At 40.6% G+C, this 144,179-nt stretch overlaps 1 long non-coding RNA gene across 3 annotated transcripts; it reads left to right on the forward strand.

The window, feature by feature from the left end:
- Window positions 1-47,429: 47,429 nt before the first annotated feature.
- On the forward strand, window positions 47,430-100,931 carry LOC140608303 (uncharacterized). Of its 3 annotated transcripts, none has more exons than XR_012010326.1 (5): window positions 47,430-47,588; window positions 49,945-50,057; window positions 64,972-65,176; window positions 67,295-67,473; window positions 99,748-100,931. It is a non-coding gene; the product is annotated as an uncharacterized lncRNA (long non-coding RNA). The 3 variants fall into 3 exon arrangements; XR_012010325.1 differs by lacking the exon at window positions 99,748-100,931 and adding an exon at window positions 67,923-68,203; XR_012010323.1 differs by lacking the exon at window positions 67,295-67,473 and having other exon boundaries at window positions 99,748-100,924.
- Window positions 100,932-144,179: the final 43,248 nt, after the last annotated feature.

A 144,179-nucleotide genomic window follows, 5' to 3' on the forward strand; every position in this document is an offset into this window, starting at 1 on the left:
TGGGAGGGAAGGGCTGAGTGTGATGCTGTACCACCACCTAGTGATAAATATACGCACATCACCTACAACGTACCAATGTGCTCCAAGATGGCCAAGACATCCTCCGGATAAAAGGATGTACTTTGATGAAACCTCAGTGCAACAAATCATATTATTCCTCACTCATGGCCTTTGATAATTACTTCCAGGATTTCTGTGTCATGGCTGAGACACAAAAAGCTTTAGGATTTTGGGGCACTTTGGCATGTTGTTGGCCTAAACTATCACTCAAATATCACTGGCAACAGGTAATTGTTAGGAAGTGTCCCTGGCTCATGCTGCTGCGGCCACTGTAGGAGCTGGCTTCTCAGTGGCTCCCCAGAGGTGACCCATGATGCGAAGATCTAGTGTCCTCCAGGATGAAATTTGACCTGTGAGAAACAGGAGATTGGAAGGAGCTGGTGGATGAGTGATTCTCCCTGTCTTCTCCCTGATGGACTGTTCTGACACGCGGGGTCCATGCTGTGTCTAAAGATATCCTCCACAACAACCATAGTTTTGGTGGTGCTGTGGCCAGCTCAGTACTACACTACCTGATTTTTGCTTTTCATCCTTTCCATTCTCTTTCCTTTTTTCCTTCCTCCTTTTGGTCTTTGGGGATTGTTTCCTTCATCAGTGTGTTCATGTCTGAATTTTGCCTCAGGCTGTTTTCTCGGGCCCTTGAGCCAAGACAGTTCACATACCCATCTTGGAACCACTTACTGGGTCCAGATATCTAGGTGTCCATTCATATATAGGGATTAAGGTGCTGTGATTGATATGTCCACCAGGAACAGATGAAAAAGAGGGTGGAGGTCCCCAGAGGAAGGAGCAGAACAATAGGAAGGAGTGCCCCTTCGATGGAAATATACCTGCCACATGCCACTTCTCCATTCGTCTTACCACCTCCCTGGTGTTCGTGAAGTGGCTAAGCAATTTTTAAGTCATTAAAGACATATTGTCCTACCTTAAGCATGAAATCCAAGTTAATGTCACCACAGAGGGACCACCTGAAATCATGCGTCTTTGATGTGATACAGTATGAGGTGAATAGAAGCACCCATGAAATAGTCTCAACAAAAATCTTTGATTTAAATCCAATCAAGCTGTTAGATGTAACTTTCAAGTTACAGGAAATATAGGAGAAAGAGGAGCAAGTTAAACAATAGCACAAAGAAAACACTTTCTCATCTAGAATGTGGAATATTCTACAAGACAACTGGCCTGGTGTATTAGTCTCCTAGGGTTATAGTAACAAAGCACCACAAACGTGATGACTGAAATGACAGAAATTTATTGCCTCACAGTAAGTACTAATCTGATTTCAGAATTTTGTTAAAACAATTTATAGCAGAACCAATTTCAATTATGCATTTTGATACAATATGTTGTAGGAAGAATATTCAACTTATGACACAGAGGAGGTGTGAAATGTGTTCTATGAATAAATTGGAAACTTGTCTGTTTGATCTGAAGACAGATTGGGACATCTATCAATAACACTAGAGAAAAATTTTTCCCTGGTGTTGTAATCAAAGTTTCCTTTCCTTTTTTTTTTAATTAATGTTTTGATTTTCTAAAATTTAAATTTTTTTAGTTAACATACAGTGCAGTATTAGTTTCTGGAGTAAATTCAGGGATTCATCACTTACATACAATACCCAGTGCTCATCACTAGTGCCCTCCTGAATACCCATCGCCCATCTAGCCCATCCCCCAGCCACCTCCCTCAAATAAAGTTTTCTAATTTATATCGCCAGGATGTGGAGGCTGTCAATTCTGACAAGTATTTAAAAATCAGTATTTAATATAGAGTTTGAATTGAAATCCTGAAATGATTATGTTTTCAAATTTTTGAGAGTCATTAGGATTATGACAGTGTTAAAAATAGATCAAGGCATAATTTAAACATGTGTTGAAGGGAGATTAAATTTACATGTAGAATATTCTCAAAGACCAAAGCATCTTTGGATCCTGGTGCATAAATCACTTAGATCTCACTTCCACAGGCCTTTTTAATTTTCCAACAATTGAAAAGAAACTCATTATTTTCTTTAACATCATGTAATTACTGTGGAGTGGAATATAGTTGAACTAATAGCCCCTCAAAAACTTTGACAACAGGTATACATAAAGTTTATGAGTCTGGAAGTCACATTTCAAGTAGTGTTAATCACGATATTTGAATAAAAACACCCAGACAATTAAGACATCATTTGGTCTGCCTTTGCTTTGGAGTGCCTTACAAGAAAACTTTTGTCACAGCTTTATCTCATTACTCATACTTGGGTTAGGTTGACACAAAACACATCAATCATTTTCCTTCTCCAGATTCTTGTAGGATAGATGCTAAAGTCTACACCAGTCTTGGTGTATTTCAGAAACAGCAACTGCATTTGTCCAACTCTTGGGTAAGTTGTGTAGATTTCCTATAGACCACTTTTCTAGTACTCCCTGTAACCTCATATAGTACCAGGTATAAAGTCACTCACTTACGTCAGAAACATTTATTGGGCACCAGTGGAGCAGAACATTATCTGAAATCTCAGGGAGCTCAGAGTTCAATGGAAAAGACAGACAAATGAACTTGCAATGGCAGCCCAGTTTCAAGAGTGTTCCACTGTATAAAACTATTGGCAAACAACTAGTGTTTGGTTTCAAGGCTTAAAACTTCTCCAAGCTTCAGTTTTGCCATCTGTAACATGGGAATAATTACCACCTCATAGAACATGGATGAACCTGTAGATTGTGATCATCCACTGTTTCTGAATTTATCTTACAGTTTGGTTACATGGAAACACTGAATCAATCAATCATTACCTATTACTGTCTTTCTGATATTTTTAAATTCTTAGTGTAGGAATTTGATTAGTTCAATGAGTCAGGTGGCCAGTTCTGCTCCATAATCTGTGGCTATTTCTGTGTAATGTGGCTGTTAGAAGCTCACCCCTATGACCTGGGGGATTAAAAGCAAATCCAAACCCTGCCTACTACACTTACATAAATATTTTGTTGTGATTAGTAGTAAAATGCAAATCACTTTATATGTTGTATTGAATTAATAGTTTATTTTTGTATTGTCAACGGCATGGCTATTATCCTGCAGGGTTCAATGAACCTTTTTGATATTAAGAAAATGTTTTTGAATTTGAAAAATCTAGACACTCCTGTTCTAGGGAAGAGGCATGAGAAGACACAACCGTTCTGGAGTTGAGTTGCACAGCAATGTGAATGTGACATTACTGAACTATATACTTAAAAATAGTTAAAATGGTAAATATTATGTGTATTCTATCACTATAAAAAATCTAAAAAAAATTGAGAAAACACAGACCCCAGTAGACTCACTGAAACATTTCAAATTCAGTAAGGTTTCTTATTCAACAGCCACAGTCATTAACAAACAGGCATTAATAAATGCCATCAGTCCAAACAAAACATGGTTCCAGCAAACTATATATATATATATATATATATATATATATATATATATATATATATATATATTAACTTATATCTGCAGATTAAAGAAAATAAGAACAGGAACATGCCCTTGTACATAGTATTAAACCCATAAAGAAGGAGACCACCCAAGACATTTAAAGTATAGAGTACAAGAAATTATTCGTTAGCATTGGCAGAGCATTTCCACAAGGAACAATTTTTAGAAAATTCATTCATTTTATAATTAACAATAGACACCTAACAGTTGCCAGGTACTAGGCTAGGAATGGGATACAGCAGTAAATAAGATGGTCAGGATTCCTGTCCCCATTGAATTTATACTATAGCAAAGGTGACCATTAGACCAGAAATTACCATTCCATGTTCTGGTAGCTGTGGGAACACACAGGAGAGATTCTGGGGCTTCCTGGAGGAAGTGACTCATAATCCCAGATATGGAGAATAAGTAAAAGTTGGACAAAGAGGTGGCAAAAAGAGTGATTTGGGCAGAGGGAATATGGTGCTCAGACACCTAGGCTGAGAAGGAAGATGGTGAATTCAGAGAACTGAAGGAAATCTAAAGTGTTTGGGGAGTGAGATTTGACATTAGTCTGGATGTTTTCAGGGTTGAGACCTGCAGAGTGGTTGATGTGGAACAAAAGCAAAGGATTTAGGAGGTTGGTGAGAGACGCTCTGAAGTGAAGAACCATGACATGGAAGTTGAACTGGATAGGAAGAGAGGATCCCAGAGGTGAGGAGCTGGAGAATTGACCAGTAACAAAGGATTTGTTGAAAAATGGGAAATTAAGGGCAGGTCCCAAAGACATAAAGCTGCAAAATGGGAAGCAGAACCGATTCTATTGATTCAAGAATGAGATTTGAAAGCCAACAGACCTGGCCTGAACCCTGCCCTTTATCATAAATTCAACCTCATTTTCCTTATCTGTACGAAAGGGTTATTATAATACCTATCTATTTGTAGGGTTATTACAAAGTAAACATTTTTGAATGCTTATAACCAACTTTATAAACCACTGACCTGTAGGAGCCATCAATGCATATGAAACACTAACTGCTGTCATCTCAGCTCTGTAAGGGATGGCTCAGTCCTGAGTACAGAGGGAGAATATTCTTGTAGATGGCAAGAAGGAAGGGAAGCTTCTAGTCTGCCTTTTTTATACTGTTCTTCACAGCATCCAGATAGTGCCTGCACATAGTATATGTTCAATAGAAATTTGTAATGAATTAATGACTGAATAACACATAAGTGGTTGAAATCAGTACACTTTTTTTTTTAAAGAACATTTTGGAAAAACATAGCTTAGAAATGTTAATACTCTTTGATTTAATTTATGGGATCCTATATAAATATGTCTAAATATGTAAAAAGCTTAAAGCACAAAGATGGTTATTGTAGTGCCAATGATAATACTGAAAAACTGGAAATAACTGAAATGCTTAGAAACAGGTAATAGATGACATAAGCTTTGGCAAATGTATTTTAGAGGATGCAAAATGAACACAACTAATTTATTTGTGATGCATATATACTATAATGGAAGGTGCTTAAGAAACAGTGCTAAGTGAAAAAGGCAGATTTAATTGTGGTATTATAACACAACGGAGGGATCCCTGGGTGGCGCAGCGGTTTGGCGCCTGCCTTTGGCCCAGGGCGCGATCCTGGAGACCCGGGATCGAATCCCACATTGGGCTCCCGGTGCATGGAGCCTGCTTCTCCCTCTGCCTATGTCTCTGCCCCCCTCTCTCTCTCTCTGTGACTATCATAAATAAATAAAAATTAAAAAAAAATTATAACACAACGGAAATATATGATATTCCCTGGAGCATAAATATCTATGCATAGAAAAATGTTAGAAAATATACCAAAATATTGATGGTTAAGTTTTTCTTCTTTACTTTTCTCTTTTTCTTTTTTTGTTAGGTTCAAAATTATATAATTTCTCTGTATGAAACTGTGCAACTAGCTTCATGTAAATGAGAAACATGCTCATCAAATGAGAAAGAGGATCTGGAAAGATGTCATCTACTTTAGTGGCTGCAGCAGTGGGAAGTGTTGTTGAAGACAGAGAGGGAGAAGAAAGGGAAAAGGAAATGAGAGTGGGAAGGGAAGAAGAAAACTAGAGAAAAGGTCCAAAGGATGGTAGTGAGGATATGGAGTGTCCTTGCTTTCTGATTCTGGTGACATGCTCCTTAACACAGCCAGAAGGACAATTATATGGAGAAGATGCTGCTGTCCTGGCAGATGTCAAGAACACTGTTAGTTGCATTTCCCTCTTGGTTACGTGGTGTTGAGGTGTCAAGAGCTGGATTGGTCGTAACCCATGTGGCCATACCCCACAAGAATGTGACAGTCTTCCTTTTCCTACAAATTTCCCAATATCAACAGAATCAATAATTTCTGAATGTCCTGTATATTCTGTGTTTTGTAAATGCAAAGATCACATGGAATAGAGGATGGGAATTGAAATAGCATGGAAGGATTAAGGGATAATTTAATTTAATTTAATTATTTTATTTTACTTTTTTAAAAAAAAATTTATTTATTCATTCATGAGAGACATAGAGAGAGAGAGGCAGAGACACAGGCCGAGGGAGAAGTAAGTTCCCTGACAGGAGCCTGATGTGGGACTCAATCCTGGATCCCGGGATCACGCCCTGGGCCAAAAGGCAGACACTCAACTGCTGAGCCACCTAGATGTCCCATTAAGGAATAATTTTAATTCAAGTCCTTCAAGTCACAGTTGAGAAAATTTGAGAACTGGAGAAGTAAAATGATGGTACAAGGTGACATTGAATGTTTGCAGCAAATCTGGGTTGATTCTCCATGTATACTTTTGACAAGCTGGTCCTTGTTCTGCTCTATTCTTGGATATCTGCTGGCTGACTTCTTAAAGCTACTCAGAAAGTATCTCTTCTAGGGGACCTCAAATTTGTGCTGAACCTCTGAGAGTGGTCAGAATGGAGGCTGAGTGCAAGAGCAATGCAGAAAAGGTAAAGGGCGTCTCCCTTTCCACCCTTCCAGGGGAGTCAATATTCCTTACTTTGATAATGATGATGGCGGCTAATCCTCATGGAGAATTTACTAAGTGCCAGGGTTTATTTTAAATGTTTTTATATATTAACTTCTTAATTCTCTTAACATTCTTATGAAGTAAGAACAATTATTATCCTCACTTTTGCAGATGTGGACACTGAGACACAGAGAAGTGGGGGAAATTAAGTGGCTGAAGTCATTTTGCTAAAGGGAAACATAGTAAGAATTTGAGCCAGAGTCAGATCAAGAGTCCATGCTCCTAACTACTGCTCTATTTAAGACACACACACACACACACACACACACACACACACACACACACACACAATTAAGGAAGCAGTGACAGAGAGAAAGGAGAGAAAACAGAGGGGACAGAAGGATGAGAAGGAGAGGGAATTGAGAAAGAAAAGAGAGATGGAAGCTTACTAGAGATGTGTACACTGGGAAATACATGTCTGCTTGCAGAGATCAGCTGGTCTAGATAAAGCTGTTCTTTGGCCAAACTTCTTGGCAAACACATTTTTTGCAGAAAAATGACCCCAAGACTTTATACTTACAATGACTTCTTTATACCCCAAATTCTTGGTAATGTGTTATGATGTCATCAGGATTTAGGACCATTAATCCTTAAGACCAGAACCTATGACTCCTGGAAGTCTTGCCAAGACCATGGAATTGGTGGGTTTCCAATCTCTTCCTGTTCTGTGTGTTGGAGTCCAGGCAGATGGAAGAGTGGGAGTGGGTAAAAGGCATGGTAAGAGAGGGGGAGGCTTTATATTTATTGGGTTTCTTTGCAAATTCTTATGATTTATAGCCAAAAAGGTTTATTTTAAAACTTCTTGATGAATAAACAATCCTTTATAGGATGATTTTTGGTAAAATTTTCTTTACTTTTAACTTTGTTATATTTCTATTATAAATTTCATCTGGTCCCTGAAAAAGTAAGAGGCCTACATAATATTAAAAATAAAAGCTGAAAAAAAAAAGAAAAGAGGATACACATTCAATTAACTATTTGTTTAGCTAATCTAATGTGGTAACAACAATGGCTTGACTGCTTTTTGGACATAGCTGATCTTAGAACTAACTAGTTATACCCACAATAAAGCTATGATCTGATATTCTCTTCCCCTAAACTGATTCTTTTGTTTTTTAAGTGCATAGATCAATGCTCAGAATGTACAGTGTAGCATTTTCAATCCAGACAGTCTGGTGGGAAAACTGATGGGGATTCTCAAACCATTAGTTTCTGGCTAGGATTGCCTTCTCAAAAATTTAAAATAGGTAATGTCTCTTTTATCTTGTTTGTCCTGAACTGTCAAGTTTTCTTCCCCACTTTTTATCAGAATTTGTTAGCTGCATCATTCTGAAAAATTTTTTAGCAAGTCAAACCCACCAATATATTAAAGGGATAATGTGGCATGACAAAGTGGGGTTTCTCCCGGGACTGTAATGTTGATTTCACATTTGAAGATCAATTTACCATATTAATAGAATAAAAAGAATATGGGGAATCTGTGTGTCTTCTCAATTTTGCTGTGAACCTAAAATTCCTCTTAAAAATAAGTCTATTAAAAAAAGGAATAATATCATCATCTTAATAGGTAGAGAAAAGGCATATGACAAGATGCAATTTTTATTTATGATGAAAAGCTCTCAGAAACTAGGAATTGAAGGAAATTTTTCAACCTGATAGAGGACATGATAAAAAACCTATAGTTAACATAATGCTTAATGGTGAAAGAATGAATGCTTTCCCCCTCAGATGAGGAACGTGGCAATGAGGTCCTCTCTCACCATATTTATTCAGCATTGTATTGGAGGGTCTCTGGAGTAAAACAAGGCAAGGAAAAGAGATAAAAGGTCAACATATGGGAAAGGAAGAGATAAAATCATATTTTATTCAAACACTGGAAATTTCAGAGTTGGCAAGGATTTGGAGCAACTGAAACTCCTACATTGCTGGTGGGATGCAAAATGGTACCACCATTTGGAAAACAGGCCATTATACAAATACCAACCACATAAGCCATAATTCCATTCCTGGAAATTTAGCTAAGAAATCAAAGTTAGTGTCTGCACAAAGACTTATACACATACATTTGCAGCAGCATTATTTGTTAAAGCCTAATACTAGGGCAGCCCCAGTGGCGCAGCGGTTTAGTGCCGCCTGCAGCCCAGGGCATGATCCTGGAGACCCTGGATTGAGTCCCATGTCAAGCTCTCTGCATGGAGCCTGCTTCTCCCTCTGCCTGTGTCTCTGCCTCTCTCTCTCTATCTATGAATAAATAAATAAAATCTTAAAAAAAAGCCTAATACTAGAAATAATCCAAATATCCATGAAAAGGTGAATGGATCAACAGATGGTGGCATATCCCTATAATGGAACAGTACTTATCAATAAAGGGCAAAAAAATATTGATACCGGGAAGAATTCCAAGATCACCAGGCTGAAGGAAAAATCCAGACAGGAGTACATACTGTATGACTTCATTTTTATAGGATCTTAGAAAATGCCAACCAATCTATAATGACAGAAAGCAGGGCAGTAGTTGTCTGGAGATTAGAAGGGGAACAGAAGACAAGAGACAGATAGATTTCCAAAGGGGCACTGTGACACTTTTGGGGATAATGAACTATTCATTATTTGATTGGGGTGATGGTTTTTGGTGTGTGCATATGCGGAAATGCATGGACTTGCACGGTCTATTGAACATACACAGGTTACGCTGTGTCAATTACATCCCAGTAGAGCTGCTATGAAATTAGCAAGCATGAAGCAGAAGGTGGAGGAAGCTATTTGGGGGCCTTCCCTGATGCTCCTGGAATTTCATCAAGTAGACTGTTACCTGCACTGCCTATATCCAAATTTGACCCTATTTTGGTGTAGGAAAAGAGCTAATTATAACCCATGTTTCCTGTTTAGGAGGCTTCTGCACATGTAATGTATTTATTTCAAATGGACCAACTGTTTCTCTGTTACCTTGCTGTTCCTGTTCCTGGTCCCCAAGAAAGAACTGGAAATAACCGTGGAGCTAAGTTCCTTGTTCCAAGTACCAGGGAATCAGGTGTGAGGCAGCTTAAAGAGCTCTTATTTTTAATCTTATTTCTCCCCAAAATGAAATATATAACCTGTGTGGATGCTTCAGAACACTGAGAATGAGCACAGATGGTAAATCAAATTTAGGGAGGAGGGATGTTCTATGTAACTCCTAAATGCCAACTTTGAAAACTAGATGGCTCCCCTAATGTATTTTAGATTGGAGTTAAAAATAGGGCTCCTTATCAGAGTTATTAAGAAAGATGACAATCATTTTTCAAACAACAGACAGTTGCATCTCTGTGGGCTCTAGCTGATGAAGAAAAGGAAAAATGCAGTGCAGACTGAATAAAGCACTTTTAGAGACCGCAATTTTCAGGTATGTTTTCTGCTTTGGGGCTAATACACACCACGTGGGGCCACCCTATTGAGCTATTTTGATAAATGGATTCAGGAATACATTATATAAACTGGACATGTATTATTTTGAAAAAGAAATAGTGTTTTTAAAAACTAATTTGAAAACGTTCTTGACACTTGGTGTTAGAGGGTTGCAGAATATGACCCCCCAAAATATGCCTGGAGGAGCTTAGGACATGCCTCCCAGAACATGCCACTCTGGTCTAGTGATTATTCTGAGCTGTAGACTCTTGATAAACAGCAGGGGGAGGCTTCAGCTCCTCTAAACAGAGCTCAGTTGTCATAGATGGGCTCTCTGGGAGTTTCCTCAACCAGGGAAGACTGACTTTTGTCACAGGAAAGCAGACTAAAGGTCCACCCCCACCCAGACAGACTTTGTCACAAACTACCATAACTCCCATCTGTTCTTCTAAAGTCCCATTTATCTTCCCTAAAAATCATTTCCTTTCCCCGAAGGGGCCTACATCCCCACCCCTTTCCGTATTAAGATTGTATTTAAGCCTGAATTCTAAGCCACCTTGAGGAGTTAATTCATTCCCCCCCCCCCCCCCCCGCTCTCTCTCATACTTATATGATGTTAAGTGTTAATAAACTTCTGTTTCTTTTTCTTTTGTTAATCTGTCTTTTATTATGGAATCTCAAATAAGAACTTAGAATGGTAGAGGGAGAATTATTTTCCTCCCCCTACAGTGTGATAATACTATTAACAGCAGTAAAAGCCCAACTGACCAACCTTAACTCGAGGTGAACCCCTAAGGGTGTTTTGGAAGCAGGAGTATGGTGCTGAATTTTCTGAGGGGCCGGACATATGCATTGGTTGAAAGGTCAGAGAAATTGATGAAGAAGAAAAAAATGCCGGCTCTGGAATTAGTCGTTCTCAAAAACTCCTAGATGTGGGAATTTACCTCATTTTTCTCTTCTGTAAAATGGTTATTCAGTGAATGTTAGTTTGTCCTGCTAATGAGCAGACTTTATTCTCTTTGTGTAAGAAGGAAAATTTATATCTAATATTTCCATAGTACCTTATAGTTTGGAAAACATTTTCACATTTATAAGTGATTTGTAAGCTTTCTTTTTTTTGAAAGTAATGGATTTTCTCTTGAAATGAATCACTACATGGATGCACAAGATGCAATAAAGTATAAAAGTGGGTTTGCTCTGGTTGAATAATGGGCAAAGTTTCAACGTTTACAAAGCCCCCTCCCATTCCTACACCTTCTTTCCCTCTATATGGGGACTTCTCTATGCAGCAGTTGAAAAACCTCTGCTATTCATTTTATCATTTGATCAAATACAGGACTTAGATGGACATGGATATGATGGAGAATCTTAGAAGCCAAAGGATTCTGTGTACACTAAAATCACATATTTATTTCCTTAGGGGCTTTTTTTCCCCCCTAAAATACAGTGTAGTCTGATTGCAGGGAAGGTACTATGCTGATGGGCTAAGGGATATTTTCTTCAGCTTAGTCTGTCTGTCCACTGAGGAGTTTGCACTTCTCTGTTTCCATTTCCCTGACTCCGAAATGGTTATATTAATTAATAGCAACCTCCCTTCTGTTTTCAAGGATGCTAAGAAAGGGATCCAAGTTCATTGAATGAATCATTATGCAAAGCCAGGGAGAAATAATGAACCAATTTGGAAATGGATATGGGTAAAGAATTTTGCTTTTATCTTAGACAAACCAACATTTTCCATGATGCCAATTTTAATATAAATCTTGTCTAATTACTAATAGCCAAAAATCTTGGCTAGTGACTAATAAAATTGAGTTATTCTACTTTTTGGATTGCAAAAAAGGGCAATTGCCAGTGGAGTGGCCCACAGGGGATTCTTCTGAAGTAAATGAGCTCTTGTTTTCCAAGTAGGGGGAATAATGCTCCCCCCCTCAAGCCATGTGGGATGGTCTTCCTGGAATATGGTCTCAGCTCACACTTCCTTATCCCCTGCTCCACAGGGATGAGCAGATCTTGTACAAGCTATGATATTCAGAGCCACATGAAGCCTACAGGTTGCTATGCTATGAGAAGTAAGTTATTCGTATGGCAGGCCTTTGGTGATTTGGCCCTTGATGTCTATTCCCATTAATGGGAAGATTCAATTCAGATTTTCGGGCCTGGTTTGTTAGATTTTGACTGGGTGCTGAATCTAACTGTGAGATGGGCTACAGAGAAAACTTGTTTTCTAGTCTCTGATTGTCCAGAAGATGGATGAGTCAGTCCTACAGGTCTCAACCTCCTTCCTTCTGTTGCCTACTTTTAGTCACCAAAGAGAGAAAGAGAAGAAGCACAGAAAAGTCTGTCTGGGTTGGCAGCTCCAGCAGAAGACATGGTGCGAGAGGGAGGTGGTGGAACGTTTTGGTTTTAGAGAATTTCTGGCTTAAGCAGTGATTTCAAGTATCTAGTTTTTTTTCTACACATTTCCAATTCTTGAAAGAAAGGTAATCAGTTACTCAGCCAGGACCATGAATCCCAAACTTTCAGATTGTTATGGATCAAGAGACTTCCAAAAAAACTTTCGGGTTCAACAGAGGCTTGCTGGCCTTCTATTTAACCAAATGAGGTTAAAAAAATGACCTTTGTCTTCTGCCATTTCATTAACAAACTGACATTTAACTATCCTTACCTCTCCCCATGTGGAGAGAGGATTTAATCTACAACAAAAGGCAATCTTTTACATTTAAAATTTGGCTTTGTGGAAATACTCATTACATGATCTTTGTTTTTATTGTTGTGTCATGTAATTGTAAGAACCTTGCCACAGATCAGCACTTGGGAATGCTAGTGCCAGAGAACCCTGGAATGCTAGGGCAGAGTCCTTAGGAGTCTATTTCTTGCAGCATCAATGATCCCATTAGGGAAAACAGTTTCAAGGGCTTTGAAGTGACTAACTATGAAGTGATTGAGACTTTAGACCTTCCGTGTGTTTGGTGGTGTTCTTGGTGATTGGGCTATTAGAGATAGGAGGAAGGCAGAGGACACAATTTCCCTCCCTAATCATTGCCTAATGAGTACTGGTACAAAAGGATATTTTGTCTCTCATTCTGTTTAGTATCACTCATATGACACCTTGTTGAAGTGTCATACCTAACAAAAGAGTATCAAAGACCTCAGTAGGAAATCAGGACCACCTGTTCGGTCACTTTGAGATTATTGTATTTTGGCGGGAAAGATAGGGTCCTCCCTACCAAAGATCAGTGTCAGTGGCCAGATTGGCATCAGTAGACATGGGATTAGGGTTGCCTTCATGACAGTAATATAATTCAGTGATATAATTCAGACAGACTCAAGGTAAGGTCAGGCCATGCTGGGCAAATAGGAGGTTGGGAGGCAGCTAGGGTTGCAGGGCAAAGGCACCAGAGGTTGTGAGGGGGTTTTAGTGACCATTAAAAGAACAGTGACCTCACTGCCCAGAGAAGGAAGAAGCTTTGGAAAGCTCCATTTCCAGGATTCCTTTGGTTGGACCACAGGATCAAAGGCATTAAGAAAATAGTAAACTTTCTTCTTTAAGAGTAGTTTTAGGTTACAGAGAGATAACTCAGAAATTATGGAGTTCTCTTAAAACACATCCCTCTAATAAACATTTTCCCCTCTTAATAATATCTTGCATTGGCCTGTGCTATAGTCTGAAAGTTGGTGGCCCCTGGAATTCATATGTTGAAAACCTAATGCCCAAGGTGATGGTAGTAGGAGATAGAGCCTATAAAAGGTGAATGGTCATGAGGGGCTGAATGAAATGAGTGCCCTTATGAAAGAGGCTCCAGAGAAATCCATTCTCCTTTTGGCCATGGGAAGAGACAACCAGAAGCCAGCAACCAGAAAGGGCCCTCACTTGGCCATGGTGACACACTGATCTTAGACTTTCAGCCTCCAGAACAGTGTGCAATGATTTTCTGTTGTTTATAAACCACCCAGTCTGGGATATTTTGTTAAGCTGGAACTGACTGAGACAATGTAGTTCATTTATTACAGTTGATAAACAAGTACTTACACATTATCAATAACTAAAGTCTATAGTTTACATTAGAGTCCACTTTTTGTACTGTAGGGCTTTCTGGGTTTCAACCACTGTGTAATGAGATGTATCCATCATTAACACATCACACAGACTAATAGATTCCCTGCTCTATAAAATCCCCTGTGACTTACTGACACATTACTCACTTCCTCTCCCCTGAACTCTGGGCAACCACTGATCTTTTTACTATCTTTCTAGTTTTGTCTCTTCCAGAATGTCACGTAGTTGGAATCAGAGCTTATAAGCTTTCAGAATGACTTCTTTCATTTAGCCATATGCATTTAAGCTCCCTCCATGTTTTTCTTGCCTTGATGGCCCCTACTTTCCTTCTTTAAATTATTTTTTAACTCTGGTAAAATATATATAACATAAAGGTTACCATTTTAGTCATTTTTAAGGGTTTGCTTTAGTAGTATTAAGTACATTCACATGGCTGTGCAACCATCACCACCATCTACCTCCACTTTCTTATTTTGAAAAAAAGTTATTTTGCATTATAACTCCCTAATCCCCATTCCTCACCAGTCCCCCGAGAAACACCATTCTGCTTTCTCTCTCTGTTAATATGACTACTTTATGTGCCACATAAAGATGGAACCACAGAGTATTTGTCTTTTTGTGTAGTTCACTTAACCTGATGTCCTCAAGGTTCATCCATGTTGTAGCACATATCAGGATGTCCTTCGTTTTTAAGACTGAATAATATTCTATTGCATGTATACCACGTTTTATTTGAATGTTTAAGTATCCATGGATACTTAGGCTCTATTCTTGGGTGATCTCTATTCTTTGGCTAATGTGAAAAATGCTGCTATGAATATGCATGTGCAAATACCTCCTTAAGATCCTGATGCTGGGCCATATTGTAGTTTTATTTTGAATTAATTACTTTTTTTTTTTTTTAGAGAGAGAGAGAGAGAGAGAGAGAGAGAGAGCATACATGTGAGAGCTTGGAGGGGAAAGAGGCAGAAGGAGAAGGAGAGACAGAATCTTAAGCAGGCTCCATGCTTAGTGCAGAGCCCAACGCAGGGCTTGATCTCATGACCCTGAGATCATGACCTGAGCCAGAATCAAGAGTTGGACTTTTCACTTGATCTTAGCCAAAAGGCCGAGAAGTGATAAGAGTTAGACTTTTAACTGACTGAACCATCCAGGCGCCCCTATTTTTAATTTTTGAACAACTACCACGCTGCTTTCCATAGTTACTGTGCCACTTTATTACACATCCTCCGGCAGTACCCAAAAGTTTCAATTTTTCCACATCTTTACAAACACTTGTTATTTTCTGTTAAAAAAATTTATTTTTAAATACTAGCCATCCTAATGGGTGTGATAGCATAATGGTACCTCATTATTGTTGATAGCTCATTTCTTTTTATCTCTTGAATAATATTTCATTGTGTATAGATGCATCATAGTTTGTTTATCCATTCACCTACTGCTTGGTTGCTTCCAAGTTTTGGTAACTATGAATAAGGCTGCTATAAACATTTGTGTGCAGGTGTTAGTATGGACATACGTTTTAAATTCATTTAGATAAATACCAAGGAGCAGGATTGCTGGAACATATGGTCAGACTATGTTTAGCTTCATAAGAACCCCCCCCCCCCTCCAACTATCTTCCAAAGTGGCTTTGCCATTTTGCATTTCCAACAAAGATTATTTTTTGCATTCATTAGTATTGTTACCCATATCCCTTGACTGTCCTGCTCTTGGCTGATGTGTTCTGGGAGGGAAAAGCTGCAGATGGATCACTGACAACCAGCAGAATCTTATTTTTATGCTCCTTCAATATAACCTTCAATCAACTAGCCCTCTGGAGAGTGAATTTGGACTGAACTGAGGCAAAAACTGCTTGGCTTTGGGTTCTGGCTGCCAGAATTCATTTTCTATAGAGATTAAAATATATTAAGGAAATCAGAATTTGAACACTCCCCAAAATAAAACTCACAATTATGGACCAAAGGTATGAATCAGTTAAGTGCTAATATTCTTTTCTACTACACTTTCTATGCTATTAATATTTGGATATATTTCAATGTTCGTGACCTTTTGTTTCACAGAAATTTATTTATTTTTCATATTAGGGAAGGTGGTAAAGGACTCTTTCTGAAAGTTTGAGTCTGGAATTCAGAATTTAAAAATATCAGCCTCTTTGAGAATATTCAGAATTGTTTCTATAAGTAGAATTTCTAAATTAAAATGATTTATACTAGATACAATTGCAACAGAAATGAATACATAAGTGAACACCAAAAGACCTATAAGAGAGAGTTCTCAGATGACTATGTGTAATAATCCAAAATAAGCAGCAGTCCTAATGTCTGCTAATGGTAGAATGGATAAATCAGATGTGGTCTCTTCATACAATGGAATCCTATGTGGCAAAAGGGATGATGGAACTGCAAATACATAATGTAAATGGATACCATTCTGTTTTAATTACTATAGCTTCATACTATACATATCTTCCAGGGCAAATCTACCCTCATTTTTCTTCTTTATGTATGAAAGTATAGAGTAGATAGTTACTATCTTAGTATATTTTATTCATTGATACTCATTCACTCTGGCCGTGTGTGTGTGTGTGTGTGTGTGTGTGTTTATGATAAACATGACTTATTTTCTGATGTTGGGGATATAAAGGAATTTAACACAAAATACCAGCTCTGGTGGACTTTATATTCCTGAGCAGAAAAGATACATTGTTATGAAGAGTAAAGAACTAACTGCTAACTGCATGTGTTAAATCACACAAAACATTGTGTGATTTTGCTTTGTTAAAGCAAAACAATGGTAAGAAAGATGTATTATAAGGCAATGACCTTTTGTCAAAGCATTAAATACAATGAGTTTGAAATAAAAACCCCTATGAACTGGAATGCGCTGGTCTGGCATCTTGGATAATGATGAATTTGAAAAATAGGTTGGGTGGAGAGTTCTAGAATTTGAGGGCTTTGTGCAATATCATTTATATTCATACGTTAATAAGGGGACCAAATTAGTAAAAGTATAAGCTGAAAAGTGGGGAATAATATTTGAGAGATGTATTGGTACTAGATTACTTAAAGTTTTTATTGTTCATTGAATTACTTTTCTTTTTTGTCCTTAAGATTTATTCATTTATTTGAGAGAGAGAGAGCGAGAGAGAGAGAGAGCACGAGTGAGTAGGGGGAGTGGTGGAGGGGAGGGAGAGAGAGAATCCTCAGGCAGACTTCCTGCTGAGCACAGAGCCTGATGGAGGGCTCCATTCTAGGACCCCGAGATCATGACCTGAGTCAAAATCAAGAGCTAACTGCTCAACCAACTGAGCCACCAGGCACCCCCACTGAATTAGTTTTCTATTAGTGCTGTAAGAGTGTCACAAACTTAGTGCCTTAAAACAACACAGATTTATTGCTTCATTGTTCTGGAGGTCAGAAGTCCAAAATGAGTCTCACTGGGCTAGCATCATAGCAGTGCTGGATCAAATTCTGGAGGGTTTAGGAGAGAATCCATTTTCTTCCCTTTTCCAGCTTCTAGAAGTTTCTCAAATTTTCTGATTATGGCTCCTGACATCATCAAAGCCAGCAATGTCTTCTCACATCACTCACTCTGACACTGACTTTTTTGTCTCCCTCTTCAACATTTAATGATCCCACTGGGATCATCCAGGATAATTTCCTTATTTTTAGGTCAGTCGATTAACAGCTTTAATTCCATCTGAAACCTTAATTCTTCCTTGCCATGTTGGTGGTTAGTTTGATGTGTCAATTTGGCCTGGGTATAGTACCTTGTTATTCAATTAAAATCCTGTTCTAGGTGTTACTTTGAAGATATTTTGTAGATGTGGTTAACATCTAGAATCAGTTGATCTTAAGGTGATTACCTTCAATAATTTTCATGGGCCTTATCCAATCAGTTGAAAGATTGGAGGCAAACAGTTTTCCCTGAAGAAGAGGAAGGAAATTCTGTGGCAAGACTGGAGTATTTCTGCCTGAGAGTTTGGATTTGCTACCCTTGAAAACTGTGTGAGCCAATTCCCTGAAATGAATTTCTCTATCTGCCAGATATAGAGATATAAAATATAATTAACATATTATATTAAAATTATACTAAGATATAATTTTAAAATATATAATTCTATCTATCATCTATCTATCTATCTATCTATCTATCTATCATCTATCTATCTATCTATCTATCTATCTATCTATCTATCTATCTAAATTTATACATCCTGTATCAGGCAAAATCATGGTCCCCCAAAGAGGTGGCTATATACGTATTGTGTCACATTCAGCTACCAAATATGATTCTTTTCCTACATTTAAGGAGATACCATTGAAGAGATTTGAATGAGAGGTGATGTGGTGAAAGATTACTTTTACAATGGTGTGCTTGTTATATGGAAAGAGAGACCCGAGGAAAAGACAAAAACACATGTTTAGATATGAGGTGATGTGGTTCTAGGTCAGGGTGGGTGGTCCTGGGAATGAAAAATGGTGTAAGGTTTTTCAGAGGCTTTGGAAATAAGGATGAGTAAATAGACAGTTGATTTTATATGGAGGGTGAGGGTAGGGCAGAAAAAGGATTTTGAGCCAGAGTTACACTGAAAGAGATTCAGCTAAGATACAACAACCGTGCTGGTAATTTAAATAGGTAATATTTAATATAAAGAATTGTTACCTAGGGACCCCTGGGTGACTCAGTTAAGCTCCAACTCTTGATTTGGCTCAGGTCATGGTCCCAGGGTGGTGAAATCTAACTTCGCCTGGGGCTTGTGCTGGGTTTGGAGCCTGCTTGAGATTCTCTTCCTCCTTCTCCCCCTGCCCCTTCCCACCCATCTCTCCCTCTCTAGAAAAGGAGAATTGTTAGTAAAAAGGCAGTTCACTAGATGAAATAAAGCCCTAGTTGAGTACATAGAGAGCAAGCCCAGAAAGCAGCTACTACAGCTATGAAGGAGGGAATGTGAACAAGAAAAGAACTTAGAACTTTAGAAGAGATACCTCATGCCTTTCACCAGTTTGGATCCAGTCCTATTTGGTGAGGGCATGGTAGCCACAAAACAAGCATCCTCCTGGTGACAGGGGACATGCACCGAGGGCCTGGGCAGTTGGTCTGAGGCTGCCAAGGTGAGGGCTGCAGAGAAGAAGAAAGTCCCTCCCACCTGTTTCTCAGGGACTGTCCCCCTGGCGCCTCCTGTTGGCAAACACAAACATCAAGCTAAACAGCAGAGAAGAAATGTCTCTACAAGGACCCAGTTCCAGTATTATAAAGAATGCCAAAGAAAGGTAGATCGGAGCTAAGGCAATCAAGGAAGAACCAGTACGAATATATATGCTGGTAAGAATCTTAACCAATAAGATCTTACTAAAAAAATAGTAAATAATAGAGAATACAAATGATATTTCTTTGTTCATGTGTCCTGCTTTTCGCTAAAAGGAAGTGCCAATATTGCACCACAGTAAAATCCTTGCTTCCACATACCTCTGGGGACAAAGAAGTAATGAAAACGAAAGTAGGCCAACTTTACTAAAGGAGAATTGGAACCGGAAGAAGGCAAGGTGACTAGGAGCAGGGCACTTTGTGAGTCACGGGAGAGCTGGACGCAGCTCACTGGGTAAAACGTCTTTCATTAGTTTCTACATTACTTATGTTGTTTGTATGATGGGAGGAGGGAACAAGTGTGAGTCGATTTAACAAGTGACACGAAGAGGAAAAAGCTGGCGTGCTGGTGCCTGCTTCATGTGGCAGGGCTACTGGAGGAAAAGGCTTCTCTCTCCCTCCACCGCCTTTCCAGTTGTTGGCGATCTATCTCTCCAGATCTCCTCTTCTCCAAGTCAGATACTGGGTGGCACCTGCCGAAGACATGAGCCCCAACTCTGCGGTTTATTGTGGGGCCTCAGTCCAAACTGTTCACTTCTTTGCAACATACTTTCTATATTTGCAAAATGAGAGGTTTGAACTAGAGAGTTCTAAGAGTCTCTTGTCTTTGTAAAAGCTTTCAATAAAACCATCCACAGTCCTTCCTCCCTCATGAATGGGCTGTATGACGCACACCGCTGCCTCCTAGCATGATGCCTGGAACTGAACTCCTTCATATGGAACCAGAGTGAGTCATGTCTGCAACTCTCAGGTAAGATATTTTCAAGAACTCTTTGGAAAATGCAGCACACTTCCTGAGCATGTTGGGTTCAGCTCTGTTTAGCTTGTTTTGCCCATAATAGACACAGAAAAGGAGAACAGAGAGATAACACAGATTTGAAGATAGAGATACCAATCATTCTCCATCATGGGGAGTACATCTTGAAGGCAGAGCCTAGACAATTTTCCTCTTCTTATTTGCAGAGTCATCCAACTCAGTGCTATGGCCATCTGTGTACTCAGAAGAGGCTGGTTGAAGTTAGTGGATTATGTATGTTTCCATTTCTGGTAGTTACATTTTTTTTTTTTAAAGACTATTTAGTCTAGAAAACTTAGGTGTTTTTGGCTTGAGTCGCATAACTTTTGTAACTTGACGGAAGTCACGATAAACTCTGGATCATATCTGTTAATTTTCAGATTCTAAACTTCTGTTTTTACTCCATACGACGAAAGAGAGTAGAGTTTGAGTCACACTCACAAGTTCCACAAGCAATTTATGGAGAATGCAGAGTACCAATCTGGAAATTGTAAGAAGGAAAGTATCGGACAGGCAGATCGCAGAATGTCTACCGTGTGCATAAGCCCCCGTTGGAGGAATCCTCTGCCCACAGTCACTGATGAAAGGGAAGGCCAGTGGGCATGGTATGATTGCATCCTCACCTCCCACCCTGCTGCTCTTATGGACCAGGAATGGGAATTTGATCCAAGAACCGCCATTCAATAGGCTGGCCAACTTCCCCTCACCCCCTGCTCTGGTTGGCTACTCGTCTCTTTTGAGAACTTAGATCGAAAACAGAGAAAATTTGCTGAAACTCAAAAGTTATTATGAAAAAAGAGGAGAAACTCGTGATGGGCTGAATTCTAGGTAAAGTCAAGAGGGAGTAGTGGAAATGGTGAGTCAAGAGAAGCTGAGTGGTAGAGAAAAGACATATATGTGGAGTAAACAGAAAGAACCAGCCAGTAGGCCAGAGGTAAACAAAATAGATACATAGAGAGCTGCTTGGAACCAAGCAGAGGTCCCAGGATTCAGAGCTTCCTCCAAAACCTGATGGCATGGTTATGTTCTATCTGCTGTAAATACTATAAAAGCATGCACTTAGCAGAATTCCAGTGTCAAATCTTGCTAAATTGCTGATATTTATGGTAACCAGATAAACGTGGTGCCTCTCTTTTTCTCCCCCTGTCTCCCTTCAATCCTAGCTGGACACTTAGTACCATCTGACTTAAAACATTTTATTATTATTTTTACTTTTCTGAAAGGAGCTCTCCTTCTCCCCCAGTTCTCAACTATTCCAGTCCTTTGACCAGCTGAGTTCCTTCTACCTTAGTAGATAGTCTCATCTTTTCAGACAATGAAGGCCCTTATTATTTTCCTGAAATTTGTCTGTGTTTGATAGTCTATCTTATATATACTTACAAGGTGTATATAAAGTTTAATATATATGTTTTAATATTATAAATTTGATAATTTATAATGTATATGTATCACATATAATCCTTAACTTATGCCATGATACAATTATGTGATCACATTATCTAATCTCTTTTGTTATATATCCTTTTGAAATGTTATTCTTTATAAAATGTTTATTATATAGAGAATCATGTTAATCACTCTCTAGCTGAAGGCTGTTTCTCTAGGGTGTGGGGGGGCGGTGGACAGATGCTGGAGGGACTAGTCCACCACTCAGACAGGACATATGAATGGATAAATGAAGAGGCAGAGATGAACACCCACATTCTGAAAGCAGTGACCCAGCACTATGCTCGGTAAATGGCTTGGTAAAAAATTTCATTTTATCTCTTGAATAAGCATCAAATCCACCAGATGGGGCTCTAATATTCTTTTAGTTCAACGACAGAAAATTCCAAACATTTGCTATTATCTTTAGAGAAAGAAAATATATTTCCCGTATTAAAAGAATTTGCTTGAGATAGGGTTATGCCTTAATAAGCATTATCATTTGTTTAGTATCTTTTAATGTTATAAAGTGATTTATACAGAAAGTGGCCAATTTGCTGGAAATTGAGGCATCCACATAGTTGAATTAAATCAATTCAAGTAGTTCTGAGTTAAATTCCTTTGCAGGCCTTCTCCTAAGGAAACAAGACATATTTCACACACAAATAGATGCCTATTGCTATTGGACTGTTTTGTCTTGGAGTCACTGACGTAATTTAAAACACGAATTGTTTAAAGTTATATTAAATCATTGTGAAATTTATCACAGCTGCAGTATACTCAGCTCAATATACTGCAATATATCACAGCTGCAATATACTCACCTATTTTGATAGGTTATGCTTTAAGTGTTGGAAATTGAGATTTTTTTTTTTTCAGGGCAGGGGTGTGTGTTCTGCAAGGAAAACATTTTGCTTCTATTTTTCTGAGGTTTGTGTTTGGAAATCTGAGTCTCTTCTTGGACTCCTTTCTCCATGACTCATAACTTTTGTTCAACGTGGAAAGAATGCCAACTGAAGAGCAACATCTGAATTTTGATTGAGAGAGTGGGCGGGTCAAAATCACAGTCTTGAGGCTGAGCTGGGTTGGATTCATAATGTCACTCCGTGGAAGGGAACTGGGTTAGGATCAGAAGCCAGGCTTCAAGTGCTGCCTCAGGTCAGCCAGTCACAAAGGACCACCGCCACCACAATGGAGTTGATTGCTGACCTTCACCCAATGTGTCTGTAGGTTAACTATTTTGTCCTCCTTCCATTGGCCTCATGGGCCTGGCTGAGGGAAGGACAATCCTTCGGAGAAGGTGACAGCTGAGAGCCCAGCAGCCAACATGCACAGAAGCTGGGGGATGGGTGCACATTTGTCCTTCTTTGCTGCTAGGGCCACTAGCTGCACAGCCCCACGAGGACTCCCAGGGCAGTGAGAGCTGAGCAATGCCACATCCACAGCCCCATTTGCGCTCATCTTCTAAGAGGGAAAGTGTCATCGATTGCAAAGATTAGTGAACTTTCTTTCCACTGTTTGAATTCCAGGAAAATTTTAAGTACATTAACAGTCTAAATTGGCCCCAGTGGAGTTAGTTGCTTCCCTCCCACCCCACGTTTGTAGCTGAAACATTAAATGTATCAAATATACATGCTTGTTTAAAGCATTAGATATATTTGTCCCATCTGGTGCTGTGGCCAGAGGTGGGAAGGACTTCTGAGGAGGCTACAGGGGGGAAGAACCCACAATCCCCACCCCCTACTCCCACCTTTGGAGTGGGGCTGGCTCAATCTACTGCTGGTGAGAGGCCAGCGGGGAAGACAAAAAGCAAGTTCTGGAAGGCATGATGATAACTAGTGTCAAGTGCCTCTTAGAGGCTGGAGGCTCTGTGAGAAATACCTTCCAGGGATTCTTTCTTATGTGTCTGTCATCAGAGCAAGCAGGCATCATCACCAAACCCAGTTTCCAAGTGAAGATATGACTTGCCCCAGGTCATGCCGCCATGGCAGTAGACAGGCATTTGGCACTGTTGGGCTTGTTCTGGGATATAGGAGTGTGTCCATGAGAAATGAGCCACAGAGGAGAAGCTAGCACTCAGAGATCTTCTAAGAAGGCAGACAACCTCAGGGAACTCATCAAGGTGATGAGAGAGAAAGGAATCACATTTATTGAGCACTTATCACGTACCAGACTCTGACACCTGTATAGCATAGCTCATGTGTCGTGAGGAAGGACACAGGCTTTGGGATCAGATGACCAGAGATCACATCCTGATCCAGTAATTTCCCAGGCTGACGGTTCTGGGCATGTTCCTGAAGTTTCTTGAAACCTATAAACCACAGTTTTAACGTTTACAGTGGAAATGCTTGTTTCTGTGTCACAGAACATTTCAAAAGATTAGTTGAGGGGCACCTGGGTGGCTTAGTGGTTGAACATCTGCCTTTGCTCAGGGCATGATCCCGGGGTCCTGGAATCAAGTCCTGCATTGGGTTCCCTATAGGGAGCCTGCTTCTCCCTCTGCCTGTGTCTCTGCCTCTCTCTCTGTGTCTCTCATGAGTAAATAAGTCTTTTTTTTTTTTTTTTAAAGATTAATTGACCACTTGCATGAAGTGCTTATTTTACAGGTAGGAGGGAACTGCTTCCCAAAATTATGGAGTGGGTACAAGGTGAAAAGGAATACTGACCCAGGGCCTCTCTGACTTCTGGCTCCCTGATTGCAATACCTGGTCAAGATGAGGCAAAGAGGAGGTTAGGTTGAAGGGGTGGGCTCATGTTTGTGCAGTAGCTCCACCTCTCTGGCATCACCTACCAAGGCTCTTCTCCCGCTGTTGACTCTGCTTCTTGAGCTTGCCAAGTTTGCTCCAGCCTTAGAGTGTTGGCATTGGCTCGAGTGCAAATCGCGATTCCATTGTCCTGGCTATTGCTTGACTCACTCCCTCACCCCTTTTATATGCTTGTTGAGATTTTTACCTACTCATAAGGCATCCCCTTCACAGCCTGACCATTGGTGGAATTCTCAATATACTTTTTCTTTATTCCAGATGCTCCAAGGGGGCAAGGATCCATTGTCTGTTTTCTCCCTCTCCACTAGTGTAACTTCAGTGCTCAGAATGGTGTGTGAGACTTGGTAACTAGTTAATAGACATTTGATGAATGAATGTTGAATGAGTGAGCAAATAGGGGGAAGGCTGAAGGAAGGTTAGAGAAAGACGAACCCTAAAACTGGGAGGACTTTTGAGTACTGGGTTTTGAGCCTAGGTGTTAGAATAATATAAAGCTCATTACTTAAACTGTAGTTCAAGGTGAGATTGACCCGAGGCCAGGTTGAATTTCTTCTGAGTTGTGTAATATTAAATTAGAACTTCTTACCCTCATGTGTGAGAGTCAAGGCTAGCTCCAGGTTTCAAACATCTATTTATTTATCTAGTCGGTCAACAAATATGTAGTGATACTGCTATGGTCCAGGCACATGGAAAGGGGATTGGGTTTTAGGAATACAAAGAAGAGTAAAACACTACCCTAGCCCTCATGGAGCTCACAGTCTAGTGGAAGGAACAATTACTGATCGTTATGTTAAAATTAATGAAATTAAGTGTGATGATAGAACTTATACTAGGATTGAGGTGTCTTGTGGATCACAGGCTGAGTGAGACAGGTGGATAGACCAAGCAGGCAAAAAGTGGTGCTCTGAGGAGGCCAATGGGTTGGTTTTCTTTCACTCTGATATCCTTTGAATATTTGCTCAACTGAATTTCGATGAAACAGGACAACTTTTTTCAAGGTATATGAAAGGATTTGAACTTTATTGAATAGAATAAGTGACTTGTTCCCAGTAAATAGCATGATGCCCTGCAATATTTTGTTTTAGATTTCAGCTGGCTGCAATTGCATACATATGCCAAAAATACCAAATAGAGACAGGCCGGGACTAGTAAGAAGTGTTTATTTTAATTCTCACTTAGGAACGCTGTTTAATTTGATGGGCGTGAGACAATATACACTTCATCCATTAATACATAACTGGAAACCAGACTTGACCGGCACCATGCCTACTTTTTTCTGCAGTTGTTTTAATAGGCTTTATTGATTCGGTCCTGGGCCGCAGACTGGCCGATCCATCTTACTTGCAATCTTGCCATGTCTTCCCTGAGCCTCAGTTTTTTTTTTTGCCTGTAAAATGGGTTTCATAATTAGCTCAAAGGATCGTTAAGATAACAAAATACTGTTTGTGCCAGTTTTTATGTTTTCTTCAAAAGTTGTGGTAAAAAGCACATAACATAAAATTTGCCATTTTAACCATTTTTCAGTGTCTTCATATTGATGAAACATCTTCAGAACTTTCTTATCTTGCAAAACTGAAACTCTCTCCCCATTATACAACTCCCCATTTCTCACTCTCCCAGTCCCTGCCAATCATCATTCTGCTTTCTGTCTCTATGGATTTGATTACTTTAGGCATTTAATATTAGTGGAATCACACAGTACTTGTCTTTTTGAGACTGCTTTATTTCACTGAGTAGAATGTCCTCAAGGTTCATCCATGTTGTAGCCTGTAATAGGGCTTCCTTCCTTTTTCAGGCTAACTCATACTCCACTGGATGTATACACAAGATTTTATTTATCTATTTCTCGGTCCATGGATGTTTGGGTTGCTTCCACCTTTGGCGATTGTAAATAATGCCTCTGTGAACATGGGTATGCAAATGTCTCTTTGAGGCCCTGCTTTCAATTCCTTTGGGTGCATCCCCAAAAGCAGCATTGCTGGGTCATATGGTCATTAAATTTTTAGTTTTTTTTAGGAACTGCCATACTAGTTTCCATGGTGGTTGCATTATCGTATGTTCTCACCAGCAGGGCACAAAGGTTTCAATTTCTTCACATCCTCCCTAGCACCGACTTTAAATTTTTTTTGATAATAGCTTTTGTTTGTACCAGTTTTAGAAATCATGCTGAGTTATTAGCGTGAGACACAGAATTCCAAAAGGAGTGCAAATGTTGGTATAAAAGTATTTTATAAAAATATAAATGTAAAACATGTATTTCTATAAGTGCAATTATGTAGATAAATAATAGGGTGGATATTAAGGCAAATTGGGCTGAGTGGCCATAGTAAGCATGTTTTCAACATCATCAACTGAAAAATACTGAATACTTGTTATATACAGGAAAAGCATTATGGGATGTTGTAATCATAACAAATTAAAAAATATTAACAAATCCCAGGTTTATGTAAAAGAAATTAAACCAGTTCAAAATCACACCAAGTAATGAGCAAAAGTCTTCAATATGCTCTACACTTGAAAGGCTCCTGCCACCCTTTCAATACTCTACTTCCAAATAGTAGTCATTAAACAAAACTTTGCTCTACCCTTTTGGATACCTTCTTTTTTTTTTTTTTTTCATTTAATTTTTTTAAAAATTTTTATTTATTTATGATAGTCACAGAGAGAGACAGAGGCGCAGAGACACAGGCAGAGGGAGAAGCAGGCTCCATGCACCGGGAGCCCGACGTGGGATTCAATCCCGGGTCTCCAGGGTCGCGCCCTGGGCCAAAGGCAGGCGCCAAACCGCTGCGCCACCCAGGGATCCCTCCTTTTGGATACCTTCTATGCATATATCTATATTTACATTCTTTCTTTGGGGGTAGATATTACTATGTATATTTTTCATTAAGAACTTCATTTATTTATTTAAAATATTTTCTCCCAGCTTTATTGATACATAATTGGACTATAACCCTGTGTAAGATGGATAATGCGATAATTTGGTATATGTACATATTGTGAAATGCTTACCACCTAAGGTGAGTTAACACATTGTTACCTCCCATAGTTACTATTCTATATATGTGTGTGTGTTGAGAACATTTAAGATCAAATTTCTTAACAAACTGATACTGTGTTGTTTATGGTAGTCACAGTGCTGCACATTACATTCCCAGAACTTATTTCTCTTACAACTGGAAGTTTGTACCTGTTGACTAGCATCTCCCAATTTCTGCTGCCTCTGACACCCCAGCCCTGGCAACTCTTTTTTTTTTTTTTTTTACGCTTTTCATTTTTTTTGGAAAGATCTTATTTATTTATTCATGAGAGACACACAGAGAGAGAGAGAGAGAGAGAGAGAGAGAGAGGAACAGACACAGGCAGAGGGAGAAGCAGGCTCCATGTAGGGAGCCTGATGTGGGCCTCGATCCCAGGTCTCCAGGATCACGCCCTGAGCTGAAGGCGGCGCTAAACTGCTGAGCCACTTGGGTTGCCCCCTGGCAACTCTTTTTTCTGAGTTTGGCTTTTTGAGATTCCACATATAAGTGAGATCATACAGTATTTATCTTTCTTTGTCTGACATATTCATTAAAATTTTTTAAATGTGAGTAGTTTATTCAACTACTTCAGTTATTTCAACTGAAACAGTTTTTTTTTTTTTTTTCCTAACTGTGGTGGTTGTCTGTGTTATATCCAACTTAAACTTATTCCTGCAGATGTGATTATTCATGTTAGCATTTGACTTTATATGGTTGCTGAAATCCTGCAGAGGGATTGCTCCTGCCTATGAGAAGTCATGAGTCATGCCTTGATAATGCAGAGCAGCTAGGCAGAAGGGTCCTCCAAGAGTCATTTTCAGCATCTTTTTTTTATCATGTGGTGTGGTTGGGATAGGTTCTTTCCTGGCCAAAGGTGCAGTTCTTGTTTTAGTTAAGAGTTTGGTTAAGAGTTTAAATTTTCATATATAAAAAAAAGGAAGGTTCAAATCTGGTTCTCTTTAATCTCTTTGATTCACATATTCATTCATTCATTCATTCATTCATTCACAAGTGCCTGCCATGTACCAGTTTGTTGACCTGAAGATAGAGGAGAGTGGAACACAGAATTTAAATCTCTTTTCTCATAGGGCTTACATTCTAATATGGGAGACAAGCAATAAACAAAATCCAAATCCATTTTTAAACCATAAAGTACTATTTGAATGTTATTTTCTGTGTTTGATTCTGGCTTTGATGGTGGCTGCTGTCTTCCTGGTACAGCATAAAAGCAATATCCCCCACATATTCTTGATTTACCCCTTGGGTTAGCAATGCTTCATCACGCTGTGACTAAACTAGCATCTGTTGTAGTTGACTATGGCAAAAATAATCATATTACTGTTCAGTTTTCTGATATGACTAGAAAACTGATAACAAAATATCAGATTCATGATATAGTGTGTACCTTTGTAATTCTATGAGTTCTATGACATCTAAGCTGATTTCTAAAAATATGTAGCAAGGTAATACCAAATAAAAATGCATTTTTATAGCAAAAGTTGATTGAGTCTCCCTGATTAGTCATTTAACTTGGTTTCATTTAAATCAAACCTATCACGAAAAACATGAAAATTCTTTGAAAATGTAAAATTCAATAACAGACAACGTGTTGTCAAGGATTTTAATAAAGAATCTGACTCTATTTTTTGATGTATGACTGCTGGCAGCTTTTAAGCCTTACCCTCTCTCTTCCTCTTGTGCCTTATATTTAGGCAAGCTGATAAGAAAGTCTGCACGTTGCCTCCTTTGGCCCTGGCAGGCAGCTCAAACTTGCCCAGAGAACCTTCCTCCTTCCCCACGCCTCAACCACAATAAAACCCTGTCTCTTTTCCCTGCTCTCTCAGGCCATTTTTAGACCAGCATGGGAATCCTATTTTGCTCTCCCCAGAAAGCCTCATAATATGAGTAATAAACCTTTTCATACTCTCTTGGTGCGTGTGTGTGTGTGTGTGTGTGTGTGTCATCATCAATCTTGAAATCTGAACCAAATCTTGAGTAAGAGTCCATCTGACTCTAAAGAGTGGCCACAAGAAGAATGGCTTTCCAGAAAACATCAGGGGAAGCACCCTTCCCTTTGTGTATAGCTTTCAAACATCCATAAATATTTTGCTAAGTTGGTTTATTTAAAACAACCTTGGTGGAACAATAGTTATTAGCAACATGAGTTGGGTGTTGGCACTTGTCTTCCCAGCCCCACCCAGGTCTGGAACCAGCCCTGAACTTCCAGGGACCAGGAATCGGATGTATCTCGGTATTCTTTGTGTTTGGTTGAGCCATGGACACACACATACCTGAATCCCAGCCCTTTCTTTAGTCTTGTTGAGATGATCCAATCTATACACTGCTTCAATCTCTCTCCCGAGTCAGGAGATATCCTTTGACCTAAATCACATTTCTACTGAGGAAGGAGCTTTAACAATTTCCCCAGCTGTGCACTGCTTTCTATTGTTCCAAGCACTAACAAGATAGTTTGTTGATGGACTCATTGCCTAAGACGTGACCAGCTGTTGTAATGTCTCACCATTCAGACAAAACCTCCCAGGCACTGATGTCTTCCCCAAGCAAGCAGATTTTCCATGCTCCTTTGGTCACAGTGGGCTGGGTCTTTTGGTTATCTTATGCAAGGAATGGTCTTACAGCATTGGCAATTTCCCTAGCCTCATCTTTCTCAGGCTTGGTTTCTGTATTCATCCTTCCTATATATCCCAGCATACATGTATATCCTGCCCTCCCCTCTCTGAATGTATGCATAAACACAGGTACATTCATTCTACTTGTGTTACTTTTGTCTTAATAGGCCTTATAGTCAAGTATTTTATATATGATTTATTTATTTTTCAAAGAAGACTTTATTAATTTATTTACTTGAGAGGGGACGGTGAAACAGACTCCCCACTGAGCAGAGAGCCCGATGCAGGGCTCGATCCCAGGACCCTGAGATCACAACCTGAGCCAAAGGCAGATGCTTAACCTACTGAGCCAGCCAGGCACTCCTACCTATGAATTTAAATTTTGTGTTTTCCTTGACTAATTTCTTATGTCATGATTCTACATTATGCTTATTTACCTAATTGGTCAGAGACTTACCAAGATTTACTTTCTAGTCATATTTGCCTCCATACACAGCTATTTATAACTATCCTGTGAGCACTCCTAAACCCTCTATTTTAGTACATACTGGTGAGACTGACCTCAGGAGGGGCATAATACATTAGAACTTCTCGAGGCCCCAAATATTCCCAAATGCCATAAACGATGATTTAGGGTTTCATCTGTTATGTTAGATATATATTTCTGTGTAACTCAATATTATCTCATAACTTAGTAGCTTCAAGAAATAAACATTTGTTATCTTATACAGTTTCTGTTGGCCAGGTATTCAGGCCAGGTTAGCTGGGTGTTTCTGGCTTAGGGTCACTCAGGAAGTGTACTCAGAACATCGACCAGAGCAGTAGTCATCTTAAAATCTGACTATGGCTAGAGGATCCTCCTCCATTTGGCTCACTCATATGGCTATTGGCAGGAGGACTCAGTTCCTTGCCACATGGACCTCTCCCCACAGGGTTCCTGAGTGTCCTCCAGACATTACAAAGGCAGCTGACTCCCCCCGACTCCCCCCACACAGGGAATGATCCAAGAGCAAGCAAGATGGAAGCAGCTCTTTTTTATAACCTAGTCTGAGAAGTCATACACTGTCATTTTTGCAATATCCTATTTTTAAAAAGATTTTATTTACTCATGAGAGATACAGAGAGAGAGGCAGAGACATAGGCATAGGGAGAAGCAGACTCTCTGTGAGGAGCCTAATGCAGGACTTGATCCCAGCAACCCAGGATCACGACCTGAACCAAAGGCAGATGCTCAACCACTGAGCCACCCAGGCATCCCAGGCAACATCCTATTGATTGCACAGGTCAGCCCTAGTTGTGGTGTACTCCCACTTGCCGTGGGTGACCGTGGGTGATGGATGATATACTGCAGGGCTCTTTACTAAACAGGCGCTGGAGATGGTGCCATCCCTAAAGGACATCTTCAGGATTCACTTGACTTCAACAAAAAACTCTGAGAAGGGAGAAAATAAGAGATAGGGGACGGCAAAGGGAAGCAAACTGATCCCGCTTGCCTTTTTCTCAGAAACCTGGCCTACTAGACCCATTTACTTTTCCATCCGGTGGGTGTCAGGATTGCAGCACTGGACTATGGCCAGCAGAGGGCAGGCTTCTGCGAGCCAGAGACTGCCTGCTAACCTCTTCAGAATAAAGGACCAGTTGAATAGTAGCATTTCTGAGTTGGAAGGAACCTGAAATAAAACATCTATTAAGACCTTCTTATTTCATAGATGATAAAACGGAGTCCCCCAGAGGAGAAAGCAGCTTGTTTAAGGACTGTCAGCCTCCAAGTGACGTAGTTGGGATTTGAACTCCTAGCTCCTTGGACATTTTTCTTTTCATTATACTAAAGTTCTTCCCTTTTAGCATTGCTTGAAAAATGACCCTTCGTATTTTAGGCAAATGGAAAGGATAATGCATACTTCATTATTTCTCAAATTTGAGCAAAAGGACAATAAAATGTTTGAGAATTTAATTTTTGACTTAAATCCTTTTTATATTGTTTTACTGAAACCCACACCAACATAAAATTAGGATTAAAAGTCCTTCTATAAATTGCTCTTGTAAAATGATTCATTAAAATCAAATTCATATAATTAATACAAATTAAAGTTTAAAGACAAGGTGACAACATTAACTGGGTGTGGGGTATATATTGTCATTCCTTGAGTTCAGCTAAAACTGAACTGCTATTTACTACCCGAATGTGGTAATAGGGTTGCTCTGCTTATACCCCCAGGGGTTGTGTGGCTAATGGGTTTTCCCACTACCTTTTTTCCTATTCAGTGTGACAAACCTTCATTTGTATAGCGGGCCATTTTAGCATTAATTTGTTTTCATTTAGTGAAAATGCTTCATTTATGGATTAATCTCACTTCTTTTCTCATTAGCTTGGATGGGTCTACTTTTCTCCTACATAACTAATCATAAATGCAAGAACGAGCAATGAAATCTGGGGAGATAATTGGTTATAAGGTGATTACTCAGAGATTATATTTATATTAATATAAGCACTGAAATGAAAACATACTCCAAAAAAGAAAAATCAGAGAACTTGCAACTCCCTGAAAATATGAACACAAACCCTTGAGTGTCTTCATGCTGAAATTGGAGAAGACATTGAATAATGCATTTATTTTTAGTCCTGATAGTATGTTCTAGACATTATATTGTTATCAAGCATTATCTTGATTTCAAAGGAAACCAAAGGGCCATGAAAAATTTGTTCAATTGTCGATGACAACGTCTTAATTGTAGAATTAATGAGTGCACAGAGATGAACACAGTCATCATTTGCCTTCTCCAGAGACATCCAGATGGAAGGTAGTCACTGAGGACAGTACCCAAGTTGGGGCAGAAGGCTGGATCTCTAGACAGCTCACTCATGGGCTCTATCTATTCTATTACTGGGCACTTACTTTAACCTTGTGGGGTAACTGAATACCCAGTAAGATGTGGCTAAAGTCAGATGCTGTGTGTAATCTGTGCTCTAGGCACCAGGATCTGCAGCTAACAACTGACCCCTTTTGGACTAATCTACACATAAGAGTGTCCTGCCTGTCTTGCAAAACTTACTTGGCTTAAGCATATTTTTGATTGAAAAACATCAGTGCTGCTCTATTTTCTGAGACCGAGGAGCAACATTCCACAACCAGGGCCACATGTCAAGAGTGGAGTTTGTGACTAACCCTCTCAGCATTGCCCCTTCTGTTCGCAGGCACCACTTCTATGAACCAGTGGGAGGAAGCAGGAACACATTGTTCCCATTTCACTGTAGCTTGAGAAGAGAGAAAAGAGGCAAATGAGGGGTTTAGACTGAATTAATTAAGCCCAACACATTTCTGTGGAAAATTTAAAGGTGTGAATGTTTGAGAAGTTTAGATGAACATTTTAGATTCACACCCCCATCTCCACCTGTTGAAATATTTCTCCTTTTAGGCTTCTCTCCAAAGCTACTTTTCCCTGAAGACTTCCTGGATTCCCATAAAATGGGGTTCAGCCGCCCCTAATGCCCGTGGCCATTTTGTGGGAGGGAATCCTGCTTAAAACACTGCTTTGCCCAAGGTAATACATTTCCTTCAAGACATATTATCCTCAGAGAGCTTTGTAGGTGGTATGAACTGGTATGAGAGCTGGTTAGAGCCCAGAACACTCTGAATAATAGCCAAACATTTAGAGTATAATGGCTTTGCCATGGCTACTTTAGTTTTCTTAGTGAGGATCAAAACCAAAACATTTCACATGGTGGTGGGCTCATAGAAAAAGGAAAAGAATAGAGAGCTTCAACCTCAGCCTCATCATCAAGAACAGTTGAAATCCTGTTAAGGAAGCTGAAAGCATACTTTGATACGGGGAGGGAAGTTTACCTTGGCAAGAACACAGAGGATCATTGGTGGTGGGCCCTGAAATGCTGATTTTCCCTTTTGTCACTAAGGTGTTTAGCTGAGAAGGAATCTCTCCTGCCTGACCAGGTACATTCTTGGCTTGGCTTGCTTTTTGTACGGGATCCCTTCTTGGTGGGATAGCCTGTCCCCTGAGAACAGTGGAGCTCACAGCAGAAAAATCGCTGAGAGAGAAGAACATGACAAGTAGAGTGAGGATCCCAGCATGTAATCACTTAAGGACTGAGGAGAAATGAAATAGTTGCTCAGGCCACATTCCAGAGATATAAATGATTGTTACCCTTTGATTTCCCTACTCTTTCTGTCTCCTCATTTCTGATCTTACAGGACTGTGATTGGACTTGATCAAGACTCTTGACTGCAGAAGAAGTCTACGAATACGATTTAATTGTAAATCATGGCTAAAGAACTTGCCAGCAGACACTTGGCCTGCCAATGGTAGCACTGGATGTGCGGTGCTGGCTTGGGACAGGTGATGAAGGATGGGTAAGTGATTTTCTTGGGTAGAGGTAGGGAAAGGGAGGAGGGAGAAGAAGGAAGTCCCTAAATACAGGCTCACCAATTTTTCATTTTAACAATGTCTTGAACCTTTAGAACTCATGGAGTTTAACCTCCCATATGATTGATTCATTCATTCAACTAATATTTGCTAAGTGTTTACTATGTGCTGCAGGTACAATAGTGAACAAATCAGATAAAAACAAACAGCCTTGCCCGCATAGAGCTTATATCTAGTAAAGAATGACCAATAATAATAAACCTATGCACAATTAAACTATGCAATATAATAGAAAGTTATATGTGCTATGGAAAAAGTGAAATAGGGAAGGAGCAAGGGATAGTGGGGTGAATGTGAGCAGCATTGTCATTGTAAATAGGGTGGTTCTCCTGGACAAGGGGTTACATAACATTTGTTGAACACTTGTGTTGAGCAACTCACTACCTCATAAAGGAGACTTTTTCAGTTTTGGAGTGCCTTCCTATAAGTCTTTTTCACATATTGAGTTGAATCTGCTTTTCTCCAAAATGAAAAAAATGAAAGAGGTAAAAATTAATCCATAAAAAATGTAGCCAAAGAGAAAAAAAGAAACAGAGTCAATAGGACATATAAAGAATAAATAGCAATAAAGCAGATTTAAACCTATCTGTATAAATAATCACAATAAATATAAATGGTCTAAAAAAGCAGGTATTTTAGATTAGATTAAAAACAAGATCCAACTTTACACTGCTTACAATAAGCACACTATAAACATACAAGACACAAATATAATTGAACTAAGTGTGGAAAAGGATAGAGCATATTAACATTAATCAAACAGAAGCGGAAATGGCTACAATATCTGGCAAAGCAGATTTCAGAGCAAAGGAGAGAGAGAGAGCTGTCATTTCAATAATGGAAAGGGGTCAAAAAGAAGCTATGGAATAATATTCCTCATAGATGCAAAAACTCCTGACAAATTTTAACAAATAAACTCCATCAATACACAAAAGGAGATTTATCTAGGTGGAGTTGATCTGATGAATGCAAGGTTGGTAAAACATTTGAAAGTCTATCAGTGTCATTCACCATATTAACAAAATAACAAAAGAAAAACCATTTAATCAGCTCAGTTGGTGCAGAAAAAGCACTTAACAAAATTCAACATTCATTCCTGATATGAGCTCCAGAAAACTAAGACTAGAAGGGAAATTTCTCAACGTGATAAAAGGCATCTATGAAAAATCTATAGCCTACATTCTTAATAGTGAAAGACTCAGTGTTTTCTTCCTAAGATCAAGAACAAGGCAAAGATGTCTGCTTTCATCACTTCTTTTTTTTTTATTTTTAAGATTTTATTTATTTTATTCATGAGAAACACAGAGAGAGGCAGAGACACAGGAAGAGGGAGAAGCAGGCTCCATGCAGGGAGCCTGACATGGGACTTGATCCCGGGACTCCAGGATCATGCCCTGGGCTGAAGGCAAGTGCTAAACTGCTAAGCCACCCAGGCATCCCTGCCTTCATCACTTCTATTCAACATTATGCTGGAGGTCTAGGCAATGCAACAGGCAAGAAAAAGAAATATATGGCACCCAGACTGTGAAGGAAGAAGTAAAAATGTATTCATTTGAAGATGATATAATCACTTGTGAAGAAAATCTGCAAAAGAGCTGCTAGATTAGTTAGTGAGTTGAAGAAAGTTGCATCGTACGAGATCAATATATGAAAATTAATTGCATTTCTATGAACTAAGAATGAATAATCCAAAATTGAAATATAATACAAATAAGCATTAAAAATCTCAAATACTTAGGGATAAATCTGCTGAAAGATATGCAATGCCTGGATACTGAAAACTTTAAAACACAGTGGAGAGTGATGAAAGAAGATCTAAATAAATGTGTCTATAGGTCAGAAGATTAAGTATTTTTAAGATGTTATTTCTCCCCAAATTGTTCCATGGATTCAACATAATCTCAAACATAATCCCAGCAGGAATTTTTTTTTAAAGATTTTATTTTTTATTTATTCATGATATATAGAGAGAGACAGAGAGAGAGAGAGACAGAGAGAGAGAGGCAGAAGCAGGCTCCATGCAAGGAGCCGGATGTGGGACTCTATCCCAGAACTCCAGGATGACACCCTGGGCCGAAGGCAGGTGTTGAACCGCTGAGCCACCCAGGGATCCCCCCAGCAGGAATTTTTGTAGAAATACAAAAAAGGCAACCTGAGGTGCCTGGGAGGCTCAGTGTGTTAAGTGTCTGACTCTTGATTTCAGCTCAGGTCATAATCTCAGGGTCATGAGGTCAAGCCCTGCATTGAGCTCCCTGCTGGGCCTTGAGCCTACTTAAGATCCTCTCTCTCCCTCTCCCTCTAACCCATTTGTCCACACGCACACACACTCTCTCTCTCTTAAAAAAAAAAAGAAAGAAATACACAACCTAATTTTGTAATTCTTATGGAAATGCAAGGAACCTAAAATAGGCAATGGGATTTTGACAAAGAACAAAAGTACTAGCTGATTCAAAAACTTACTACAAAATGTATAGTAATAAAGATGATATAGTATTACTATAAAGAGAGAAATATAAAAAAATATAATAGAAAATCCAGAAATAGATCTATACATATATAGACAATTGGTTTGTGATAAAATATCAAAGCTGATTCAGAGGAGAAAAGATAAGCTTCACAAGATAATACATACGTAAAATGACATTTCTTTGCTTAAAAATTAAGGAAAGTTATGTCATTATTTCTTGGAGAACTTTAGTTACCTTGGAGCAGAATTACTCTTAAAAAACAGCTTATTGAGTATAACTGATATACAGAAAACTTGCATATTTAATGTATACTATTTGATAAGTTTGGACATATGCACACATCTGTGATATTATCATCAGAATCAATGTACTAAACATATCCATCACCTCCAAAATTGTCCTTGTGTTCCTCCCCACCTTTTGTGGTAAGAACACTTAACATGAGATCTACCTTCTCAACCAATTTTAAGCGTACAACACTGTATTGTTAACGGTAGACACTGTGGTAGTATGTTGTATAGCAGGTCTCTATCATTTACTCATCTTGCACAGGTGAAACTATACCTATCAGACGAGTCTCCATTTCCCTTTCTCCCCAGTCCCCGGCAACTACCCTTCTATTCTCTGCTTCTATGAGTTTGACTAGTTTAGATTCCTTATGTAAGTGAAATCAGACAGTATTTGTCCTAAGACTGGCATATTTCACTTTGCTTAGTGTCTTCCAGGTTCACCAGAATTACTTTTTTACAAGGAAAGTAACTTATGTGTGTGGCTAGTTCATAGCCATTGGCTTGGGAAGATGTTTGACAGCGCCTTTTATTTTATATTGCTTAGCAAACCAGAGAGCTGAGGGACAGGTCACATGGGGGCTGTTGGCTCCAGTGACCTCATTTGCGCATCTGGTGGTTGGCTCTGGTAATGGAGGCCACTGGGCCATGTTTGTCCAGCTTCTAGCAGGTTGATCTCAGGGTTATGCCCTTGGGGGCTATGTTCTAAAAGCAGTAAGAGAAGAGAAGCCCACATGAGCAGGCACTTTGCAAGTTTCTGCTTGTATTCTCTTGGCTAAAGCAAGTCACATGGCCAAAGCCAAATTCAAGAGATTGAAACATACAGACTCTACTACTTTATGGGAAGAGATGCAAAGAATTTGTGACCAATCTTTGGAATTGGTGGTTTAGCAGAACATACTGCTGAGGAGCAAAGCCTGGGCCAGTGCAGGTTTAGAGTTCTCATGGCCAAAGATTACATTGGGTTGAGGCTGGGATTACAGCATTGATTACTTATGACCAAGGTAGATTGAGCAAAGCTATTTAGGGAAAGTTGGGGACCATCTGTCCAGGATCCTTCTGGTCTTATATTCTTGGGATTCTGTGAGCATTTGGCTTATGGATATCTGCCACTTACAGAATCATCATAACTACCCTGCTTCTGACATCTTGGGGGACTTCTCCCATCCCTCCAAGCCAGGCCATTCTGGTTCTGCTGCCCTCTGTAGCTATAGCTCTTTTCATTGGTGGGTGCTTGGCAGCTTTGATGGTAGGTCTCAAAATGAGATGCTGTTCATAACACAGGCTAAGGAGTCTATATTCAGAATATGCCCACCTTCTTGCCTGGGAGAAGGCCGATTCCTTCCCATTTGGCAGGCTCCTATAGGAGCAAAGAAAAACATCACAAATTAATATCTCAATAAATTATCCTGCGACATTTGTTTATGCATTAAATGTTGCAACTGTTTATCTTTCTTTTAAATTACTCCTGAGCTCCATAGAGCAGAGTATTTTGTCTTATAAAATTTATCATCGTGAAATTGCTTGTCGCCGCTCCTCCAGAAATGTCAGGTTTCTGAATTAGTAAAATGGAGCACCACAATAGAACAACTTCTCTTTATGAGTTATGTAGGGCTCCATCATTTGGATTAAGAAGAAATATCCATTAGCAGACACAGGTGCCTAGACAGACATTTAAAACATTAACAAAAATTCTTTTATCATATTGGAGCTTCAATTGATATTTTGAAAAAAAAAAACAAAAAAAATTCAGTTTCTAACCTTCATTTTTTTCTCTGTAAATAAACAGACAACATACTCAGAGATGCTACCATACAGACCCTTCAGAATCCAGAATAAACCCCAAATCCTCTCCTTTGTACTCTAGACGTCTAGAGAGTATATAACAAACAGGGCCACCATGAATGACTGTGAGACCCCCCTGGACCTGTAGAGCTTGTCTACCCAGAGAGATCAACAATCTTTTCTAATTCTCCAGTAGCGAGAAGTGGAAACTGGGGCTGGAAAGTGAGTTTTTGAGCATGCATGAATTTATATTTGTGTGTTCAAATAGAACTGTGGTGTTTTCAGGTTCCCGCCAATGTCCATTTCTCTTCTCCTTCAGAGGGTGAACTTTGTGAGAGTTGGAACAGTGTGTCATTGAACACAGTGCCTGCAGGGTGCTCAGTGAATGAACCACCATTCAGAATACTACACTGGGCCCTGTGTGGGATTCGGGGGAGGTGCCGTGTGAATAGAGCAGCTGTCACCAACGGGTCAATGACAATCTATTGATGGATGTCAAAATCATAGCTGGCCACACACATCATCCTCATTTCCAATGTGCATCTTCAGCCTTCTTGTCAGAGACCAACCTTCCTCCTTCCCCCCTCCCCCCTTTCCCTGCACCTCCCCAATCCCTTCCTCCATCTTTCCCCCATATCTTCCTCCTTCCTTCCATTTGTCTTCTCTCCCCTCCTCCACCACCCTGAAAGGACAATGTCAAAGCAGATCCCCATTAAGAAACTATTAGAGCCTCTTCTATTGGGGTTTATGATCCAGTGGGGGTGACTTGAGCCTGTGAGTTTCTGGCAGCGTCCAAAAATGTTAGGAAGACAGAATTTGCCAGTGCATTTCTTTTTTTTTTTTTTTTAAAGGGAAAAATCATTCTTTTTTAAAATTTTTATTTATTTATGATAGTCACAGAGAGAGAGAGAGAGAGAGAGAGAGAGAGAGAGGCAGAGACACAGGCAGAGGGAGAAGCAGGCTCCATGCACCGGGAGCCCGACGTGGGATTCGATCCCAGGTCTCCAGGATCGCGTCCTGGGCCAAAGGCAGGCGCCAAACCGCTGCGCCACCCAGGGATCCCTGCCAGTGCATTTCTGAAGCCTGGCCCAAGGTATTGTGTCTTAGGGCTTGTGTTAGTGAACAAAACAGAATAAAAACATTAATATATACAGCTGCATAGTCTAACCTGGATCATGGCTCATGATTTAGGGGTTTGGGCAGGATATATAGAATTTTCTTATGAGCTATTGTAAAAGAGCAACTTATGTATTTTGGGTGTAGGTGTGTATGTGTGTATGTGAGAGAGGAATATGAAACATCTGTCTATTGATTTTTTAAAGTACTTCTTCTCCCATTGTGAGTAGGGCCAATGTCTTAAAGAATACTCCCTTCCCTACCCTTTTCTTTTCCCCACTTGCCTTTATTTTTTTTCTTTCTTCTCATTTCCTGTCTGCTCCATCCCTAACTCTCAATTCCATCTTTTATTGCCACTGCCTGCAAAGGCCAGAATGTGGAATGAGTTAGGGTCACGATCAGAGTGGAATATGCTGCCAGGGGTGGTGGTGGGGGGTGAAGCCCACCTATGCACTTTCCCACCTTGAGTAGGAGTAGCTTGCCCAAGGCCCCACAGCTAGGAAGTGAGAGAGGAAAGGTTGGAACTCAAGCCTGCCAAGCATAATCTCTGGAGATGGCCCGAGGTTAAGCCACCGAAAGAGTTAGCTCAACTAGCCCTTATGCAAGCCAAGAGTAGGTTTCCAGATGAACTGATGTTTCTGTTAGTGACTTCCTTCCTAGGAAAACTCAGAGCCACATTAGCACTCATGACACAAGCTTTATTCTTGAACTTTAATAAATGTGTATGTTTATTAAAATATTTGTGAGAATCAGGTCACATATAATTAAAACAAACAGACCCACATGCATGTATCCTATATCCTCTTTCCTCCATCTGACTGTGTTGCATCAGGGTGCTAGATCCTTCTGATAGACAGGTAAGAAAAGCTTCTAGAGGTCTAAATAACACAGAATGACTAAGAATGAGCCAAAGCAAACTCAAATTTGGAGATTTCCCAGAGCTTTTGAAAAACATCCTAAGCATTTTAACCCAAATGCCTTGGGAGTCAAAGAGCTGGAGAGTTTATCCACATCTGAGAACCAGCTAAACTGCAGTAGGATTCCCAGAGCAGCTGGCTCTGAGGTCTCTGTATTTACTATGCGAATATTTGCAGTGAGAATTGGGAAATAATTATGAAATCAACAATTTTTAAGAGATGTGGGGGTAGGATGGTCCTCTGGGCAGCATTCTGCCTGAGAGCACTTCCCTTCCTGATCGGACCTCCCCCGGGGAGGAACTAGCCTAGCAAGAAGTGCCAGAGGGAGCACCAGGGAAGGAAAAAGTTCATTGTGTGGAGTTATGCAAAGACAACAGGAACAAAAAAAAGGTGATGGAAATGTGCTTAGCACCAGGAGCATGGGGAACTGCTCTGCATTTACCCAAGGGCTCTGACTCCGAGAAACCACTTATTGAGATGGGAAAGAGAAAGCCTTCAGAAGAAGCTCTCTCTTGGTGATAAAAACAGAAAGGCAAACGGCAAGGCAAGGGCCTGGTTCAGAGCTGAGAAAAACTTTACAAATCCAGAACTGAGGAGGGATGGGTAGCTAAACCATGCTTATTACACCTGCATATTGTGATGAGTTGTGGTGGAGAATCTTGTGTATATAAGCAGACACAAACTTGCATGTTTATGTTGGCTCTGAAGGGAATCTGCATACAGTTTATTCATCATGTTTTGGTTCTTCTCAGTGGCTGTATTCACTCATTCATTTATTCATTCACTCATTCATTCATTCATCCATCCATTTGGTTCCTATGTTGTGCTAGACATGCTGCTGGGCACCAGATGTGTAAAGATCGCATAACACAGCACCTCTGCAAAGAAGCTCGCAGGCCAGAGAAAGAACTAGTCTTTTGATTATGCAATTATAAAGCAGTGATCAGGATATATCAAGGGCTCTATGGGAGCACAGATAATGGAGTCTGTTATGGGTTAAAATGTATGCCCCCCAATTTATATGGTGAATCTCTAACACCCAGCACCCCAGAATGTGACATTGTGTGAAGTCAAGGTCTTTAGTGAGGTCATCAAGTTAAAATGAAGTCCTTAGCATCTGTCCTCATTCAGTATGACTGGTGTCTTTTTGGAAAGGGGAACAATAAAGACACTTATGCACGCCAGGAGAACACCATGTGGAGATGGAGGCGGAGAGTGGGGCAGTGCTTCTACAAGTCAACGAATGAATAGCAGACATCGCCAGAAACCACCAGGAGCTGGGACAGGCATGGAGCAGATTCCTCCTCGCAGCCCTCACAAGGCCCCCTAACTGAGCTGTAGGGAGGAGGTCAGAGAAGGCTTCCCAGAGGAGATGATGGAATGGAATTTTAAGACTTGAAGAGCAAGCTGTCAGGTGCAGGGGGCAGGGTGGGATATGGGAATGGCATTCCAGGCAATGGAAGAGCACAGGCAGAAGCATTGGTGTGAGAAGCAGCTGGGGTGGGAGGCAGGCCATGGTGTGGCATCAACGCACAAGGACAGATGAAAGGTCTCCTGCCTCTGGAAAAGCCCTGTGGGGCCCCCAAGCCTGGGTCACTGTCCTGGTCCCCACCACAGCAGCGCCCTGGTGGTTAGGCCAGCTGCTCAGCTTCACAAAGCTGGTCCCTCACCGCCGGGAGCAGAGCTTCCTTCAGCCAGGAGGGCAGCATCAGGTTTCTGGCCTGCTCAGGTCCCATTCCTGGGTCCTGGAAGGTCAAGCTCTGCCCTGCCTGAGGTTTCTTTCTCTTCGGAGACAGCGAGTTCCTCCTTTTCATCGTGAAGCGAAAGCTCCCACATGATGTTAAGGATAGGGAATATTTAAGCATCATCGAAGGTCAGAGGAATGTTCTGATTCCTGAACATTTTTGTGTCTTTCAATTTCCTCACAATAGGAAGACAGCTAACAAAAAGGCTTTCACTCAGCCGCTGCGTTCAAGAAAACCCGGCTTAATAGGTGTGAAACGGTTCCTCCAAAGGCCACCTGCTGATCTGTGCTCTGTCCTCTCACGTGACTCTATGTGGTTTTGTCTAAATTTCCCACCTCTGATACACATTTCAAAGGATGCTGTTCTGGGAGCATATGGCCAGAAACGTACAAAGGTTTATTCTGGGTAATTAAGATTTTTTTTGTTTTGTTTTAACATCAACCCACCTTTTATATAATCTTTAAAAATTCTGGTGCTCCAGAGCAGCCATCAGGCCATTCACCCCAGGGGAGCTTTAAATTGAGGACATTTGTAACCTTCTTCTCTTAGGTTTCTTTAGAATTTAAGATAAAATATTAGAGTAAAGTGATACTAAAATATAATGGCCCTTGCCTTTATATACTAGACTTAAAATTGTATTTGAATCATACATAAAGTATCCTGGTCAGGAGTAACACACATTTCTTTTGGGAATGGAAGAGCCGCCTTGTAATCTAGGTGGTCTCCTTAATTTTTGAAAAAATTATCACCCTCATGCATATATATATATATATATATATATATATATATATATATATATGTAAAGAATGCCTAAAATCTAGTACTCTGTATTTAGAATTAAATGGCCCATACAAAGGGATGCCTGGAAACAAAACAAAACAAAATGAAACAAAAAACAAAGGGACGCCTGGGTGGCTCAGCAGTTGAGTGTATGCCTTCAGAGGTTCAGGGCTCAGGGCGTGATCCTGGAGTTCTGGGATCGAGTCCCGCACTGGGCTCCCTGTGGGGAGCCTGCTTCTCTCTCTGCCTGTGTCTCTGCCTCTCTCTTTCTGTGTCTCTCATGAATAAACAAATAAAATCTTAAAAAAAAATAAATGACCCATACAAATGCTTAATTGCAAATATTAAAGATTTACTTTTTAACTGAGAAAAGTTAAGGATGAAGCTTGTACAGCATGCCTATCTCTAATATCCCTGCAACACTCTCTGCTCCTTCTTACATTGATCAAATAACTTCTGGGTGGAGCTCAGGTGTTCAGCCTCAAAGGACAGGCTGTCACTACTGATGAGGACGTGCAAGCCTAATGGGAGAGACCAATGTACAAATATGGCAAGTGCAGAGACAGGATATAAATAAGGTGGTGGGTAGCTAAGTGGAGGGGTTGAGAAACACTGCTTGGACATCCTATTTAACCTGAGGCCTGAGAGATGGGTATAAACTTATCAAGTAAAGAAGGAAGGGATACACATTCCAAATAGAGGAAAATTCTGTGTAAGTCGGGGAAGTCATGACTTCCAATGATCATCATTCTGGGCAGTGCAGATGCTCTCTCCATGTCATGAACTTCTTCTACTAAATTGGTCATCTAGGGACGCCTGGGTGGCTCAGTGGTTGAGCATCTGCCCTTGGCTCATGTCAAGATCCTGGGGTCCTGGGATCCAGTCCAACATTGGGCTTCCTGCAGGGAGACTCTATCTCCCTCTGCCTATGTCTCTGTCTCTCTGTGTCTCTCATAAATAAATAAATAAATAAAATCTTTAAAAAAATGGAAAAAGGAAAGAGGTGGGAAGTTGGGATAGGTAGACACTCAGTGTGCCCAGAACATGACACGTGGGGGCAATGGCTAGGAATGAGACCAGAGAGGTCAGATGAGGTCTAGACAGGGAGAAGACTGCGCCATGAAGTTTATGGACTGCTTGTGAAACAATTTTTGGGCATCCTGGCCAGATCTGTTGTTTTGGATGCCAACCTGGCAGTACCATGGTGGAAAGATAGTGGAGAGAAAGAGGTGCAGAAACACCCAAGGATGTGGTCCAGGTGAGGCACAAGGGGGCCTTAACTGGAAGTGTAAAGGTGGAGGTGGAAGGAAGGAATGGGCAAAAGAGAAGTTTAAGGCTGGCAACCCATGAATTGGGGTGTCTGGCTGCACATGGGGGAGAGAAAGAGTCAAGATAAGACCTAGCTTGGAACATGGTACCTGCTGTGAACTGAACTGTGTTCCCTGCAAAATTATATGTTGAAATCCTAACTCCCAATGTGACTATATTTGGAAATAGGGACTTTAGAAGGTAAGGAAAAAAACGAAGTCATAAGGTGGGGCCTGGATCCAATAGGATTCCTGTTCGTCTAAGAAGAGACAAGAGAGCTAGCTTTGTTTCTCTCTCCCTCATGTGAGCACATAGTGAGGAGGCGGCTGTCTGCCAGCCAGGAAGAAAGCTCCCATCAGAAACTGACTCTGCTGGCACCTTGATCTTGGACTCCCCAGCCTCCAGAACTGTGAGAAATAGATATCTATTGTTTAGGCCACCTGGACGGCGGTATTTTGTTATGGCAGCCTGAGCTGATTGATTAAGAAGTGCCATTAACTCATATAAAGAAAGAATAAAAAAGACAGAGATTTTTGTTTTATCCATCCATCCATCCACCCATCCATCCATCTTTAGTTTGGTTTTAGACATGTCAAGTACAAAGATACTAATAAGGTAGAGAAGAAGAGATGGCCGGTAGGCAACTGGAGATATAGAATAGAACAAAGGGAAGCAGTCAGGTCAGGGAATAGTTTGAGAGTTTTCAGTATAGAAGCAGAAGCCAATAGTGAAGATTGTCTAAGGAAAGAAGGCAGAATAAATGAGAAGGTGGCCAGGAAAGGAGCTAGGGAATCCAGACACTTAAGGGCAAATAGAAGTAGCCAGAGAAAGAGTTGCAAGTGAGAGATGGTCTAGGACCTGTGTGTGTGTGTGTGTGTGTGTGTGTGTGTGTGTGTTTAAGGCCATTTGTCAATACTGTCATGTGCTCTAGAGGGCTCAGCTAGGCTGAAAACCAAAAACTAAAGCACTGAGCTGGCAATTAGGAGGTAATTATTAGGAGCCCTGTCAGCGCAGTGCCAGTTGCGTTGAGTTGAGAAATGCATGCAAGTTAAGAAAAATGAGGCTAGACTATGATTTTAAGATATTTGCTTATGAAATGTACAGGGGAGGTGTGGAGGTAGCTTGAGGAGGAGGCAAATGTGAGACAGTTATTTTCCTTCTATGCTTCTGAAACTCCACATTAATTCCTATTTTTATGCTAAGGAACCATGGACAGCTATAGAAACAAAATTGTACTCTTCTTTTAAGCAAATCAACCCCTTTCATTACTTTAGACTTTTGATGTCTGTTTTCCACCCAACAGGGACAAATCCCATGTCCCTTTCCCCTACAGACTCTTTATCTCATTGGCTCATTTCTGTTGATCTCCTGAAGACCACCATATTTTAACAAGGTGTCAGGATTCCCAAAATGAGGTTAGGGGTGTGCATGTGATTGTGACTATATGTGTGTGTGCTAGGGGATAGAATGTGAATATACCATATGATGCCAGAGAACTAACTCTCTTCTGTGAAGAGGATCAGATGTCATCAATGGTAGATTTTATATTATATAATGGTACCATGATAAGAAAACAAGACGAAACAAAACTTGTCCATAAAACAATTATGGCCACTCTTCTTCCCACTGCAGATTATGGTTAGAATGAAAAATGCAAAAGAAAATATTTGTGTTTTCTTTTTCCCTCTATTGCAAACTTATAAAGAGCTACTTAGATATGCTTGTGTGAATCTATCTATCTTGGAGATTGACAGTCCAGTGGGATGTGATGTAGGCCTCTGGTTTAAATTGCTTAATAGTTGAAGCGAAAGAAAATATGTATTAGAAAATTCTTCCTGGAACATCAAAATAATGCATTAATTTAGGAAAAAAGTGATTCATATGTGACCTTGTGTAATATTTGACTTTTTAAATGCCACACATAGCACTTATCTGGTTTTTAGCTTTGCTGGGAAATGGCTGTATCCAGCAAGGATAAAAGGCTTCCAGCTGGGATAACTATCCTATAATTAGTGATGCATTTTTTAAAAGGAAAACCAGAAATTATTGGAGACAGTTGATGTAAAAATCTCTACATTGCTAAAGTATGTGTGTTGGTAGCATGACAGATTTAGGCCTATTGATGCAATGTTACACACACACACACACACACACACACACACACACCAGTTTCTCTTATCAGCATATTTGAGGAGGTCAGTTTTCTTTCTATTGATTTCAGGACAATTCACTGGAAGTCAGATCTGTTAATTTGTGTGATGTTGTTATCATGTTATAATATGAAATATATATTCAGTTTTTAGCTCCAGTTCATGACACACAGCTCCTAAAACTCTTAGAGTTTCCTGAGGATCATCTCCTGTTATAATATTTGGTCTTTATTCCAGTTTCTTACCTAAGAACTTCTAAAACTCTTGGAGTTTTCTGAGTGACAGGGTGAGAGGAGCATCTTTTGTTACATAATAAGCCCCTTTGACTATACCTGAGTTTACGCTAATGAGGTGACTGTTGGTGGGCCCCTGGATAGCTTCAGGATGGGCTCTGGTTGCCAGAGGAACCAACCAGCCTCTGGGGAAGGGGGAGGGGCTGGAGACCGAGTGAATGGACAGAGGCTGATGATGTGATCAATCACGCCTGTGTGATGAAACTCCCATACCAACCTCTAAATGACAGGGTCTGGAAAGCTGCCCAGTTGGTGCACACGCCAAAGATGCTGGGACTTGAGCTCAGCATCTAAGATGGAGGTAGTCCTGGGGGCCTGCGTTTTTAGCCTGTGGCGTCAGTGCTAACTCTGAGTAGTATTAGTTAGTAGTTAGAATTGAGTTGAACATCTGACACCCTGTTGGTGTCCAGTGGGTGGGAGAATTGGTTGGTGTGGAACTTCTGTGCCACCCCACCCCCAACGTATTTGGTGGCCAGGAGTGCTGTGAGTAAAACATCTCTGAATTTATGTCCACAATACATGATGATTTTATCAGAGTGATGTGATATGATGAGAAAAATATTAAGAATTCTCTACTTAGAGCTCAATAAATACCAGTGTTGTATCTCAGCACTGGAAGCTGAAATCATCTCCCAGATCACTAGGGCATTTTCATCTCTCTCCCTCAGTACTTCCAGAACATTCATCTCATATTTTGATTGCTGCATTTTCCATGTGATGTTGTTATTAGGAGTTTGCACGTTGGTCTCTCCACTGGACTTGGGCAGGCACGCTGGTACTTAGCACACCTGGAGAGTGGTTTACAAACCTGGCTGATACCACAATTGCTTGAGATTAAAAAAAAAAATACTGATCTATGTGTTTCTGTGTCCTCCAAGAACCAGATGCCAAAGAAGGATTAGATAGGCAAGAGATTTATTGGGGGCAGCACCTGTGAAAGAGGAGGGAGGGAAGGGCAGGAGTGTGGAGGGGTGGGGAGCATGCAGCCACAGTCCATAGCTGACACCTGTGACAGAAGAGGGGCTGGAAAGATCTCAGCAGTGTGGCCAGGCTGATGGGATGTGCCCTAGCAAATAGGCCTGCTGGAAGTGTTTATCCCACAGGAATGAGATAGAACTAGTACTCCACAGTGCGCGGCTCCTGGCTGGAGCAGTGTGTGTATGTGTGTGCTCATGTGCATCATGGAGTGGCCAGTGGCTCTGGCTTGCCTAGGCCCAAGGAGGTTACAAGGACCCGAGACCTTCCGTGCTCAAACTGGGAAAGCCCTGGCCAAATCCTGGTTAGCTGGTAACCCGAGTGTGGCCTCAGCATGAACCCAGAGTTGTACCCAAAGGGGCAGCAGGGAGTACACCACACAACTAGGATATTCTCCCCTTTGGGGGTGCATTTGGAAGAGAGCTGAGTGGCACATTTCAGAGCTGCCGCTGCCCCTTTGGTTTCTCCTGACACTAAACAGTTCTCCAGTTTTCCACACACCAAGTGAATGTCTGACAATTCAGTTCAATTCTGACTTACCTAGCTGGGGTTGGCATGATACCCCACAAGTCAAAGGGCTGAGTCCCAGCAGACTGCCTCTATGTTAGCGGCCTCAAGAGAGGTCCCCGGATAGCCATACTTCTGCCCAACTGATTGTAGATCTGGAGGTTCCCACACTTCGCCTTCAGGCTTGATGATTCACAAGAGTGACTCAAAGGGCTCAGGAAAGGCTCTACTTATGATTACAACTTTATTATAAGGATGCAGCTAAGGAACAGCCAAGTGGAAGAGATGTTCAGGCACGGTGTGGGGGGAAGGTGAAGAAGCTTCCAGGCTCTCTTCAGGAGCGCCCTCTCAGGAGCTCTCCAAACTTGAGTTTTTATCAGACTCAGTCTCCAGTCTCGTTTCCCTCCCCAGATGTTGGGGGTGAGACTGAGAGTCTCTCTCCTTTCATCAGAAGTCTGGTCTACTGGTGACCATCCCCTCCTGAATGTATCCTGAATGTATCAAGGTGCCCCAGCCTGAGTCACCTCGTTACCATAAACTCAGGTGTGGCCCAAAGAGGCTCATCAGAAAAAAGAAAAACACTCCTATCACTCAGGAATTTTCAGGGGGTTTGGGGGTCTCTGTGCCAACTGGGGCAAAGACCAAATACATACATTTGCATAATACTACACTCCCAAGCAGAGATTCTGTTTGAAGTGACCTGGGGTAGGGCCCAGACAGCTGCATTTAAAAAAAATAAGCAAACCAAACACCTGAAGGAGACCAACACATAGCCAGAGTTGAGACCCATGAGAAGCCATTCTTTAGGCGAATGAAAAGAGGAGAGGGAAAGAGACTGTTGGAGGAGGCTTGTTTAGTCAAGGAAGGCAGTGGCAAGCTAGGGCGCAGACTTGGGGGAGCAGCCTTGGGCTGGGTCTGGAGGAGTGGGTGGTTTTCGGGGTTGGCCGCCCAGCCTGGAGCCCTGCTGCTGAGGAGAAGGAGGAAGCCTGCCTGCTGGGTCGGGGCAGGCCTGGGCAGGGCAAACTGGGCCGGATAAAGAAACAGGTGCTAGGAGCTTTTATCTTTATTTCATATCCCCAAGTCTGTGGTGGTGGAGCGACCAATTTTCCCATAATCCTAGGAAGGGGAGGCACTTGGGACACTCGGCACACGCATCCTCTTCTGTCTGCCCACAGGGCTCGCATTTCAACGTCGGTCTCCAGCAGATTCACCAGGCACTGTAAGCCACACAAGAGGAAAAAGTAGAGAAACTTCTCAAGGAGGGCATTCAGTTTCACCCAGACAATATGTAAGTTCTCTTAGTTGATGCTCTACATCTCTATTAGCTTTTTTTTTTTTTTAGACTTATTTATTTGAGAGAGAGAGAGAGAGAGCAAGTTGAGGGAGGAACAGAGGGAGAGAGTGCATCTCAAGCAGACTCCCCATTGTGTGCAGAGCTCAACGTGGGGCTGGATCCCAAGACCCTGAGACCATGACCTGAACTGAAACCTAGAGTCGGAGTCGGATGCTCAACCACTGAGCCACTCAGGTGCCCCTATGTCCATATTAGGTTTTGAGGGTGGCTGTAACAAAATTCCATGTGTGCTGGGGAGGTTTAAATAGCAGAAATGTATTTCATATGGTTCTGGAGGCTGGCGGTCTGAGATCAAGATGTTGGCAGAATTAGTTCCTTCCGGGCTGTGAGAGAGACCCTGTGCAAAGCCTCTCTCCCTGGCTTGTAGGTGGCCATCCCTCCCTCCGCACAATCCACCTGTCCCTTCCCTTCACATATTCCTTCTGTGCCTGTCTGTGTCCAAACTCCCCCCTTTGTAAGGACAATGGTGTTATTGGATGAGGGACCACCTCATCTTAACTCATTATATCTGTAATGACCCTATCTCCAAATAAGATCACATTTTGAGGTCCTGGGGTTTAGGACTTTCCAACTTCTAGCTTTACCTTTAGGTGCTCATCAGAAGAACAGCCTGGTAATGGCTAGATAGCCCAACTTGCTCTGAGTTCTTTCCAGAGCTGATGCTTAAGTACATAGTTTATAGACAATAAAATAAATATTAGACAATAAATAAAATATTAAATAAAGAAAGAGTCTCTCCATAATGATCCCTTGAAGCAGCTAAGGTTGTTATTAAGACATAATATACCTAAGCATATACATTTTTAAAAAGATTTAATTTACTTATTCATGAGAGACACAAAGAGAGAGGCAGAGACATATAGACATAAGGAGAAGCAGGGTCCTTGCAAGGAGCCCAAAGCGGGATTTGATCCTGGACCAGGATCACGCCCTGAGCAGAAGGCAGATGCCACCCAGGCATCCCTAAGCATATATATTTTGTGCCTTCCTTCTAGAAAGAGCAGTAAATGGCAGAAATTTCATTTTTTTCAATGATTCCCAAGAGAGAACGAATATTTATGATCCAACCAAAGGGACTCCAAGAATAGCAAAGAGCCTGATCTCAGGCAGGCAGCAGTTTTTAAAGGGAGGTCCTGCTTTTAATATGGAGGCCCCTGCACTCTGAAAACTCACACCCTTCAATTCTGGTTATTTTTTTTTTTTTTTTTTGCATTATTTCAGTGATGATTACTTCCCATCCATGTATTCCTGCTGCATGGATTTTCTATTTGAAGTTCAACTTCTGGAAGTGTCTTGTAATTTCCCCTGCTTTTCTTCTACATTTTCTACATCTTATCTTTCCAGGAGACATTCCTCTCTTTAGCTCCCAGCACTGTAATTGATTTTTCAATTCATGCTATCATGTTTTTAATTTTCAGAAGCCGTTTTTGTTTGTTACTTGAATAGCACTCTGTCTTTGTTTCCTGGATGCAAACTTCCCTTATATCTGAGGTGATAAAAGCTATTTTAGAATTCTTTTTTCTCTTGAACAGTGTCTAGAGGTCTCACAATTAATAGTTTTTAGAATAGGGATTCAAACTCATGCAGTCAGACCTCACAACCTGTCCTCTTCATACTGTCCTAAAACGCCTTCATTTTAATGAACATCAGATTCTGGCCCTGCTAAGTAGGCAGATTGAATACAAACATCAATTTTTTTTCCCTTTTAGTAATTCCAGTAAAACTAAATAAAAAGACTTAAAGAAAAACAAACTTACAGGGACAGGCAGAAAAGCATACAGGCGATTCCAACAACAAAATATCAGAAGTTGGATTTTTGTGAGAAATTAATGAGAAAATTTATGTAGAAGACTTAACACAGTGTGTGGCACCCAAGAAGTGTAGCATAAAAGTTAGATATTATTAATGTAACATAATACCTGCTTTAAAAAAAAGAAAGAATGCCTTTAAAAAGTATTTTAAATGTGTTGTATATGACTTAAGAGCTTCCTTGTACCAAACCAGGTGCTTACTTCCACATGTGAATGTTAAAAAGGTGGAAAAAATTTTATCATGATATTGGCATAATAGTATAATTTGGGGTGTTGAGTTTATTTTTATTTTATGGAGAAAAATCTGATGTGTGATACATAGAGACAAGAAATACATTGGGGTATCTGGGTGGCTCAGTCAGTTAAGCATCTGCCTTTGACTCAGGTCAGGATCTCAAGGTCTTGGGATTGACTGAGTCCCACGTTGGGCTTCCTGCTCAGGGGGGAGTTTGCTTCTCCTGCCCCATCTGCTTCTCCCCCTGCTCATGCTCTTTCTCTCTCAAAAAAATAAAATCTTTTTTTAAAAGAATACATTATCAAAAAATATGAATATGTGTAATTTAATGGTGAATGGTATATTAGAACTTCATGTATCTTAGTTAAACTGGAAAACTCTTGTAGACAATACTACACTAATATGAAAACAACACAGGACTTATATGAAAGTATAATCTACCATGGTAAAAGTAAATAATTCAAGAAATATTTATTGAACATGCACAATATATTTTTAAAGAATAAGGTGCTGCTTCTAGGGGAGAATCCAAAGGTAAATTCCTGATCTATGCCTACAAGAAGCTTATTAGGGGAGAGAGATATTTACTTGTTAACTAGAAATCAAAGCACAATTAAGTAATGATTTCAACAGAAGGATAAACAACATAGGAGTTGGGCAAAAGGAATATTTAAAGCCCACCAAGGGAACTGATAAAGGATTCACTAACCAGGGGGTATTTGGGTTTGATTTTGAGGCTGGGCCAGGGCTTCCTTTGATAGAAGGAAGTACAAAAGCAAAGCCCTTGAAACAGGGTAATGTGTTGCCCATTCCAAGTCCTGTCTGGCTCTTTCTTTTTTTTTTTTTTTTCTTTTGATTTTATTTATTCATTCATGAGCGACAGAGAGAGAGAGAGAGAGAGAGAGAGGCAGAGACACAGGCAGAGGGAGAAGCAGGCTCCATGCAGGGAGCCAGACATGGGACTCAATCCTGGGTCTCCAGGCTCAAGCCCTGGGCCAAAGGCAGATGCTAAACCGCTGCGCCACCCAGGGATCCCCCTGTCTGGCTTTCAATGTACTATCTATCCTCACCTCTTACTGTAGCCAGGACAGAGGCACTGTTTAAGTGTTAAATGTACTTAAATGAGCTAATTGATTGATTTTGTTTCTCAAGTAGGCAGTAATCTTGTTGAGGATAGATATCCTGTGATAATTTTTTTTGTATTACTCACCCCACCCCAATTAATCTCAAAGTGTTGGTACATGGCAAATTCTCTGTAAATACTGGATGAATATAGGAACTTTTTGCTGCTCAGACAATACATTTTAATGCAGGAAAATTTAGAGGACAGTAGGAAAGCAATACATAAGGAAAATATTAGGACTAGGATTCCGACCATTTCAAAAATGTTTTCATGTGAGCTACAAATATATATCTATCTTTTCAATGAGTCTAAAGACTAATTACAAAACAAACTCTAGAGTCTTGAAAAAGTATTTTTTTTTATATAGGCAGTCGTTGCAACCCCCCCCAACAAGTTAAAAACTACTTTATTTCTGCTAAAAGTGCTCACTAAAATATTTAGAAGTTCTAAGAAAGCACCCCAGTAGATCTGAGTCACATTGGAACCTTCTATGTCCAAAAACAGAAGGACATATTGTTGCTGTTCCTTAAGCAGTGTTTTGTGTCAGAGGTCTTCATTGCATGACCCACTGGACTACTGGAAACATCCAAGCCATCTGCACAATTGCCTCTGGAGATTCCTGCCCTTGAATTGGGCTTGTTTTTATATAATAGATTTTCTGTTTATTAGTTATCTATTTTACAATTTAAAGCTTGGATTCAACAACCAAAGCATTTCACAACATATCCAGTCATTCGTCATGACTTCCAATGATCACCATTCTGGGCAACACAGACGCTTTCTCCATGCCATGAACTTCTACTAAATTGGTCACCCAGGGATGCCTGGGTGGCTCAGCAGCTGAGCGTCTGCCTTCAGCTCAGGGCGCAATCCTGGAGTCCCAGGATTGAGTCCCAAATCAGGCTTGCTGCGAGGAGCCTCCTTCTCCCTGTGCCTGTGTCTCTGCCTCTCTCTGTGTGTCTCTCATGAATAAATAAAATTTAAAAATCTTAAAATTTGGTCACCCAGAACCCACATTTCTGCAAGATTTCAGTGAGGATGAGAAAAGCCTAAAAGATGCGCTTCTATACCTGAAGAAATATTGAAGAAAATTCTATATATCTGAAAGCCCTTTGAGCAGAACAGATTTCAGAGCAATAATGTGAGACCTTATAAAATATAAGTCCTGGCAGACCAATTTAATCATTTTCAGGGACGTGTGGTAAGCCAAATTGAGGGAGAGGAAGCCAAGGATATAATGTGCCTTGACTTTACAAAGATCTTTGTTCTGTGCTAACAAGAATACTTGCCTAGAAATCGAAAATAAGGTAGTTCAGGGTCACACAATTTCAGGCATTTCTAAGATGAAGACACGGCTCCTTTCCTGGGCTTTTGCTTTATTTCTGCCTGGGACACCACTGGCTTCGCTTTCACAACAGGGTGGAAAGGTGAAGAGAAAGGGCTAGGCAGCCCATGTTCCTAGGGTACTTCCTTTGCACAAGAAGTAGCAGGGAGGTAGGACACACAGCAATATGTTTACATATTGCCCTTGAAGTTTGCAAAGCATATTGCATGAAAAATGGCTATAGGAGTGTGTGTGTGTGTGTGTGTGTGCACATGCACGTGTGTGTGTGTGTGTGTGTGTGTGTGTGTACTGGGAAGAAAAGGTGAGGTGACCAGAAGCAGCAAAAAGACCAGAGTGTCCTTTGAATGAATTACCTTTCAATCTTTACATGCCTAATGAGCAAGGTTTCAGTACCTAGAAATGCCCTGTGCTAAGAATACTGGATTCAGCAAGGAAGTTCAAGTGTTATTCTCGCCCTGAAGGATGTTGTAGTAACTGAACTTGCTTGGTGGGAGGCCCTTTGCCTCATGCGTGGTTATGTTTGCACCAGATTCAACTGGAATGAGCTGGAGCAACCTACGTGTTGCCATCCATAGAGTGCCCATCCTAGGGAACTCAGTTGCACAGGTGTCTAATCTGTTAGCTGTGGGGGTACTTAGAACTTTAAATGTGCTGGTTGCCTATTTTGGATGATAAGTCCCCTATGGATAGGAGCAATGTTTTTCTTTCTTTTTTTTTTTTTTTTTTCCTGTCCTCATGTTCCTGATGCTTACCAGCATGGTGCCTACCAAATACTGTGAGGAGGGAAGACAGCAGGCAGGGAGGGAGGGAATGTGGTGAGTTTAAGAACCTAACGTGGACCAGCCAGTTGCAGAAGATAAATGTGGTGGAAAGAGAGGAAATTGGGAAGGTGAGAATCAGGTGTGGGCAGTAAGGCAGGAAAACTGCACAGGGGTGAGAGTAGTAAGAATAAGAACCTAATCCCCCAAAACTTTCTGCATCAGGACTGGGAGGGAGGCTGTGCTGGAGAGCAGGATAGACTGGTCCCAGTTTCTGACAATGGGGGCCCATGAAGAAATGCCTTTGTTCCTCCTCATGGTCGACAAGAAGGCCACTGTGAACCTGGTATTTGGTAGCGCAAGTGGCCCAGTGCCATCTCTAAAATTATCTTCTGCCTCCCTCCCTGGCCACTTTATCTCTTCTTATATTTTCATAAAGGCAAAATTGGGTGAAATGAATAGCCTGGGCTGCCTTCTTTTGCGTTAGTCTTATTTCCTCCAAAACCATTATATTTCTTCTTTTATATTCTTCACAGTTCTGATAGTGTCTTACACAGAGTAGGTGCTTCAGAAACTAGCTTGAGAAACTCTCTGTACTCCTGATGGAAACTCTAGGGAGACCATCCTACTTCCTAGTTTCTTTCAGGTCAAGAGGCATCTGTAGGGCAGCTTACTGATAGATTTACTTTTGGCTCACATTTGAGTGAATTTCTGCCACTAATAGGCCAGTCCAGGAGTAAAGCACCATTTCTTAGGAAGGGACAAGGAGAGAGACAGATTTCCCCTTGGCTTAAGCTTGCTGACATGGGAGACAGAAAATGGTGTCACACAGGATGGGTCACAGCTAACCCTCTCCCATCTTGAGAGAGAACAGACTTGCATGACTTTGCAAACTCTCTCCTTCTATTTCAATGGCTGACGAAAGATAGCCTCCAACTTATTTGTACAGAGAAGAATGAGTATTTCAGAATAGGAAACGTCCTCCTGTGCACAGAGGGTAGTAATTCGGAATCCTGAAGTGCTAGATGCAATGCAGGATGTTGTTTTCAAGAAAAGTTCAATTTGATGTCTGATGTCATGACCAAATATATGCCTGTCGTTAAGTATTTTTTTGACTTTTGTCCATGAAGATGGAGAGAATGCTCTTGAAGAGAAGGAAAGAGCTTTGTACTGATGTTGCCTAGCAACCAAAACCTATTTTTTTCCAATTTGTTGTTTTAAAAAATTCTACATCATGTTAAATCAATCTGAGTTTGAGGCATACACTTCCTGATTGTATTTAATGGCTGCTGGACATACACAAGAAGGTGGAAACATTTCCTTTTGGGTATATAATTTTCTAATTGGCCTATGCAGTCTAGGAGCAACTGTCGTTATCTTGAGATATATGTACAATTTGGGCAGAAAGGGACCATTGGGACAATGCTGAGTATCTGTTCTCCCAGCAGGGATCACCTTCTTTGGTCCTGGACTGAAGGCTGAACCACCCCTCCTGACCATACCCTCTCTGGTTCTGGACCTCAATCCATGGGTGTCATGTCTTTATCAGCCCAGTCTACATTTTGTCTCTGTTTTCAGCTAATGTGTCCCTTTGATTAATAACATGGTGTGATGGTGTCTCACTGATGCTTCTGTGGTTTTATTTTTTTTATTTTTATTTTTTAAAGATTTTATTTATTTATTCATGAGAGACACAGAGAGAGAGAGAGAGAGACAGAGAGAGAGACAGAGAGACAGAGACACAGGCAGAGGGAGAAGCAGGCTCCATGCAGGGAGCCTGACGTGGGACTCGATCCTGGGTCTCCAGGATCAGGCCCTGGGCCGGAGGCAGCACTAAACTGCTGAGCCACCCAGGCTCCCCGCTTCTGTGGTTTTAAAGTGTGGTCCTGGATTGGTGATTCAGAAGACTTGGGTTCCCATTCTAGCTTTGCCATTGACTGGCTGGCTGTACTTGAGCAAATTGCTTGGCACCAGTTAGACTATAAACTGTGCTGTAGGAACAAATGAATCCTAACATCTCTGTGGCTTCACACCACAAAGGCTAGCTTCTTGCTTATGAAAATTCTGATGAGCATTGGGGAACTCTCCAGGGCAGCTTTCTCCCATGGGATGATTCAGAGATCCAGGTAGCTTTTACAGCATCTACAACCTCAACATAGAGGCCACCAAGGGGAAAGGGAGATAGAGGAGCACACAAACTCTTCACTATTTAACCTGGCAAGTGGCATGTCACTTCTGTCCACAGGGCATGGCCCACAACTAGTGACATGACCATAACCTAACTTCAGGAGATATTGGGAAATGTAGGAGAACGTTTGGAATATTTGGTGAGTAGGAGCCACTCTCCTCCTGTAAAGACCTAGGAGGCTATGAAGAACCACACTGCCATGATTCCAGATTAGGTATTCAATCTTCTCTAAACAGAGCTCTATTTTTAAAAGGAAGAGATTAGCATTGTCTTCACCCACTCTCTTTATTGTACTGGATTGAATATTTTCACTTTTCTTTATACCATAAAAATGATTCCCTATTTTTAGAAAAAAATCAAATTAGAAAAAAAGTATTTCTATGGGCTAAACTTTTTTCAAAACAAATTCTTCAGTTGGAAGGATTTAAGACAATTCTGATCATTTATTGTCCTAACTACTTCTTTAGCAGACAATGAAAAAAATGTACAATGTGTACAAACAACTCATTTTTCACTGAGAAAAACATCTATTTGACTTTGTGTCCAAGGATTATAATGTTATCCTTAAATTAGTGCTGAATTCTCAGAGAAGTAAGTAACTTTAAATGAAGAACAGACACAAGAAAAAGGAAATTCAAGTTTACTCACTTTTTTTAAAAGAAGATATGCCCATGAATACTTAAAAATAAATACTTTTAATTCCATCCTTATTCTCTATTTAGTGAGATTTCTGGCAGTTTGGTAAAAGGACTGTGTACACCTATTCTTTGATGATAGCCTCTCCAGCATTGAAAATAGATGAACCCAAATTCTCCATGTCAACCAGTTTTATGCAATATGTACAGTCCTTTTTGTCTTATGGACAGATGGAAACATTTCCTAAGTTCCTCTTGTGGAGGATCATTATTTAACATATTCATCCAAATCAAATGAATTCTAGACCTATTCTTCCATTTTGGATTTTTAGCAGAGCAGGTTTTAATTTAGTACATTATCTGCAGTTTTTTAAAATTCCATAAATCCCCCTTACTCTGGGATAAGGCATTTCTAATAGTAGGTTACTCTGGTTGGTGGTTTTAAAACATGGATGAAGGTTATTTGACTCACTTGCCATCAAGAGGTAAGGTATATGTCCCCATCTCTTGAATCTGGGCAGACTTGTGTTGCTCTGATCAGTAGAGTATGGCAAAAATGATGTAGTATGGCTTCTAAGGTTTGATACTAAAAGGCCATGCTACTTTTGTTTTGGTCATTGGAACACATGTTGTTGGAGTCCTGAGCTGCCACAAGCCATGTCGAGAGGCCACGTGCGGAGGTTCTAGCCAATGATCCCAGTTTAGCCAAGTTTTGGAATCATGACAGCCCAGGTACTGGACATGTAAATGAAGACCCCAAAAGATCCTATCCCCTACCCACTCAAGTCTTCTTTGTAGGGGCTCTTTAATCTCTGTGGAGCAGATGCAAATATTCCCAATTTGCCGTTTCTGAATTTCTGCCCCACAGAATCTGTGGGTATTATCAAACAGTGGTTGCCAGAAAAGTTACCATCCCTGCTGGCTTCAAATTTGGGGTATGCATTATCATGCTTTTTGTCCATTTATAAATGGAAAATATTAATACATTTAGCACAAAATCCACATATTTAAGTGGGCATTTTCTTTGACAAGGCCATATTCAAAAACAATATAATTTTATTTGATTTCTTGCTTCCCTACTGCATGAAATTCTAATACTTCAGGGCATGGATTGAATCTTTTCATCCCTGTATGCCCAGAGTCTGGTACTTAGGAGGCATTTAGCACATGTTAATTGAATGGAAAAAGAGAGATATTGACACCAATATTGACAGATGCCATAAGTTGCTAAGAAATTTTATTAATCAGAATTGCTCAGAATTTAAATTATGAGGTTGATGAGTCTACTCTAATCGTCAGTTACCAGGGGTTGGCAAACTATGGTCCATGGGCCACATCTACCCTGCCGTTTATTTTTATATAAACACAATTTTATTAGGAAACAGTCATGCTTATTCATTTACGTAGTACCTATAACTGCATTTGTGCTAGAGTGGCAGAGTTAAGCAGCTGTGACCGAGACTGGATGGCCTGCAAAGCCTAAAATATTTCGTATCAAGTCCTTTCCAGAAAAAACTTTTCCAACCCCTAAGTTAGACAACCCAAATGTTAGCCTAGTAGCTTATGAAAACACTGAGAATTAGTATAGACACCCATAGTGCTTCTCACACTTAGGTGAGCATCAGAATCCCCTGGAAAGCTTGTTGAAGTGCAGAATGCCTGGCTTCTCCCCTCCAGTGTCTGACTCGGTAGGTCCAGAGTAGGGTCTGAGCATCTGCATCTGAACAAGTTCCTGGGTGGCCTTGGTATTGCTGGTCTGGGGACCACACTTTGAGAAGCACTGGAGGAGTAGAAATAGGAATAAAGACATTTCAATTTCTATTCCTGGCTCTCTCGTGACTCTGCAGCTGGATGATCTTGAGTAAGGATCTAATTTTCTACCTGTAAAGTTAGGAGACGCGTCTAATGTAGGCCTTCCCAGCCAAGTTCCTAAGATACTGACTCCCTCAGCCCTCGGGGAGGCTGGGTGGGACCCTGAGCAACTTCTGTCATTTACCCAGAACACTTTGCAAATATTGTCATTGTCTACTTGTGCTATGGCATGTAAAACACAGAGAAGTGTTGCAACAAAGAGTTTTAAAGGTCTGTTTAGCTCTGAAATATTATGGGTTTAGATGTTTTGGTTGACAAGCACCTCCATCTCAACTATATCATCATTGTCCTCTGAACATGGCTGTTAGTGTGCACCATGCATGTGTGGCCCTTGCATTCCCTTCTTATAAATCAGATTCTAGAGATGTTTTCCTACTTAGTTGCTAACTTTTTCTCAGACTGAGATCAGGGGTCTATTAGTCTGATAGTCTAATGCTCAAATCCATTAGAGCACATGGATTTGATGTTCATTCAATCCTTCAGCATTTTTCGGCACTCTTTTGAGTCTGGGGGCTGCCTGGGGTTTATTCCTTCTACTTTTTAATAAAACCATCCATGTTCTCCAACGGCCATGTGGCTAGAGAGTGGGGCTATCTTTCCACTGCTTCTTCCTCTTCTCAGCTCCCACAGAGAGAAAAACCAGAGACAGCTGTAAAGAGACAAGAAATCTTTTCTTCCCATCTAAAGAGTTCTCCCTGGCAGGTTGTAACTTTATAAATGTCAATTGAATGAATGAGTAAACAGATGGCCTAGTGTGGTGTCTACAAGGCAATAAACGATCAAGCATCACTGCTTACTGCTATCTATAATGCAGGCACTCTCTATGTGTGTTTGTGTGTGAATGTGTGTCTTATACATGTATATGTACATATATGCACACAAATATGAATAAATCTTTTGTTAAAGACACTGGCTGTGTTGAATCTACTTCGTAGTTATTTCCATGCCCTTCCATCCATTTTGAATACCTACTAAGCTCAAGTTTGCATAAGACATTGTACAAAGAAAAGCAAGGCACGGCTTGTTATTTTCAGTGAGCTTACAATTTGCTCCATAATTATTCTTTGAAAAACTAGCTGAGAGAGAAGGTGGGCGAAAATGCTTTACTGAGACATCATCTTTTGTTGTAGGGATTGGTTTATAGTCTCTGTCTAGTGCCTCCAAATGATCTCAAAATGGAATTACTTTGTTGCATGGTGAGCATGAGTCATCATCTAGTGAAGTGGGCACTGTGAATTCTAGAGGCAACACAGCTAGAACAAAATTTATGAAGGTAGAAAGCCAAACTTGGAAGGGAGCCTGCTTTAGAATAAGCTGAATGATCTAAGGTACACAGTGTATCTTTCTGCACTGAAAAGCTCTCTGGTTTTGTTGTGTAGATGAGTTTAAAAGGCCATTTCTAACTTTTGGTATTACGGCTTCTCTTTTGTAGGGATTTTGCACATTTGCCTGTCTGGGACTAAATGTCTGATTTGCCACCGATCTTAACCAGGCGTAATTGGTATTGAATGATTGATTTGACAAACGTTTATGGAATGCATACTATTGATGGATGCTGGTGTAGCTACAGAGATAAGTAAGATATGATTCCCATCCTCAGACTGGCAGAAGAGAGAAAAACATCATAAACACCACAATGACATAAATCCTGCAAAGATGTAGAAGGGAGTACTAACTACTTGAGTAGCTAGGGAAAACTTCATGGGAAAAAACACATTTGAGGCTTAATGTCCAAAAAGTCATAAGATGCTGTGTGTTGCATCAGAATGGCCTCCAATGCAATTAGTGACTTTCTGGATTGAGGTGAAAGCCTGGAAAATAGATGGCAAAAAAGAAATTTTTCTTTACTATAATATGACCTCATTTAAGGGAGTTGATATTTTTACTATGAAAGAAATGTATTTTTGAGTACCTTCCTGAGTGTGGATAGGCTAGGATGGGTGAAGTGGTGCCTGGGTATTATCAAGGTGGAGAGGTTTTATTGTTCTACATAGTAGAAGGCCAACATTGGGAGCCAGAAGGATTAATGTGGAAGAGTGATGAGAGGTCCAAGAAGAAGTGAGAAGCCAGTTAGATCATGGAGAGTGGGTCTCTAGGTGGCCTAAAGAGGAAAAGAATCCCTAGTGGCAAAGTGGTCTGATGACATAAGGACATGATTGTCTAGTGTTCTACCTGAAGTTGCCTGCATTATCCATTGTTGAGATGCATTGCTGAGTCTTCCGAAAGTTTCATTCAACCCAGCACGCGCACACATATGCTTTGTGTGGGTGGTGATTTTGTTGAAAATGAGCTAAGAGCTGCATTCTGTGGCTGATTCTTTGGGGTGCAAGAAGGAGAGAGAGCATGAGAAAGAGGTCAAGGAATGAGGGTTCATGGCAATTTTCTCTGAAGATTGGTGGAGAAGTGGTGGTGATCGCAGCCAATATCCATCTTTCAACTAGAAGTATAGAATTTGCTGCAAAGTACCACCTTCTCTATGCTGCTGTCTTGTGTGATGTAATAATAATTAATAATAATGTAATAATAATTACTTAGTGATATTGTATAGGATAAAATAAAAGCCTTAATTTAAAACTTGGATTCTCTGAGGCTGAGATACCAAATTAATTTGGAACACATGAACTTTTTCTATCACTTTTCACTTTATTCTGCTCATATGCATTTTGAAATGAGTGAGATGTAAATAAATGAATAAATAAGAACAATTACAAATTAGCTTCTTTTGAGATATTTACTTTGGCAGCATTGGTTAATTGTGTTGGTTATGATGTGAATTCCTCTGATCCTTGGCCAAACACACTGATTCTGTCACACATGATTTATTGCAGTTTTTGGATTAAGAAATATCTTTCACGTTGGAAATTGCTGTGTTTGGCCATGTGCTGCTTAAGTATAAATTAAGAATTTGTTTCTATCAACTCGATCAAGTGTTGGAAGAAGTCCCATAATTTGTCTTCTGGAACACAACACAAAATCTTTTTCTCTAGAGAAATAATAAGTGTTTCACCAGAACATTTACTGAGGGCTTACTATACGCACAGAACTGTTCTAGGGGCTGAAGGAAAAACAGGGTCCTGATTCTGTTCATGAGGTGGTAACCGAGAAACATACCTAATAAAATGATAATCAGCAACACGATGAATGTAAAAAGTCAAATGAATAGAAATGTTGAGTACTCACTGGTAGACTAGCAAAATGGTGACTGCAGTCAGAAAAATCTCTTAGGAGATTTGCTGTGGACTGCATTGTGAAAATATCTTTATTTTTTAGAAGTTTTATTGAGTTAGATTAGGAAAAAAAATGACATGTATTTAAATTGTAAAATTTGATTTGTTTTGGCATATGCATTCACGTATGAAACCATCAAACCAAGATAATGAACCCATTCATCACCCCCCAGTTTTGCCATGCTCTTCCCTGGTTCCTCCCTCTCATGCCTTTCCACCTTTAGGTGGTCACTGATCTGCCACTGTCATTGGAGTTTGCATCTGCTAGAAATTTTTACTTGACTGCTTTTACATAGTGTAATTATTCTGAAGTTCCTCCAAGTTGTTGCATGTCTCACTAGTTCACTCTATTTTTTTAACTGTGTAATATAACCAGTTGTCTGAATATAGCACAATTTGTTTAGTCATCTGTTTCCAGTTTTTGTTTTTTACAAAAAAAAAAAAAAACCCCACATTTTGTGTGTGTCCTGGTGGAACACTGGGAGGATCTGTTTACTTTCCTCTGTGTGCCCTCCATAACCATTGATATGACTATTCTACTAGATCGGGAGGAAGGGCTGCCAATTGGGGTTTTGGGCTTTGTGGTTTTGGGCAAATTCATCTATAACATGAAGATGCTAATATTATAGGGTTAAAATGAGATTGTATGTGTGAAACTGACTGGCACATAGTGTCTAATTAATGTTATTTCTTCTGGATTAAAATAAGTGCAGCCTACAGTGAAATTAAGAAGTTTGATAATACCAAATATATGTGAGTCAATAAAGTCTCCTATACACTGCTGGTAGGTGGGTAATTTGGTGTAATCCCTTTTCACAGAAATAATAATATAATTTTTATTCTTGGAATATGATGTGGTGAAACATGTTAATAAATTTCTTCTGTATCAATACATTTTGAATTTCTGGAATAAACTCTACTAGGTCAGATGTGTTACCTAATTCCAAGCAGATATTATTTGCTAATATTTTATGAATTTTTAAGTAATATTCATACATCAGTTTGATCTGTGCTTGACTTTTTAAGTCTTTTCTGGATTTTGGTATCCATATTACTTCATTAAAACGTATTTAGAAGTTTTCCTGCCTTTCTCATGCTCTAAAAGAGTTTAAATAATGTTGGATGTATGTGTTATTTAAAGACTTCTTAGAATTCCCCTGTGAAACCACCTGAGTCCATTACTTTTTTAATGGGAAGTTGGTGAGAGAATGGTATTTGACAGTTTTTCCTATTTCTTCTATAGAAACTGATCTGTTAAGATTTACTATCTTGCCTAGAGCTGGTTTAGGTAAATGTACTTTTCTAGGAAATGATGCATTTTATCTAATTTTTCAAATTTCACCGTGCAAATTTATTTGTACATAGTTGGTCAAAAAGCTTATACAATTATTGTAATTTTCTGTAGTTATAGTTCTTACTCTTTTAAAGAAGTTTTACGTATTTGTGGTTTCTTCCACTTGTCCTGTGGTCTGTTGCTATGTAACAAACCACTTCAAATCACAGTGGCTTAAAACAACATTTATTTTTGCTTTTGGATCTACAGGTTAGCTGCAGCTCAGGTAAGCTAGACTGGACCTTAGTATCTGGGTTCCAGGTTCCAGGCTGCAGTTTGGGTTCAATTTGCTCCATGTGTTTCTCATCTTCTCTGGTCCAGTGGCTTCCTGGGACCATGCTGCCCAAGACGGATGGACCCACGGAAGCAGATGATGCCTCTTGAGTTATTCAGTGAAGTACTTGTATGCTGTCATTTAAACCTATGTTTCATCAACCAGTACAAGCCATATGGCCAAAGCCAACACCAATGATGTAGAAGAGCTCTGCCTACTATAGTTGGTGTTACTAAAAAGTCACATGACAAAGTAAGTGGCTATATAATTCTATGATTGAGTGGGCATAAGAATGGACGACAACAATTTCTCCTACCACAGTCCATCTACTCTTTGATCTATTTTTTTTTACATGCAAAATACACTTACTCTTACAGAAGGCATGCCAAAGTCTCATCCATTTATGACATCTGGGATTTCATTTATATTCATTTTGCATTTGGTTGCTCTTGACTGAGAGAACAGTGAATTTAAAGACAATTATTTCCCCTTACTCACCTGGCATGCAGTGATGGAACAGAGACAGGTTAATTTACACAAGTATATGCATTCAGAATGGGGATGAAGAGAAGGTACATGACTGTCATTGATTCGTAGCAATACTCAAATCCTGTGGGCAATATTGCCTGGCTTCTTTACCCTGGGAGTAGAGTATTTGCCTTTATTAGCCTGCACTTTACTCCCTGGGAATGGATTCCCATTTTGTTGTTCTCTATGGCTCTTGACTCTACTCTCTGGAAAGTTCTTTCTTGATCATCATGTTCCTTAGCCACTTCTGAAGCAGAAATGAAGAACATGCTACCTCAGTCTGCTTCCTGCCAGTAGAACGTTGGAGAAAACAAACTCTTATATTTTAAATGGTTATAGAATTAAGCCTGGCTGACAGCGCTTTTGGCAATTCATTAACTTCTAAAAAGGACACAGAATACAGAAACCTACACTTATCACAATGTAATAATGCTAGTACATAATTAAAATAAAGACTGAAATGAAAAAGCCTCTATTGGTTGGAAATTTAAAAATTCCCTCTTAAAAGAACGTCTAGCTATTATATGTCAGAACCTAGGGCTTCCATTAAAGGAGTCACAGTAGATCCTTTCATTTGCATAAAACGGCTCCTAAAGTCTGTGGATATTATCTTTGCTTTTCCCAAAGTACATATAATTAATTCTGGGGAGAGAAGGATATCTGAAAAAGAAATATGAGCCTGGCTAACAACACAATAAGGATCAAATATTTAGAAAACTCATGAAGTTTTAGAGAGACTTGGATTATGGACATTTGTTCCATGTTTTTTGGTGTATAAATATTAAAAACTGCTGTATCTTCTGTTCAGAGTGCCTGCCTTATTCTCAGTGAGTGCTAATTGCCCCCAAATCCTATCTTGTTTAAAACTGTAAAAATTAAAATGGTGACCCGCTCCTCTTCTTCCACCTTTTCATCTTCATGGTCCTTTGCTTATTGTTGAATACGTATTCCTACTTGGCTCTGCCTTTGGCCACATTTCCTTCTATTTGATGGTGTAGTTTTCTCTTGCCTGGTTTCATTACAAATGGAGTGTGAATTTTTTTTCTCTCTTATTCTTCCTGTGGCTTTCCAGTGATTCCCAAGAAGATAAGAAAATATTTTGACTTTACTCTCTTTAAACTGGAAGTTCAACTTTGGAATTGTAAAGACAGATGGGCTTTATGACAACCTTTTGCAATGTACTGATGATAGTTTTGATTAACTAAGACAATTTCAAGGGCAGTATAATGACCAATATTTTGATCTTACTGAGAAAGAAAGAGGGCATTAAAATAATTATTTCTGGATGTGTTGTCTAAAAAACTATCAGATAATCTCAAAATTGCATATGGAATATCTCCAAAGAAGTTTTTCTGACATCCTTAACAATGCTTCAAATGTTCATTCCTCATGTGATTTTTAAAAGGCATTATATAAAAGGAAAATAATATAAATAACACGTGGAAGAAATTCCATGCTACTGAAGTAAACTGAAGCCAATTTAATGTGAATGAATTCTGGTTTGCCTTGTATAATCAACCTTAGATAGAACTTGAAAGTTTTATACCAGGAATGTTAATTTACACCATGAATGCTAGTTGATTAAGTGAGAAGTTTGTGGTAATTTTTTATAGAAGTTTGGGTATTAAATTTTCATCAAGAATTACTTCCTTGATTAAACTATTGTTATTAAGGAGGAAATAAGATTGGACCTGAGTCATTTTGAATCCAGGCATGTAACTCTGTAAAAACATAAACACTTCCTTTATTTGATGCTGTTCCATTAAAATAATTTTTGTGCTGGACAAAGAGAATGATATTGAAAGAGTATTTTATTTTATATATTTTTATTTTTTAAAAAAGGTTTATTTATTTATTTGAGAGAGAGACAAAGAGAGTGAACAAGTGGAGGGGCAGAGGGAGAGGGAAGCAAACAGACTCCCACTGAGCACAGAGCCTATGTGGTGCTGGATCCTAGGACCCTGAGATCAGGACCTGAGCCAAAATCAAGAGTCAGATGCTGAACCGACTGAGCCACCCAGGTACCTCAATAATTTTTATCTTAAAATATTTTGATGCTTACCTAGAGTTTTGGAGTGTAGGTTTTCAGGACTTTCTGTTTCTTATCGTTCAAAGGAGAAAAATCTTTTGCTTTTTGTGACTGATAATAAAGAGTATCACAGATTTTATTAAAATTATTCTCTGTAATTGGCCCCTGTATTTATTTCACTTGAAGATACTTCTGTTTACTGTGAGCATAAGTGCAAAACAAACATTCAAAACAATAACTGCATTGCCAAATCTTAATGTGGTAGTTTTAAACATGTATATAAATTCCTTGATACTCCTCCCTTCAAGGGATGGAGCTTAATTTTCTTCCTCTTGAGTGTAGGCTGCACTTATATTTGCTTCTAAGGAATACGATATGGTGGAAGTGATGGTATTTCGATTCCAAGTCTAGGTAAGAAAAATTATTGTGGCTTTTTTCTAGATCTCTCTTGGATCACTCACTCTCAGGGGAAGCCAGCTGCCATATTGTGAAGACACTTGTATTGTCCCATACAATGTTCATGTGACATGTTCTCCTGACAACATCAAGGAACTAACGCTTTCAATAGCCATGAGAGTGCACCGTCTTGGAAGTAGGTTCTCCAGCCCAAATTGAGTCTTGAGATGACTGCAGCCCTAGCCAATATCTTGACTGTGACTTTATGAGAGCCTTTGAGCCAGAACCATTTAGCTAAGCCACACTTGAATTCCTGATGCACAGAAACCATGCAATAATAAATGCTTATTGTTTTAAGATGGGAAGTTTTTGGATAATTTGTTACACAGCAATAGATAGCTAAAATCCTCAATGTGACCAGTTTCACTCTCTTTATAAGGACAGATTGACAAAGACTTTGCATTTATATTCCACAGAGTACAAAGTAACCAGCTTAATACCCATCGATTGTTTGCTTCCATTTCAATTTCCTGGTTCTGTTTTCGAAGATCTTGATATTCCCTATGACTCCTTAACAGTTGAATCAATACTCAAGAAAAAATAGGAAGACTTCAGTATTTTCTGGATTTAATGGAAGAAAAAGACTCTTTTTGCCATTTGAAGTGAACCTCTTGTCTAAATAGGGAATATTAGAAGCTTAAGTGTCTTTTGGCAAGAATTTCCAGAAAGGGGTGATTGAAATAAAAACTTTTTAGCTCTCCAGTTCCTAAAAATGCTAGTAAATAGAAACCAGAAATAGAAACAACGGCAATGAATCCTGCTGACTTAATCCTACAAATTACTCCATATAGATTGTAAGAGGCATGACTAGGATAACAGCTATAATTTGATAAAGCAGGCCAAAGACAGTCTCAGGATTTGACACAGTGGACATGGAAAACAAAAATTAATCCATTGCCATAAGGACACAATGGATGAGTGGTTACTCTATCCAGTGTCAGGACCTAAGGCAGCCCATTATACCTGGAGCTTCATTGGATTTATAAGCCAATTGGTATCTAAACCCATTTTCCTCCAGAAGGAGGTAGATTTTGGGTGATGAATGTTCAATGATCAATTTCTTCCATCTCATTTCCACCTTAAGACTGATTGATTACTTTCAGATACCTTATTGGGAGCTCCCCCAGAATATCTCCTCCACTTGAAACGCACCATTTAAAAAAAATTATTTATTTATTCACGCGAGACACACACAGAGAGAGAGGCAGAGACAGAGGCAGAAGGAGAAGCAGACTCCATGCAGGGAGCCTGATAAGCGACTCGATTCCGGGATTCTGGGATCATGCCCTGAGCCAAAGGCAGACACTCAACCACTGAGCCACCCAGGTGTCCCTCACACCATTTTGAATTCTACTTCAACAGTCACTAGAAGGGAGGCTTGGTCTCCCAAAGATCTATACAGATAATACCAAGTAAAATGGGTTTCCTTTAATGGCAGGTCAGAATGTATCATTTAAGAACAGTTTATTTCTCCAGAAAATTTATCGTTCTACTCTATCTCATAAAACTGGTGTGAGGGAAAAATTAGTGCAAGTAATTAGGCCTTGGAACAGGCTGTACTTAATGTGGGAGTAAATAATGAAGAAGATTTACCCCCCTCTCTTACTACTGCCTTTCAATAGCTCTATGTTGAGTCTCCCCTAGAGCTGATCTCATTGCTTCCCTAGTTGTTTAAATGCTTTATTTTCATATATTAATATATCAGAGTTTTTTGGTTAATCACAATTTTATTATTTTAGTAGGGCTGCATTTTCAGTTCTTAAAATGTTTTAATGTGGTGAAATATACATAATATGCAATTCATCGTCTTGACGGTTTTTAAGTGTACAATTCAGTAGTATTAAGTACATTCATATTGCTGTGTGGCCATCAGCACCATGCATCTCCAGAACTCTTTTAATCTTACAGAACTGATGCTCTGTACCCATTAAACAATTACTCCCCATTCCCCTTCCCCCTGGTTCCTGGCGACCACCATTCTATTTTCTGTCTCTACACATTTAACTACTCTCATATAAGTGGAATTATACAGTATTTGTCATTTTGTGATTGACTTATTTCACTTTGCAAGTCCTTATTTCATCCATGTTATAGCATGTACCCAAATTTCCTTCTTTCTAAAACCTGAATAATATCCCATGGTATGTATACACTACATTTTGTTTATCTATTCATGATGGACATTTGAGTTGCTTCATGCTTTTGGCGATTGTGAATAATGTTGTTATGAACGTGGCCACACAAATAATCTCTTCAAGACCCTGCTTTCAGGTCTTTTGGGTACATCCCCAGAAGTGTAATTCCTGAATCATATTATAATTCCATTTTTTTTTGTTTTTTTGAGGAACTTCCATTCTGTTCTTTATAGTGGCGACACCATTTTACATTCTCAGCCACAGTGCATGGGGTTCCAATTTCTCCACATCTTTGCCAACACTTGTTATTTTCTGGATTTAAAAAAAATAGTAATCTTCCATATGGTGTGAGGTGGTATCTCTTTGTGGTTCAGTTTTATTTTCACAAAGTAAAATATTGAGCCCAATCTGTCTGATGTCAAAACTTCAAGAACTCGTTAAACACAAATGTTACTCTATTCCCCACTTGACACATACTTAGAAATCTATTATAGGGAAGATGAAGTGAGGACGTATTTGGTTCCTTTGCTTCCTCCTCTCTTCTTTCTACTTTCTCCCACACTTTGTAGCTGCACTTTCCACCTCCAAGATTGAACATAGGAGAGGGAGGATTAGTGGAGAAGAGCAAAGTCTTAAACGCTCAGATCTGCTTCTGATGGTTAAGAAGGGAGCACAGGCTGCAGTGGAGGAGGGTGGCTTTCACCAAAGGTGAGAAATGAGACAGTGTTTTCCACAAGGTGGAGTGGACCCCATGGAAAGTAAGCAGGTTTTCTTTTAGTCATCTTGAAAGGGCCCCATTCTAGAGATCTGCCAGATAGAGCTACATGATTGTAATGGAGAGAATCCTGTGGAATAGTCTGCTATAAGTAGGTGCTAAGTTATGATATTCTGCTACAAGCAGGAGGAACTCCAAGAGGCTAGTCAGGTACTGTCAATAGTAAGTTCCTATTGGAGGAATCTCAAAGTGCTCGATAAGAGCAAGCATTTGGGGATAGGCCACCCCCACGAAAATACCAGAACCAGGTTATATCAGTACTAGTCAGGTAAAGCCTTATCTGCTCCTTCCTAGGCCCTGGGATTGTTGGGCAACCATAGTTAGAGGCAGATGGTGAATGAAGAAGAAGAAATCAGAATGGAAGAAGCTCATGCTTCATCCTCCTTTTTCCATAGATAGTTTCTTCAGTTTGAGTCAAGCCTGAGCTTTGGTCGGAGGAGAAGCTTCAAACTGAGAGATTGAAACTTTGATATAAAATTGGACTGGACTTTTTAATGTATCAAAGTGGGGATGTTTGTTCATACCTGAGAGTGACTTGAACATTGTTATTTGACTAATAATTAATTATGTAGGAGTGTGCTGGAATAGCATAACTGAGTCATGGGCAGGAGCAAGTAGTTTTGCTTGCTTGCACTCTTCTGGATGCAGCTTATTCTTAGTTAAAAAACAAATAACCAGGGGCGTCAGGCCAGCTCAGTTGGTAGAGCATGTGACTCTTGACTTTCGGGTTGTGAGTTTGAGTTCTGTTGGGTATAGAGAGATTGCTTAAAAACAAAAACAAAAACAAACAAACAAAAACAAACAAAAACAAAAAAACCAAATAGAACAGTACCTGGCACATAGTAAGCCCTCAATGAATGTTATGTGTTTTCATTGTCACTTTCAATATTGTTGTTACCACACTTAATTCTTTCATCTGAGATCCTGTGGTGAAGAATCAGTCACGGAAATGCAGGATGGGGGAAAGGGGAGGGGCAGTCCTGAGATCCACAGAGGCTGTTTTCACAATAGTTAGAGTTACTCTATTAAGGTACAGATAAGTACCTGGTAATTCCCATTTTCCATTTGATAAAAGATCCTCAATTAATAATTAATGTGGCTTTAGTACTAATTTCCTCTTGGTTACACTGAAGTAATGAGGTGGTTCAGGTATATTACTAAAACTCTGGAGGTATGGGAGGAGCACAGTGGAGAAATGGGCAGTTGAAGTATCTCATATTTTCAAGCGCCATATGATTGTAATGTAGATTGAAATAATAAAGAAGGGCAGGGTCAGAACAAACTTTCTCAGCTTCCAGGAATCCTAGTGAAGCTGTAACATTGAGACCAGACAAATTTATGGTTAGGTTTATGAAGGGCACCTGTTCCAACCTGAATATGACTCCTATAAAGGATTTCAACCAAGTGTGCAATGGGAGAGCAGATTAAATGCCCATTAACCATCCCTTCCTGAACATTACCTAGCACTGATAATTAGCTTTTGTTGTTGCTCCTGTTAATAAGCTTTCTATTTTATTTTTTTAAAAGATTTTATTTATTTGTTTGAGAGAGAGAGAGTATGTGCAGGTGGGGGGAAGGGCAGAGGGAGAGGGACAAGCAGATATCCTGCTGAGCATGGAGCTCGATGCAGGACTCCAACTCATGACTCTGAGATCATGACCTGAGCTGAAATCAAAAGTCAGACACTTAACCAACTGAGCCACTCAGGTACCCTAATAGTCTTTTTATTTTAGAACAGTTTTAGATTTACAGGATTGTTGGATAGAAGGTACAGAGATCTCCCATATACCTGGAAGCCATTTTTCTCTATTATTAACATTATATATTTATTTAAGATTTTATTTATTTATTTATTTATTTATTTATTTATTTATTTATTTATTTATTTGTGAGAGACACAGAGAGAGGCAGAGACACAGGCAGATGGAAAATCAGGCTCCCTGCAGGGGAGCCCGTTGTGGGACTCCATCCCAGGACTCAGGGATCACACCCCAGGCCGAAGGCAGACGCTCAACCACTGAGCCATCCAGGTGTGCCTATATTAACATCTTAGATGAGTATATACGTTTGCTACAAATGAGCCAGTATTGATATATTATTAACTAAAATCCATACTTTATTGCTATTTCCTCCATTTTACCTTAATGTCATTTTACTGACCCAGGAGCACATCCAGGATGCTACATTACATTTAGTGGTCGTGTTTCCTTAGGTTGCTATTGATTTTGACAGTTTCTCAGACTTTCCTTGTATTTGACAACATTGACAGTTTTGAGAAACAAAAATACTTGTCAAATATATTGTAGAATGCCACTCAGTTGGGATTCATCTCATGTTTTTCTCATGTTTATACTGTGGTTCTGGATTCTGGGGAGGAAAACCACAGAAATAGGTGTTGTCATCGTCACATTATATCAAGGGTACATACAATCAACATGACCTAACTTTTGATGTTGACCTTCATCACCTGGCTGAGTAGTGTTTAACAGGTTTTTCTGCTGTAAAGTTACTCTTTTTTCCTCTGCTTTTGTGTACTGTACTCTCTGGAAAGAATTCAGTTTTTGTAATCCACATTTAATGGCTTCACCTCTTTGAGAATTGAGTTATCTGCATAAATTATTTGGAATACTTCTGCATGGGAGATTAGTTTCTTGTCCCACATTTATTTATTTATTCAATCATTTATTTATATCAGTATGGATTCAATATTTAGTAGTTCACATTATAATGCTGATAATATTATATCAATATTATATGTTGGTTTATAATCCAATACTATATTTATATTGTTGCTCTAATTGTGCCAGCTTTGAGCACTGGGAGGTCTTTTAGTTGTCTCCTGTGTCCCTTTGGCATTCCTCCATCATTGGAAAGTTGTTGTTTATTCACTTGTTTTAGCCCTACCTTACCTTCTGGAGTAATGAGATGCTCTAGGCTCTTCCTGTATGTTTCTTGCCCCAGTTCTAGAATCAGTCATTTCTCCAATGAGCCCTGGTTCCTTTTACAGAGACGGTCCTAGAAACAATGAACTGGATGCTGGGTGTGCTTGTTGCTATTGGCATGTCTTAGTTTCTAGATCCCCTTATCTAACAGACAAATATTTCTATATGTAACCATCTGTATCTGTATTAAGCTAGATAGGAGTTTATACTGCTGTCTTCAGCTCAATCCATTATCACATGGATCAATCTAAACTTCTTCCTTTGCTTATTTGTAATCTCTCACTCTAATAATGAGAAGCTTCACTCCCATCATTATCTGACATTTGCTTAATTATTAAATTACTGTGCACATGTGTAATGGTTTCAGAATTGCTAATCCATACTCTTGTGGGAAAGACCTTTATCAGCTAGATGGGCTTAGGTACAGTTTCTTTTGCCCTTTGTCTTATAGACTCTTCATTTCCAGTGTTATTTAGGCCAGCACCCTATTCTCATTCTACCTTCAGTGAAATTTTCCACATCTATAATATGGCTAGATTTTTTTTTAGAGATTTTATTTATTTATTTATTTATTTATTTATTTATTTATTTATTTATTCATTCATTCATTCATTCATGGGAGACATAGAGAGAAAAGCAGATACACAGGCAGAGGGAGAGAAGCAGGCTCCCTGTGGGGTGCCTGATGCAGGGCTCCATCCTAGGACCCTGAGATCATGACCTGAACTGAAGGCAGATGCTTACCTGACTGAGCCACCCAGGTGCCCCAGTACAGCTAAATTCTTTTGTCACATTCTCCAAACCAATTTATCACAGAGTAAGGGCACAATCAAAGGTAGTTATTCTTCACACATTTTTAAGGTTGCTTGATATTCATAGTTTCACTGATTCACTTAGGCAACTGAATATTGCTAAATATTCAACAAATTGTCTTCTATTAGACAATTGCTTATTATTGGACTGTTATAAATATATCAATAACATGCTTATATATTAATCTTTGTGTATACTCATTGTTTCATTATGGGAAATTTCCAGAGATGATTAAATCTCCAAATTAAAGAACATGAATATATTTAAGGCCCATAATACTTACAGTTGCTTTCTTTTTTTTTTTAATATTTATTTATTTGAGAGAGAGAGACAGAGAAAGAGAGCACAAGCAGGGGGAGTGGGAGAGGCAGAAGTACACTCCCTACTGAACAGGGAGCTGATGCAGGGCTTGATCCCAGGATCCTAAGATCATGACCTGACCCAAAGGCAGATGCTTAACCAATTGAGCCACTGAGGTTCCCCCTACTGCCAGAATGAAATAAGAAAACTGTAGACAAAGAATTGTAATTTATTTATTTCTTAAAAATATTTATTTATTTATTTATTTATTTATTTATTTATTTGAGAGTAAGAGAGCTCTCAAGTGCATGCATGAAGTAGGGGGAGAAGGGCAGAGGGAGATGGAGACAAAATCTCAAGAATCACTGGGCTCCATCCCATGACCCTGAGATCATGACCTGAGTTAAAATCAAGACCCAAGACACTTAACCAACGGAGCCACCCAGGCACCCTGAAAATTATAATTTAAAAATTGGGGTGCCTGGGTGGCTCAGTTGGTAAAACATCTGCCTTCAGCTCAGGTCATGAGCTGGGCTCCTCAGCTGAAGGAGAACGTTGGGCTCCTCGTTCAGCTGGGAGCCTGCTTCTCCCTCTCTCTCTGCTCTACCCCACTTATGCTCTCTTTCCCTCTCTCAAATAAATAAACAAAATCTTTTTAAAAAGTTGTTTTTCAATTTGATACAAACAATATATCTTTTACTTATTGTCTAAGGATGAAAATTTTTTCATTATTTATATTTATTCATTCTTTTATAGTCTATCATGCCCCTTAATCTATTTTCCTTTTGGGTGTAAACTTTGTTTTTCAGATGTGCTCAGTTGTGTGACTGTTCAGTTGAGCTTGAGACCTCATGCTACATTTGTAGCCAATCACTGACCTCCTCCCTGGCATCAGTGATACTGAATGTTCCTGCTTCGTAAGTCTTCCCAAGAGAATTGCCTTTCTGAACACCTACTGTATAGAAGGGATTCCCTCCCCCACTATTGTTCTCTGAGAATCCAAGATACCCTTCCCTGTCTGCTAACAGACACAGGACTTAATTCCTCAGTAACTGTAATCAGCAGTGGCCTTTCTCTTTCTCTTCGAAGTGCTGTTAAAATTTGAGGATTTTCCTCATGTAAGCATCCTCCTGGATTATGGCTTCATAACTCTTTGGAAGGAGTGAGGCTTCCTATGATATTCCTATGACAAAAATGTGCCTGTGTGCACAGTCAACCTGTGCAAAGAAGGGTACATTTTCAAGAAGAATGATCACCTTAGAAGGAATGTTTCTAAACCCAAGACTTTATAATGAATCTATCAGCTGTCAAGAGTCAAGAGACTTGTTTATATCATTCAGATCATGGAGTCTACAATTCTTAGGGTTCTTGAGGCTTTATCTTAGTGGCTTTGGTTTTTCAACGTGGGAGCCTTGAACTTTGTGGTAGACAGTGTAACAGAATTGACAGACAGACCACCAAGTGTTGGCTAGTGGTGGCAGTTGGTTTACTGCCACCCAGCAGGACAATGTTGGATAAGACACCTAACATTTGTGAGCTTCGGTAAAGATGATTGGAGGGGTAGATGAGGGAATTGGGTAGGGTGTTTTTTTAATCTCAAAAACTCTTTTGGTAGCACATCCAATCTGAACTGGTCTTATGGTCACCTATCATAGAGTTGGCAGGTATCAGATAGGCCCAGTCTAAAGACTACAACTATATTGCTAATCTTCTTCAACTCTTAAGAAAGGTCAAATCTATACTCCAGATTCCTCCCTTTTCATAAATGGACTCAGAGGTAAGGTACCAGTGGCTATGTGGCTGAAGTAGACTTTCCTCTTCAACTCTTCACGTTCTTTCTTGTTAAATTTAACAATTCTTTCTTCTTTCCTTAAAGGAAGTCATAAAAACCACTCTTATCCTCAAAGTCAAGTTATTCCTTGAACTAGAAAGTCACTCAGAATTTGGAATTGCAATGTTTTTCAAGGATTTAAATGCAAAGCAGAGTCACCCAAAGGCTACTTCATCATATTTTAATTCTGTTTCATTTAGTGCTAATTTAAAACAGAAACCTGTGGAGCAGAACAGAAGGGATGGCCCTAAAGCCAGGAGGTAAAAGCCTGGGAAAGCAGATAAGGTCCTTCTCTTCCTTCTCTTGATGAATCTCCCCCTCCCTCCCACCCACTCCACCATCCCCTTCACAATGGAGCTGGTGCCAGCTGTCTGCTCCACAGATTCAATCAAATGCACCAGCAGGATGCAGCATCTGCAGGTGTAGATGAGGGTGATAGTGAGGATGTCAGAGGGAGAGATTTATCAGTGCCCTCAAACACACAAGCTCTTCACTTGGCTCATCGGTCGCCAGTGTTTTTTTATTTTGGGTTTGCTCCCTCCACTTCAGATGCTCCAAGAACACTGAAACTTCTTGGGAATTTCGGGCATAGCTGAGAATTTTCTGGCATGAATATGAGAACTGATGAGACAGATGTATGCTTGGCTTGGTGGGGCTGCACTTACTGGCACTCCAGGGCTGATGCTGTAAGACTTGACACAAACAATCATTTCTTACAAGAAGCCAGAGTGCAGGGGATCAAACCAGGCAGAGCTCATGGTCCAAACACTCAGTGTGATGTCCAGAGGTCCTCCCAGGTAGCTTTAAGTACCAAGCAAAACACGAGGCTGGTGATACCTTTAATTTAATCTGATATGATATTTTCAAAATGAAAACCAGAAAGGCAAGAGGCGACCAAACTTCCTTGGCCAATGATGAGTGAGAAAATATCCCCAACCTGACACAAATAGGATAATGCTCTGCCCCTGTTTTTGCAGCATTCTCATTGCTCGGAAGGTCTCATTTGTTGGTAGAGATTTTAAGCTCTTGAGTCTGTGTAATTTTCAAATTTTTAATACATAGAAATGACTGAAAATGTCAGGGGACCAGGAACCAGAATTTTGACAAGCCCCTCTTCATCCCCTTGGGGTCACCTGCAATCCTTGGAGAGGGAATGCTCCCACCAGCATTTTAGGATTGCTTCCTTAAGACCTGGGTCCACCAGACACATGGGGATCATGGTTACCAAGTTAGGACCAAGTGAGCTCTTTGAGGTAACACAGCATGGTTCACTGGGAATTCAGAACATCTGGAATCTCGCCAACCTCTGCTGCGAATAGGCCTATGATCCTGGAAAAGCCACATCCTCCTCCCTGGACATCTGATTCCTCATATGTAAAATATGAACTCTGAAGTTCTAATTTTGGGGAGTGTTATTTTAGGGAGGACAGTAAGATTGTTTTAAACAAGTCACAGGAGCTGTCATGGGAAGACAGGAGAAACAGGAGAAACAAACTGGATTTGTGTTCGTTTTGAAGTCGAGCCTGCAAAGAAACACATTTTATATTTGGCTTCTTTGCTCCAGAGCCTTTACCTGCAGATAAAAACAATAAATATCTTTTAGGATTGTGGTAAATATTGCAACTTGGAAACCACAAATCTGTATTCAAGGACGAAGGGGAGAGAAAACCCGGAAGGAGCAGTGTTGTCATTGTAGTGAATAAAGTGCCTCAGGGCCATCACGAACTGGCCTTAGACTGAGATGCAAGGAGGTCGATACAGACATCATGCCATGAGTCTACCGCCCTCAACTATTTCCAGGTTGAGATTCTCAGGTGACAGAAAATCAGATGAGAGGTTTTAAATACTAACTACCAGGGAGGAGACTTATTCACAACCAGTGACAAAGGGTGGGCAATTTGAAAGAAAAGCGTTAATGTTGCTTGACCTTAAGTATGGTAATACCCTGTTACACAGAATATAAATTATAGTCCTATAGAATTATAGGACTTCTGGTAAACCCTGGGGTATGTTATGTTCTTTAAACATAAATATGCAGTAAAATCCCATTACGGTGGAGGAGCTCACAAAGGGAAAGATAGTTGTTTCCCTACGAACAGTATAAGCAGGCTTAATTACATAATCAATATTTACTACATGCTTTGTGTGTAATACACTCTGCTAGGCACAAAAGAAAATCAAAGAAAAGTAGTAAATAAAGAAGTCCCTCTTCTGCCATTGACTCACTGTAGGACCTTCAGTGGGCAATGTATTCAACCCCTTTTTCAGTTTTCTCATCTGAAAATGAGGATAACAATGCTATCAACCTTAAAGGGTTGCTTTTATTTATAAAGCATTTGTAAGAGTACCTGGCATTATACACAGAATGCTCAATATTACTGTTTTTATTATATGGAAAAAGTAGTGGTAAGCTTCTTGGGAACTTATAAGACACTTTACATTTATCAAGTCATTGGTTTCCCATAATAACCTGGCAAAGAAGGATTTACACTTGACAGAAGGCTTACCAAAGCTGCACACTAAATGACAGGGGGCGACTTTAAATCACCTCATTGTTCTTTGCACTTTGCCAAGCTGCCTTCTGTAAAGATGTGAGAAAGCAGAGCTAACACCCTCAAGAACCTTGCTATTGATGGGGATAGCCAAAAACTAAACAAGAGAGAGTGACAGGAGATAGAAGTGTCTGCTAGCTAGGCATGGAGCATTTGGGACTAACTTTAGGAAAAATGTGGACTTAGTGCTCCATTACTGGTCTGTCCTGGCACATAACCAACACTGGACAGAACTGAGGCTCTCTTTATAGTCTTCCCGCTCCAAGGCCTCTCCCCTCCGTCAACCTACCTCCAGCAACCAAATGTCCTGAGGGTCTCACAGTTTAGATGTCTGTTCCTCAGAATCTGATCCCAACAAAGAAGGCACCGGTACATTCTTACAGATGAACGTGAAAATGTATGAGATTGAGATGTTCCTCCTTCCCCACATTGTGTTCCCTACCCTACCCTCAACTCTGTTCTGTGGATGCTAGTACAGGGGACAAAGCCTGAAGACAAAGGGGTGGTGGATCATCAGGCATGAAGAAGTTGAGATGGTGGGAAATTTTGAGGAAATCAGGATGTGTTTATCGGAGCCATTTAAAAGACGTTCTATACTTTACCCATCTGGTGTGATTTTAAAGATGTAGTAAATCTGTGAAGGTCAGAAATCATTAGAATCTTAGGTAAATAAGCACCGAAAGGTCAGAGACTAACTATGTCCTTATTCACTCTTGTATTTACAGCACTGGCATAATGTCTAGTATATAGCAGGTGCTCACTTTGTCAAGTGAATAAATTATTTGTGGAACAAATCAATGCACAATGAATCAAATTACAGTGTGGCTTTTAAATTTATCCAGCCTATGGGCTCAGCGGTTTAGCGCTGCCTTCAGCCCAGGGCGTGATCCTGGAGACCTGGGATCGAGTCCCACGTCGGGCTCCCGCATGGAGCCTGCTTCTCCCTCTGCCTGTGTCTCTGCTCTCTGCCTCTCTCTCTCTCTCTCTCTCTCTCTCTCTGTGTGTGTCTCTCGTGAATAAATAAATAAAATCTTTAAAAAAATAAATTTATCCAGCCTAGATGAGTAGCTTGATTAGCTGGCCATGGAGGAATCATGAAATTTTTGACTTGTTATAGTCTGAAAATTAAAAAAAAAAGTGACAAGCCTTCATTCTGATCGTTACCAAAAATATCTCTTGAGTAAAGACAAGGATGATACATTGCATAAAACCTATTACTCCTCTGTTGTAGAAGGAAAATGTACTCCTCAAAGGGTGCTATCATCACATCACCCTGTAGCACCCATATTTCCTTTTTCTCATATGCATTGGAATGGCCAGCAATTAGCCCGACTTTAAATGGTACTGGCACACATGTTTCTCTAGGACCAATGCTCCTAACACAGACTTTGAAGTTCACAGAGACCCTCCTCTTTAGAGCTTGCAGACTAAGTCACAGAGCACCATGCACTTACTATCTCAGCTCTCTTCATTCCTTTGTGTGGATCTCTATTTCTATTCACTACCATCTTCCTTCTGCCTGAAGGACTCCCTTTAGCATTTCAAATTGTATGGGTCTGCTGGACAAATTCATTCAGACTTAATGAGTCTCTATTCAATGTAAGAGTCTCTGTTTAACCAGAATGTTTGAAAGGTGTTCTCCTTGGGTATAGAATCCTAGGTTAATAGAATTTGGGGGTGGGGAGGTGGGTTGGAGTATATTAATGAGGTCCCTCCAGTGGTTTTTTTTTTTTTTTGCTTGCATTGTTTTTGATGAGAAACTTTCTACCATTGGTCTCTTTGTTCATCTATCCTTAACATATCTTTTCCTCTGGTTGCTTTTAAGCTTATTTTAAACAATTTGATTAGGATGCGCCTTGTCATTTTTTAAATGTTTATTAAGCTTGGAATTCATTGAACTTTTTGAACATGTGGATTTATATCATATATCAACTTCAGAAAAATTTTGACTATTGTTTCTTATACTACATATATAGTTTTTAAGTAGGTCCATGGCCAGTATGGGGTTTGAATTCATGACTTTGAGATCAAGAGTTGCATGCTCCACTGACTGAGCCAGCCAGCTACCCCTCTTCTAATGTTTTCTTTTCTGTTATTTCCCACTTTGGAGACTTCAGTTAAGCACATATTAGGCTACTTAAAATTGTTCCACAGCTTGCTGATACTATGCTCATTTTTAAAAGTTTGGGCTGTTTTTTTTTTTTTTTTCCTGTGTTCCTTTTTTGGGTAGTTTCTATTGCTACTTCTTTAAGTTTATTCATCTTTTGTTTGCAAAGTCTTGCTGTTAATCCCATCTGGCGTGTTTTTCATCTCAGAAATTGCATTTTTAATCACCAGCAGTTCAATCTTAGTCTTTTTTTTTCTGTCTTACAGAAAAGTACAGTTATAATACCTGTTCAATGTTCTTGTCAGCTAAATATATCTATGTTAGTTCTGGGTCAGTTACAAGAGACTGATTTTCTCCTCATTATGGATCATATTTTTCTACTTCTTTTCATGCCTGGTAATTCTTTACTGAACGCCAGGTATTGTGAATTTTACCTTTTTTATTCCTATCAATATTCATGAGCTTTGTTCTGGGACATAGTTACGAATGGAGCTTGGAAATAGTCTGAAACTTTCTGTCTTGCTTTTAGGGAGAGCCTAAATAGCATTTCAACAAGACAGTTCTGATTATTAGCACTATTGCCATTTTGAAGTGGAGAATCCTTTTCTTTTTGTAGGATATTTAGTGGCATCCCTACCTTTTACCCACTGGACACTAGCACCTCTCCCTCCATTAAATCGTGACAACAAAAAATATCTACAGGCTTTGCAAAGGTCTCCTGGAGGAAAAAAAATTATCCATGGTTGAGAATCACTGGAATTGGGTTAACTTTGAGCCACCACTGATAGCCAGACTCTCCTGAATCTTCTCCAGTGCCCTGTGAGGCTTTCCAATCTGGCTGGCGGGAACACAGTTTTTGCTAGCTGTGTGACTGTTGAGTACCTATTCCCTCTAATCCTTCATGGTGAGTCTTTCCCCAGGCTCAGATGGTTTCCTTACGCCTGAGTGCTGATTAGTATTCTGCTGAATACATCAGGAGACCCTCTGTGGGTCTCCAGAGTTTTCTCTCTGAGTGGCTCTCTTCTCTGCTGTTCTGTTCTGCAAATTCTAGCTGCTTGGTGTCCTTAGACTCCTAACTTAGTCTTCTCAATTTAGGGAGACTGCTGGACTCTCCTTGTAACCCCTCTCCCCAGAAATGCTTCCAAGGCAATAACTTGGGAAAATAGGTTTATCTTGCTTGTGTCCCATCTCTTGGAGATCACTGGTATCCCTTGTTGCCTGATATCCAGTGTATTGGGTTAAACTATTATTTTTATATAATTTATTCAGTTTTCTGGTTGCTTTACATTGGAGGATCAATCTAGTCACTGTATTGAAGATACAAACTTGTTGCCTATCACATTTGGCATCAGCTCCACCTCCCGCCCTGTTTGACACACCTTGCAGTTATGATTTCTTGACAAATAAGTTTAAATTTTATGTAGTCAAATCTATTGATCTTTTCTTTTGCAATTATATTCCTATAACTTTTATGTTTAAAAAGTCCTTCCCCCCCCCCCAAAAAAAGTCCTTCCCAAACAAACAAAGGGCTGCAGAAGGGGAGGTGATGGGGTGACTGGGTGATGGGAATTAAGGAGGACACTGGGATGCGATGAGCACTGGGTGTTATACTATATGTTGGCAAATTGAATTTAAATTTTTAAAAAAAGAAAAAAAAGTCCTTCCTATCCAGAAACTACATAAATATTTAGCTATATTTTCTTCTAGGTTTCTCTTTTAGAGATTTAATTGAAATTCTTGTCTCCCTAATGCAGTTAGAATTTATATCAGTGAATGAAGTGCTGAAGCAAGTATTTAAATGAATCTTTACTTCCAAAAAACTTCCTGATCTCAGCCCTTTTTATGGAATAGCTCATCCTTTACCCACTGTATTTTTTAAAAATGTATTTAATAGATCTTAGGTTCTTATTCAGGAAGAGGATCTGTGTCTGGGGTATCCATTTGTTTCCCAAATCTGAGCATCCATTCTCAGGCCTAAGATATTTTTTGACTCACACATTTCAGTATACTGAACATATTCCAAAGACTCTCTGACATTTCCCACTTCCTTAGCCAGGGAGCTCCTGCGGGGAACAGGGGGTGGACCCCTGCAAGGGCCAGAAAGGAGCTATTTGCTGTCACCCTTGCTTCTCAGACACCTCACCCATGGTCATTGTCTTGTAGGCTTAATAAAACCACCTTCCTCATATAACAGCTTTTCCATACCAGCACGCACATTCTCTCTCTCTCTCTCTCTCTCTCTCTCTCTCTCTCGCATGCGCTCGCGCATGGTTCTATCTTGTCAGTTTATCACCCCCTCTGCCTGTCACTCTTTATCAGTTGAAGAGCCAAAGTAAGGAGAAGGTGAGAAGAGAGATTGCTGGTGCATATGCAACTGTCAAAAATCTAAATATAGGTCATATGAGTGACTAAAAATCATCTCCACAAATTCCATCTTTCCTCAGCACATTTTCTCCTATCTGTATCTCTAATTTGCTCTTTGTTTTGCTTACTTCTTTTACTTCTGTTTCCTTTCACTCCCTACCTTTCTGACCACCTCCTCCCAGCAGGCATATACAGAACTTTCCAAAGGGTCACAGGACTGTTCACACATATTCTGATTCTTATTCTTTCATGCACACGGTGAGATTGAATTCAGTCATATTCCAGTGACATGCTTTGGTGAATGAAAGATGAGCAGAAGTTTAAAAAATTAGTGTGTTATTGGCATAGGGCTGGGCAACATTCCAGAGGGTTGGGTACTCCATCAGCTTGGGTCCCAGGGTGTAGATGACTTAGAATAGACTCCTCAGACAGTAAAGAAGAACATGTCATGCAAGTCAGAGACAAATCTTAGCTTGAAGCACTGAAATGTGAAGGATGTTACCAGGGCATAATCTAGCCTAATCTGGACTGATAGATAGTATAAAGACTATTTTTAAAACAAAGCAGTGAGACATAGGGATTTGTGAATCATGTCGTTGTGTGTATACCTGCTGCACGGTATCTTTGTCATCTCCCAGGAACCTGGATGGATGGAGTGATCAAGGATGGTTCTGTCAAGGAAAATGAAGATAGCTTCCTTCTTCCTCATCCAATCAATGGAGCTGCAGGGAGCTCACAGCCCAACAAGGATAAGCTAACAGAAATGAATGTATTAAACCGGAACTGTCCTTGTACCTTGGATGCACATAGTACAGGTGTTTTTCTTAGTACAGTTGGCTAGGAAGAAAATCATAGGCTTGTTTCCTGTGGGTCAACTGTCAGTTCAGTGTTTATGATAGACACTTGGGGTTAGTATACCAGGATGTAAAGATTAGTTCTTGGCCTAGTTTCCAGTGATCTTGCAGTTTTGTACACTTCCCCAGCAGGTGTTCTTTGAAAGAGAAAAAGAAATAAAGAAATTCCAAGCAGATGCTTAATCAATAGTAAGCGCCAGCATTTCTACATCTTATCTCAGGTCAAAAGCAAGGATCAGCATATTTAATTTTGGCTTCAATTGGGCCTTTGTGATTCAGGGGGTCTTTTCCATTCTGCTTCCCTGTCTGCAGTGTTCGAACTAATAACCTTATTAGGTAAATTCTGCAGCTCATCTGGTTAAATGGTGGTCATTTCTTAATTTAATGAGTTATTTCAAGGGTTTTTCATAAAGATTTCACTGTGCCTTATTGATCCTAAAGATTATATTCTAATGCTTTTGGCTGGTTTTTGCCATCACCCCTGTCATAGCTGTGGTTAAGCTTGATGGGCACTAATTGGGTGGAAGGTCAATGTAAATTAGTTACCACGCTGAATTTGAGTCAGTTTTTAAAGAAATGTATTTTAAATGCAAACAGCAACTCAAACAATTCTTACAAAGTTCTGACAGGACTTCCATGTGGACATCCTGCTGAGCTGCTGTATTGAGTAGATAAAACTCATTTATAATTAGCATCCCTATTTGCATACAAACAGTTGATGGGCTAAAGTCCTTAAAAATTATTTGCTCTCTTACAGAGATTAAATGTGCCCCTGTAGCCTAATCAGCTGCTTGCCAGAAAACCTCTTTTCATAGGCCACTCTGAACCCTGGTCTAACCTACACAGAACTACAACAAAGACTGAATTAGTGTACTGCAAAGAAATACAATGCTATTGAATGTAGCTGGGTGTTTCTGAAATATTAAGGAAAAAATGTTGTAATCTCCTGTTTCCTCCATTTCATCCTAGGAAACCAGAGAGCAGAAATCTCAAATTGATGAAGAGGTTTCTGTCACCTATTGAATGGGTTATTTGAAATAGAGATAGAATTTGAATGGTAGAAAATTTAGAAAATAAGACTTCATACATACCCATGGGTGTGGACTGAAATCAAACAATTATGACCCCATTGCATAATTCTAGGGGCTATACTTACAGAATACAGTGTGAATGGTGCCCCAAGGAACTGAGCAACTATGATTATAAACCTAGTGGAATGAGATCTTTTATTTGCCTGTAGCTATTGGTGTGAGGGCCTGTGTTGCTCTTCCTTTTTTCTTTTCTTTTCTTTTCTTTTCTTTTCTTTTCTTTTCTTTTCTTTTCTTTTCTTTTCTTTTCTTTTCTTTTTTTCTTTTTCTTTCCTTTCCTTTCCTTTCCTTTCCTTTCCTTTCCTTTCCTTTCCTTTCCTTTCCTTTCCTTTCCTTTCCTTTCTTTTCTTTTCTTTTCTTTCTTTCTTTAAAAAAGATTTTATTTATTTATTTGAGAGAAAGAGAGAGAGAGAGAGAGGGAGAGAGAGAATAAGCAGGAGGAGCAGCAGAGGGAGAGGGAGAGGGAGAAGCAGAGTCTCTGCTGAGCAGGAAGCCCGATGTGGGACCCGGTCCCAGGACCCTGAGATCATGACCTAAGCCCAAAGCAGATACTCAACAACTGAGCCACCCAGGTGCCCCACTCTTCTATTTGACAAGATTATGTTCATCTTTCCAGATTCAGATCAAATAGTACTTTTTTTTGAGCCTTCTAGATTCTTACTGTTGGTATTAGTTATGGTTTCAGCAGGAAACAGATGCATACTCAAATTGGATAAATTGTGGAGAATTTATAAAGGGGCTATTTACAAAGGTATGAACAGGACATATGGGGGCTGCAGGGAAGACGTTGCAGGATGAAGGAACTTGTAACATCAGGGCCTGAAAGGGCAAGGGAAGAGTGTGGTCACTAGGACCTGGTGACAGTAGCTGTATGAGGGTAACCGCAAAATAAAACCTGAGACCTTCATAGTCAACACTCAGTGGCTCACTAGGGAGGAAGCCTGGAAAGCGAATTCTCAATCTCGCTTCACTTTCTGCCTTCACTCTCCCTTCATTGCTCCCACTAGCTGAACCCAACCAGAAGTCAGAGGGCAAAGGAGGCTGCCAATGCCATCCACATAGGTGGTATATAAGTGATCTATTGCTGTGTAACCAATTACACCAAAGCTTAGTAGCTTAAAATACCAAACATTGTCTTATGGTATCTGTGGAACAGGAGTCCTGGAGAGGCTGAGCTGGATTCTGGCTCAGGGTCTGTCATGAAGCTGCATTTAAGAAGTCAGCTGAGACCATGGTTTTCTGAAGGCTGGAGAAGTTGTTTCCAGGATCATGTACTCATAGGGCTGTTGGTTGGAGGCCCTAGTTCCTCACCATATGAACCTCTCCCTAAAGTTACCTGAGCATCCTGGTGACAAGTCTACTTGTTTCCCCCAGAACAGGTGATCCAAGAGAGGGAGAGAGCTGTGGAGAAACTGCAATGTTTTTATGACTTAAACATGAAAGTTGCATACCATTACTTCTGACATATATCAACCCTAATGCAATGTGGCAAAGGGTTATGCAGGAACATAAAAACCAGGGAATGGAGATCATTGGGGGCTGTCTTGGAGGCTGGCTACCTGGAACATTTGTAGGGTGTATAATGGTTGAAAGCAGACGTAGAAAGGCAGATGGAAGATGTCCAGCACATATCCAAGTAGCAATACTTCCTCTCTCCAATGACCACATAACAAATCATCCACACCTTAACTATAGCACTTATGTTGTTTTAAAATATTTTATTTATGTCTGTCTATTGGAATGTAAGCTCTTTGAAAAGGAGTACTGTGTTTTATTCTTCTTATGCCTTTGGGGTCTAACACAGTGCCAGACTCATGGTGGGTGCCCGCAAATATTTGGAGTTTTTAATAGATGGAATCTATGAGCACTTGGTTGTCTATAGTCAACAATGCATACTGTGACACCTCCATCTCATATGCTTCTCCTTCACCCCTCATGTCCCCAATGTTGCCCAATACTGTTCAAATGCCCTATGTCAGTTAGGAAACTGATCTAATATACTAATTTGTACATAAGATGCTAGTGACACTTAAATTCTGGGATATTTGTATATAACTGTTGTTGTTTTTCCAAATCAAAAAAAGGAAAGATGAGCTGGAATATTAGCAGTCCATTACTTATTAGCCCCAGGGCACTCCTGTGAGTCCTCTGGTAATACTTAGGCTCAAGTTCTATCTTTTGTGTCTACTTTGGTGTCACTTGAGTGTTACCTTCTGTACTCAAGGACTTCTTTACATAAAGCTCTCAAGGAAAGGAGGGCTGTAGCCATCCATGGGGTAGAAAGAAGTTCCGTAGGCACATAGTCCATCCTTTTAAAGCTTTGGACAATAAATACGTTACAAAAGAAAGCCAAGACTATCTAGCCCCCAAGAAAAGATTTTTTTTTCAAGAGAAGATTTCTAATGGTGGACTTTGAGGCTCTTTTTTGGTAAGGCTACAAGGGGAGATGCTTGTGGACAAGGATCTGGTACATGAATTGGTGCCTGAGCCCTTGCGCATATGGCCAGAACCACTTGAGGTGTATTTATCACAGGTCTGTGCTTAGTGGGTATGCTGGCCTATCTCTTTGGCACCACAACTACTCCTGTTGAAGATGTTCTCTGCAGAGGAGAAGCTGGGAATCATGGTTCTTAGAATCTCCTTCCCCTAAATAGTCCTGGGGTAAAATTTACCAAAGAGAGGCAAGTATGTGGGACTTGAGAAGCAGTTGTAGGCAGAGGTAGGATCCAAGCAACTTTCCAGCAAGTTCGAGGGCAGTAGTTCTAAAACTTCAGGTGCACCAGAAGCATTTGAAGTGCTTATTAGAGCACAGTTTGCTGGGCTCCACTCCCAGGGTAATTGACTCAGTAGGTCTGGGGTGTGGCCCCCAAATTCTCATTTCTAATAATCTTCCAGGTAATGTGGATGCTGCTAGTTCCCACACCATACTTAGAGAACCACAGCTTTAGACAAACAATTGTGTCACTGCTTTCTTTCCCTTGATTTTTATTATGTGTGGGAAACATAGCACTCCATCTGTTTTCCTGAGTAAACTGGACCAGTGCACTGGGCATGAGCAGAAGGGAGAGCTTTCCAGAGTGCTACTGTTTAGGACCAAAAATCAAGAAAGCCCAAATAGGCTTCTGGGACCCACGTGGCTTCAAGGTCAAAGACAAGGCCCATGCAGTCATGCTCATCTTCAGCTATCAATGAGAAAAGAATACACAGACCTCTTGCACTTGGGCTCTTCAGACCTTTGTTGTCACCCAGCTCTGCTGGACATGCCAGGGCAAGAAGGCACCTCCCACTACTAGCCCTGGAAAGCAGCCTGGGAATTGTTCTGAATCACAGCTGATGGTAGGTCCACCATATGGACCAAATATGTCATGGTGGGGACATATTTGACTAGTGGGAGGCAGCACAACAGCTGGCTTTGGAGTATGAGAAGGGAAATTGCAGGCAGCTGTTTATATTGCAGAGGAGTAAAGTGGCTTCTTTTGAACAAAGGCTGTGGTGAAGCTTGTAGTGAGGTTGAGGCCAAGAGGTAGGCCAGGAGCCCATCTACCATATTGTGCCAAGATTTCAGGGGCTGCTGGTCTCCCACAGGTTCCTTGGGCTACATCTGACAGAAATAATTGTCAGGAAAACCATGTTTGTGTGTCACTTTACAGGCTACCTGGGCCTTCATGTCTTGGTGAATTGTCACGCTCTCATTGAATCTGGAGGTGACATTTTCTGAAAAGCAGGCATATTTTACAGATAAATTGATGAAGAAGCCAAATAGCATGACCAAGGTCACAGAGTTGGTTAGTGGGAGAGCCAGGGCCACAGCCCCTGACTCTGAATTCCAAATTCTACACCAGGTGGTGGCCACCAGCCCCCTCTGGGAGCTGTGGCTCCAAGATTGGGAGGAACACAGGGAGGTAGGAGTTTGAGGGTCACCTCTTCTACCTCCAAATGGGAGACATGTGTCCTTCCTGCAGAACAAGGGCTATAGGTTGTTTGTTTTTGGTAATTTAAAATTTTGTAGTAATTATAGATTTACAGAAGTTGCAAACATAGTTCACAGAGGTCCCATGTGCTCTTCACCTGGTTCCCCTCATTGGTACCTTCTCACATACCTAACAGCATGGGATGAAAACCAGGAGAGATGACCTTTTTAAGCAATTGTTTCTCACATAAACATTTTCCAAACATTAAAAAGTAGGCATTTTCATTACCAGTTAATTTGGTATGTGCCCTTAATGTTTCAGGACACCAAATAGCATGAGATACCCCTGCTGGGGAAGGAATATTCTAGAATTCCTTTGGCAAACCGGCCCCAAATCATGTTTCAAGGTCTTCTCACCTCAAAATTGTCTTATGTCTCCTCAATATGAAAGACACCTGGGCTTTTTGGAGACATTTTATTAAAAGACAAGTTATGAGAAGGTCGGTGGATATAGCGAACTGGGCAGACCTTTCCCGAAATGTTTGTGTACTAAAGAGGGCAGGGTTTGGAGCCAGCAGATCTGAATCCGAATCCTTATAATCAGTCATGCACCAACTACTGAGATTTCTTCTAGCATCGTCTTAAAATGTTAAGTAAAATTAAAAATAATTCTTTGCATTGTAACTTTTTTTACATACATCAGTTTTACTGGAGTTTATAAACCGCTAAATCATGATGCTTTGCACTTTTTTGCATTTGCCACTATGGTTTGATGATTAGATCTGGAAACTTGTTGAAGCACAGGTAGGCTGGCTTCAAAACAGTAAAATTCAATGACTATGCAAGGCATAATCTGCCAATTTGTAGTCATTAGAGAAATTAAACTCACTGGTAAGCAAAAGCAGGTGTGTCATCCTAGCAGTAGGACATGAATGTTAATTTGGAGTCTCGTAATCAGTGTTATATTGTCCACCTTGAAACCATTTACTTATGCCTTAGGTTTGAATACTAAGAACCTGCAACATAAATGCCTTTAAAAATCTCAGATGCTTCATACTTGGTGGGTTTCAGAGCCTTCTAGGAATGACCTTATATCCCTAAGATAAGCATAGCTTTCACACTTATTATGTAGTAGATGAAAGGATCAAAAACAACTATCCCAGTCTGGAAAAAACACGCTGTGTTTTTTTTTTTTTTTTTTTTTTTTTAAGAGAGAAAAAACGACCTAGTTCAGTGTTCCAAATAAAGACAGGGATTATTCAATACAAATGCTGTAGGCGTTGTTGGATGGATGGGAGCTGTACAAAGGTGAACCCTGTGTGTATGCAGGGTGCCTTCTTTGTTCACTTAATGTTATATCGTAAGAACGTCTATGTTGTAATGTTGTATGCAGGAACAACAGTGCCAGTTAGAAGGTAGATGTGAAATGAATAAACAGGTGATAGAAAATCTACTGAAGTCAGATGTCCCCATCTAAACCAAGCTATTAATGTTTGTTTGGATTTTGCAGTGACCTTCCGTCTTTCAGGCAGGGCTCTGGGGTTCAGGGAGCACACAGAAAACATCTGTGAGTCTGTAGACAGAAACGGTAGGGGTAGGCACATCTCTTCAATCACGATTAAAGTCAGTATTGCATACAATTTCTTGACAGCATTTATTATAACCAGCCTTTTCCCCTGTTCAAAAAGGATCTTTCCAACAGGGCTAGTGTTAGTATGGCCATGTGTCAGCAGCCCAGGGTTGCGTGCTTCTGTGTTTGTGCTGGCTTTCTCTGTGCTGTTGGAAATTACTTACTACTTGATTGCCTCAATCACAATGTGATTTCCAACATAAAAATATATCATTTGTGGAAAGAAGGAATCATGATATGGAGGTCTCAGGATATTCCTCTCCTTCCAATGCTAATGATCCCTAAGCAATTTCCAAAAAGATCACTTTGCTGGTTATAAAAATAATGATGCTGAAAATGGCTGATTCCCTCAAGCGTGGCTCAAAAGCCCTTCAGACAGTTAAGTGCAACGATCCCTGGAACATCTTCCTGAAACAGGTTTACTGCCCAAAACAATTTGGTGTTTTCCAAGTGACTTTTAGGATAACCTGAGTGACATGGGATTTTACTTATTTGTTTGCTTCTTTGAGGGTGGAAGGAGCTTTCATAGCGTATGTGGTTCTTGACAGTCAGACCTAGATCTTGACAAGCAAGGATTTTCTTCTCTTTGTTTAGTGGCATTGTTATGACTTCCAAGAACTGAAATACCTTGACCTCAGTGTTTTAAGTGGGCATGGGCCTACTGCCAAGTTTGGCCAAGTGTTAGGTATTGCTCTCTGACGTACCCTGAAAACACCATCACACTCAATTACTCTATGAGTAACCTGGCCTTGCGGGATGAGTTGTAAGATGGTGGCTGGGCTGTGAAGACAATTGACCCATTATGCTTACCACTGCTGAGCTGTACTGCACAAGACGCAAAGCCCAGTTTCATTTTCCTGACCCTCTGCAAAGTATTCTATCTACATGCATTAGGCACCCAGAGAATAATATAAAATAGACTCTGATTTTTTCTGGACTTGGATCCTGTATAGACCTTGAACTCTTGGAACAGAAGCATGAAGAACATGTTATTTTTTGTGTGTGGTCTGACCACATTGTGCCCCAGAAATTATCTCCAAATATTTTTCAATATGTCGAGCAGTGATGTCTAGTCTAGAGTTACTATGTGTCTTGTATGTGTTAAGTGGCCATCCATTGCATCTTGCTGATGACCCTGGGTATTCTTTTGTACAATGATCAGAAAAGATTTACAAAGGCAAAATATGCTGGCATCTATATTTGGCATCTTTTGGGGAAATCTTCTTTTTATTGGATCATCCGTAGAGCCTTCAGTGAACTAAGACTACCTTTCACCAACTGTTCGTTACATATTTGTTTGCCACAATGTCTAGCACAATTGAGTCTGTTATACCTCTTTTTGTTGTAATCGAAAGGACCCCAGAACAAAGTCCCACCTTCAGGTTCTGGCATTGTGCCCTCAGCTCCCATGTGGGCATCAATAAGAACTCACCAGTAAAGATCACATGACATCAAGTTCGGTAGCTCAATGGGCTTCGTGGCATCGAGAGGAACTATGAGTTTTGTTTTGTTTGACTATCTTTTGTTTTTTAGCTTCTGTGTGCTTTGGAAATGCAGTGATAACCCAATTTGTGGAATAGAGACCTAGAAAACTCATCTCTAGATCACATGTTTATTTTGGGGACTGCTGGGCTCCAGCTTGCCAGATTGTTTATCTCTGGCTTTCCCTCAGAACTACCTGTAAAGCCTCAGGTAATGTGGAACATTGTGAGTCACCTGTTCTGAAGGTGGGATCCTGTTAGGACTCCACCTGTCCTGCTGAGTGAGTCCTGTCTGGATTGATGTAAATTCAACAATGTCATCACGCAGCTTGAGTTGTAATACAGGCTTTATTGGGAAAGTGGAAAACTAATATAGGCCACAGGTTGTTGAGGGAAGAGAAGGTACTAGTCTACTGATTCTCATTGTCCCAGAGAGCGATGCTAGGCTGGGGCATGGTGGGCCCTCGGTGTAGTTCTTTCTTCCAGTGGCTGGACCACACCACTCGATGGGACTCTCCTTTTTAATTTTTTTACATGGCAATTAAAAGAAAAAGTACCCACTCCAGTAGAGGATACACAGATTGCTTGGCAGTCGGCAGTCTGGATTTGGGCTGCCAGTTACAGGTAGGAGTGGTCTGGGCACATGGGCTGTCCAGTACCTAAAGAACTTGGGGCCTCTTTCTAGAGGGGGAGGGGAATCCCGTTACTTGCCCCATGGGGAGCTAAGCTTGGATGAAGCCCCTTCTGCTGATTCCAGTTATCTTATAGTCCAGGCCATCCAGAGAAAGCTCCTGGGATTACATCCAGGCAGTTCTGCCTATTGCTCTACCATGCCAAGTAGCCATGATTTAACAACTAAGAGAGGCCCATGAAGACAAGAATGACTGTGGGCCCAGTTGATTTTATCTCTTTGGTTTTATACCATTTTGTCCATAAATTCAGAAAAGGGACAGTGAAGAAGAGATAAATCATCATGTACCCTAAGAAAACTTACGATCACTGGGAATGTCATGTGATAATTTTATGTCACTGGTTCTGCAGATATTTACTGAGCAACTATGTGTGTGACACTGTGCAGTATAGCCTTGACCATACAGTCCAGCGTACTTTACAGGAATAGAACAGATATTCATGACTGGTGATGGATAATGCTGAAGTCCATGGGGTGAATCTTGGGGTAGGGATGGTAGAAGAAAAAAAAGAAATATTGCATTAGGTACAACTATTTCCTTTTCAGAGTGTAGCTTGGAAACTGCTTGTATTCACATAATGGGGAAATCCAAATGTTGGTAACAGCCATGTGCAGTGGTATGCTAGAGCTGGTCTGTATGAGCCCACGAGAGCCAACTCGGGAATTTTGAGGGCCAGTTGTTAAACACAGCCATTATACAAAATTAAATGCTCTAGACTTACAATAAAATAAGTTATACTAAAAATAAAGACAATAATACTTAAAATTTATTTCCTAAATATTTTAGTGCATTTCACGTTATGCTGTTGAGGTTATTTACATCTATTGCCTCTGTATGGTGAGGACGCTACATAATGACGTGCTCCTGTGCCTCTCTCCCCAACTCTGCGTTCAGTGACAATACGGCAGTAGCTTGAAATTGGCCATTGTGCAGTCTTTACACCATGGAAATCAGCAGATGCTATCAATTAGGCTTGATTTATAGCCAAAGCTGGGAGAATTTCAGTTTAATGAACATTAAGAGTGAGAAAAATAGTTTAAAACTTAGAAAAATCACATATCAGATTTAATGAGAATACACCGATTGGGAAAAGAGTTAGGGACTGGGAAGCAACTCCATTTGTCAGTTGCGTTCAATTGCGATTATAGGTTGCTATAGGGGCAAGGGTTTGGCAAAAGTCAACGAGAGTGTTCTGTGAGAATGAATTGGCCAGAAAGGAACATAAACAGTATTATTATTTATAAATTGAATGAGATGTATCCATTATTAAAATTTACAATAAACAAATATGTGCATGTTTTTCTTGTTTGAAGAGCCAATTTACTGTCCACGTACTTACTTACTATGCATCTGCTATGATGCCACTGACTATGCCAAAACTATCATGGAAGGTGCTGGCAGCAGCAGCAAGGCTGTTCTTATAGTTTCCTCTGATTGGGCAGAGGAAGGAGATGGTCACCACTCTCACACTCCAGGGTGTCCTCTGCCCTGCTGCTCAGGGTGTGTGGAGGGCAAATGCCTTTCTTTTGCCAGTAGGATTAAAACACTTGTTTTTTAGCTGAGCGGTTATGAAACTTCCTATGAGGTCTTCACGGTCTTTCATTTCTTGTCAGCATGCTTAGTCCACTAGGGCTGCTGTAACAAAGTATCCAAACGGGGTGGCTTGAACCACAGAAATGTATCTCACAATCCCTGAGATGAGTTTGCTGCCAATCTGGGGTGTTCTTCAGCATGGTCCTGATCTCTGCCTGTCCCCCCGTGTGCCTGTCCAAGAGTCCGCATTCCCCCTGAATGGAGGGACACAGTCAGATGTGGTTGGTTGCCCACCCAAATGACCTCATCTTAACTCGGTCATATGCAATGGACGGATTTCCAAATCAGGACCCTTCTAGAGCCTTCTCAATTTAGCTCTTTCTCTGATTTTCCCTGAATCCATCATCTCAGCTGTTAAGGAGAGATGAAAGTTTTTGCCATGGAGTCACTGGTGGGGTGAAGGTACAGAGTAACTGTGGAGTGAACAGTGTTGTGAGAGCAGATGCGAAAGGACCGTATGTACTGTAAAGCCCTCAAAACCCTCTATAATTGTTGGTTTCATTGTGTGTTCTCCACTGGCCTGTGCATGTTTCTCAAAAGCCAGGGCTATGGATTCTACTTCTGCATTCTCAGCACAGCAACTTTGTTTTAAAAAGATCCATTCAGTTAGAATTTTCCTTCTTTTACTCCTTTCCCTCCTTTTGCCACACCCTCTTACTGTCCTCAGTTTCAGAGGTCCTCTGTGTGTCACTGATTCCACCTGCTTAACCTTTTCCTTACTTGTGGTCCTGCTCCTTGCAGTCATTCCCTGGAGTGTGGACTCTCTTTGTTTGGCTCAAACTATCAGAATGAGCTCTTAACCAATAACTCTGCTCCAGGTCTCTCTCCAAACCAGCCAGGTTGATGGATTCATCCTTTAAAAATACTGATTATTTTCTTCTTTGCTTAAAATCTCTCAAAACCTACCCATTTCCCACAAGATCGTATCCAGAGTCTCTAGAATATGAATACTATGCTCTCTGTGGCCTGGCCTCCGTGTTCCTAAAATCCATCTCCTGCAACCTGCTCCTATGAACTTTATGCTTCGGCACGCTGATTTGGGTAAGAAGTACCCAAGGTACCATACTATGTTATGGCTGCTTCAGAGTATACTATTTGTCTTCCTGGAATGTCCTTCTTTTCCCCTTTCTGGCAAATTCCTTTTCATCTTTTGAGACCCAGTATGAGTTTCCACTTCTTCAGATTCAACCAAGCAGAGTTGATCACTCTCTTCTTTGGAGACCAGATGAATTTGGAAACTTTCTTCTGGGACAGCATTCATTGCATGGAATTGTAGTGATTTGTTTGCATGTTTCTCTCTCAGCTAGATTGAAAAATCCAGCTTTATTCACTTTGTCAAATTAATTGCTTCATATGATGCCAGGGCCTGCAGCTCTGGAATAAATAATGAGTGAATATGAATCTGCTAATTCATTAAAAAAACAAGACCTTTAAACTTTGTGGTTTAGTTACATTATAAATATCGAGGAGTCACCTGCTGTGTGTCAGTCTTCACAGCAAACTCTAAGACCATTATTCCTCCCACTCTACGGATGAGCAAACTGAGGCATAGGTGAGTTAAATTGCCAAGTAATGCGTAAATAGTGCTTATCATGTGTGCATTGAACTCCAATCTGTTTGATTCCAAGCCTTTGCTCTTAGTCACGTCCCTCCATAATGCAATAACTGAAGATAAAAATGATAATGGGAGTAAGAGACTTTTTAGGGATAAAAGCTATAGTAACATAAGTATTTACTTAATTTATCCCTTAGGGCTTAATTTGTAATATTAACAACATTTGTTAGTTTAAAAAAAAAAGAAGTTACTTGTTTGGAAAAGCCAACTTTTAACGAAATCAAATGGAAAGTAGATTTTCTTTAGAAGTTTGAATCAAACACTCAAATCCCTCTGGAAACTTGTGACTTCCCACCAACAGCAGAGCATGATGCCACTTTGCAAGGGCTGGGTTTACCCTGCCTTAGGGCATGAGGAACCTATTAAGGTTTTGGTTTTTTTATTTTCTATTAGGACAGGAGTAAAAGTCAAGACAAGTGCACTGTCACTCTTCTTATCCTTTGGTCTCCATTGTAGCTCTGTAAGGAGAGAAGGGCAAGGATTTTATTCCCATTTCACAGGCTAGAAAGTGAGGCTCATGAAAGTTATGTGAAGCCATGTGCCTATCCTCCACTATTTTGGCATCTACTTTCTTTCTTATCCGCATGAAAGCATTTCTTTCAGGACAGATTCCCAGAATTTCAGCAAGAAATGGAGAGCCAAGTATAAGAGGAGCTACTCCCTCTGCTTTAGAAAGGAAACCTGCCCGATTTATTTTTGGTTTGACATTCTATTGCTTGCTGTTTCCTCTCTAGTGCCTTTGTTTGCAGTGGGTCCTCAGCTTTTAGCCTGCCGGTCTATGCATGTGCCTTAAAGTTGACCCGGAGTCAGGACGTTTTGGTATTGACATTTCCTGTCTCAATTTCCTTCCCTGCTTCCTTATGATTAATGGTCAACCCTCCTCCCACCTGCATTTCTGCCTTCCAGCAAGAGATGCACTCTCCGACAAGAATTGTTTCCCTGCAGTTTTGTAACTAAAAATAACAATAATAAAAGTCTTCAATTAATCTCTCACCTCCCCAGTCTGCTTTGCAATGGTTCTCTGGGTTGTGCTCATGCGTTAGGTCAAGCAACTGGCTGGCCAGTGGAAGAACCTTTCTAAACTGCCAAGAAAAGGTGAGGTTAGCACCTCCTGAGCAGGACACCATCTCCCTGGGTCAGGATAGGCAGAGCACACAGGAGCTTAGACTTGTTTTGCTCTTTAAAAAATTGTTTCTTGAAGAATTATTGTGTGCCAAGCACTGCAGTAAGTATGTCATGTCCATCATGGCCTGTAATCCTTATAGATCAACCTGGTGAGGGAAGTCACATTATCTTCATCTTATTTTATTTATTTAATTTTTTAAAAAAGATTTTATTTATTCATGAGAGACACATACAGAGAGAGGCAGAGACATAAGCAGAGGGAGAAGCAGGATCCCTGCAGGGAGCCCGATGTGGGACTCAATCCCAGGACCCCAGGATCACGCCCTGAGCCAAGGGCAGACGCTCAACCACTGAGCCACCCAGGTGCCCCACACCATCTTCATTTTAAAGATGATAATTGAAACACAGAGAGGTTAACTAAGCTGCCCAAAGTATACAGTTAGAGGCAGGATTTAAACCCAGGATTATCTTGGTTCGTTTTTGTGAGCCTCTCGGTTGTGTTTTAATTTTAATATTATTGCTATTATTATCAGAATTGTAAACACTCACTTGATAAACTGTTGCCAGCCTTTAGTACATGCTAGGAGAGGTGTCCAACCAAGGGAAAAAGAAACCTAAGTAAGATACAGTTTCTGCCTTCAAAGGGTTTTCAGATAAATGATGCAAGCCTACTGTCTCTCCTTTCTTAAGGAGGAGCTGTTTGAAATAAAGTCATATTCACCTTGCCCAATCTCAACATACCAAAGTTCCTTTTCTGGTTTTGACCCACCAGAAGATATTATGTACGGTTAGGCCAATAATTTTTTCCAACCATTTAAAAAAATATAATCCAGGTCTCAAATCAATGACTCCTTCATTCCTATGATGTTTTTTTTTTTTTTTAAAGTGGTAGGTGGGGTTCAGTTTTGTAACCAGCCGCACCTTTATCATACCTAACAATAGAACAATGCCAGGCCACCCCTTCTGCATGTCAGTAGGTGGCAGTCTGGCTTTGCATGCACGGTGAGCCTGGGATCAAGAGGGATTCAGAAATCCACGTGCTGTGGAAATTCCCATCACCAGCCTTTTCAGGTCTTTCTGGACTGAAAAGCAATGCATTCTCCAAACCTAAAAACATAAATGTTATGACAGAGCCATTTCCAGAAACTGCTACTTTGTCTTAAGTGAGCTAGGGGAAGAATCTCATCAGGACTCCTGTGGCCATTGTGGTGTGCAGTCAACTCCACCTCCATCTCATTTGGGGACATCGTGCCTGCTGGAGACGCTTTCAGATCTACCCACCTGGACCAGCTCCCTGAAATGGGCCTCTCCTGAATGGCGGCCTCTTCATTTTTCTTGCTCATATCAGAGAATTCAAATAGCTATGTCGTCCTGCTCTAGTAATTCTCAATCTCCCTAAGATATCATCAGTCATGATTAGATAACCATAGGACTTTAATATAACCTCACCAATTGAGACACAAATAATATTGGTATCTGTGATAGTGATGGCTGACAAGTTTACCTGTGAATTTCTTAGCAAAAAAAAAAAAAAAAATTTGCTAAGCAAACAAGCCCTAATAATGAAATAATGGGATTCCTATTGAATTAAGGGAAGCAAAAATTACATATATATCACAGACTGCATGAATTGTACCATTGTAGAGGTCAAGTGGTATCTTGTAGAACATTCTCTTCATTGTACCAAATTCAGCATCTCTTTGGAAATTCAAGTTAATGATAGTTTCGAGTTGCTCTACTTACTAGAAAGAATAAGGGAGCCTTACCTTTGACATCCATAACCATATTATAGACTTTTAACTTGTGGCCTTCCAATTTCTTTAAATTAGTAGATTAACTAAATTAGTTTTACTTTATTTGGTGATCTAAGTAGTTTGATTAGTTTGACTAAATGAGGTTTACCCTATTCTTGAGTTTCATACAGAAATAAGGAATTGATACTATTACCTAATGACTTTCCTTGCTGTAAGGTGTTTGGTCAATTTTCTCTTTTTCCTTTCCAGGAAGCCGCTAATTGGTGAGTGCCAAATAAGACTCCTTAGGAAGCAACAGAAGCTCTTTAAATAAGCCACTGGAAGCCACTCTTCCTTCCTTTGCTGTCAGAGATGAGCACCTACATCCGGGAATTAAGCTTGAACCAGAAGGAGTCTGTCCTGTGGGCTGCTGTGACTGGAAGTGTTCCGGGGGGGGGCCCTGTCCTGAAATTCCTCCTCCATGCTACCAGGCATCTAAAATTTGGGCTTTGGACATGGCCCCGACGCACCCCAGTCTTTACAATTCCATTCATATCATGTAAGTGTTTCTGTGGGCCAATAATGAAAGCCTTAGGGCCGTCACCACTCACTTTCCAATCAAGGAAGACATGGAGAGGCTCCTTTGAGAATGTGCCAAGGGAGACGCTTTCAGATGGGAGGAGAGCTGGAGGGTGCTGGGGATAAAGGGAAGGAGCCAAGAATGACAATAATGATAACCAAAGCCCGAAGGCTCCGGCCCTGCCCCCTACCCCAACTCCAACCACCATTATTCTTCCCTTGGTTTTGTGGCCTTTCATTTCCTGAACACACCATCCTGTTTCCTGCTGTAGGGCACCCACCACAGCTATTCCTGGAATCCTCTTTCCCAAGGACTTTTCCTGCTCATTGACCTCATTATGAATGTCTCAGCTCCAATTTCACCACCTCTGAGAAGCCTTCCTTGATCACCCAACCTCAAATCATCCCTTGCTCCACAGCTACCCCAACACTCTATTGTATCACTCTGGATTACTGTCTTTCTAGTACTTACACTCTGAAACAGTCCTGTCAGCCCATATGGTTACTTGTTTGTCTTCTATCACTAAACTTCATTTTACTATGAGGCTTTTGTCTTTTACTATGGGACTCAGTTTTGGTAAATGCTGGGGCTGGTATCCTCAGCCTCTTGGAAATATCCCAGCATTGATTAAACATTCAACAAATGCTTATTTATTAAATGACTAGATGAAATAAGAAAACAAATTTTATTACCTGAAGACATGGACTTGCCTGCTGGAACCAGTAACACGAGAAGGCCAAGAACTGAGAAAAGTTACAGATTTTCCCCTCCTGCAAACTCATGAGTTAGCCTGTCACAATTCCTGTATGCTGGCAGGTGATGATAAAGGACAGGTCTTTATAAAGGACAGGTCTAAGGTAAAGGACAGTTTATTAGGTCTAAGATAAAGGACAGTTTATTAGTCACACAAATGGCAGTAGCCAGAGTATCAGCATTGGCTGTAGTTTCCTGAGCCTCAGTTTCCATAAAGATGGCAAGGTAGTATCTGCACACACAGTGGGGTACATTACAGGAGAAGAGGTCTGCGCTTAGGGATCCCAGATCTCATACAGTGGACTGTAAGCATACCTGGCCACAGACTGGAGGGAGGCACCTTCATTATACCTGACAGTTAACAAACCTGCCTTTTGCCTTTGAGGGAGATATGCTTACTTGCTTGGTTTCTTTCTTTCTTATGTTTTTAAAGATTTATTTATTTATTTATTTTAGGGCGGGTGCAGAGGGAGAGGCAGAGTGAGAGTGAGATAGAGAGAATTTAAGCAGACTCCGTGCTGAGCATGGAGCCCAATGTGTGGCCTGATCTCACGACTCTGAGATCATGACCTGCGCCAAAACCAAGAGTCGGAGGCTCAACTGGCTGCACCACCCAGGTGCCCCCCAGGGAGATACTCTTTCTTTGTTCAAGCATGTTCATTCGAGGATGCTTGATTGGATAAAACTTCTTTGAAAAGACAGTCAGTGAAGAAGGCAGTCAGAGCCTCTGCTTGCAAGATATTCAGAAATGTGGGAGATCCATGGGAAGTTGCCTCCAAACAAGGCCCATCTTCCTGGTTTATCTTTCACTAACAATCCCTTTATCATGTGTTTCCTTCTCATCCCAAGGAAAATTCGAATAATATTTGTTATCTCATACACATTCCCTTCTGTAGGGAAATAGCCTATGAATAAGTAAACCCATTCTTGCTGAGGAATTTCTATGTGGTTCCTGCTTTTGGAGCCGTGGAGCTTTCATTCTCAATCTGGGGTGCCCGTCTGTCCATGGCTTTCTGGTGGAGTGCTGAAGGGTAAAGCATGGGGTAAAAATAGAAGACTTTTATGCATTATAATTTCTACTAGAAAAAAATGGAGAAAGGCCTACTAGCTTTCTATTAAAATAAACATGGCTATATTATGCACTGGAGCAAAATATTCTCCAGGATTTTAAAGATAAAGCCATGATTTCTTTAGGCAGTACTGTTACCATCCCCTGCCCCCGAGCACAACTTTTTTCTGCCACTTTAGTGGGAAATTTTAAAAGCCCTTTTAAAGAGCAGCATATTCCAAACTATAGCCCAGGATCCCTTAGTGGACCATAAAATCAATCACGTGGGGCTTGACTGACAACTAATAATAATAATAATAATAATAATAATAATAATATACAATAGAACGGGCAATATCAGAGGGCTTCATAAATAGAAGTATAATTTCATTGAACATTTATATCAGGGTGTGTGTGTGTGTGTGTGTGTGCATGTGTATGTGAATGGACGGAGTTGCAGTGTTAAATGTATTTCTCTATGGGCTTCAGTTACAAAAGTTTAAAAGCTACCACTGCAGAGGATATTCTAAAGCATAGAAAACATTTTTTAAAAAAAATTTTGTTTATTTATTTGACAGAAAGAGAGAGAGCACTAGCAGGGGGAGAGACAGAGGGAGAAGCAGACTCCCCACTGAACAGGGAACCCGATGTGGGGCTCGATCTCAGGACCCTGGGATCATAACCTGAGCTGAAGGCAGATGCTTAACTGACTGAACCACCAGGTACCCTTGAAAAAAATTTGTTTTACCCATAAACATCTTAAAATCCATTAAGAGCTGAGATGTGAACAAAATTAGTGTCAGATAAGGAAGGAGCTTGGGAAGCAGGCTCTCAAATTTGCATATGATGAAACCAAGCAAATATGATGGAGGATAGAATTAAAATTCCAAATAATCTTGAAGGATTAAATTACAGAATGAGCAATGGAAATGTAACTAATCAGCACGAAGTTCTGTTTTTTTATTTGAAAAAAAAATCCATCAAATTAGGAGGACTGCTGTTTCCAGGTGAAGGTAGTCTCGGCTCCTCTGTACCTGCATACTCAGCCGCACCTGCCGAGCTGTCTGCCAGTTGGAGAGGAGGCTTCTCAGGGAGAAAGGCATTTATAAACCTAGTAGAGGGCATCTGGAAGAAGATGACCTGCAATGCAGGACTTGTATGTGGACAAGAGGATACTAGGGGATTAAGGGAAATCACATTTATTGGTCATATATTGTATTTCAGGCAGCTTACCCAACTGTCTTTAGATATTTGGAAGGTATCAGCTGAAAAAAGAGGAGTGGGGTCTCTGTGTGGCTCCACTGCCATTGCTGATAAGAGCTGCCATTCATTGAGAGCCCACAGCACACCGGACGTTTAACAGATGCTTTACAACATTTCTTTCAACAATGTGACAACCACCACCATTTATCAAGCCCTATGTGTCAGACATAGTACAGTCTTTTACTTGACTATTTTATGTAATCCTCACAACTATCTTCTGAGGAAGGTATTAATTTTATGCCCATTTGCAAATGAGGAAAGTGGGTCTCAGAGAAGTAGTCACACAGTTACTAAGTGATAGATTTTGGCTTAGTGTGAGGAGAAAGTCTTTAACTATTAAAACTGCCTTGAAATGGGCGTGGGTTTTTGCTTGAAGAAATGAAGTCATTGCTCTTGGGACGAATTAAGTAGGAAACACCTTCCATTGGTCAGGGATCTTTCATTGGAAGTCAATGTTCAGATATAGGAAGGTGACTCCAGGCAAGTGTGGTAGGGCAGACTTCCTGGAGGAGATGGGGATTTATCCTGGTCCTTGGAGGGAGGTTGAGAAGGTGAGAGAAGAGCAAGGATGGACCTTTAAAGGAGACTTCACAGTAGCAAAGCCAGATCTGGGCCATGTGCCTTGCACTATAGCTGAGGGACACTGAGGAGACCTGTCCGGGTAGTTTGCTCCTTCACTAACCCTTCTTTGTCTGTGTCCTTGACCCCAGTAGCCCATCTGAGCACCAGGTTGGGGTCCTGGTGCCAATTCCACATCTTGTCTCGTGGGCAGTTTTCTTTTGTTGCCAACTAAATCCTACCCTAGGTGGGGTTGCATGGAGGAGAGTTAGGCACCTACTAAAAATTGTTACCTTTTCATTTTATAGCTTATAGCTTCCCCACCCCTGTCCTCAGTGACCCATCACTTCTTTCATTGAAGACTTTGCTCAGCTTCAAACCTCCAAACCTTGTGGGTTGTCCAGTTCTCCCTTGTAGGAGATTGTTGGGTAGGTCCTTCTGGGCGTCACTGCAATATTGGGATCCAACAAGAGCCTTGAGAACTTTGTGGTGATCGTTTGTCTTATCTTGAACTTGTATCCTGGCTCCGTGTGTTAGTTTTCGATTTTGTGTAATAAAAAAACACCAACTTAGAGACTCAAAACACCACCCATTTATAAACTTGTGGTTATGTACATTGGAAGACTGGATGGCTTAGCCAGCTTATCTGCTTAGAGTCTCTCAGGACCAAAATCAAGGTGGGGTGAATTCTCATATGGAGACTCTGGGGGAGACTCCACTTCCAGGATCACTGGGACTGATGGCAAAATGCCACCCCTTAGGATTGTAGGACGGGGGTCTCCATTTCTTTGCTGGCTGTCAGCTAGGGATCACTTTTAATTTTTAGAGGCCACCTGGATTCTGTATCATGTGACCTCCTCTGTCTTCATGCCTGCAATCCTCCTGACTTCTACCATCAGCATGAGAAAATGCTCTGCCTTTAAAGCCTCCTATGATTACCTTCGGTCCACTGGAGTAATTTCTGTTCTCATTAACTCGAAGTCGCCTGACAAATCCCTTAAGCATCACCTTAATCACATCATCATAAAGGAGATATCTCACCCTATCAAAGTAACCACCTACACTCTCAGGGGAAGGGATTATATGAAGGTGAAAGGAATGTGGGGTTATCCTAGGATGCTACCTAGCACATTGAGCAAATATTTCACTTTGCTTTATCTCACTGCCTGATTGTTACCGAGCATGGAGGAACACTGCTTCCTAACCCATCTTTCCCTTTAGGTTCTCTGTGTTATTGATTATCTTATTTTATTTTTATGCTAGCAAATCTCCTACAACTTGGACGGTGCAGTGCCTGGTTCACAGAAAATTCCTGATAGGTTTTCAGAAGTTCTACTCTGTCATATGCTGGCTCCCCAAATATCAGCAACACAGCCTGGTGATAAGACAAAGCTGCATTCATTGCTCAGTGCTGTGGTGAATACCAACCACCCTGGGAGAGCTTCAGCAGGGTATCAAAGGAGGAGAGTGAGGTCAGATTTGTTGAAAATTGGGAGATCGGTGAAAGATAGGTCTTTCCATGTGTATGTGTGTGGAGGTGTGGGATTAAGGCTCACAATTAAAGGTCATGATATAATAGTCTGGACTGTTGGAAACAGTGAGGTGAAGACTTTTGATGCAAGGACTTAAATAGGCTGATGGTGCAATCAATGTTTTTTCATCTTTTTTTTTTTTTTTTTTTTTTGCAATCAGTGATTTTTAATGGAAGAGTCGATGGCTCTTTAGGGAAATTCCTATAATAAACAGTCAAGGTGTTTGCCTGGGCAAGAGTGTTCTAGAATAATAATGTCATGTTAATATACAGTAAGTTCAGAGTGTGTGTGGGGGTGGGGGGGTGGGGGGGTAGGTTATTCTAGTCTTCAGTATCCAAGGTATATGGGGGAGTAGATGACTTTGGTTCTTTTTTGAAAATTTCTATAGTTATATTTATTCTATTTTATTTTTAAAAGATTTTACTTATTTATTCATGAGAGACACAGAGAGAGAGGCAGAGACATGGGCAGAGGGAGAAGCAGGCTCTCTGTGGGGAGCCCGATGTGAGACTCGACCCTACGATCACAACCTGAGCTGAAGGCAGATGCTCAATCTGAGCCACCCAGGCATCCCCAGTTATATTTATCTTAAAATATTTTTTGTGGCTGTAAAATATATTTACACAGAAATTTTTAAGAAATGGAAAAGAAAAAAAATCATGCCAGAATTATATTTCCTGGAGTTTATATTTTGAGTATCTTTGTCCACTTTTATATTCTCCAACATTATAAGTATTTCCTAATGTCATTATATGCCCCTTAAAATACAATTTTCATGGGTATGTAATATTCTATTTTATAAATGCAACATAGCATTTTATGCTATTCCCTATTATTAGACATCTAAGCAATTATTTTATTTTTAAAATATATTTTATTTATTTATTTGAGAGAAAGAGAAAGCACACGATCAGGAAGAAGGGCAGAGGGAGAGGGAGAAGCAGACTTCCTCCTGAGCAGGGACATGGGGCTCAATCCCAGGACCCTGAGATCATGACCTGAGTCGAAAGCAGATGCTTAACTGACTGAGCCACCAAGGTGCCCCAGCAATTATTTTAAATAATGTTGGAAAGTACATCTTTATACCTTCTATGCTAGATCCCTAGGTGTTTGGGTTTTTAGTCAGAGAGCATGAAAAAATTTAGTTTTTTATACACATCACCAAATTTGTCTCTAAGAACATTATACCAACTTATATTACCCCCACAGGAGTATGAACAACCTTATGTCATTGCAATCTTTCCCACCATGAACCGTTTAACATCTTTCGGTCCATTTTATGGTAGGTGGAAACTGTCTGCATTTGTCAATATCCGATTGTTTCTTTGCCACACAAATGGCAATTTTATATCATTCAACCAAAAGTATGAACAATACAGATTAAGAGACTAGAGGGCAGCCCCGGGGCTCAGTGGTTTAGCGCCTGCCTTCAGCCCAGGGTGTGATCCTGGAGTTCCGGGATCGAGTCCTGCATCAGGTTCCTTGCATGGAGCCTGCTTCTCCCTCTGCCTCTCTCCCTCTGTCTCTCTCTCTCTCTCTCTGTGTCTCTCATGAATAAATAAATAAAATCTTAAAAAAAAAAAAGATTAAGGGACTAGAAAACATTTCCTGAGCCATTATGGTCCCACTGGGTGTGGGCGAGGACCATGCATACTCAGCAAGTGATGGAGAGCGGTTACCCTTCTTGGCTTATTTCCCTAGGAAGCTGCAGTGGTTCGAAGCTGTCTCCAGTTGTGGTTGATGCCTTTGCACATTTGGGTCTGAGTTAAAATTATGCCTCCAAAGTAATATTTTTAGGAAGCTAGAAAGCAATTCATTTTAGAATCTGCCCCCTCCCGTGCCCCGTGCCCCCACCCCAAGTAAGAGAGGTTAACTCTGGTATTACTGTTCTTTTCTATGTAGGAAGCACATGCTGGAGGATCCTGGGGATTGACCATTATCAGTAAGTAGGAGGAAATTAGTTACAAACTTTAGTTTGAAAATTTCTAAGTCATTCCTCAATCCACCAAGAGTGGGTTACAGGCTGAATTTGAAGACCCAAGTGACATTTTGTTTTCCCCACACGGAGCCTGGGGTTCTCTACTGGTCTCCAGGAATGTGTTTGGAAGGCTTGGGAAGAGTGAGTAGTAGCTGTTTCTACCAGTCTGATTTGGTTTCACTCTGAGATGAATTTTTCTTGCTGCAAATTTCTCTTCCAGCTCAGCTCTCAGTGCCTTGAGCACTTTTGGCTTCTTACCAGGCTTCTGCTTTAAACACAGAGCACAATTTTGCAATTTCATCATCATTTCCTGAGGCCAAGGTGGTGCTTAGTAATGGCTTCTGTCTTAGTGCATTTGGGTGGCTATAACAAAATTCCACAGGCTAGGTGGCTTATATATATTTTTTCCACTTTCATCCTTTTGCTCTTTTTTATTATTTTATTTTATTTTATTTTATTTTATTTTAAAGATTTTATTTATTCATTCATGAGAGACACACAGAGAGAGGCAGAGATACAGGCAGAGGGAGAAGCAGGGTCCCTGTGGGGAGCCCGATGTGGGACTCAATCCCAGAACCCCAGGATCACACCCTGGGCCACAGGCAGACAGACACTCAACTGCTGAGCCACCCAGGCGTCCCTTTATTTTTTTAACTTAATTTCAATTGGCCAACGTATGGTACATCACTCATTTTAGAGTCCAGTTATTCATCAGTTCTAGGTGGCTTATAAACAACAGAAATTTCTTACAGTTCTGGAAGCTGGAAGTCTGGGATCAGGGGTGCCAGCATGGTCAGGGGAGAGTCCTCTTCATACCCACAGACTTCTTGCTGTGTCCTCACATGGTTGAAGGGGCTCAGGGCTCTCTGGTGTCTCTTCCTATTAGGGCACAAATCCCATTCACTGAGTGTGGGGGGGGCGGCAGGGGGAGGGGTGCCGGGGGAGGGGAGCTTCATGAAATAACCGCCTCTTAAAAGACCCCCACCGCCTAATTCCATTACCTTTAGGGGTTAGTTATCAACATATGAATTTGGGGCAGGAGGCACAAACATTCAGACCATAGCAGTTTCCAAAGGTTAGGGATTTGATTCTATATCTGTGTTATGGTCTCTGCCTCTGGCTGTCATCAAATGATAGCTGGTCTTGAGCTTTTTCTTTTACCTTGAGCACTGCTGAGGGCTTGCAGTTATTGATTGCAGGTAAAAATGACAATAGATATGCTGTCTTGTGGGTGGAGGCCGGTGGAAGAGAAAACCCTGTGCTCTTCCCAAAGAAACTTAGGCAGACCCAGAAGCAGCCCCTGGGCGTTGACTCACCATCCTATGATCCTGGGTTGCTGTGTCAGGGACACGTGCTACATCATGGTGCCTTCCCAGCCACCAAAGGCTTTTGCTGACCCCATCTGCCTCACACTATTTTAGGATTCAGTCCTTCTGTCAGGAATCCTTCTGCTTAAACAAATGCCTTTCTCTTCCTTTTTTTTTTTTTTTTTTTTCCCTCTTGGAGTCATCTGGTGCCATGCAGTGAAGCCCTGACCCTGCAAACTTGCAATTAAGTTTATTTGTGTTTCTGTAATGGGATTTGGAAATAATCTCGTATCTAGATCTTTGGGGCTTTTACTTCTTCCCCTTTCAGGCTAAAAACGGGTTTGGCAGTGGTGGGCAGTGGGTAGGCAGTATGTGTATACCAGTGCTTCCCAAATTTTGACACTTATAAGCCACCTGGGGATTTTGTTAGAAATGTAAATTCTGATCTAGTCGGCCTGGGTTGGGGCCCAAGATTTTCTATTTCTAAAAAGCTCCCAGGGGATGTCAATGCTGCTGGTGCAGGGTCTGCACTTTATGGATTTTAACTTTGCCTCAACATTAGAATTATCTGGGAAAATTTTAAAAAATACCAACGCCTAGACTCTACCCCAGACAGGATAACTCAGAATTTGTAGGAGTAGGACCCAGACATAGGTTTGTTTTTTCTTTTTCCTTTTTTTCTTTCTTTCTGTCTTTATTTTTTGGTAAGAGTTTCAGGTGACCTTATGTAGTACTAAGAGTTGACTACTGGATTTGGATTAGTGGGGCATTAGTGGCAGAAGCCAAAGTTTTATCCCATTGATACTACTTTCTTAGGATGGGATTATTCAGAAAGATGTACTTACCCTAGTTATGACATGTAATAATCATCATATTTGTCCATACTCATCAAGCTATGTTCAAGACATTTTACAAAACCATCTGTGATGACTCTTTGTTCCATGTAATATAGACTTTCAAGTGCCATTAGAAACCCTCCAAATTTTGAGCATGCATGGTTGTTTCCTATTGCACATGAATTTTGGCCACATCTTGTGCCTGGACCCAGAGTGGGCTCTCTAACCCATCTGACTTTTCTTAAGCTATTCCCTCTACCTTGAAATTTCTTACTCTACTCTCTTCTCTCACACTCCCTGTATTCCTTAGGTACAGCCATAGCCATCCCCCCAGGTCTATTTCAAATTTCAGTTCTTTTAAGAAACTTCTCCTTATGCCCAGTCCAGTCATTCTAAATCTTTGTCCTATTGCACTTTTCTTCTCTCTTGTGTAATTTATCAGTCTACTGGGTGTCAGTTATGTTTATATGTATCCTTTTCATCTTCCAGATTCTGAATTGCTGCAGGGCAAAGACCATGTCTTATTTATCTTTCTATCACTCCCAGCATGTGTTTTCACCTACGGAAACACAATACATGCTCACTGAAGTTGGAGACTTGGCCTCTGAGGGCTACGTTGGAAATAGTAATCTGTAGGAGGTAGATTATGGCCAATTCTTCGGACCTGAGGGGTTTATTCAATAAAAACCAGACTTGTTGTGTCCAGTGTGGAATAACCTTTCAGTTGATGTGACTTCAAACAATTCTAGACAATCCAAGTGAAATCTGGTTCAAAGGCAGTCTATGTCTATCTGACACTGAGAACCAGAGGAGTTTGGATTTGCCTTCCTCAGGGAAGGTTCCCCCAGCATCTCAAACTGGGAATTCTTTAACCAGAAATGACTCAGGATGGGGTGATGGTTCTTAGGATACTTTGTCCTGGAGGGAGGAAGAAAAGAGCTAATGTGTATTGATCATCAACCAGTTATTAGGCCGTTTTAGCCATATGATCTCATTTACTTCTTGATGACCCTGTGAGATGGATAGCATTATTTCTGTTTTAAAGATAAAGAAAGTGAAGTTCAGCTAGACTAGTTATCTGCCCAAGGGCACACAGCTGATGCACCACACAGTCCAGGTCCACACCCACCTCTGACTCCCAAACCTGTAATAGTTCTTTTGAAGTAGAGAATCCATATCTGGTTGTCTTCCAATCTCTAGCTGAGATTCCCTTCTCATGAGGACAAAAGATGATCCAGTCTTTCTGTTCCTGTGCCTTCTTACCCAACAGGACTGGGCTGGGCTTCTTGGAAACCTTCTTCCTCCTCCTATTCATTCTAGACTGCAAGCTCAGTGAGGTCAGGGATGGAGTATTTCGCCATTGTATTTTGCCCTCCAGGATGCATCAGAAGAGAGAAAAGGTTAACAGTGTAGAGTTTGTTGTCTGGCAATGGCTGGAGTTCTTGATCTGCCACGCGCTGATTTTATGATCTTGGCAAGTTACCTAAATCCCCTGAGCCTGGTTTCTTTGCTATAGGTTGTGGTGAACATTAAACAGAAGAAGGTCTTAGATTAGTACCTGACACATAATAGGCATTCAGTACATTCAGTACATCTTAGATGGACCAAACAGTCCCCATTAGCTGATAGCAGGTGATTCTAGACCTAAGTTCACAAACATATTTTGTACTTAATTCAACTTAACTTAGTGTGGGTCCTGTTCTCCTGAGATGATTGGAAATGCTTGATTTGAGTCTTTCATTCCCTTTCCAAGTGGGTATGTGGGTTAAGGTAACGCCACGGCATGATGGGGAGGGAGAACACCTGGTGTTCTTTATGACATATGTCCAAAGAGATAACCATTATTCACTGGGTTCCTGGTTTTTGATCTATGTGCGGGTACAGTCCCTCTCAAGGGTCTTGCTTCCTGCTGGGTGCCATATAGAGGCCAAGAGTGTGAGTCTCTTCACTCCTCTGACACCCTGCTGCCTCTCTGGGACCCTAACCAGGAGGAAAAATAGAAGATAGAAGACCCTTCCACTTGGGACCCACCAATATTCTCTCCCTCTTGTTGACTGAGTGACTCACTCAATACAAAGATGCTGACACACACGCTCGCCATCTGCCTCTCTCTTTTATCTTCCACCAGTCTGGGAGATCTGTCTAGTCTGAGAAAAAGAACATGTCCTCTCTTACCCCAAACAGGCATTTTTGTCCAAGCTTTTCTATTTCTCAAAGGGCACCTGCTTTTGGAACACAAAAGATAAAGGATTCTTTGTTATCCTCTCCTCTCCACAAAGTCACAACTTTCCTCGGAGGCAATGAGCACAGGATGACTTAATTGGGGTGCGGGTGGCAGGGATGGGGAAAGCCACAGTGGGGCTATGTGTGCAGGGGAAATGCAGGCTAATATTTGAGAAGTATCATCCTTTCAGAGCTCCACTTGGCTTCGCTCTCCTCAGCGATTCAAGTAAGACCCTAGCCTTGCACTTCGTTCTTGTGTTAGTAATATTTCGTCTTTGTTCTTTCTCTGAGCATTCTGCCTCTCTGTGTGATGAATGCTTTGTGTGCACTTGTTCCTCTCAATTTTTGATTAGACAGTAAACTCCTTAGTAATTTCCTACAGTGCCTATCCATGATCTCAGGCAGTAAATATTGCACAAAATGTTTACTAACTTAGTCACAGAGGTCCAGACATGTATACCACTGTCTGTCTTGATTTTCTTTTTATGTGTTCTCATTAGTAATAAAAAAAAGCCTCTTATAAATGTTCTTGTTATCATATGAGGTCCTTGTTATATGAAATCATTTCTATATAAATAATCTTCTTGAATTACTTGAATGGCATCTGACAAAAATCCACATAAGAAATTTCAGCCTAGGGATACCTGGGTGGCTCAGTGGTTAAGCGTCTGCCTTCGGTTCAGGGTGTGATCCCAGGATCCGGAATCTAGTCCCACATTGGGCTCCCTGCAAGGAGCCTGCTTCTCCCTCTGCCTGTAAATAAATAAATAAATCTTAAAAAAAAAAATTCACTCTATTAAAATATGAACTTTAAGTTATTGGATATATATGTATATATTTATATATAATTATATGAGATATATATGTATACATAAATTTATGTATATATCATATATAAATATATGCATGTACTTATATATAATTATATATATGTATATATATATAAATCAAATAGCCTGTTTTGAAATGTATCAACTGCAAGCTTTTTTGTCCTGAGTTGTTTGGAGCCCATGTGGGACTGCACGTGAAGCATCCTGGGGCCTCATTAAAGGTGCAGGATGGGGAAATCCACCGAGACCAAGCAAAAAGCTATTTCCCCATATTGGGCAAAACTGTACTTTTGGTTTCCAGTCCAGCATGTAAGGAACTTAGAACAAGGAAAATGCTGAACAGACTGAAAATCAATAACTCTTTTTACATCCATCAGAGAAGTGAGATTACAGGGCAGATCTTTGTCCCCAAAATTGAAGAGGGAGAGGCAGATGGAGAGAATCACAGCCTACTGGATCATGAGCCCAAAGCAGAACATTCTGCAGGAAACAGTACCTAGGGAGGAAAACCTAAATGTTAATAGATGAATTTCTGAAGGCTCAGCATGGACAAGTCTGACAGTTAAAAACTCCTGGGGATCCAGTCTTGGTGGGAGGTCCCACGCATTGACCATTCCTACAAGGATCTCTACAAGATTCTTACTGTGAAGATAAGAGTGAAAAAACCCATCTCCTATGCTTCTGGCAGGGAGAGTGTGTGTGTGGGGGAAGTACCCATTTTGAAATATACCCAGAAAATTCTGTTCTTATTAACAAGACCTGTTCTCAAGAGAAGCTCCTTTGCCAGAACCTAACCTAATGGGGTTTTGTAGTAGACCAACCAACAGGAGAAGGGAAATCCCAGTTCCCATCCTCTCTAGCATTCCTGTCTCACCTAACTGGAGAAGGGGTGGGGGTGGGGGCAGGAAACAAAAGAAAACAAAGCTGAAGAGCCTTTGTGAATGTGGGCAGCCCAGAGGCACAGGCTTACTTAAAACACTGAGACCTCATCCCAGGACTCCAGAGAATGCATCCTTCCCCCCACACCTCACCACCACAGTGACAGGGCTCCAGTATAATAACAGAGGCTTACAAAGGAGGAAACTCTGAGTCTCAGATGTTATTTAAGGAGGGCTGGACAAAATGGATCCAGCTACAGAGCTCACCCCAGAAAAGGCAGCCTGGTGGTTTGACACTTCAAAGATGAGATGAATAGGAAGGTAAGCCCAATGTGGGCCTGGGCAGTAATGTGCCAAGTTCTGGGCTGATCAAAAGCTGGCATAAGGAAATGTTGCCATCAGGCAGATATCCATCAACCAATCTCATACATTCCTGTAAAATTGTATTTATGATGAAGGATCTAAAGGAGAGTTCTGTTGTGCCATGAGAACCTATAATTGGAGGTATAGGTCTAATCAGGGACATAGAGAAGACTTTCCTCAGGAGATGCCTGGGAAAGATCTAAAGGTTGAGTGAATCTTAATGAAGTGAGGATGCTTTCCAGGCAGAGAGAACAGTATGTGTGAAGACTCTTAGATGGGAACTATGTGGTGAGTATGAGTGATGTCAGAAGCCAAGAGCCCAGTAGTCTTGGGTCTACAGGAGAGACTGTCAAGAGCCAGGATGGAGCTCATTGGAAGGTTGGAAGGAATTGTTGGTTAATACTTACAAACAGGCAATGTGTGTGTGTGTGTGTGTGTGTGTGTGTGTGTGTGTATTGTAGATGCTTTCTTGAAAGTTCTATGCAGTTTTATAAAAATATAGATCTCACATACAAAAGACATCCAGTCTAAAAATAGCATGAGAAGAAAGTAGAAGGATGGTGGGTATGTAGATGGGTTGTATAAATCATTATACACTTTAGTAGGAAATGGAATCCTTGCTGCAAAGATTTTAAAAAGATAAGGTAGGAGCTTTGCCTGGATGGAAAGAGCATGGCCTGAAATTTGGCAGAACTTAGCTCAGGTCTAGTCTTTTATCCCAGGCTTCTCTAGCCCATTTGCCTTTCAAGAGGTCAGTTTTCTTATATCCAACATTTCCTGATCTTTCCAGCTTTTGACTATGGTTAAAAAATACCAAGTTAACATGTGGGAAGTAAGTCTGTGAGAAGATGGTGTAAACATGGAAAAGGCTGTCAGTGTATTCCTTCATGGTACCCATGTCATTGCACACATGTCTGCTGAAAGTCACTATGTGGTTAGTATGAAATGCACTGTCCCTGCCCTTGGAGAGCTTGCCTCTCCCATCTGTCACGGAACAAGAATTCCTGTCCCCTCTTAGGTCCTTCTAGTTGGACTAAGAATCAAAATGACATGAAATAAACAGGAGAAAATAAAGTTTTATTTCATATAGATGCTGAATCCACAGAGATGGAAATTCTAAAGATACTCAGGCAAAATGAGGTACGTAAGTCACCCTGAATGAAGAAATCTGGGACTTCAAAGGGATGGAATGCAATTTACAGGAAGATGAAAAAGCCTCAATATTTGGTAAACAAATGTTTGCTTGGCCACTCAGAAACAATGGGACAGAGAGGACTTTGATCAAACAGGCCTTGCTAGGTCCCTGTCTACCACACCTAGTTCACAGTATAATGTAGTTATCTAGGGTGACAGCTCTCTTCCTGGAGCTGGTCCTTTATCTAAATTCTTTTTAGGCAGTTGTGGGGGAGGTAAAGAGCTTTTCCTGAATCGGCTGGGTTTTGATTGCTTTTTGACTTAAAATAATCTTCATGTCAAAGTGGCTCATCTTGGAACAGCCTGCCCTTGGCCCTTCACATCTGGCAATATCACTTAATGTGGCATCAATAGCTCTATACGATCAAGTGCAGGGACTAACATAATAAATCCAAGTTTTCTTCTTTCCTGGATCACAGAGTTCTGTGAGTAAGATCTTTAATAAACTGGGGTGGGGAAAAAAAAAAAAACTGGGGTGGGGTGGGGGTTCTGTGATATAGTAGGGGAGAGGGGAGAGGTAGCAAGTAAGCTAATTGGGTTGCAGATGGAGTGGGTGATTTGGAACCTTTTTCAGAAGAGCTGAGTTTTTTTTTTAATTTAATTTTTATTTTGAAAAGATTTTATTTATTTGAGAGAGAGAGGGTGCAAGTGCTTGCACACAAGCAGTGGTGGGGTGGGATGGGCAGAGGGAAAGGGAGAGAATCTGGCTCAGACTCTGTCCTGAGCCCAGAGTCCCACACAAGGCCTATCCCAAGACTGTAAGATCATAACCTGAGCTGAAACTAAGAGTCAGATACTTAACCTATGGAGCCACTCAGGTGCCCCAGAAGAGCTGAGTTTTGAAAGGAAGGGAAGAGAAATGATGATAAAATATGGTAATTATTATTTTTATATTTAAATTTTATTTAAATTTAATTAATTAACATATGCATGATTGATTTCAGGAGTAGAGGTCAATGACTCATCAGTTGCATATAACACCCAGTGCTCATTACATCACATGCCCTCCTTAATGTCCATCACCCAGTTACCCTGTATCCCCTCCCCCCACCCCTCAAGTGACCCTCAGTTTGTTTCCTATGACTAAAGGTCTCTTATGGCTTGACTCCCTCTCTGATTTCATCTTGTTTTATTTTTTCCTCTCTTCCCCTATGATCCTCTTTTGTTCCTTAAGTTCCACATATGAGTGAGATCATAAGACAATTGTCTTTCTCCGAGTGACTTATTGTACTCAGCGTAATAAAAATAAAATATTGTAATTAATAAGTTTTTTATTCATATAAAATATTCTATGTACAGGCATTTTTACAACAACTCCATATGTTATGTTCCCCCAAATCTTGTCTTTTGTAAAATTGTGGGTTAAGATAGGTCCTTCAAAATCAACGGCATTTTGTAACCAGAGACAGATAAAAGCAATAATAATCCGATAATACATAGGCCTTGTGAAACCTGCATGTCGGTCTATGGACCCAATATTGGTCTTTTGCAAGTTTAGAATCCTGGGATTCACACATGACTTGTTGCTAATAGTGACCAAGTTTCATCAACATTAAACATATAATCAAGGGTAAAGTTCTCTTCATCAGTTTTTCTTAACAGGGGGAAAATGTCTGCAGCTTCTTCATCTGTAATTGTAGCTTCCCCAAACAGGCTTAAAATAAATGTTGTGGTTTATGAAGTCATTAAACCAGCCACCGATTGCACTAAAGTCACTTCTATGGGATTTTAAGCTTTTGTCTTAAAATCTTCATATATTTCTAAAACTTTTTTTCTTAATGCTGAGAAAAGCTGTTCTTGACTGAGTGGGAAAAAAATGTACTCGGGGAGAAGAAGCAACTCAACTTCTGGATTATATAAACATTGTTCCTATTTCTCAATCAGATATGAGCTAATGTGTTAAAGGAATAGGTGTTCTAACAGAATAGATTGTAAATCATTTTATGAGACAAAGGCACTGGAAACTTGTTCATCCAAATAAGTGATGTTGTCTTCACAGAAGGAAAGTGGGTAGATGATATGCTTTACTGCAAGCAATGCTCAAAACTTTTGAAAATCTTCATTTCAAAATGCTTTCAGAGCCTGCTGTGGACTGAATTTTCCACCCCCCGCCACCTCTACATTTTGTACATTGAAGCCCTAAACTCCTGATGGGATTGTATTCAGAGATAGGGCTTTTAGGAGGTAATTAAGGTAAGGTAGGTCATGAGTGGGATGGTGCCCCGATCCAAAAGGATTAGTGTCCTCAGAAGAAGAGATACCAGAACTCTTTCTCTGCAAGCTAGGAACCTCACCAGAAACTGACCAGGCTGGCAGCCTGACCTCAGACTTCCAAGCTCCACAACTTGTGAGGAAATATTTTCAATTGCTTAAGCCACCAAATCTATGTTATTCTGTTATGACAGCCCTAGCTGACTAACACAGAGTCCTTCATACAGTCTTTTCAATATTGTCAGGGTAGCCAGTCTATCTGAAGAAGGCGCATTTGACTTTTAGAATCAGCCAAATGTTGTTTGAATTCAAGGCTACTACCGAATAAAAATGGGTGAGTGAACTGAATAAGAACATTTTCCAAAATAAGACAAAAAAATATAATGTAGTTCTAAGGGAAAAGCATTATTTTTGATTTGTGGCCATAGGTTGGATTTACAGAAGTAAACAAACGCAGCAGCACTGCAGTAATTATGCAGACTTCCAGAGAGTTACTTTGAAAGACGTTTGCAAAATTATTTTTTTCTCAGTTGTAAGAGAACAAAGGCATGTTAATATTTAATATAGTAGGGGCAGCCTGGGTGGCTCAGCAGTTTAGCGCCACCTTGGGTCCAGGACTTGATCCTGGAGACCCAGGATTGAGTCCCACATCGGGTTCCCTGCATGGAGCCTGCTTCTCCCTCTGCCTGTGTCTCTGCTCCCTGCCCCCCCTCCCCGTGTGTGTGTGTGTGTGTGTGTGTCTCTCATGAATAAATATCTTTAAAAAAATTTAATATAGTAAGTTCCAAAATTTGAGGGAATCCTAAGTAAATAGAAAAAATAGAAATTTGCTATCATACTGTCCTAAAAGATAATGACTGTGAAACTTTTAGATTTCATTCTGGAACCTCTAGCCCCCAAATGTCTACACATGCAGCACATACAAGCTCATATATTTGAGATCACGTTGATATGATGTTATATATTCTGTCATTTTTCCCATTTAATATGGTGTTCTGAGCATTTAACAAATAATTCAATAGACTCAAAAAATAATTAAAAGTATTTATATAGTATTCCATCATATGAATATCTCAATCATTTTTAAAAACTATCCATTGGAAGACATTAAAATTTTTTTACGTTATAGTTGAATATTACAAATATGAACATGTCCAAATGGATTTGAAACTTACATGAGGTCTTAAATTTCCCTTTAGTTAGGGAAAGCTAAGTGTGCCAGTTCTTTTCTGTGGGCAAAATTTTTAAAAATTATTTTATTTAAATTCAATTTGCCAACATATAGTCTAACATCCATTGCTCATCTCATCATGTACTCTCCTTAGTGCCTGTCACCAAGTTACCCCATCCTCCCACCCACTTCCCCTTCAGTGACCCTCAGTTTGTTTCTCAGATTGAGCCTCTCATGGTTTGTCTTCCTCTCTAATTTTTCCCCATTCAGTTTCCCCTTTCCCTATAGTACCTTTCACTATTTCTTATATTCCACATATGAATGAAGCAATATGATAATTGGCTTTCTCTGATTGACTTATTTCACTTAGCATAATGCCCTCCAGTTCCATCCACATCAAAGTAAATAGTAGGTATTCATCCTTTCTGATGGCTGAGTAGTATTCCATTGTATATATGTACCAGATCTTCTTTATCCATTCTTCTGTCAAAGGACATCATGGTTCCTTCCATAATGTGGCTATTGTGGACATTGCCGCTATGAACATCAGGGTGCAGGTGTCCTATCATTTCACTTCACCTGTATCTTTGGGGTAAATACCTGGTAGTACAATGCTGGGTCATAGAGTAGCTCTGTTTTTAACTTCTTTAGGAACCTCCACACTGTTTTCCAGAGAGGCTGCACCAGCTTGCATTCCTACCAACAGTGCAAGAGCGTTCTCAGTGGGAAAATTTTTAAAAGAAATGAGAATATAGTAGGGACAGCATCAAGAGTTTTAATCACCAGATAGACCATTAAAAAATTATTTTTAAGTCATCTCTACACCCAACGTGGGGCTCAAACTCAGAAACCCGAGATCAAGAGTCGCCTGCTCCTCTGACTGAACCAGCCAGGCGCCCCCAGCTAGACCATATTATAATTCCATTTATGTGGAATTATATCACCACAGTGGACCCTTAATCCTATAATTGGCCCAACTATTCCCAATGTACCATAAATTTAATCACAGTGGTCTAATGTCTCAGATCAATGTTTCCAACTTTTTGTAATAAACCACTTAATGCAAAATCTATAGCTCTATGAAACCTAATTATGAAGCTTTCTCCTCTTTTTAATCAGTTAATCACAAAGCTCTCTTGTATTTACACTTTAGCAAAAGAAAGACAAATGATATGCACTCTTGCATTTTCTAACACAGCTGAAGTTTTAGTTTTCATTGAAGGAACAACCACAGAATACAGGTCAGAGTTGACATGCAGTGCCTGTAATCAACTGAAAAGAAAACAAACCAACCAGAATACTGTTTTCTCATACACTCATTGTTCTTTATTGATGAGACTCTTCACAAAAAGTTCTATTTATGTGGTTTTTCTCATCCTAAGCAATTTTATGCTTCTATCATTTGGCAGATCTGGAAGAGAAGGATAAAAAAATTGAAGAGGATGTTTCCATAATCACATCCCACTCTTGGACCAATTTCTATGTTACTGGGTTGTGTGGCTGTGGGGAGGAGGACCCTAGGCCCAAGAGCTGGATCTCTCACCTGGTTTGTCCTTGGAAAATGGGACCACCATCCTCAGCAGTAGAAAGCCCTTCTTGGACAACATGATAGTTTAGCAGATGCTCTTTCAGGAAGGGAGGTTACCACAGGCCCCGCCCTTCCATCTTCCCTATTTCCTTTTCCAGTTTTGGGGAAGTAAGTCAGATGTAGACTTTATTGGCTGAGTATGGAACCTACCATGGAACTGATACCATATAGTCTAAAGAACATGAACCAGAGATACAGGACACCACCACCCTAAGGTCTCTTAGGTTTGCTATCTCATCCTTAGTTCCAGGGCTCATCCATTCTTCCCAGGACTATTTTCATAGTCTCCTGATTGGATTCCTGACTCAGGCTTTTTTTTTTTTTTTTTTTTTTTTTTGCCCCTAGCTATCAGTTCTGTCTTTCCAAACTTTATATATTGAGTTCTTTATAGCCTGCAGAATTAAAACCCAATCTCTCAGCACGACATTTAAGGCCCTTTGAGATCTGGCTCCTCCTCCTCTAGTCTCTTCTCTAGCTCCATGGTTATCAGACCCCATGCTGTAGCAGTATTAAGATAATGGTAATACCTGAATGTGTCTTGTTGTTGAAGGTTCTACAAGTAAGACTTTGAGCAAGTTACTTAGCTTCTCTCTGTGTTGGCTCACTTTTTTTTTTTTTTTGGCTCATTTAGACATGAGGACTAAGCTAGAATCTGCCTCACAGCATTTACTGTGAGGATTAAGTGAGATAATATGCAGAACAGGCTCACAGTAAAGCCTGGCACATGGTAAGATGCTCAACACAGACTATTACTATAATTCCCTCTTCCTGGACTCCTTTCCTTCCTTTTTTGATCTCTCTGATTCCTGCTCACTTTTTAAGATGCAGATCAATGTCTCTTCCTCTGTTCAGTGTTTACCTGCCTCTGTAGAGATCACTACTTCTGTTCTGTCCTACGCTTAGAACCTACCCCTCACATTATCATTATGCCCCTTGCAGTTATTTGTTGACATACTTATCTCTGTCACAAGATTGTAAACTTGTTTGAGGGCAAGGATCATGTCTTGGTCATCTCGGTAGCTTTCACTTAGCATAGACCTTGGCACACAGTAAACCCTTACTTGACCTTTATGGAATGAATTAGGATTAGTTTTCCATGGCTGCTTAGTCCTTTCCCAGGCTGGCACCTATGTGTAAGGGTGGGTGCTGGGATCAGCTAGATTTTAGGCAGAGCCATGTGAGGTGGTCTCTGAGTGTCTGGACACTGAAAGACATGGAGAACGCATGCAGCTGACTTCTACACCCCCAGAAAGCACCTTTCAGCAAATTTCTGCATTCCAAAATCAGCATAAGAGTCACACTGCAATGTGCAAGGGAAAACAGATTCTGAGCCTGTATCTTTCACCTGACAGATGCCTGATTTACTGTCTCCAATACATCTGAGTTGATCTTGCCTTAGTAAGAATATTTTCACTGAACTTTGAAGTGAAGCTATAAGGCAGACCTGGATGTAGAGGTGGGAAAGAACATTTGTTTTGTTTTCAAATATTGCAGTTTCTTCTTCTTATTGCCAAACAAAGTTGTCCATGCAGCAGTACTGGCCCTCCATAAATCTCCTAAATAGCTCTTATTTAAAATCTGATATAATTCCAAAATGTCCATAAAGATGATTAGAATATAGCACAGGGATACCTTGCTACAGAAAAATCTATTTAAAATCAGTTCAAAGCTGATTTTGAAAAATTGCAAGAAGGGAAAATATGTAAAGTAGGAAAAATGTGCTATAAGGAAAAAAAATGTGTGAGAGACTATCACTCCCTTAGAGAGCTGTAATCAGATTCCTGAGCTCTGTTGAAAGGACGATATTGGCACTTCAACGTTTTTTAAAATGTCGTCGAATCCTGAGGCTTAAGAACAAGGTGCCAAGTAGATGATAAAGATTATTTGAGGGTCAAAAAATGGATATAGTTGATATTAGGAGACTTTAAGAAGAATCATATATAATAACTGTAAAGTCATTAAAATGGTATTAATACACTATTTTTAATTACCTGGAAAATACTAAAGAAATAATTTTAAGCCCAAAATAAAGGCAATTAGGAATTGTATATACAAAATGATCTCAAGTATGGAAAATGCATAGTAAGAAATAGAGAACTGGTCATACCCTCATGGCTCTTGCCTTTTAGTAGGTTGTAGAATAATAATACCCTTTGTCCTTCTCCTGGCTTTTATCAACTTATCAAATTAAATTAAATCAAAACATTTAGTATTAATTCTGACAATATCATCTTTGATTCATATTTAGAACTGAAGACTTGCCAGGGAACTATTTGCTCTTCTGGAATATTCCTTTGAGGGGCAGCAGAGGTCTCGGGAGTAGAGACTCAGAAACAAGTGTCAGGTAGCCCAGTCCTTCTGGAGGAATGCATTTGCAGCATTTCAGGTAAATGACTGTTGGGTCTTGGGATAGATGAGGGAAAATTTTAGTTTCCTGTTTCATGTGGGTGCCTATTTCATATCCCAACTTCCCACACACTCTATGAGACTCTTAAGGTTCGGGTCAGCTAGTGACAACTCGGGTGAGAAGGTGGGCAAGTTGTCCATGAAGGAGGAAGTTCCAGAGGGGCAGGAGTGCAGGACAAGATGGGAGCCAGTGGGACAACAGAAAGTCAACTGAGAGACAGATGGATTTGGGAGCTGATGAAAATGTATAATGGCTCCATTTGGCCTGGACTGGAGGTAGAGTGAAGGATAGTGCTCTCTGAAAGTTACCCTGAGATTTCTTGCTTGGAAGTAGGTTGTTTTTCTGTCTTCCTATTTCTCCTCCTCCTTCTTCTTCTAGAAAATGAGAAGGACTTCCTTGCTAGTATGAATTGGAGAATGGTGTCTAGATTTGAGAATGTTGATGTTGACAATGATCTGTGAGACCAGACTGAAAAGAACAATTTAGATATATCTGTATACTATCTATGCCCATCTTGCCTGGCTCCTATAGCCCCAGGCTACTACGGTCCTCACAGTGCTAGGAATGAATAGCCAAGGAGAAGATAATTTCACTCCATTTGTCAGAATCTTTATTACATTTCAACCAATCCTTGTCTTTGACTCAGGAGAATTGTGCAAAAAATATTTCCCTTCCTACAAAGTAGGATGTCCACTGAGGTCCTGGTCTGGTCAGATGATTTAGACAGGTGGTTATAGGTGCGTCTGGTCCTTGAGAATTGTGAGGACTATAGGTAAGTCGCAGATAATGTTGGAGCCCTTGTTACATCTTAGGATCTATTCTAGACAATGATAATAGTGTAGTGAATAGCAGACATACAGCTTTTGCTATAAGGAATTGGTTTGATGAAATATCACTTTGTAAAAGATGATGGGGAAAAAAGGTCATGACGTTCTTTAAGCAGAATCGCTTACAGTTGAACATCAGAGACAGGTATATAAAGGGAAAGAACATGAACCCTGGCACCAAATAGGTCAAGGTGTGTTTCTGGGTCCTGACCTCAAAAGCAATGTAATCTTGGGCAAGTCATTTGGGTCTCATTTCCCATTTTAAAATGGATTATTGCAGAAAGTCAAAATTAAACTTTTCTAGATAATACTAAATTATTTTGCAAATGTATGGCTTTCTATTGCTTCATATCTTCATGAATGCTTGGTAATGTCAGACTTCTTGGTTACTTGCCAGAAGCAAAGGTAAATCTTTGGAGGAGGACAATATCAAACACACCCTCCTTTTCCTCCACAATGTTTAATATATATTCTCAGTATGGGGCCACCTAGGTGGCTCAGTGATTGAGTGTCTGTCTTTGGCTCAGGGTGTGATCCCGGAGTCCCAGGATCGAGTCCGACATCAGGTTCCCTGCATGGAGCCTGCTTCTCCTCTCTTTCCCCCTGCCTATGTCTCTGCCTCTATGTCTCTCATGAATAAATAAATAAAATCTTAAAATATATATTCTCAGTATGAAACAAATAGATAATTTGACATTCAAGGAGATAAGAACTGACCGAAAACCCCAGAGAAACAAGAGACAAAAGTAGAATAGCTCTGTGGTGGTCCCAGCTAGTTAAAGTATCATGGACTTTAGAATAACTATGGTTAATATACTTCAAAGAGGATTGAGGAAGAAAATTCAAAATTATTTAAAAAATAACCAAGTGGAAATTGTAGAATTGAAAAATACAACTACAAGCGTAATAAATTGTAACTTAAAAATGGTTAAAATGGTTAATTTTATGTTATGTATATTTTTACCATGAAAAGGAGAAAGCAATGGATGGGTTTGGCAGAAAATTAGACATTGCTTAAGAGTTTCTTGGTGAACTGCAAGAAAAACTGGAAGAAAATATTCAGATTGAAACACTGAAAGGAACCAAAAGATAGAAAAGAGAAATCTGTGAGGTGTGGTGACCAGGTCTAACATAAAAAAAAACTGGAATCCTGGAGAGACGGGAGAGGGAATATGGTAGAAGCCAATAAGAAAAAATAGTGGCCAAGAATTTTCCAAAATTGGTGAAAGACAATACTAATTTTGGAAGGGCTGTGAACCTCAGAGGATGAATAAAAACCCCGCACCTTTGCGTATCAGACTCAAACCACTGAAACCAAAGACAAAGAGATAATTTTAAAAACACCCAGAGGAAAAAAAGGGCACATTATTTGTACCTTATCAACAGAAACATTTAAGCCATAAGACAGGGTCGCCTGGGTGGCTCAGCAGTTGAGTGTCTGCCTTCCACCCAGGGCGTGATCCTGGAGTCCTGAGATCGAGGCCCACATCGGGCTCCCTGCATGGAGCCTGCTTCTCCCTCTGCCTGTGTCTTTGCCTCTCTCTCTGTGTGTGTCTCTCATGAATAAATAAATAAAATCTTTGGATAAAAAAAGCCATAAGAGTGGAGTGGCAACTTACAGTGATGAAAGGAAATGATTGCCAACCTAGAATTCTATATTCAACAAAATATCTCTTTTTTTTGACCTTGAGATCAAGACCTGAGCTGAGATCAAGAGTAGACATTTAACCGACTGAACCACCTGGGTACCCCTCAATAAAATGTCTTTAAAAAATGAAGACAAGGTAAATATTTTTTAACAAACAAAAACGAAGATAATCTGTCATCAGTAGGAAGACAGTAGAAGATTCTAAAAGTGGTTCTTTAGATAGGAGTCTAAAAGTGGGTTTTCAGACAGGATTAAAACGATTCCAGATGAAAGCATACAAATGCACACAAAAAAATAAAGAAAAGATAAAAGGAAATATATGTGAGCAAATTGAAATGGATATTGATTGTATAAATCCAAACATAGTAACATCATGTGGCTATCGGGGGGCTCTTCCCCTGCTGGGGAGCCATATTGGCAAGAGCAAGAGCACTTCCTTCACCGCCTCTACTCCTGACTCGAGCCACCCTGGAGGCACCATTCCTCTATCTGGAGTCACCTCCTGTTCAGGTAGAGATGATCGTGCCCATCAGGAAATCGAGAGGAAGCCAGGAGCAAACTATCTGTCCCAGCCAGGCCGCCTTTCATGATTGATTCTACTGCTGCTGCTGTAGTAGCCTGGGTCCACCCTGGTGACTTCTCATCTTCTAGACCTTTGGCTTCTCTCAGATCTCCAGTTATGCTGAAAATTGATCTCCAGCTGCCTGATCTCAGTCCCTGACACCGCTTTCCTTCTCCTTCCTCTAGGAGTGACCGAGAGAGCCCTGAGGTTGTGCAACTCCAGCGGGGAATTCCGACAGTATTCTTGCAAAAGTCATTGTTGGCAAGCCCTTACATATCCTAAAGTGTTAATGGCCTGTTCTAGACTTGGGCAACCCTACAGTGGTACAGCCATTGTCCTTGAAAGTGGGAAATACTGTGAGGCCTGAAGTACAAGTCAGCTGAGAATTTTTTTTTCTCTTCTGACATTTTTTGGCTTGGACTGATGTTCTGATGTGGCCACCATCTCCTCCCTTCTTCTTGTAATAGCTTGCCTCTGGTCTTTTTGGGTCTCTAGTCAGTACCCATTCTTCTGACCAGAGTGGTAGGCAACTGACTTGCTTGGTCACTCATAGTTCCCACTGGAGATGGACATGTGACCCAGGACAGGCCAATCAGAGTTTCTTCTCTGGGATTTTCTATGCACACACTGCCAGAAAGATGTTCCATTTTTGTTGCTATGGCTTTGCTAATCTGAGGCTCTAAACCTACGACTGCCTATGGCCAAGCCCTGCCCTTGTATATACCATAAGGCATAGGAGGGACTTGAGCCAAGTGTTGGGGAGAGAGAGAGACACACAGAAGAGACAGAGACTAGAGAGAGAATAGAATGATATTATTATCTAGAATAGAATGTTATTATTATATATAAGCCTTTACAGGCCAAGTTTTGTTTCAGATAGTTTTCCTTGAGTTTCCATCTCTTGCAGAACACCTGAAAGTAGTAACATCTTGATACCACTGCATTTCTTACAAAGCACATTACTTCATAAACTCCGGAAATGTGGGGCTGCAGAGCTGGGGCAAAGTCTCTGGCAAGAGATTTTTAAATCAAGTTAAAGTAATAACACACACGAAACAACAGCCAGCACACGCACCCAGCCAGCCCCTGCCCCTGCCCGCAGCACCTGCAGAAGTAGCCTCTGCAGATGGATTACAAGCATCACCTCCAATCTGGGCTGTAATCTCCACCCTAACTTGCCCTAAGCGTCAAGGCCTGCATCCTGGCTACCCTGGGACCCGCCAAACATTTTCCGAGAGGGCGAGGCAGGACAAAACGTCTCTGGGTTTTGTTGTCAGCTCTAAAATGGATGGAGAGCTGACTGTTCCCACACTGCCGAGGGTACCGGGCTGACGCATCGGTTGCCATGGTGCCCGAGCGCACTCGGCTGGTGTTGAAATCCTTGCACCTGTACCTGTAAAATACCACTGACGGGAAGCTTATTTTCGTGATTAAGGTAGTTAGTCATGCATTAACAGCACCGGAGAGCATTCTGCTGACCTGGGATGTGACGTCTCTGCAGGTCAAATACGAGCACTTTCCTGATGCACTGGAGCAGATAGTTCAATGTCATTTAAGAGCATTTTCTGAGAAGCAGTGGGCGTTAGATCCCTGCAGGAGCAGAGAGAACGTGGAGATCTTGCCCTTTGGACAGGGAGGCCAGGCAGCAGTAGCTGAAGGGTTGGCATGGAAATACAGTGAATCATAAAGAGCACAGCTTTGCTGGTGTTTGAAAGCCACCAGTGGAGAGAGAAAATGACTTGCAGAAATTTCAGTGTTTGTTGCTGCAGTGTGGAATGCCAGGATGGTCAGGGTGGCCATCAGGCAATAGCCATCTGAGTCTCTTCCCATTCCCTATATGGTCACCCTGGTCCAGGGCCTAATTGCCAACTTTTCCTGGATATTGCAGTTGATCTTAACTGTTCTCCCTGGAATCAAGCATCTTCTTCTCTGAATTACCCTCCATCCAGGGGGCAGGTGTTATTCTATGGCTTTGCCAGGATGCTCCCGCGCTAAGGAAACATCAGTGAGTCCCTTCTGCCTTCAGCATGATATCCTGGGTTCTCCATGACTCTATGTGACATGATTTTCCAGCTTTGTCTCCTACCCCTCTACTTTGTACATTTAGGTTCATCCAGGTGAAACCAGATGTTTGCCCGCAATATCCTCCCTATATCCTTGAAAGCTGGAATCCTCCAAGGCTCAAATCGTTGGAAATGCTTTCATGGGTCCTTCCATCTTCCTCTGAGCACACATAATATATTCCTTTACCCATTCTCTTTTTGTAAGGTACTTGTCTGTTATCTTGAATATTTTTTAAGATTTTATTTATTTATTCATGAGAGACACACACAGAGAGAGAGGCAGAGACACAGGCAGAGGGAGAAGCAGGCTCCATGCAGGGAGCCCAAAGCAGGACTTGATCCCAGGACTCTAGGATCATGCCCTGGGCCGAAGGCAGTCACTAAACCACTGAGCCAACCAGGGATCCCCTGTTGTCTTGAATTAAAATTATTTCATAATTCTTTGTGAGCATGTGGAGGGCAAGACCATGCTTACTCGTCTTTGTATCATGCATACATTTCAATTTAGTTCCTTGTTTTGGGTGCTCTATCACTGTTTGGGCATAAATTGTTATAGGATAATGTTTCAAATAGGGTCTAGCCATGACTCTCACACAAATATAAAATGAATACACATCAAATATTTTGTTTAATTCATTAATTAATCAGGAAACCAGTAAGATGTCACTTCTGGTTCAAAGAAGAATTCTAAGAGGCACATATATATAGACAGAAAATAATGCAAAATGAATTTACAAAGAGATACAAAACTGGCTTGTGGAGGGGGAGGGAAGGACAGGGAATCAATGCATTTTAATGGGAATCAAAAGTCATTTGCATGTGTCTATAGACAAGAAATATTTGTGAAATCTTTTACAAACAATAGTGCTATAAAATAGCTCAAAAACAATGAAAAAGTGCAGGGATCCCATAGAATCAGAAAACTTAGAGGATGGACTTAGATAATACTGAGTTTTCTATTGCAGATACCCAGCAATCTTTTGGGTCTGCTTACAAGTTTTCACATTTTTTCCCTACCACACGTTTTACCTGAAGTGGGTCTCCAGATGTGAGGTAGCGATGCTGTCCTCATAAACAACATGGCACCTCATCTCCTCTCTGGCTTTCTTATTCTCCAGTACTTTTAGTTTCTTTACCTTAGATGGCCATTTGTTAAGGCGGTGGATAATAATAATAGTAATAATATTCTAAGCACTTTATTTGCATTTTGACCTTTGCAACAACCCTTCTATGAAGAAGATGCTAATAAGACTATTATTGTCCTCTTTAGTGACAAAACAACTTTGCTGAAGTCTACACAGCCAGTGAGTGACAGAGCTGGAATTTAAACCCAGAGTAGTTTGACTCCAGAGTCCTTGTTTATATGCAGTTTGCTGGTAAGGTCATCCAAACACCAAGGAAGAGGATGGTAACTCATGCTGTGTTAGGGCAGGCCTGGGCTATTATTATTATTATTATTATTATTATTATTATTATTATTACTATTATTATTATTGAGAGAGAGTGTGTGTGAATGGGGGAAGGGCAGAGAGAGAGAGAGAGAATCTTAAGCAGGCTCCATGCCCAGCACAGAGCCTAATGTAGGTCTCTATATCACCACCCTGAGATCACTCCCTGAGCTGAAATCAAGAGTCAGATGCCTAACCGATTGAACCACTCAGGAGCCCTTCTTTTATTTTTTATTTTTTTAAATTTAAATTCAATTTGCCAACATATAGTATAACACCCAGTACTCATCCCATCAAGTACCCTCCTCAGTGCCCGTCACCCAGTCACCCCATCTCCCCGCCCACCTCTCCTCTCCTTTGTTTCCCAGAGAGTAGTCCCTCTTCTTAAATAAATCTCTTATGTGCTCCAATTTGGATGCATACTGTTTAATTCTTTCAGAAATACCAGACAGATCATTTTGGTTTTAAGGCACCTCTACAGGAAGGCTTTCTCCAATCAAAATATGTTTAACATAAAAACTTCGAATTGCAGAGTCACTACACGCTACCCAACGGTTCCTACTTGATTTTTCCAGGTTATTTCCTACCCCTGCAGGTTAGAAATGCATGGTGGAAATAGTACAAAATGAGGGTGTAAGTAAGTTATCCTCATAAAGGCAACTGAGCTCATTTGTTAGTTAATTCAATCATTTAACGTATTTGGAACACTCGCTATGTGACCCCTCAAATTAGAGTTGTGAATGATGTAATTATTTGCCCTAAAACCATAGGGTTTTAACCATAGTCTCAACCATCATATCCCTTTCGGTTTCTGACAGCAAGTGCTTCGAGATTGTAATTTGATGAGGACCTGGGGAAGAAAGGACCTTGAGATGGCTCCGGGTGACATTTTGATAGTGTCCGACGCGGTCCTGATTCAGCAACGGAAGGCTCTGGGTAAGCGAGGAAACATGATAGGATCTGCTTGAGCAGCGAGCATCCAGCTGCGCACACACAGGTGGAGTCTGGACCTTTCTGCCCTGCTCTGGCTTCCACAGCCTTTGCAGTGATGTGAAGAAGCTTGGAGGAGACTCAGGGAACAGAGCCACCAACTTAACCAAAATCTTGCTTAATCATAATCAAAATGTTAAGGTTTAAAGTCAAAACTAAGAGAACTAAGATTATTCATGAATGAAGAGAGATCTTGTGGCGGCCTTCAAATCTATGAAAAGGGATCATTAGCAAAAAGATGGTGACCAACTTTTCTCAGTGCACACCGAATATGTGAAAGAACAGGTGGTGACATAAAAATTGCTGAATAGTGAATGCTGATAAATATTGATCAACGGAAGAAGTTGGGTGATGTCATCTGATGGATGCGCCTTAGAAAAGCAGATTGTACATCTACGGTGCACACGGGTGTGGCCCTGCCTGCGGGTCTGAGAGCTAATGAAATTATTCCTAAAGTTCTGGACAGACACAAATTCTATGAATCTTGCCTGGAATATTTCCTTGAGATTACAACTTGCTCTGGGCAAATATGGCCCTAATAGTAACGTGAGAACATGTTAGCTAGGTTTGTCTTTATTTTCTGGCAACTGCTTTCTCCTAAATCCATCCAAGGATACACTTCTGATATCTGATTAGTCTTTATTTTTGATGACATCAGTGAAAGCCCTGGTTCATAGACGCATACAGGTTTTCATCTGTGTCTTCTCTCTGCTATGATTCCTTCTCTTTATAGCAAGTTACTCATCTCTCCTGGGTCTCAGTTTCTTATCTGTAAAACTGAAAGATTATCTGTACCCTCAAGGGATTTTTGTGTGTGTGAAAAAGAAATCTAGTAGTGTGTATAGGGTAACTTTATAGTTCCCAGCATATTGTAATAAATAATAGAATGTTGCCAAATATTACCGTTTGCTTTATATATAATAATCATTAGAACATATTATTCCAAAAGTAATAATGCTCCTTAAGGGATCATGCTCATAATTTATATAATATTAATTATCATCCTGCTTAAAATGCAGACTGATATAGACAGCTCCTGGCTTGAAGGGCTCTTTTTTCCATAAAGGCGCAGCAGTACAAAACGCTCATGTGCACGCACACACATTCACACGCACGTGGCATATTCTCATCAGACTTATGCATGAAAGCCTGTGGGGGGGGGGCAGGGAGTCACTAATTTATTTTGGTGGTGAAGGATGGGCTCGCTAACTTCCCTTCCAGCCATCACCACACTCACTGCCACTACAGCAAGGCTAGAAAAAAAATCACAAAGGAAATGGGCAAGGGGTCTGATGTTTAGAAAGTCCTAGTAAAGAGGGAGGTGAAATGGGAAATGAAAATGCAAAGCCACGTCATCCTTTTCTCCATCCCTGATAGCTTTCTCTGTGTCTGTCTCTGAAGGTAGGGTGGTTGGCAGAATGAAATGGCAAAATACAAAGGACCAGCACCCCACACTTCACGTTTTCCAAATGAGCACTGGAAAGAAAGAAATGGACATATGGTGAATATCCTCGCATTGCATGGTGTGAGGATGTGAAGAACAGGGGCCGGAGACAGAGAGGGAGAGGGAGAGAGGGAAGGAATGGGCAGGAGCCAAAATTTGCTCTGCCTCTTGGGCTACCAGCTGTTGGGTGTCTAGAGAAGAGCAGGGGACAGCTGGAGGGATGGGCTTTGGAGGAAATGTGAATTTCTGGCTTGAGTAACACTAACGTAATTCTGCATTTATAATCCCGCTTGCCTAACAGGAACCACACTCTCAGGCTATTGGATTTCTGGAAGAACTTTTGTAGAATGAATGGCATAGCCTGAAGCTCCAATCAGTATAGTAAGTGATGCCTTTGGAATCTGTTTGCAGAGAGGCCTCCGCTCATTAGGGTGTGCACATGAAGCCTCCTTTTTCAGTTTAATTTTTATCAATAACTTCCACCCAAAGATAGCATTCTTTTGGGTGATGAGTCCTGTAATAACATCTTAGGTGGATTCCAGAACTTTCCATTGGCTAGAGGTTACTGGGACACAGAGGGTAATGAGTCCTGTGATGACAGGTTAGCTGGATTCCGTAACTCCCCGTCCACTTCAGTTACTAGAACAGCCCGATTCTGGGATTTCAGACACTCCTGTTCACTCTCAGACATCCAACCTCAAAACTGCCTTGCTCTCTTTATCTTAGTAGTGGTTAATCTGTTTGTGGTACTAACAAGATCGTTCTCAGCTCTGGCTGCAACTGGGAGCTTTTGAATTTCTCCCATTCGGAGAGAGTCAGGGTTGGGACTTGAGTGGTCATCGTTTTCCCTAACCTCCAGGTGATTTGACTGTGCAGCCAGGATGAAAACCATGGCTGGACAGCTGCTTCTCTAGGGTGGGCGGTATGTGGTGCTGGTCCACCCAGATTCCCAGGGTTATGGCAGAAAGGTGGAAGGGGAAGGGCCAAGGGTCCTTAATTAACTAGAGGTGGAGGTGGTCTTCTTAGTTGGTTGCTGCTCTTTCTGCAGCTCGCAAGCCAGTGCCTGGCCCTCTGTCCCACTGGCATCCCTTTGCTGGCTGCATTCTGGGGCACAGGTATGGGCAGGTTCTGGAGGGCTGGGCAAGATAGTGGAACCCCAGTTGTGTTCTAGAGCACCTGCTTGACTGAAGGGAAACTCTTAAAATGTATCCTGACATGCAGAACATAGGAGTACAGAAGGCACCCCAATAGCCATCCCCTCCAAATCCCCCATATCTACCCCTCCAGCTCCACTTCTCCTTTCTCCTGTTCAGGTGTCAGACCAGCCGCTGTGCTGGTTGACCAGATATCTGTATCAGAGTTCATCCAGGGAAATGGAACCAACGGGATATGTGTATGTGTGTGTATATGTATATATAGGATATAGCGTATATAATTATACTCATATATATGAATATATAAATTATATATAAATTATATGTAATTATATTCATATATGTGAATACATGAATATAATCATATATTTGCTTTATATATATATAGAAAGAGAGCATGAGACGTATTTTAAGGAACTGGCTTATGTAGAGGCTGGCAAGTCTGAGATCTGTAGGGCAGGTCAGCAGGTTGCAGAGCCAGAAAAGAGGTGATGCTGTAGTCTTGAGTCTAAAGGCAGAATTCCTTCCTGTTCAGGGATCGTCAGTCTGTTCTCTTGACACCTGCAACTGATTATGAGGCCCACCCACACTATGGGGGGTAATCTGCTTTTCTCAAAGCCAAGGGATTTATTTTATTTTTTTTAAAATTTTTATTTATTTATGACAGTCACACACACAGAGAGAGAGAGAGAGGCAGAGACACAGGCAGAGGGAGAAGCAGGCTCCATGCACCGGGAGCCTGACGTGGGATTCGATCCCGGGGCTCCAGGATCGCGCCCTGGGCTAAAGGCAGGCGCTAAACCTCTGCGCCACCCAGGGATCCCAAGCCAAGGGATTTAAATGTTAATCACATCTACACCTTCACAGCAGCATCCAGGCTGGTGCTTGTCCAAAGAGCTGGGCACCACAGTCTAGCCATGGTGACATGAAATTAACCATCACAAAATCCAACTGAGAAATAAAATATATAAGCCTCCATTCTAGGGAGGAAAAGCAGCCCCGTCTCCTCATGGGAGGAACTAGTCTAGAGATGCACCTGCTCCCTTCCTCTCTGTCTTCTCTTTTAGCTGCCTGGGGGGAGGTGATGGTGGGAGAAGCTGTGTATGCATATGACGTGCTTGTCCTTTGGCCTGGGGACTGGTCCCTACTGAGGGGATTGGCTACCATCTTGCGTAGCATGAGCCTTCATAACAGCTTTAAGGTAACAGGAAAAGCCCCACTCAGTATCTTGGTATATTCTGAATATTGCATATGATAACATAATCTCAGTACATGGTTTATTTATTTCTTATATATATCTGAAGCATCCTTAAATACTCTGTGACCTGAACTTTAGAGTGGTTCTGGGATTTGTGGGGCCGGATGCTTATGGAAAAACATCTAGAACTACAAACACAAATATAGGTCAGAGACTTAAAAAGGAAGTATATAAGAAAGAGCTTTGGAGTTCAAGCTTCTTTATTGCCTGGAATGACTTGTGTCCCCTCAAAATTCATTTGTTGTGGTCCTAACCCCCTATATGACTGTATTTAGAGATGGGGCCATTAGGAGGTAATTAAGGTTAAGTGAGATCATAAGGCAGGTTCCTAATCCAATACGACTGTTGACCTTAGAAGAAGAGGAAGTTCTCTTTCTCTCAGCTCCCTTCCCCATACTTCTCCAGAACACAATGAGAAGGTAGCTGTTCGATAGCCATGGATGAGAGCTCTCACTAGTAACCAAACTGGCCAGTACCTTGATCTTAGACTTCCCAGTCTCCAAAACTGGGAAAAATAAATTTGTGATGTTAAAGGTACCCAATTTGGGTCTTTTTGCAACCCAAGTTAAGACAATTACCTTGATGGTAAGCCTGCCTTTGTTGGATAAGAATATTGCACAAACACACATACACATGTGTATATGTGTCTATGTATACACACGCATAGACGCACATAAAAATATATGTTATGGTTTATATACATATACACACATATACATACATACAGTATATATATTCATGACTTTCTTTTCAGGATATATGAGGCATTTTCTGCCTTCTTGAAAAAACATTTTTCCATTACTTTTTAATCCTTCCACTGCCATCTCATTTAACTCCCGTACCCGTGTTGGCAGATGTTAACACACCCTTATTAGAGACAAGTGTTTTGGAACAATTCATACATCCTTCCATATGGTAATGGAAAGTTTTAATTGCTTGGAGGAAGCTATTTGATCAGTCTGTTTGCTCATTTTCTTCAGAGGATAAGAGAATATTTGTTAGGCTCCTAATGCAGGCGAAAATGCAAAGCCCACGTTTAATATCCATTGGGTACAATTTATATTTTAAATATCATAATTGTAGCCTTTCCAACTCATTATTTTTTAATGTAGTTAAATATAATTCATTAGCACGGTGCTGAAAATAGCAATGACATTTGCAATACTGTGGTTGCCATGTCATCAGCAGGTTGGGAGCCCACTGCGATTTCTGTGGCTCATTTCAGTAGGACCACCGGACCGTCATGTTTTATGCCGTTTGCAGGGGGAGAGCTGGTGGGCTTCTGCTGGTGAACACAGTGGGCTCCTTGTGACCTGGGACTAGCCTGCTCAGCCCACGTGCCCATTCCACATTTGGTGCAGCAGTCAGCTCTCCCCAGTGCTAACCCTCTAAGGCTGCTCACGGCTGTTTAGGGGCTCATGACATCCTCTTGGCTTTATTTACCTTTGCTCACAGGATCCTGATGGTCTACAGAGACAAGAGTAGCAACTCTTAAGAGAAAGAAATGGCTAGAGCTCTCATTCTGCTACATTTCAGTGTTGCACGTTTGCCTTCCTGAATAAAGATGTGGAGTGAGAGTTTTGCAAGTAGGATGCAAGGAGCAGTGTGAAGGGACAGACCGCCTATCTGTCCAGCATCCTCCCCACTTGCCTGAACCTTAGACTTCGCCTCCCTTCCTTTTTCCTCTTTTAATTTGCTCCTTCTGTGCAACCCTGTTCTTGGGCTTCTTTTCTCTGTCTTACAACACAGTTTTCTTTTTCTTCCATTTCTACCTCCATCCTTCCTTTCTCGCTGCAGATCCCTCAGTATTCTTTTTCCTTCCCACTAACATCCCATCAGAGATCCTTTTGTGTTCCTCTTGTGTGTGAATACACAGAGCCCTCAGTCCCAGACACAGTGGTTCTGCCCTGTGTGGGGCTGGTCCTCGCTGCGGGGCCCTCAGTGTACCCTGGGTCTGAATGCGGGGTCCACAGGTGTCCCGATGCTTGCCCACCAGGCACCCACTGCAGGAGCATCTCCTTCTCCTGGTCGAGACCCTTTTGTCACCAGTCTAGCCTGCAACCTCTCAGCTCGCTGGGGAGCCTGCCACTCTTCCTGAGTGTGCAGGGAGGATAAGGCCTCAGTATGGTCCCTGAGCCCACCTTGGGCATCTGGGGGTTCTGTGGCCAGGCACCTGCGGCCTTCAGAGAGCTGGAGGGAGAAAACCTTTCATTGGCAAAGTTCTTTATTGTCTTTTGTTCTCTGTTACTTTCTTTATCCCCAAAGAAAATGGAGAACTTCTTCGCACTCTGTGGATATTTCTAGTCTGTTTTTTTTTTAAAGATTTTATTTATTTATTCATGAGAGACACAAAAAGGCAGAGACATAGGCAGAGGGAGAAGCAGGTTCCCTGCAGGGAGCCTGATGTGGGATTCCCGTGATCACAACCTGAGCCGAAGGTAGAGGTTCAACCACTGAGCAACCCAGGTGCCCCTCTGGTCTGGTTTTTGAGAAAACCCTCAGGGAAAAGGAAGACATATCCATTCTCACACACCCTTTGGCTCCTTGGGGGGAGCTCATTTTCTAAATTACCGATTATATAGGTTAATTCTAAAAGGAGAGACATAAGAGTGTTGGTGACATAGGACTATGGCCTATGTCCTACCCCTTATGCTTCTCCTCCTAGGTTCATTGGTGAAGTCTTCAACACCATCACCACCACCATCACCATCATCATCATCATCTTTATCACCATCATCTAGGGCCCTAGGAAAGTGTGATACTGGATCAAGGTGTGGCGGAAGGTACTAGAAATTTTTATCTGCTCTTTCTGCCCCTTTTTGGCCTTAATTTTTATTGTGTTTGTCACTGCTGCATGTTCACATTTACTGACTTTTTATAACAATAAAGAAATAGTATAATGATGACACTAAACCTTATAACAAGTTTGAGTTTTTGTGTGTTTAACACAGTGCCTAAGTCTCAATAAAAATACATAATACATGCTATGTAATAAATGCCAGCTATTAAATTTACTACTTTAAAAAAATCTTCTATTTTATTCACTTTTTTCCCATACTGATAATTTTTTTTAAAGATTTTATTTGTTTATTCATGAGAGACGCACAGAGAGAGAGAGAGAGGCGGAGACATAGGTCTCTGTGCGTCTCTCATGAATAAATAAATTAAATATTCAAAAAACAAACAGCAAGAGGAGAAAAGGTCTTTCTGACCACTCAGAAAAGTCCTGGTCAAACTGCCAACCTGATTTACAGCTTACAACAAAAAAAACCATCCTCAAGTCTCATTGCCTCCAGTTTTACCCTTCTGTTTAATAAGATCTTTTTTTTTTTTTTTTATTTGATGAGTAGCCCACAAAGGGAATATTGACTATTCAGAGCATGGGTTTCTCCCCCTGTGAAGGGGCCCGACGGTGTATGGAGGGAGGGCAGGCGTACAGCTGGGTGTGTGGAGAAAAGGAAAACAGAGAAAACCACTGAAAATTTGCCTCAGGATAATCATATTGATGGCTCAGTTTCAATTTTCAGGATTTGAAGTGAATACACTGGACCTACCTGTAGCCTGACAAATGTCAGGGTGCTGAGACTTTACAGCTTTAGAACTCAGGACACAGCACTGGGAATCTCCATCTTTAAGTTCATGGCTCTGAGACAGGGCCATTTGCTTCTATTTAATATACATGTGTGCAATTCCTTTGTTTTTTTACTTTTTAATTTTTTAAAGTGTTTTAAAAATGTTATTTATTTATCCATGAGAGACACAGAGAGGCAGGGAGATAGGCAGAGGGAGAAGCAGGCTCCCTGAAGGGAGCCTGATGTAGGACTCGGTCCCAGACTCCTGGGATTAGCACCTGAGCCAAAGGAAGACGCTCAACCACGGAGCCACCCAGATGTCCCTTCCATACTAATAATTGACTGATTTTTCTCCCCACTGGATTTTACTTATAAAAATGGAGTAAAAAAGAGAAAATGTTTCTTATGCTCAATTCTATTTTTACCTTTGTTGTCTTCTGAGCAATTTCTCCCAAGCTACCCATGTTAATAATCATAATCCTAATAATTAATAATGAAGAACTTGGCTTTCTTTACTCTGATTTCTTCTCTTCTTGGCTCAGTTTTCAAAATAATATTGTTTCAACATAGTTCTTTGTAACATAATTCTTCTGTCTTTAGGGATAGTAATGTTTTTGAGGATATAAAAATACAGGAATTTGAATTTGAATTAGGATTTGTACAAAGTTGTGAGGCGACCCACATTTACTCAATTCAAGAAATGAACACAATGTCACAATGTCCTAATAGTTAGACATTAAAGTGGGATCTGGTGGACAGAAGCACATTTTTCCTTCTAAAAAGGCTTCTGTATTTAACAACTAATAAATGAATCAATAAAGGTAAAGGGAGTTTGAAGTTTAAAAAGGTAGTTTGAAGGTGGATATCTTTGCTGGGTGGAGCTAGGGAATGAGTCACTCAATAAATCACCACACATCCTTCTTGAATGCCTATTGTGTGTGGAGAATTGTGTGTTCTGTGTATGCTGATGAGGGGAACCCAAGAGTTCATATAGACCATGTACCAGGTACTGCACTACTTGTTCTGTGTCTCCACCTATCTTCTGGGCTCCAGAGGAACCATGGTAAATGCTTGTGAAAATCTTCCCTTAAGTGTTGTCCACAGACCCTCAATTTAGCATGGCTTTAGAAGGCCAAGCATGCCTTCTCTCTGTTAAATGGCACCTTTCACAGCTATGCCTGACACTTGACCCTCCACCATTCATCTCTCCCCATATAATCATGCATCATTTGGTTGGGCTGATACTTTGTACCTAGCAGCAGAAGCTGTATCTCTCTCTCCCCCCACCAGCCTGCTGCTGTTCCCATTGATCAGGCCCTGCATGATCTCAGCTCTGCTCTTGCAATGGCTTCTTAGCTTGTGCATCTCTGAAAGTTCATATTATCTTCTCTGTGTGGTCCCTGCTAGAGTGACCATTCATCCCAGTTTGACCAGAGTGGAGAAAGTTCTTGGGATGTTGGTTTTTGGTTTTAAAACAAAACAGTCAGTCCCGAGCAAACTGGGACAGTTGTTTGCCCTCCCCGTTACTGTCTTCTGAGTCAAAGTCTGAGGCTGGTGGAATGGATTGAGCACAGATCACATGGCCACATACATTAGCAGGGGGGATGAGAAAGGACCTAGCATTTTCCAACTTCCTCTAGTGGGAACAGGGCTTGGATTCATAAGAAGTCCTCAATGGTAGAAAGAGGATTCAGGGTCTGGGTGACAAAAGCAAATGACACTTATATCCATTCACTGTTCCTCTGTGTCCCGTCTCCCTAATTATAATGTCCTGTGCATTCTGCCTTAAAGAAAAGCTCACATTTTACCAACTCCCCTCCTTTTGTTTTTTGTTTTTTGTTTTTTTTTGTTTTTTTTTAACTCCCCTCCTTTTGAAGAGCTACTCTTGCTTCCCACAAAAGAGGACGTCCAAACTCCATTGCACGGCCTATGGTGCCTCACAGTCTGACTCCAGGCCTCCATTTCCAGCCTCACTTCCATTCTTCCCCTCCTTACATTTTCCCTCCAGCTTCAGAGGCACCCCTTGCATTTCCCAAATCAATGCCCCGTATTTTCTTGCCTCCAGGGGTTTGGAATAAGCTTTTCCCTTCACCAGGACTATCCACTCCCAGTGCAGATGTTGCTCCCCTGTATCATGTTTCTGATCACTGTATCCCATAGCCGTCCAGGCCAAATGAGCTGTTTCTTTCTCTGTATGTTGATAACACTCACCATGTAGTATTGCCATTTCTAATTTACATGTCTGTCTTTCCCTTACATCAAGAGTGCTTCAAGTGGTAGATAGAGACCTTTCCTTTGAGAGATGGAGAAGAAAGCATGACAACAAGCACACTTGAAAAAATTGTAGTCATCTATATCTGAGTGAATTCCAAGAATATATGTTGTGAGGCATTAGTTATTTCCCAAATATCAGTTTCCCTACCCTTATGGTACTAACAGAACCTCAGGAATTCAATGGGTACATGGCTGCATGCTGTTTACATATATATATTTGATTTTGTGCTGGTGTGGGACTATGAACATGATGTCAGGATTTGGAGCAGCCCATCTTTGACTTTGAGATAGAAGCTGATGTTAAGGATGGCAGATTCACAAGGGAGAAAGAGCATAGATCCCCAATACTTATGGTCAATAGATCATACCTGGATTGCTCATGTTTGGACTGCTTTGTGTAAGAGAAATCAACTTCTATTTCATTTACATCATTAACTTGGATTTTATTTTCATGGCCAAAACTTAACTCAATATGAGAAAAGATGCTAGAGGTGAACTAGCCCTTTTATAGTGTGACTTGGATAGAAGTCTGATGGGCAGATGGGTGTGGGAGAGCTGAGCAGACACATAGGAGCATAGCCCTTTTGGCTATATCAGTGTGGACATGTGGCCATTTTTTGCCACAAACACTTCTCTAGATCAGCATTTTCCAATATAATTTCTTCAGATCTTTGTCCAAGGTATTAGTCATGTGATAGACTAGGAAATAGGAATGAAAAAAAAAAAGGACCAGAAAGCCATTTTGTTTTCCTTTTTCTGCTGTTTAGATCTGACTTTAGGATGATGATTATCAATAAGAAGCCTGAAAGATCTATCACCAAGGTCCCATATTAGGCCCCTGGAGGAAATGCTGCAAAGCAAGATGTGCTCTATGACTTTACAGAGATAAACAGATAAAAAATATACAAACAGAAGACAAAAGTAGGTGGATAGCTAGCTGGTGTACTGCTTACTCAAATCCACTTTTAAAAAAAGGATTTATTTATTTGAAAGGGGAGAGGCAGAGGGAGAGGGAGAGAGAGTCTCCAGCAGACTCTCTGCTGAGTGTAGAGCCTATCATGGGACTAAATCCCACAACCCTGACATCATGACCTGAGCCAGAATCAAGAGTTGGACATTTAACCGACTGAGCCACCCAGACGCTCCCACGTTTTAAAATCAAATAATTAAAAGAATATTTAGAAGAGGGAGAGGCAAGGTGGCAAAATTAAAATTTAGGAAGACAATTGGGAATTGTCACCCAGTCACTTGCAGGCTGTCTCATTATGGGTAGATTAATTTATTTGAGATTTATTCTCCACCAAGAGTGGGCTACTGATACCAGCTTCTTGTGGTTGCTTTGAGAATTTGAAGACAACATGTGGGTTTTTGTTGGAATGTTTATGTCTCATGTTTATGTCTTAATTGATGCAGAATTTTGTGTATAGGGTGAGATAGACATCAAATTTTATTTTTTCCATGTGGATACCCTATTATCTCTCCATCATTTATTAAAACAAAAAGTCCTTTGGTCTGCAGTGCCATTTTTTGTCATATATCAAGTTTCCATATAAACCTGAGTCTATTTTTAGACTTTCTTTTCTCTTCCATTAGTTTGCTCATCTATCCCTGAACTGATTGTTCACTGTTTATATGTGCTTTATATGATGTCTTTATATCTGTTATGGCAGTTCTACCATTTTATTCTTCCTTATAATGGTCTTGGCTATTTATATTCTTCATCTAAATTTCAGAATCAAGATCCATAAGAAACACTGCCAAGATTTTTATCAGAATTGTATCAATTGTCTAGATGATTTTGGGAATTATTAAAAGCTTTATGGTACTAAAAAGTGGGTACATTTGGTAGGCTGAGACTAATGAAGGGTAAGAAGGAGTCAGGGTAGAAGGAAAGCCCAGGGCGTGTTTGGTACATGGAATGGTAGTTTGACTGGCAAGCAGTGGATACCAGGAAAGAGATGTGGACAGAGTCCTAGAAGGCACCTTAGTCATTAAATGTAAAGTGAATGCAGAGAGGGAAGCCTTGCACCAACTCCAGAGCCTGGACAGTGTTGTGATAGCCACCTAATGAAAAATAACTTTCCAGCCAACTTTGTAGAAGTGATAGTACAGTGGATTCACGTAAAAAGAGTTAGAGGGACCCTGGCAATTTAGCCAGATGTTGTTCAGAGCACTAAGCTGTGAAAATATTGCTCTCGGTATTCTTTGACCTGTGGCTACTAAATCCATCTGTAAACACTCTGCAGGAATATGAGCTAAGAAATGTGCATTATCTGATGATTTTCCCAGATGTGCAATTAGGTTGACCAAAAACACGCTCAGCCAGAGGCACTTACTAACTTCCAAAAGTGAAGCCAGCTGATCCTGCCTGAACCTGCTTGGTGTACTCCCAGTGGTGTCTACCTGCATCACACGTTCAGTTTTCCTGTTGCTTTGCCACCATGATTTCCAGAGTCCAGACAGCCACACAGGTCTCCTATTGTTACAAAGGACCCATTCTGGTTGAGCTTCCTGCAACGCTATTTTAAAGGCCAGGTGGGTATCAAAACATACAAACCAGTGCTTGTGGAATCACAGCATTTGTGAGCTAGACTAATGGAAAGGATCACTCATCCATCTGGCCCAGGTTTCTCCTGAGGTTGGTAAGGAATCATGCCCGAGGGAGTGAATCAGCTGCCTTTCAGTGAAATAAAACAGAACTTCTGACGGACCCATTAAACCAGCCTTCCAAAAATACCAGAATTCAAAGGTGGACACAGCTTAGACTCAAGTTGGGATGCCTGCTGCATTTAACTCTAGAGTGTCTGTTAATTGTAGAGTGTCTATAGAATTCAGTCTGGCAATAGTAGAACCGTTAGGAGCATAAACTCTAGCATTAGACTATTTATATTTAAATCATGGCATCCCTACTTGTAGCTGTGTGTGATTTTGCTAATTTATTAAACTTCCTAGAATCCCAGTGTACCATCGAGGATAGTTGAGATTATCAGATGAGATAATTCGTATTAGCACAATGCTTGGGATCTAGTTAGGGTTCAATGACCGTTGGATGAATGAATCAGACACCTGGGATCGAGAGCATTGAGAGAACACATTTTCTGGATATATTGCAACTGCAGAGACTCATGGGACATGAAACATGGAATGCAGAAATTCGCTTAACAGGTTTGTTCTCATTCAGCAAGTTACTTATTTATTCAATAAACGTATGTCTTATTTGTTTTGTTTTGATTTTTGTTGTTTGTTTTTATTTGAGTATAGTTAACACTCAATGTTACATTAGTTTCAGGTGTATAACACAGTGATTCAACAAGTTTTATACATTATGCTATGTTTGCCACAAGTACAGCTACCATCTGTCCCGATACATCACTATTACAATATCGTTGACTATATTCCTTATGCTGTGTCTTTTATTTCTGTGATGTTTGGATCTTTTATATGCTAAAGTACTGAGTTAGTCAGTGGGCATACAACCATGAATAGGGCATATGTGGGGCTTACAGTCTAATGAGGGATAAAGGCAATTCAGCCTGCTAAGTTTTATGATAGGGGAGAAAAAATATTACCTGGACTTCACTGAATCTGAGATGCTGTCATTTGTAAAATCAGTCCTTTTTATGCATCTCTAAGGGAAATAAGTTGACAATTTTAATTTTAATTGGTTGTAAGACATCAATTTTAATGGATTGATTCAGAAGTTTCATTCGTTGCAATATGTAACATTTTCAGAGCTATAAAAAATGCAAAAAAAAAAACCCCAAAACAAAACAAAATCAAAAAAACAAAAAACAACAACAAAAAACAAACCACCCCAGTGTCTTAGAAAAATAAATACATGGGCAACAAAGAAGCATTTGAATCCTTGTTGGAGTTTCTGTGGACCGTGGAAAGAGACAACAGATTAAGAATAGACTTGAAGACTGGAAAATGATGCATAGTCAATCATTGTCGTGGACATTTGTCTCTGTTTAACCGTCTTGCAAATAAAGCTCCATCCTAGTTGGGGAAAGGCTCCTTGGTGAGAGTTGGCTTCACCTCCCACTAGAAAAGCCAAAGGTAATCCGTGTGACTGGTAGAAACAGGCACTCAATTCTTTCCAGTGGCTTTCCCTCAATCTGGGGTCGGTTTTCCCCTTACATGTGGGCACTGTTCCTACTCTGCTGAATTCCTGTGGTGTTCTTCACAGATCCTCAGAGTTTCCTCTGTGTAGCTCTCTCCTCTCCAAATTCTGACCTGCAAACACTTGTCGTCCCAGTCTCCCTGAATTTTCAGCTCTATTTCCATGATCAAGGGAGCCCCATGGCTCTGTCTGGGTTCCCCTTCTTACACCGGGGTCTGGAATCTCTTGCAAGCGCGATCAGGTCGGGCAGTACCAGGGGGTGCCTATTTTGTTTCCCATCTCTTCGAGATGATTTCCTTTGGTTTCCTTGATGTCCAGTGTCTTGAAATCCTTTGTTCCATATATTTTGTTTAGTCTTCTTATGGGAAGTTCTTGAAGTTCCTGTTCATCCATCTTAGCCAGAAGTAGAAATTTCCATTAATTTTATTTTCACTTGAAACATATAAGTGTGCATTCTTTTCACAGTCTCTTCATGTAGGACCATGAATCTTTAAATTTGATTCTATATGTTGGAGTTTCTTGTGGTTAATTAAATTCATCTTGCATGGCCGGTATTTTCTAGTTCAGATTCTTTCAAGTAGAAGCAAGAATGAAAAATACTTAGAAATCAATCTGGGTA

Source organism: Canis lupus, chromosome 17 (assembly GCF_048164855.1).
Source record: "Canis lupus baileyi chromosome 17, mCanLup2.hap1, whole genome shotgun sequence".
NCBI classification, from domain to species: Eukaryota; Metazoa; Chordata; class Mammalia; order Carnivora; family Canidae; genus Canis; species Canis lupus.